The sequence below is a fragment of the Dermacentor andersoni genome, chromosome 5, assembly GCF_023375885.2.
Source record: "Dermacentor andersoni chromosome 5, qqDerAnde1_hic_scaffold, whole genome shotgun sequence".
Classification (NCBI taxonomy): Eukaryota; Metazoa; Arthropoda; class Arachnida; order Ixodida; family Ixodidae; genus Dermacentor; species Dermacentor andersoni.
Genome location: NC_092818.1, coordinates 202047217 through 202173740, shown reverse-complemented (window position 1 = coordinate 202173740; position 126524 = coordinate 202047217). Strand labels below are relative to the sequence as shown.

General features: G+C 47.9%; 2 protein-coding genes across 4 annotated transcripts; both read left to right on the top strand.

Moving 5' to 3' along the window:
* Nucleotides 1–58585: 58585 nt before the first annotated feature.
* On the top strand, nt 58586–64726 carry LOC140218651 (uncharacterized). Its single transcript, XM_072288501.1, has 2 exons — nt 58586–59148; nt 60899–64726. Exon 2 carries the CDS (start codon nt 60998–61000, stop codon nt 61709–61711), a length of 714 nt encoding a protein of 237 aa, XP_072144602.1. The 5' UTR covers nt 58586–59148; nt 60899–60997; the 3' UTR covers nt 61712–64726.
* Nucleotides 64727–64939: 213 nt separating this feature from the next.
* LOC126532265 (alpha-(1,6)-fucosyltransferase-like) lies at nt 64940–126274 on the top strand. Of its 3 annotated transcripts, none has more exons than XM_055071559.2 (7): nt 68405–68567; nt 90217–90553; nt 97711–97975; nt 116098–116287; nt 117938–118102; nt 120960–121238; nt 124850–126270. In XM_055071559.2, exons 1-7 carry the CDS (start codon nt 68407–68409, stop codon nt 125067–125069), a joined length of 1617 nt encoding a protein of 538 aa, XP_054927534.2. In that variant the 5' UTR covers nt 68405–68406; the 3' UTR covers nt 125070–126270. The 3 variants fall into 3 exon arrangements, with proteins under 3 accessions (XP_072144601.1, XP_054927534.2, XP_054927535.2); XM_055071560.2 differs by having other exon boundaries at nt 68487–68567; nt 97834–97975; nt 124850–126274; XM_072288500.1 differs by lacking the exon at nt 90217–90553 and having other exon boundaries at nt 64940–68567; nt 124850–126264.
* The last annotated feature ends 250 nt before the right edge of the window (nt 126275–126524 follow it).

Below are 126524 nucleotides of genomic sequence, written 5' to 3'. Positions count from 1 at the left end.
CGAAGAGCTGGTGCAGCTGACATTGTCACCCGAAGATTCGGCGCGGTCACGATTCAGCCGAGCGTCTGCTCTTCGCTGCCAGCCAACGTGCCTTCGCGCTTTCTTGCTTATTTAAATTTATTTTCGAATTTGCGCAACAATTCTACTATCAGACGCGTGACAGCGGGGTCTCGGGGACATAAATATTCTATTACCTTGACACGGTCAAAAAATTGCCGGAGTTAAGTGGCTCGTTCCAATGACTCATACCGGAGAAACGTGGCGACTAGTCCAGTAGAACAAAAATATCATCATGAGCAATAGCTCATATCCCGTAAGCAAGCAAATATGCAATGGCTGAACATGAATGAAAAAAGAACGAAGGAAAGAAAGAACGTAAGAAGGGACGAAAGAACGAAGCAGAAAGCAAGCAGAGAACGAAAGGACCTTTAGGTAGTGCATTAGGTGCTCGCATGTGTCGTTGAGGCGGTCGACCTACAGCGCCATACGTTTTCTTCACACTGCGGCTCGTTATGTCTTGCAAGTCTGGAACCTCCGATGTATAACTTAATGCATTACTACGTGTGCAGCAGGCTTCCGGCTTCACGTGTTGGAGCAGTGTAACATGCTGCCAAACTTTATTATTTCTATGTTCTGCAATACATGCACATACAGAACAAAAGATGCACAACGCGATAGGAGATGGAAGGGAGCTCAGCTAAGCTGCGTTGACTTTTCGTCGTCGTTCTTTTCTTCGCCTCACCGTAACCATACATATCAGCTGAATCAGATCAATATATACAGCAGCTTCAGATCCAAGCATGGACAAACATGCGTGCGAAAACGTTTACTTTGCTTCTGGAGTATCAGCCTGAGTCCGGCCTTAGTCGGTAAATATATAGGAGAGAGGCGGGAGAAGTGGTGCAGCACCGTTATGTGTAACACCGTTTGAATTACGGGGTCGAAGGAAACCGCCATAGACAGCGCCACAGTACATATAGTTTCCGTAGTAATCTTTCGACGCTTTGTCCTGGAGATGTACAGATGAAGGCAAAATCTCCTTTTAGACTGCACAAAGTTACTACTCTTCGTTATGATGCCACTTTGAAGCCTAAGAGCACGGCAAGTTTGCAGATGAATAAAAAATTACCGACGATTACGTTACTTCCTAATGCGAAATTTGAGCGCAGCAAATAAGCTCTTTCACCTTTTCGATAGATTGAGGCAAAGAAATCGAGCAACACATGTATGCGCTATCACAGAATTTTTTTTTTATTTTTCACACGTATTCCTTTAACAAAGACTCCACTAACAGTTCTTGACAGCCATGAAGGAAGCTTTGTGGTCGGAGAAATAGACTGATATATGTTCGACTTGGTACACCAATGCTTGATTCTCAAAGACGAGATCTATACAAGTGCCTCGCGAGGTTGTCACAGCCGTGGGACGCGTTACGAGCGAGAGGAACGGGATGTTCTCCCGCATAAGTGTTAGGAAATTGCTGTTTGTCTTTATGTCAAGCCGCCACCGATCTGGCTCTCTGATTGCCACCGCACAGGGCGAACGGCAGCGGCAATTTCGGCTCGGGCGGTGCACATATACAGATCCGCCGCCACCGATCTGGCTCTCTGATTGCCACCGCACAGGGGTTGCATTGGAGGAGGAGCGAAGAAAGGAATTAAGTTCGAGCCGGCGCTTTGACAACCGGAGACTCGCAGGAAGAGGGGGGAGGGGGGCGGCGTGTACACCCAGCGGCAAACGATGGGGGCAGAAGCGCGCGCAGCAAGCGGACAACACGATAAAGGGAGGAGGGAAGAGATAGCAGCGACTGACTGATGCCGCTGACGCCGATAGTGAGTCAACCCCAGCTGCGGAGTTGGTTTCAGGGACAACGCCGCCGATGCCGACACAAACAATATGATACCCTCGCTTCCGCAGCGCTAAGAAGCAGGTCTAGCCGTGGGAAGGTGGTCACGTATTCGTCGACGTGCCGGGGCCTACGTGAAATAACCGGCGCGTCGGCAACTGAAGAGCACCCTATCCGCCACACAAGAACAGGGGGGGGGACCCTTTTCTCCTCTTTCTGCATGGCGGCGACGGTGTTCTATGCAGTCACGTTATCTTGACTCTCTAGCGGCGTCAGCGGCATCCAGCGGTATCAGTCGGTCGCTGCTAGCGCTGGGGGGATGAAAGGGGGGCGGAGCTGGTTACGAGGCCGACGACAACGCCGACGACGACGCGAAACCCAGGAACGGACGCCAAAGAGCTGCGCTCTAAAATATAAAAACTGATTTTGCTCTTTTCTGTGCGTCTTACATAAATTGTACAGCACAACAGAGAGATCAGTTGGACGCTTACATCACGACTAGTGTGCAACGAACCTTGGGTAAAATTTCAATCGCAAACATGCTCTTTATAATCAATTATTTTTTCTTGGATATTTCTAACTTTCTCCTAGATCATTTTTAGAACACAATTGTGAGATGAGATATACTACGGGATAAGAAAACTGGCCAAATAGTTGTGGCAAGGAAATGAAAATGTTCAATAGACGGTTCAACTCCAATTCCTTGACATCAGAATTGAATCAGCTGGAGAGTGACTTAACGCTCCTCAACAGTAAACGGCAAAGCTTCCCAGCAATCAGCTCTGAAGTGGCACCAGTGAAGGTTAAACACGCACACGCACACACACACAAGCACGCACGCACACACACGCACACCTCTGTTTACTCTCTCATACACATCGTTCTTTTCCTTTCTCTTAACGTTACGGATAACATATTTCGTTCCATCGCTCTTTGCGCGCTCCTTAATTTTTTCTCGAGCTTCTTTGTTTACCTCCAAGTTTCTTCCCCGATGTTAGCACCGGTAGAGTGCATATTATAGGTTGTATTGCGCTACGTTTTGACGAGACACACAGAAGAGAAACACACACCACAGAGCGCTACTTGCAACAATAGTTTTATTCCTTTGTCCGTGGAATAAATACAGGAAGACACTCAAAGGGGGAGAGTGAAAAAAACTTTACAAACAGGGTCATTCGCCAATGCCAAGCCAGCTTTGTCACGTGGTCAATTTTGCTGCGCGTGTGGGAAATATATGCGTAAGCATGCCATCCGTCTCGCTTAGTGCAACAGAAATAGATTTCCTCACGCGCTAATCTGAAAGTTTGTATCCTGGTTCCTATCTTTTTTTTTTGCGATGTCGAGTACAGCAAAATTGACCACGTGACAAAGCCGGCTTGGCATTGGTGGATGGCCCTGTTTGTAAAGTTTTTTTCGCTCTCCCCCTTTGAGTATCTTCCTGTATTTATTCCACTGACAATGGAATAAAACTATTGTTGCAAGCAGCGCTCTGTGGTGTGTTTCTCTTCTGTGTGTCTCGTCAAAATGTTGCGCAATCCAACCTCTAATATGCTATACCAGCACGCCAGTCTTCAACCTTGGTAGAATGCAATGATTATACTTTTTTTTTCAACGACAGTGGTAAGATCCCAATCTGGATGCCTGCCGTATGCACTGCAACCCATTTTTATTAGTAAGATCTTGATGAAGGCTAGTTGTTTCATATTTAGAACTGAAGTTGAACAGCGCGAATAAGACAAGGACACGAGGAAACAAATACCACAGACAAGCACTATTAACATATTCTGTAAATTTCCATCTCATGATCAGGGTCCCCTGTGAGTAATTGACTTAGGTAAACGTATTCCTTCGCTCACTCTAGAGTCTGACTGGTGATCCGGAACTCTTGTTCCCTTGCCAGGCTATTGAGCATTACCTTTGTCTTCTGCATATTAATCTTCAACCTCATTCTTACACTTTCTTTGTTAAGGTCGTCAATCATTTGTTGTAATTCGTCCCCCCCTCCTTCCCCAGTGTTGCTGAACAGGACAATGTCATCTGCGCACCGAAGGTTGCTGAGATATTCGCTGTTGATCCTTACTCATAAGCCTTCCCAGTTTAATAGCTTAAATACTTGTTTCAAGCATGCAGTGAATAGCACTGAAGAGATTGTGTCTCCTTGTCTGACCCCTTGCTTTATAGGTATCTTCCTACTTTCCTTGTGGAGAATTGAGGTAGCTGTGGAATCTCTGTAGATAATTTCCAAGATATTTACGTATTACTCAATGCCTCCGTGACTGCTCGTATCTCTACTGAATAAAATGCATTTTCATAATCTACAAAAGCCATATAGAAAGATTGATTGTACTCGGAATATTTCGGAATTACGTGATTGATGACATGGATGTGATTCATTGTAGGATATCCCTTCCTGAAGCCAGCCTGTTTTGTTGTTTGACTGAAGCCAAGTGTTGCCCTGATCCTATTGGAAATTATTTTGGTGAATGTTTTATGCAATCGTGAAGGCAAGCATACAACCTAACCAACCCGCCCAACTTGCTGCACTCGTCGCTCAAACCAGGCTAATGGGCCTATAATTCTTCAATTCTTTAACGTCTCCCGTCTTGTGGATTAGTATATTGCTGGCATTCTTCCAGCTCTCTGGTACACTTGAAATCGTGACGCAGTGCGTATAAAGGGTCGCAAGCATTTCAAGTATAACATCGCTTATCTGGTGCCTAATCGAGCACCCTTTCCGCACGCCTAACTCTCATGAATATATCAAGTCCTCTATACAAATGAAGTTCGCAAACGTACGTTGCTTTTATTTGCTTTCTTGCAGTATTCGGGCTAGCTTACCTTTTCCTAAAGAGAAGCTTTGATGGCCTCTTCCCTTCCCCCCCGGTGTTTGTGTCCAACCGATTCTGTAAACGCCATCAGCTAGCTGCGAGTTCACTAAATTTGCACCACACATCCCGAACTCCTTCCGCACCCTTAATTCTCATGAATGTCTCATCATCCCCGGTCGACCATGGCATTTGACTAAAGCTATGCCACATGTGTTCTTAATTGACTAGAGTGACTTATGACATATATATGCATATAGCAATTTAAATGCGTGGAAATCTTTAGCACGGGGTCTTTGGGCGGGCGGTAGACCACTTGCGTTTAACAGATAACTGGGAAAACGTATTCTGAACTACTATCCCATCAGAAAGAGGCAATTGACATCATAAGACGTGTATAAAAGAAGCCAGAGAAGATCGCCTCTCTCAGTAGTAAAAGGCGCCCCCTCAGAAGATCCAAATATGAAAAAAAAAGAAACAACCTGAAACTACAGGCACGTAGTAATCTGCAGAAGAAACGTTGGTGGTACATCGAGCCTGATGACTGGCGAATTTTATGCTGTCAGCACCTATATTATGGTTAGGGCGTAATTAACAATGATACTCTGAGATTCATTTCTTCTCTTACCAACTAACGTATTATCGCGAAAATAATGAAAATAGCATTCTTGCAGAAAACTTCAGAAATGTAAACTGATTTATTGGTTTTCTTCTGTATCTTTTTAAGAAATGTACTGTCAGTACAAGCAGATAAGTGTACCGCCTATTACAGATTTAGCCTGCTGTCTTCGAAGTATTCTTTAAAGATGTATAATAAGTATTCTGTAGCAATAAGCATTCTGTAATGGAGAAAAATGTATTTTCAGAAGTTGCAGTGGTTCAAGTGGTGCCGTCCTTACTGTATGTGACACGAAGAGAACGACGCGAAGAGTACGTGTGTACGTAGGTGAGTATACCAGCCAAGCCGAGTGTATTAGCATATGTACTTAGCATTTGCTGTTCCCAGTTAATTAATTCAACTCGATTTAAAGTGTACCATTTGTAGAAAGTATCCCTACATACTTTTTTACGCTGTACATAACATAATAACAAACACAGACAGTGAACAATGCCCAGTCATCTTGTTACATTTGAAGTGATTGACAGATTCCAAATCAAGTGGTCTGGCAGATAATTGGCAGGCATATCACGTAACACAAAGGCTATCTTATTTTCTCCTACTTAGCTTTAACCCATCGTGAATTATATCAGTGGGAGAGGAGTTGTACCAGGGCCTCCCCCTCAATACGTTTCTTCTAACCATGAAACTCCCGCCTAACGCTAATGGCAGCGTCTCATATAGCGCCCGCAGACGGGAGGGCATCGGAGCGCACAGCGGGCGAATGCCATGGCCGTTCTGTGCGTACGCATCAATGAATGAATTCCGGGGTTTCACGTGCCACAACCACGATTTGATTGTGAGGAACGCCGTTGTGGTGGACTCCGAAATCATTTTGACCACCAGGCGATCTTTAACGTGTCTCCAATGCACCGGACACGGGCGTTGTGGTACTTCGTCCCCATCGAAATCCGCCCGCCGCGGCCAGGATTTTATACCACGAGCTCGTGCTGAGCAGCGCCACACCGTAGCCGCTAAACCACCGCGGCAGGTCTGTGCGTACGCCGACTACTGAGAAAGGGGTCGACCGCCATTATGGGCGCGTGAACACTCTCCGCGCAGCGTACAATTTGCCGCCCCGCTTCTGTACAGCGCACAAAAATTAAAGCTCGAACAATTTCGAAACTACTCCGATGCGTTGTTTCGTTTTCACGTTCACCTGCATTTGTAACAGCGGCTACTTCGTGCTTCATCATGCTTAGAAGCCGGCTACAGAGCGATTACGGGTGGGACTTCCATGCAATAGGCATAAAACGCCTTCGTGTCCCGTTCGTGTTTCAATTTTTCAGCACTGTACATGTCTCCCCGTGATGTGGAGAACCGGGCTTCATGACCACGACAACCCCTCATGTATCGCCGTAGCGAAGTGCGCCGAGCACCGGGATATGGGCGATTTCGCGCGGAGAGTCGCGTTCGAAGCTGCGCTCCTCAGCCATTCACTCAGCCTGGGCGGCTGCAGGCGCTCCGGCAAACCTTGGCCCGAAACGACGGGGGGCGTCGCTGGGACGACGTCAGCGGGTGGCATTAGGCCGCGCTGGCCGATGCTTGCGCGTTTATACATCACGCTGTGACGCCCACCTGCGTGGCTACGCACGCGGGAACGATGTCTTTGGCTCAAGGGCGCGGGGATTGTGAACTATTTTCCGAAACGATCTTTTCTTAGAGCCGGCCCCGTCAAATCGAGATGCGTCGGCTCAGCCACCTCTTTGAGCAAGCACGTGTGACGCATCTGTGCGCTGAGCGGCGAGCACCGCTTGAAACGGCGTTCACCCGAAAAAAAGGCCGCAGATGCCACGCAATGAAACCCTCTGTATCATCTGGGGAAACCAAAAGGCATTTCATCACAACGTAAATTCGGGATCTGGTTAATGTTATTATACCGAAAAGCATTGAAGTAAGAGAAAATATGAGCCAGAACACGGAAAACTGCCTTTTATTTCATGTTTTACTTACATAATACTGCATCGAAAAACGATGGCCTAAGCAGGAGTGGCTAATGGGATAATAATCAACGCAAGAACAAATAAAAAATAACTTATAAGAAAGCACAGCGAACTTAAATGAACACCGTTATACAGTACGTGCGAAGAAATTATTGTAACCAGCAATTCTTTTAATGAAGAAGAAGAATGTATATGCGCGAACATGACATGTTGAAAGTCTTCGAACAGACTGACGGAGGAAGAGCCACGGGCCCACATGCGCTCACGCGCGCAGCAAGAGGACCGGTTTGTCGCGGGCGAAGCTTTTTCTTTTTTTGAAGGTGCAGCTCACGGGCGGAAAGTTGCGAAAATGCGAAAACGCCCGCGTACTTAGATTTAGGTGCATGTTAAAGAACCCCAGGTGGTCAAAATTTCCGGAGTTGTCTACCACGGCGTACTTCATAATCAAATTGTAGTTTTGGCACGTAAAACCCAATAATGTGTACAGGCCTGTGGCTTCCAATCTATTGCGCTTGAAAAGTCGCATACAGCCAGTTCAGTGCTCGGCTGCTGCTGTGCGCTGATGCTCCATCTTGCTGATACCACAGAAGTGGAAGACGTGACAGCGGGACTTCCCTGAGGAACTCATCCACCACTCCTTCAAGGATTTCGTTCACGTAACGTCGTCCAGACAGTGTGTGATCGAAGATGGGACCGAGTATAGCACCGGCGTACATACCGAACCACAAATTGAGCGACCACTGATACTGGTGCCAATTGCGCTTTACCCAGTGTGGATTAAAGTTATTCCAATAGTGTACATTATGCTAATTTACTTGGGCGTTTCTGCGAAAATTGGCTTCATCTGTGCACACGTTGTTGCTTAAAAGTACCGTGGCTCATCGGCTCTTGTGAGTACCCAATTCGAGAAATCTAGACGGTTCTACAAGTCCCTAACTTCCAAGCATTGGTGCTGGTTAAGGTGGTGCGTGTGAAAGGCCGTCGTTTAGAATCCTCCAAACTGATGACTTAGAGATTGGTACCAGGGCGGCTACGTCCCGCACGCTAGCATGAGGGCTTGAGGCCATAAATGGTAGAACCATAAAGGCCATAAATGGTAGGTGGGCTTGGTGGCTGCGCTGCTAAACAGACGTCTAACCAGCTTCCTCCCGTTATGCAGGTGTTCGTCCGAATAGTCATCTTGACGCTCATTCCTGTCATCTACCCTTCTTCGACTTGCTCCCTGCCCGCATGTGCGGGGTTACCCTGCCACAGTGCTGTACAGCGCTGTGCATCAACGGGTGTGCCGGATTTGCCTGCTGCTTTTGCCTCAACTAGGCCAACAACGACGCCCGTATTCAAGCTGCTGCCCCGTGGCAATGACGGTGTACTTTCCGTGCATCAGTCCTACCAGGTTCTGGTGCTTGGGAGTGGAAAACAACACCACTATTTGAGCATGTGGTCCTCATTTCATCGTGCCAGAAACCATTTACAGCGACGATCCTGGGAACGCTGGCTTTAAAACTACATCCCCCTTGTACATCCCCCTGTGGACTTGGTAGCTGTGCTGCTAAACATACGTCTAACCAGGTTCCTCCCGTTATGCAGGTTAGTCCACCATACAGCCCATTTACTAAAAAATCTAATAATTACTTTATGGTCCAGCTGCCAAGCCCGCAATGTTTGCTAATTACTATTGGTGATTGCATATCGGTTGTACGCTCTCTTTTGCTGCTCACTGGAGATATCGAGACAAATCCTAGTCCTGACACGGCTGCCATTCTTGCAGAATTAAAAAACCTATCTGCAGGACAGTCTAAATTGCTGGGCGATGTGCAAGACCTAAAAACACAATTGCAAGAAAGAGCCAACGCCCTTTAGGACCTGAGTAATACCCCTGCCACACGGGCGCAGAAAATGACATTAACTGGCTAATGCCTCAAACTTTAATGTCATTCGCGGGGTGCCACATGGACATGCTTAATGGCATTAAAGTGTAATGTCATTCGCGACGTAGTGCGTTCTCGTAACCCATTGGCCATCAAATGCGTACTCTCGTTCCCAATGTCTCCACTTTCTGACGAGACTAAGCGGATTCTTAGTAAATAATAATTAATATATTCTTCACTTTCTTTAAATAATTGCTCTTTCTCGCGGCGTAGTGCGTTCTTACAATTATTACAACTCACTTGAGCGTCGAATGCATACTCTCGTTGTCCCCGGCGTGGCCTCGGTGACCACATTCTGGCGATATTAAGCTAACTTGTAGATAAAAAAACGAATATATTCTTCACTTTTTTAAAAGATCTTTATTTCCGTACAGGTCAGCAGCAGTGGCGTAGCCAGAAATTTTGTTCGGGGGGGGGGGGGGGGGGGGGGGGAGGCTCACTTTGCAGCTCGGCCTTCTCCTTATAGACATGGGCGAGGGATCAAATACATTAAACATTAATAATAATTGCGTTGTCATTGATAAAAATGCTGCAAACAAATTCAAGACAACATACGTATGTATTTTTTCATACAAGAATATACTCGTATGTCTCAAAATTATGCCCGAAATAACTGATATCAATGCCTTCATGTTTTCTGTATATTTAACAAGTAAAGCAAATGTCACACGAACTTTAGAACTATATCATGACACTTTGAAACCAGCAAAGCAGTGCATGCCGCTGATATGGAAAATGTAAAAGCCATGAAATGTAGAAGTTGAAGACAAATTTTTTAATGAAAGTTTGTTAGCCTCTCGGCCTTTCTCTCATTTGCATCTCTCTCTCTCTCTCATTCAAAAACCTTGTTTACATTTTTGTACATATGCAACGACCAGGGAAAAATCTCAATGACGCTGTCCTTTGTTAGATTGTATTGTGCAGGAGCAGCTGCCACTGGTCGTGTACTGCGAGTAATTGCTCCGAAATTATACTCGCAACAGAGAGCACATGGAGAAAGCAGGAGTTCTGCAAAATATACGAGGGCGAGTCAAATGAAAGTGAGCCAATGGGAATATATGACAAACCGGATACTTTATTTAAAGGTAGTCTCCATGAGCATTTAGGCATTTATCCCACTGACTAACGAGTCGCGTAATTCCCGTCTCATAAAATTTATTGGGTTGCTGCTTCAAAAATTTGTAACTGACTCTACGTCATCATCCGACACGAATCTGGTTCCCTTGAGCAGTTTTTTCAAATGCTCCCAAATGTGGAAGTCGCAAGGCGACAGGTCTGGTCTGTATGACGGATGTTGCAGCGTTTCCCACTTGAACTTTGCCAGTTTTGTATTAAACACATCAGCTATGTGGGGACGGGCATTCTCGTGGAACAAGATGATCCCATTCGTCAATTTTCCACGTCGTTTGTTCTTGATTGCAACACGCAGCCGTTCCGGCGTTTCACAGTATCGGAAACAATTGATAGTCTCTCTCTCAAGATTTAGCAAATTTTATCCGTGATGGAAAAAAAAAAAACTCAACACGTTTCCGGCAGAAATGACGGCCTTTGCTTTCTTTGGGCGTGGTGAATTCGAATGTTTCCACTGCAAGCTTTGCCGTAGTGTTGAAGGCTAGTAGTAGCGGCACCATGATTCTTCCTCGGTCACAACTGCAGACAAAACGTCGTCACCTTCATCGTGTTACCGGATTAGATGAGTCACGGCAGCGCCGAACTTCTCCGACTTCTAGCGATGGTTCAAAATCTTGGGCATCCGTTGCGCACACAAGAGTCGAAAACCGAGATGTTCATGAATTATAGTGTGACCTGAACCATGACTGATGTTCACACGCCCTGCCAATTCATCGATGCTATATATCCTCCGGTCATGTCCAATCAGCCTTTGCAATTGTGTTGGGGGTGATTGCACGGTGGCTTTGGGCCGGCCATTGATCGTCTTTGCAACTTTCATGTTCTTCTTTGAACCGTTTGCTCCAACGCTTCACAGTGCCCAATGAAATGCAATGTTCAACGCACACGGTAGCAATACGGCAACTAATTTCTTTTTAGTAAACATCTTCATCTGTCAAAAACCTCCCCACATCATGCTGTTCAACTTTTGGAGGGTCCATTATGTCACGCAACCATGTTCATCCCAGTGTATGAGAGCATTAAAGAACATTTATTCTCACTCCTGCATGTCACTTTTGGAAATGGGAGATGCCTGTGTGCTACGCGCATGCCTCACAGGTAATGAACGGAACCATTATTGCGCGGGGTGGGTAGACTTACTCTCATTTGACTTGCCCTCGTACATCAGAAATGCGAATATATGATGGAATAAACAAATCCGAAGATACAGCTTGATAAAGGGCAAAAAAGTGTCACTGGAAACGAAGTTCACTGCGCATATACACAAAAACCCGCAACAAAATATTTAAACACACGTATAAGTATTCAGTAAATCTACGCAACTAAGAAAAAGTCACTACATATGATGCGTCAAACAAGGCAAATAAACATGTTGCGCAACCACAGATTCACAGGTCACAGTCCCCCTCCTCCCCCCAGTCCCCCGATGTATCGTGCGCGACGGAAGGCGGCGCGATTCCTCAAAGGTTTTCTCCTTTGCGCACACAAGACTGAGCCACCATCATCGGCTCACCCATGCCGCCCACCCATCTTACGCTTTGACTCGCACATACAGCATGCGGCGCGCGGTCACGATGTTATCGCTCTTGGACTTTATTTATACGGAACATGACGGCGACGGCAGGAATGCGCCTGGAGTCTCCATATAGCTGCTATCGCAATAATATAATAAGAGTATCCGGCAACTGAAGCATCCCGTGGCCCATTGCTTTCCGCAAACGAAGTAACAAAATCGAACTTTCACCATGCGAAAATTCGCTGCTCCGCAACAATGTCTTCTTTTTTCTTTTGTGGGGCGGGGGTCGCTGAAATGAAATAACGCGAAGGAAAGCATGTTGGTTACAATCGAATGCCTACTTTGGGCACCTAGTGTGGCTACCGAAGGAATATCGAATAAAACGTGAGACGCTTGGTCCACAGAGAACCATACGCGTACTGCTCGGTATCCTACACCGGCGAGACAAAATTTTCCGGAGAGGTTGCGCTCAAGCGAACGCGTTGCAATCCGTCGAGCCCCGCAGTGCTGGCGGCGAGCGACTATGCATAGTTTCATTTTCTCGTCTGCTAGCCAGAATGCGTCCAAAACTCTGCCAGGCAAAAACGAACGCGCATCGAAGTGTGCCGCGCGGTGGTCGATGCAGCACGAGAAAAAAGCATGCGCTATGGCTGGATCGGCAGCCCGCGGGTAGCGAGAACAAAAAAATAAATAAAAGAAAAATAGGCTCAATGTGTCCTCGCGAATAAATGTCCGAGTAGAAAAATAAATAAAAAGTTAGTTACTTTTGCTGTCTTTAGTGTCTTGACATGGAATGCTTTGGTACAGGAGACAAAAAAGAAATGTTGATATTCTTTTCTGTGACATGACGGGACAAATAAACCACCCCAACGCTTCGTCTCATCGGACCTCGCTGCGTGCTTTGTCAACTTCTCTGACAGCATGTTGATTTGGCTTGTCTCGTTGTATGGTACGATGTACGACTTTAGAGAAGTCAATGCACCTTTGGCGTCAAATGTTTATAATAGCATTAAACCCACAATGTTCCGGAATTGAAAATCTAAAGCAAGACTTTGGAAATGTCAATGCACCTTTCGCATCAAAAGGTTATGAGAACTTTATACCTATAAAGTTTCAGAATTGAAATCCAAGTGTTCGCTCCGTAGATTCCGCGGCCACCGCGAGATGCCGAGACCAGCCCGCTCGCCATCAAAACGCCCTTGAAACTTTGTGCTCGGCGGGGCGCCTTGCGTTACGATATGTGACTCCCGATGCATGGGCGTTGCCGTGAAATCCAGCCCGGTTTCGCAATGTTCGCGCTAAAATGTCTTTTCGAGCGTGAAAAGAACATGCTAGACAAAATCGAGCATGATTTCCGGCGCCGGGACTTGTTTTGGTCGGTGGCGCATGACAGTGCGCAAAAATTGCGGAGGGGTTTGCGGATAGGCAGCTATCCTGCTGCGTGACTGACGTGTCTGAATTAGAAATCATATGTCTAAAACTCAATGTTAATCCAGAGCTGCTACTTCTCGGTGCATGTTATCACCCCCCTAGCAGTCCTGCTGATTTCCCTCTCAAACTTAACAATATCCTGGTCCACTTAGCGAAAAAGTACCCGAATGCATGTATCTTGCTCTTCGCAGATTTCAACCATCTAAACATTGACTGGTCTTCTGCGCAACTACGTTGAAACCAAGCAGGTGCTAAGGACTTCCTTGACGTTTGCCTTAACTTTAATTTAATGGAATCAGTAACTAAACCAACACGCGTAACGCAAGCTACTGAGAACGTTTTAGATCTTATACTAACCACCCATCCCGAAAGTCAGTCAACCATTAACTACCTCCGCGAAATTAGTGATCATAAAGTAATCCATGTCACCTTCACCTTTATTCCCAGCCTACGCCGTTCTTACAAAAAGGTCATCCGCCTCTATGACAAAGGCAACTACGCTGCAATAAATCAAGAACTACACAAATTTTAATGAAAATTTCGAATCAAGTTTTCATTCTCGCTCTGTGGAAAGCAACTGATCTTTCTTTCAGAATAACCTTAACGCCCTAGCAGAGAAGTACATTCCAACTATAATCGTTCGCGCTAACCGACATCAGCCACGGTTTAACGAAGCACTTAAAACTCTCGAGAACGAATAGAAACGTCTATTTCGATCCGCAAGAATTAAATCAAGCCCCGGCGCCTGGAAAAGATACTACGAGTCTGAGCGTGTCTACTTGGACGCTATCCGCAGACATAAACACTCGTTTTATCATAACGACCTTCACCGCATGATAACCTAAAACTCGAAAAAATTTTGGCACATTATTAATCCTCACACACCCCGCACTATCAGTATCCCAAACGAAATCGGTGATCCTCTATCAGACGCTGACTGCCCTAACATTTTTAGAACAACAATTTCCTCAGTTTTGACCATGGAATTCGATACGCCCATTCAAAGCATTTCTGCTTCTGCCATGCCAGAAATGCCGGCCATCATTTTTTCATTAAGGGGTATCTGCAGCATAATAGAAAACTTCAAGATGTAATCGTCTGCTGGCCCTGACAAAATGACTACAACACTCCTAAACACCACTAAAATCATTTCTGCTTTTTTATTTTGTTTATTTATTTCGAATACTGTTAGCCCTTTTCGGGCTGGTACAGGGTGGGAGGATTGACACATTTTGTCAACACAACAAGCAATGAAACAAAATAAATTCATCACGAGAGGTACATTTCCAGCTTCCGTTCAAATGATTGTACAGTCATTGTGCCATCAAATATCTGTACATCAAGGGCATTCCAGTCTTCAATTCTCTTAACAAGGGGAGAATATTTAAAAACATCAATTCTGGCATTGCAAGGCCTAAAAACATAAGGGCGATTCACACGGGGAGAGACTCTGCCGAGACGTAAGAAACAGCGCGACTGATCTAAGTAGAGAGCTAGTACAAAAACTTCAGCCGTGCAATATTTGTGCGTGTTGCCAGTGTCGTTAAATCTGCCCTAGCGAGCGAAGTGGTTACGGACTGTGTTTTGCGAAATGCTGAAAATAAAACCGTACTGGAAGTCTCTGAATGCGTTCAAGTTGGTTAATCTGATATTGCTGGTGAGGATCCCATATAACACTAGCATATTTCAAAGAAGGGCGTACAACGGCTGTATACGCCTTAAGTTTAACTGCAGGCGTTGCATGCGCCAATTTTCTTTTCAAAAATACAAGTTTTCGCTGAGAAAATCCACATAGTATGTTATTTACATGATCCTTCCAATTGAGGTTATTTGAGATGGTGACACCAAGATATTTTATTTTTGTCGTGCCGGCTATATGTTTGTCGCCTACATGCCGCCCACTGAGAATAACGTTTAAGAAAATCGTTCGGAATCTTATCCGGGCCCGGTGACTTTTTGTCGTCTAGTTTTAGCAAGGCACAAATCATACCTTCTTTCGGGATAACAATATCGTTGTCGGAAAGATTCATGTCCGAGTGTTTTACGACAGTACTATCATCCGTTGAAGTGAATACAGAGCAGATGTACTTGTTAAACGCTTCAGCAAGGATGGAGGGTTCCGAACAAGACAAATCATCTACAAGAACGGTTTCGATTGTGTCTACTCCTTTACATGTACCTCCAAAATTTATGCGGCGATTCTTGCATATATTCAGTTAACGTATTCGAAGAGAAAAAGCTTTTCATTTTTTTAGCTCGCTACGCAGCTGCGCACTGAGGTTACTGATAGCTGTCGCATCTCTTTGAATTCTCTGACGTGCACGGCGCAGTCGCCGTTTTAGATGAATAATATCTCGTGTTATCCATGGGTTTGGACCATCAATCCTTTTTGTTTTTTGGGGAACATATTTGAGCTAGCAATCATTTACGACTCCCAGGAAATGACGCCAGAGCCCATTTACTTCTTCATGATGTGGAATTTCATCAACACCAGTTTCCAAGTGGTCGAGAATCGATGTTTCGTGGGCTCGAAAAAAAATCATGTACTTTACTAGCCGATTTCTTAATTAAGAGTTTATTGCTGACTTTAAGAGCAGCAATTACTGCTGTGTGGCCAGATATTCCTTCTTCCACATCAATTTCATAATCAAGCATTCCTTCGGATAAAACGATAAGTCCAACGTCGTCGAACTTGCCGCATGTACTCGCGTTGGAGACGAGACCACCTGAATCAGACCGAGCTTAGCCATTGCTTCAAACATAATGTCTGCATGAATCCTATCAGTGGAACTTGGAATTCTTGCCTCCTAATCTACACCAGGCAAATTGAAGTCACCAGTGATTGTTATTGTCGCTTTCTTACTTAAAGTTGTAATTATCAAGACTTTCAAAGAATTCCACCGAGCTGCCAGGATGCCTATAAATGACGCCCACTAACAATACGGTATTTCCAAGAAATAATCGACACCAAGCATTTTCATACCCTTCAAACGAAGGTAAGGGCTCATATTTTAGTTGCTTATTAAACAATAGCGCTACGCTCCCGCCTCTAGTTAATCTGTCATTTCGCAAAACATTACCGGAAGAAGGGAAAACTTCATCATTCGTGATATCAGCTCTCAACCATGTTTCTGTGATAGCTATTATGTCAGGGTCATGCGTTAAGGCCAATCCTTCAAGCAACTCCCTCTTATTCACAATGCTTTAGGCATTCAAATTTACGAGGCGTATTTCATGCTGCTTCTCTTGTCAATCACGGTTCAGCGAAGGGTTTCTTTTGCTACCGCGCATCTTTACCCGCGTGCCAGACTGTTCATCCCACAAGTAGGCTTCATCATCCACAAAAAGTTTATCGTGCACAAGCTTAACTTTGGCTCCTCGACTTTTATCGGCCTTAGCCGTTTCCCAGAGGTGTGTTCGCTTTTTGAGTGTTTCCGCCGAATAATCATCAGAAATACTCATTTTTGAGCCTTTCAGTTTATGGCGATTCTTGAAGAGAGCTACCTTTTTATTGAAGTTTTAAAGCTCCATGATGACTGGCCGATCCCGGCCATCTTTCCTCTTCCCAAGCCTGTGAATTCGCTCTACTGACGACACGTCAACCTCAAGGCGGTAAAAAAAATGTCTTTTAATACTTTGCGTTCAATATCGTTGCGTGTTTCTTTCGTGCTTTCCTCAACACCATTAACTATGACAATATTCCGCCTCGACCTGTCTTCTAAGTCAGTTATCCTCGCTTGTTGGTTTTTGAACGTCCGCTCAAGATCTCTATCTGTACTTTCAAGTTCTTGTACCTTACTGCACACATCTTTGAGGCTATCGACTTTATCTTCAAGGCTTATAAGCCTAGCCTCTGCTTTTGTTTGGTTGGCTAATACTTCTTTAAGAATTTCCTCAACAATAGGACCCGGGTTAGTTTCCGCTTTTAACATTTTTTTTTCATCAGTATTTACGACGGAGGATCAGTCCACTGTACCCCTTATCCCTGAACCCGACTACCCTTACATGGAACCTATTAACATCACCGTCGAAGGTATATCGCGTCTAATTACAAACCTCAAATTATCTACATCTGCCGGAATTGATAACATTAGCTCCAAAATACTAAAGAACACTGTCTCCGTTTCCAGCCAAATATTACTTCACATATTCCGACAATCATTATCATCCGGTCGCCTCCCTTCTGACTGGAAAATTGCTAAGGTAGTGCCTGTATTTAAGGCGGGAGATAGAAACTCGCCTGGTAACTACCGTCCTATCTCCTTAACTTGCATTTCTTGTACATTACTTGAGCATATCATCGCTTCTCATGTCTACAGCCACCTTGAGTCAAATAATTTCTTTTTTACTAACCAACATGGCTTCAGGAAAGGGTTTTCATGCGACTCACAGCTATTTGAACTTACAACCGACCTACATTTTAGCATGAATAACAACAAACAAACCGATTGCATTTTCCTTGATTACTCAAAAGCCTTTGACCGTGTCGCTCATTGTCGTCTAATCTCGAAATTATCTTCACTCCGGCTAGATTCGGTAACTGTTTCTTGGCTACGGAATTTTTTGTCACTTCGCCAGCAGTTCACAGTTGTTAACAGTTCGTATTCACCCCCTTGCTATGTGACTTCCGGTGTTCCACAAGGCAGTGTTTTAGGACCCTTACTATTTCTAATATACATCAACGACTTGCCTACTAGCATATCTTCTTCCATCCGTCTTTTTGCTGACGATTGCATAATTTACCGCATCATTAATTCTATCAACGACCACATCGCACTTCAAAATGACCTGAAGAATGTTTCTGATTGGTGTAGCACCTGGCAAATGCCTCTTAACGAATCTAAATGTAACATTATCACTTTTAGCCGTAAGCATGTCAATTCTCAGTTCACCTACTTTCTTAACTACTCTCAGGTCTCGAAAGCATCTTCATATAAATATCTCGGAGTTCACCTCGCTCCTAACCTGTCCTGGGCATCCCACGTCACCGCCATTTGCGCCAAAGCCTCACGAACTTTGGGGTATTTACGAAGAAACTTAAAAAACGCCCCAACCAGCATCCGGAAGCTTGCATATGCAACATTTGTCCGGCCTCAACTAGAATTTGCAAGTCCTGTGTGGTCACCTCATCAAAAATATCTAATAAATATGCTAGAAGCCGTACAGAACAGAGCAGCACGTTTTATTTCTTGCGATTATAACTATTCTCATAGCGTAACTGAAATTAAACAAAATCATGACATCATTTCACTTGAAACTCGCCGTTGCATCGCACTTCTCTGTTTGTTCCACAAGTACGTTAATAGTAATAGGCTGTCTCCGCTACCTCTCGAAAGGCCTTTGCGCATGTCAAAATGCCTCCATAACAATTTCAGTTACTCGCGCATCTTCGGTCACACATTAACCTTCAACAGCTCTGCGCTTCCACGTGCCATTTCTCTGTGGAACGATTTGCCCGACACTATCGCTTCCTTAACAAGCCATGATTCCTTCCGCAACCAAGTCAGCAGTCATCTTTCAATAACACCCTTTTAATCTGTTCACCAACTTATTGCTTTTCATTGCTATTTCTCACCTGCATCGTGGTTTGTACTGCGCATCAGTTACTTTTCTTTTTTTAAAGTGCTGTATCTCTTGTGTTTGAATGCTTTTTAGTAGAAATGTATAAGTGCCACTTGCTACATAATATGTTCACTAGCTCATATAGTACTGTTTCTGTTTATACCCCCCCTTACGTCATGCTCCTACGGGGGCCTGTAAGGTCATTGTAAATAAATAAATAAATAAAGATCACCGGAAAGCAAAATTTAAAAGTACAACCATAACATACTCAAAATTTCACGACGCTTCATTGGGAGCGGCAGCACAATAATGCAAAGATCGTCTGCACGAAAACGTGATACGTAAGGATAGTAACGAACCTGTAAAATAACCCCGGCATATTTAGGCGACATGGTCGCTCCAGCGCTGCCGCTCCCACTGAAGGTTGTCGGCTGCAGGACAGGCTTTATATGGTTCCAGGCCGTCGGTGACGTCCCTGCGGTTTGATGATGCCACGGGGTGGCGCTGTTCTCTTGAAGGTCAGCCGGCGTTTCCAGCAAAAAGGCAGTTGTTCCGTTGCTTGCACTGACGTAACTCGTAATCAGCGGCAATATCTGCAAAATAACCCAGGCATATTTAGGCGACATGGTCGCTCCAGCGCTGCGGCTCCCACTCTTTTCTTTTTTAATCTTGCTGTTTGCCCAATCAATAACCACAGGTAAGCTACCGATCGAATGGAAAGTGGGCAAGGTCGTTCCGGTCTACAAATCAGGTAGTAGGAACTCACCACTAAACTACCGCCCTATTTCCATAACATGCGTCCCTTGCAAAATCATGGAACATGCCATTGTCTCACAATTAACGAACTTTCTCGACTCAAACAATTCTTTTCATTCGTCAAAGCACGGTTTTCGCAAAGGATTTTCTTGTGAACCCCAGCTGGTCATCTTTCTTCAGGATTTGCATTCAAACCTCGATACTAATATATAAACTGACGCAATCTTCCTCGATTTCGCGAAAGCCTTTGACAATGTAGCTCATCAACGCCTGCTTCTAAAACTTTCACAGTTGAATATTCACCCTAACGTTCTAATATCGGTAAAAGGATTTATTGCTAATCGCTTACAGTTTGTGCAAATCAATAATAGTGCTTCTAACCCGCTTCCTGTAACATCAGGCGTTCCACAGGGCTCTGTGCTAGGACTCCTCCTGTTCTTAAAATATATTAATGATCTACGACTTCATGTCTCTAGTCACATCCGCGTATTTGCTGACGATTGTGTTGTACACCGCACCATAACTAACATCGGTGACCAAGTATTGCTTCAGAACGACCTAATATTCAAAATTGGTGTGATGACTGGCTAATGCTACCAAGTCCTTCTAAATGCAAAGCAATGTCAGTAACCCGCCGTCGAAATCCTCTCGTGTTCTCTTATGTATTAGAAAACAAGCCTATTGAACCAGTTAAATCTTTCCAATACTTAGGCATCACTATTTCCCACGACCTTGACTAATGTTCGCACGTGAACAACGTTATATCATCTGCTAATAAAAAGCCTGTATTTCTTTAAACTCCACTTAAGGAAAGCTCCTCCCCACGTGAAACTAGTAGCATACAAATCGTTCATCAGACCTAAACATGAATACGCTTCTGCTATCTGGTGCCCGCATGAAATTTACCTTATTAACGCCCTTGAAGCCGTGCAGAATCGTGCTGCTAGGTTCATTCACTCAGCATATTCTTACGACATCAGCGCATCATACTTAAAAGCAGACTCCAGTTTACCAACTCTTTCGTATCGCCGTCGCATCGCCAGCTTATTATTTCACAATTTTTTCTACAGCCCGCTCGCCATCGCACCATACATTTCACCGCCGGCACGAACGTCACGACGTTCATTAAGTGTCGCTCGCCCCAAAGCATGCTACTTTTTCGTCCTCGTTTTTCCCTCGTCTAGTTGTAGACTGGAACGGCCTCCCTTACGACATCGCTGCCATCACCAGTTCATCTGCATTCACGGAAGAAGTGTCAGCGATTCTCTCATCCTAACTAATATTGTTTTAACTACTGTTGCAATCCCACCCCTTATGTAATACCCCGGTGTGGAGTCTTTAAAAAAAAAAGAAAGAAAGAAAGAAAGTAAGTAAGAAAGAAGGAAAGAACATCCGTACGTAGGCTAGTACTCAAAGATGGAGTCCTACGCCGCTGTTTCTTGAGGCTGCCGGTTTGTCTCAGGTTTTCATCATTTCTGATGATAGTCGACGCGTTTGGTATACCACTACACTTCCATGACTGATATATATTCGCGACGTTCTTCTTGGTGTCATTTGTAGCTCCCAAGGCAAGGATCACTTTTACGTTCTGCTCATTAGAGGAAGACATGGCGACTGGGACGAAACAAAACGCATCTTTAAACAATTGCACTGACGTTGTCAATTCGCTTTTAAGGTGATAAGTGTTGTGGCAAAAAACCATCCGTACACTTTATCTACGCTCAGACGACAACTATAACAACTTGTTTTTGAAACCAAACGTGACGTGTTACTTCGGCCGAGGCGCGCCAGATAAGGCACTAGTTCGATCAGGATTTTTTACAGCGAAGCTGTATATGGCTAGCCGATTTGTCCGTCCGTCCGTTTGTCGCCTGTACGCCGAAAACTGCCCCGGCGCAACCCCATGCGAATGCACGAAAAAAAAAGCGAAAGAGAGGCGCGCGATTGGCTGCGCCAGTAGTGACGTCGTTGCTATCAGTCGCAGCTGGCAGCAGTTTCTCTCCTGCTCCGACTCGTGTAGGCGATGCGTCATACGTACTCCTGAGGAGCAGGCACTTATCGATCTGCAACGCCGCGAGCACAATCAGGAACTAGCTCGTCTACGCCGTTCTGATGCTGCAGTCCGGGCACAAGAACAGGCTCGTGCAGGCGAGCGCAAGCAGCAACTGCGTACTGAGGATCCGGCAGCCTACCAAGCCGTCGTTTAATGAACCGTCAGGATTAACCCAGTGATAAAAACCGGGGCCGCATGATTCGGCTTCGCTGCTTAACCATCTGTACGGAGTGCTCGGGCGTTGAATTTTATTCTTTATTTCCTTGATTTCGTTCTGGCTAACTGAGAAAGAGCCTGCTCGAGGATACTGCTTTATGATGGGGGTGGGAGCGCAGCCACGTGGTATTCGCCATATTTCGCTGGGTTTATTTATCAGTCGGGACAAATTAGTACGCATATGGTACGTCGCTGAAAATACCGCAGTTAGATGCCCCTTGCCTGTACCTACAAATGCCTCTTTCACACTTTGATAATTATGGTAGTACGTCTCGAGTTAGATAATTAATTGCAACGACCTAATTAATTATTAGTAACGAAAAAATTATTGGCAGCTTCTCCACTGTACTGGAAACAATATGCACTAGGTTTTATTCGTGTAACGCATTGCCTTTTTTTAAATCTTGGTGCATGATAGTTAATTGGGACACCCTGTATATACTTATGACGTCTGAATGCAATTGACGATGTTTCCATCCCTTATAAATGTTTTAAATTATTAGAAGTGTTTTTTAATTAGTTATGAGTTTTGCTTACTGCAAGAGGAGCGTTACTGAGACACATATCAATCATGTGCGTTTCTTACGCCGTTGATAAAAGACTCTGCCGAATGAGTCATTATAGTATACAGGATTTTTTCAAGGTCAAGAAAGCAAGCAAGGCATTTTGAAGCTAGGTTAACATACAGCAACATATTATATCTCTAGGCATAAGCTATCCATACCTTTAGAAATAATTGTTAAGTGGCTACTTCCTTCTCTTTAAAAATGTAATAAACGTTGTCCTGTGTATATAGTTATAAATATTGTGTATGTGCATGGTGTTTACAGTGGAAATTTAAAACAATGTCGAAGTGGGAAGAGGAGGAGGAGGAGGAGGAGAAACATTTATTAAAGAAAAGGAAAGGAGAAGCAGGTGTCTTTCTGCTTGTGCGGGAGGCGCCCTTAGTCCAGGGCTCCTGCGGCTCTTGCTGTCTCCCGGGCCCGCCGCACCAGTTGCTGCTGGTTACGAGGGTCCGAACTAGTCAGCACGGCCTCCCACTGCTCGGGTGTGGGGTTGGGTATTTGCGGGGCCGCCTTCACGTTGGGGCACGCCCATGTGGTGTGATATAGGGAGGCGTAATCATTACAAAGGGGACACTTGTATGAATATAGTGTAGGGTGTATTGCGTGTAGTCTGCTTAAATGGGGGTATGTATTGGTTTGTAGTTGTCGCCATGTTACGGCGTCTTCACGTGAGAGGGTCTTGTATGGAGGTGGGTATTCTCGTCTGTTCAATCTGTGGTGTTGTAGTATGGCGTTGTATTGTAAAGTTACGGGCTCCATGAATGCGGCCGTATCCCTCTCTTGTGGCGCCCGGGAGGCATGAGCTCGGGCTACAGCGTGCGCACTCTGATTTTCACGGAGGGACTCGTGTCCTGGAGTCCACACTATTTTAACGTCCGGGAATTGGGAGGCTTGTTTTAGGAGTCGGTGGGCGATTGAAGATATTCTGCCTCTCGCGTAGCTACGGCAAGCTGCCTGGGAGCCAGTAATAATTGTGACGTACTCGTTGGCCAGACTAGAGGTGATGGCCAAGGCGATGGCTGTCTCCTCCGCTACGAGGGCACTGGCAGTGCGGACCGTCATCGAGACCACCTCTTGTAGGTTATAGTTGACAACGCTGGCCGTCATGGCTGCTTTTTGGGGGTACTGCGCGGTATCTGTGTTTTGTGTGGTGGGGAGACTGCCATATTTTGTCTGTAGATTTTTTGGGCGAGCTTGGCGACGATCAGCATGATGTTCCGGGTGCATGCTTCTGGGGATAGGGGCTACCTTGATGTGCTCCCGGAAGTTGGGGGCCAGATGAATTGCTTGTTCGTGGCCTTTGCCGTGTGTGGGGTAGCCTAGGCGCGCTAGGACTGTTCTTCCTGTTGGTGTGAGGGCTAGTCGTTCTCGTTGGCTTGTGAAGTGGGCGTCTATAATTTCTCTTATAGTATTATGGACTCCTAGGGCTTCAAGTGTCGCTGTTCCCGGTGGTAGGCCGAGCGCTTGCTTGTAGGCTTTCCGAAGAAGTACGTCTAATTGATCTATCTCCTTGGGAGTGAGGGGCAAGTACGGGGCAGCGTAGGCAATGCGGCTGATTATTAGGGCCTGGACGAGCTGTATTATGTCGTCTTCTTTCAGTCCGTATTGTTTGGTGGTGATACGGCTGACCATTCGCATGATTTGGAAGGTGGTCTGCTTGAGACGTTGGATGGTGTATGCGCCTCCGCCGTCCTGTTGTATGTGGAGTCCGAGAATGCGGACGCGGTTTACTGTGGGTATTTCTTTGTCGTCGAGGGTGAGTGTGATGTGGGGTAGTTCATTGAGTTTTCTTTGTGACTTCTGTCGAACGACTAATAGTTCTGACTTCTCGGGGGAGCACCGGAGACCACTTGTTTTTGCATATTGCTGGACGATGTCGGTCGCTTGTTGAAGGGCGTCTTGTTTCTCTCCTTCGGAACTAGTAGTGGTCCAGATAGTGATGCCATCGGCGTATATTGCATGCCTGATTCCTGGTATTGCGTTGAGTTTGTCAGGTAATTTCATCACAGCAATATTGAAAAGGGTGGGTGATAGAACAGCACCTTGCGGGGTTCCTTTGTTGCGGGTAGGTAACGTCGGGGTTCTGAGTGAGCCAATGCCTATTGTTGTCGTGCGGTTGCTTAGAAACGCGCGTATATAATTATAAGTATTACGACCACAGTTTGTGAGGCTTAGGTTTGTAAGGATGGTATGGTGAGCCACATTGTCGAAAGCGCCTTTGAGATCGAGTGCCAAAATCACTCCGGTGTTGTGCGGCGAGATGTGTTCAAGGACTTGTTCCTTCAGCTGAAGAAGGATGTCGTGGGTAGAAAGGTGGGGCCGGAATCCGAACATTGTTTCGGGAAAGAGGTCGCTGGATTCTAGGTAAGGTTGAAGGCGGTTCAGAATGACATGTTCCAGAAGCTTGCCAAGGCATGAAGTCAGTGAGATTGGTCTCATATTTTCTAAGCTGGAGAGTTTGCCTGGCTTCGGAATGAGTATGATGTCCGCGTGCTTCCAGTCTGCTGGTAGCGTACCCGCTTCCCAGTGATGATTAAAGATGTCAGTTAGAAATTGAATGGTGCCATCATCCAGATTGCGCAGGAGCTTGTTATTTATTTTGTCCTTGCCTGGGGTGGTGTTTCGTGTGAGTGCATGGAGTGCTTGTTGCACCTCAGTGATAGTGATCGGCTTGTCGAGGTCGTAATTGTCACTCCCGCTGTAGGTTGGAGGTTGTCCTTGTGCGGGTTCGAAATCGCCTATGTACCGCGCCCGCAACTCCTCCAGGATTTCGTCATCAGAACCCGGATGGCTGTGGAGGATACGTTGAACTGTCGAAGTGGGAAAATACGGGATGAGGCAGCCGTCGCTGGTACTTCTAGTGCGCTTGTTCTCCTATTGTCAGGATTTGCAGAAATAAAGCAAAGTATGAATTAAAATCCGTGCACGTCCGTGCTAACAGTGATGCGATAATCTATAAGCCAGTATAATATCTTAGGTGGAAAGGTCGACGCAATTCAAAATAAACCTCAAATGATGTGGGTGACAAAACTCTGGCAATGACACGTTAGGTGGGGAGGGGGGGAGGAGGGGGAGGCTTCGGGGCATCGCCGGGGGCGGGGGGGTGCCTAAGCCACCCCCGGAAAACTCCGGAGGGGGCCCTTGGGGGGAGTTGAACCCTCGAGCTTTGATGTTAATTAAGGCACAGCTATGTAAGATATAGTTCATTAGGTAACTCGGGCACACGACTTTTGGTGGGAGCAGAACCCCCGACTTTTAAGTTTTGCCGGATTTTGTTCCTCATGAGCTGTATCATGATCCCGCATTGAAACAAGTACAGAGAAAACAAGTAATATGAAGTAACAACGCATTCGAATGAGAACGTCAAGTGATATAACGAAGGTCTCGTGAGCGCGCACGCTTGCGTGAGCGCGCCTTCGCCTTCTTTAGCGTACGCTAAAGTGACTGCCTTTCTTTTTTTCAACTCCTTACAACATTCGCGATTTTAACACGTTTTGAGCCGCGTGCACCCACCGAGGTCCGCACAGATGCTGGTGTTTTCTCTCAGAGTGATCGAGAGTGCGTGTTCGCTTGTATACGCTTGCCGCCTTCTCTCCGCAGCTGAACGCAATGATTCTTTCATCGAACTAGAGTGCGTTGCACCAGTTGTTTGGTCGTCCATTCCGTACAATCACTGAACACCATGCCGCTGTCTTCGTTGAAGGATCTCTGCGGGGTGACCTGGCCGTTGGGCGTTACGACTGCGAGGGTACACGTCGACCGAAGCGTAAATATTCGGATGTCTATCTGCACCAGGACGTTCACTGGTTGTCTCGCAATCAAGTGTATCCGCCCGAAGCCACATACTCTGCGTTATGTCCAACTTTTTCCACATGTTCTACGTTCCATCACGCGGATCGTTTACGCAACCCCTGGTGGCGGTTCCCGTCACGCGTTCGCTCTGCTCGGTGCGTCTGGCACGACGCGCCTTCCTAACCGCTGGGCGTCTCGGCGTCACGTGCACGACCGGCACTGTTCCTTCTTGCCCCGCGTTTCGGTGCGCCCATGTGAACCGAGCCTTTTTTTCGTGTGGGGCTCGATCTACTTGACCCTTTCCCAACTGCCGGCAACAAATGGGCTGCCGCTGCGACCTATTATCAAATCAAACGTTCTTCCTTTCACAAAACATAGCGGAAGGCGAGAGCTCAAAAGAAAGTAGAGCCTTGAAGAGCTTCGAGCCCCCGTTTACGTGACAGCCTTGAGTGTGCAGTGTATAAAGTCAATGAATATTTGTACACTACTGCAAGACATAACTTTGCAATATTATATATTGTACAACGATGTTATGATATAGTTCTCGGTGTTATACTCCAAACAACAAGAAATAGGTGCGCAATAGACAGCAGATTACAGAATATCACAGTATCACCCAAGGGTCAAAACAAAGGAGTAATCTGTTATTTGTGTTCTCTGGGTTCATTCTATTGGTCTGAAGTTCATTTAGCAAGAAAATGAATATCGTGTTTTAACATTTTGTCACCCAGATTAAGGCAAGAAAATGGAATTTCCAAGATGTCAGGACTGCGTGAGTCGTGTGTGTTATTTTAATAGTGCTAACTGTGAACGTATGGTTAACATCCCGTCAAGATCTTACTTCAAAAAAAGAGACATGTTCATTCAAGCTGCTCAACAACTAGCACTTTACCCGATATATATGCGGTATTCAGGATACACACACGTCTATACAGATGGCTCCAGTACAGCAACCTCTTCAACTTCATCATTCATTATACCGCACCTCAACAAACAAAAATCATTTAATTTATCTCGTGCGACTTCGTCCACAACGGCTGAACTGTTCGCAATCCTATGTGGGATAAAATTTATATTGTCAGTAAGAGATGCACGAAAATGGGTAATTTTCAGCGATTCACAGGCGGCTCGAACATCACTCTGCAGCACAAAAGGGAAACATTCAGTGATAGTATAATATACGAGACACTTGAAAACCTCACAAAGGCAAGCGCAGCGAAACATGCAAACTGCATTTCAGTGGATACCAGGGCATTGTAACATTCGTGGCAACACAGCAGCCGATGAAGCAGAACGACCAGCACACCTCAAAGATGAAGTGGTTCCGCTCCCAATATCGAAAAATGAGTTACGTTGCATTATAAGGACAACGTCTTTCAAGATGTGTAGAAACACTTGGTTTGACCAGAATTCCAAGAGCTCGGACTTATACCATATTGATCCGTTCATTGAATTCAAATTTTCATTCTCATTAGACAGAACTATAGAAACCCTTATTCATCGATTAAGGCTAGGCACTGCCTACACAAAGCATTTCTTATACAGAATTGGCCGTGTGGAAACCCCCGAATGTGATTGTGGATTTGTAGATGAAGATATATATCACCTCCTTCTAGATTGCCCACGTCACGACACACCAAGATGCCGACTTAAATCAACCCTACTTAAATTAGACCGCAGACCTTTCAGTTTAAAGAAACTTTTGGGTCCTTGGCCAACAACGCCTCTGCAGAAAAGCGCTTTAAGAGCACTAAAGACTTTTCTTGAAGACAGCGGCATTGTTGGACGTTATTAACGCTTTTATTGTTCCTTTCATTTCATTGTCGCTGCATATATGCATGTATTTGTGAATTATGTTATGTTGACTGTTTTGCTGTGACTATACGTGATAGTGCGTTTATATGGTGAATGTATCACCCGCTGACTAGAGACTGTGTCATTAGGCGACAATATCGTTTGTATTTTTGAGACTTTTATCTACATAACTGTGGAGACATTTACATTGTCTACTGTATGTACCATGTGTTTATTACCTCATAGTCTTTCTGTGAAAACGTGGCGTGATAAGTCCTGGTGCTTCCGTGAAAAGATTATTTCATATGTAGTCTTGTACCCTGTATGTTGTATGATGGAACCATTTAAGAGATAAGGAGTAGCTGGCGTCTTAAATTGTGCGACATCTCCTTATATTATATAAATAAAAAAAAGATCTTACTTATACCCCTCTGCCAAGTTTCGTGAATACACCTTGTGTATGAGCACCAAGTTGTATTTGAGGAAAAGGTGTTTCGTATGTGAGGATCGCTAAACGTCAGCAACACAACGGACTGCTCTTTCTTGATACATATGTGTGCAGTCAAAGTTCCTTTTTTTAGTTGTACCCTATACAAGACAACCATAATTTAACTGTGAAAGAAAGAGGGTCTTATATACATGTGTAATTTAACAATAAGGGGGTAAGTAATATTTATATTTGGTTAGTATTCACACATTCATGGGCTGTTTGAGCAACTGCGTGTTTCACATGACTTTCCCGGGACATGGAAAGGCGCACCGAGCGACTTGACTGAATCGACAACCTGCATCGTGGACTTTTCAAGAATTATATTCAGAGCGGATAAAAGAGCTGACTGTAAATAATGCCTTTGGTTGTGGAAGTATTATTGACAAGGGCTCTTGTGGTAGAAAGCCTTAAGAGTTTGGTTAATAGTCAATTCAAGAGCATTATACGAGTTGCTACGAAAGAACAGGGTTGTGTCATCTGCGTAGCTTACATATTCGGCAGCAGTGTCTTTGTGACATCGTCAATGTAAAAGTTAAAGAAAAGAGAGTTGGCCAAGTATGCTTGCGTGGGGAACACCTGCCGTATGGGTTGAGTCGTAGATACATTGCCCTTTATAAAAATATATTACCTTCTATCAGTGCTAGAGAGCATTCCTCGAATACCATATATTTCAAGGTTATTTGGTGGTGATTAAGTGATTAACTTTAGAAAACGTTTGAAAAGTCAATAGATATACCTGAAGCGCTGCCAACCTCCGAAGCAGGTTTTCCCCTAACTCGGATAAAATCTTTCCTAGATTTCTCTAGCTTTCTGCAAAATGTTGTTCGGTTTGCCAATATGATTTCTGTAAATATAAAGCTTGGTTATGCAAATAAACTGCAAATTTTATAGCTTAAATTCATTTCTAAGCTCGTTGTAGGATATTCAAATAATTATGTCATTAGACTCAAGTGGAAAGGATGTCGCAGTGCAAGTTGCTATGCTAACATAGCCTTCTGATTGAAGCCATATTCACAAAAGAATACGTCCGCCCACATATACTTTCTTGCCCAAAGTTGCTATGTGCCTAAACCGAAGTGTCTAGATTACACCATCCTTACAGGTAGAGTACGCCTGTCCACTAGGACGCACGTCCTCACCAACAATGGCAGAATTAGTGGCAATTCTCCAAGCCACTTATTTTATCAACAGACACCTACAAAGTGGGTAATTCGCACGGACTGCTTATGGCCTTTAGCATGTCTTGAAAATATTGATGACAGCAAACCACACGCACGAATAACATACGCAGTACTGAACAATTTAACTCAGGCTAATGAAAGGAAACATGAAGTGATATTTAAGTGGGTCCCGGGACATGCCGGTATAGCAGGCAACGAATTAGTGGACTCGCTGACAAAATCGTCCCCTAATCATGCAGAAATTCAACTCATCCCTTAATCATGAATGGACACAAAAGGCATATTGAGAGTACTAAAGAAAGACTTGTGTATGTCAACCTGGTTTAATGAACATGCTAAGGAATAAATTATTTACGAACTGGGCCCTCAACTCAAATACCAGCTGGATGTAGAACTTTCGAAAGGTACCGAGACACTAATTCATTGACTGCGCCTTGGCACAGCATACACCAAGCATTTCCTATATCGCATAAAACGGGCTCCTTCCCCGGCTTGCTCCTGTGGCCACAACGATGAGGATGTTCGCCATCTACTCCTCGAATGCCCCATATACGAGATGCAAAGACGGCAGCTAGAACAAGAGCCACACTCCATTGATCCTCACCGGCCTTTCTCACTCGCAAGATTGCTGGGCCCGTGGCCATTGACTATAGCACAGCGAAAAGCATTGAACGCACTTTATTTTTATGAAGAAACAGGAACCTTTAACAGGTACTAGATATTGCACTGAATGATCGCACAATGTTACTTTAACGTGCTTCTATTATTTGTAATTATTAGTGCTTGTATATTACGTGTTATACTTTTTTGTATTCTGGGCGTGCATTATTTTAACACTGTGTAGTTCCTTATCTGTTTATTTGCTCATCGCAGTCTACATCACGGCCTTTTGTGTGTTTGTGTCTTTGTTTACAAACTCGTTGTGGTGCAACTTGCATTTGACTTTTATATTGTTATTTGGGCGAAATGCGAAAACACCCGTGTACTTAGATTTAGGTGCACGTTAAAGAACCCCAGGTGGTCGAAATTTCCGGAGTCCCCCACTACGGCGTGCCTCATAATCAGAAAGTGGTTTTTGCACGTAAAACCCCATAATTTAATTTTTTTTTTTTATATTGTTATTTTCATGGGCGTGTAGGACTGTGCTACGGATTTCTGACAGTGTGGAGTGATTTCTTTTCATTTTCCTACATATTTTTTTATATTGTTGCTTCCTCTATGAGACAAGGAGTAGCCGTCACTCTTTATTAGGTGACTACGTCTCTTGCTTTTATTTTCATTTCAATACAAAAAAACACGGACCTTATTCGAATTGTGAGGACGATGGGCGCCAGACCTCCCTTACAGAATTCAACAGTGTCAAAACAGTGCGCCACTCCACGACACCAATGTAACGAAATGTGAATAATTGTTTCGAACGTCACGCATTGACTAGCACCACCACACTTACGCATTCGGGCGTCAATTGCCGGGAAGCACGAGTTGTATTCTCTCCTCCCAAGCAGACTCGTCCAAGCCACCAGGTCCATGGTTGCTCTTCGTGTGGGTGGCTCCCGGTAAATTTTAGTACACGTGTGCGCAGTCGGCTGTTTAGCGCCACGACAACATTGTGCTCGGCGCTAGGGATGTGGGTCCGCTCACGCTCAGATTTGCCCATGCTGCCTTGTTTCGCGTAACGGCATACGTTTGTTTCGCTGGTTACAGATAAATATTTCATTCAGAGTGCTCAGTCATCGAGAGCCCACATTAAGCGTCAAGATCACAGCAGCAGTACTCGATCAGAGGACATCCACGCGCTGGCGTTCACGGGGAGGGATGCTTTCACTGCGCTGCTGTACGACCAAAAGCCATAGTTCGCGCGCTAATGCGAAGAAGGTTATTTGCAAGTGTAAGCAACCAAAACAAGCCCGTCACGTCAGCAGTTTCACTCTTTCAAGGTCTTAGAGCAAGATTTTCCTAGACACAACGCCAAAAATTCATAGATATAGGGAAATTTTCCTTAAGTTGGTAGCACAGTGCTCACGTAATATGAGGGCCAGTATTCGCGTCAGTCGCCTGCTACAGTCGTTGCGGAGTACGTATACCTCCCACAGCGCTTTCGTTTGTTCGCTCTAGTTCTGCATGCCAGTATACGCCTGGCGGTCCTGTCGAACAGCTTTTTCGGCTGTTATAGTTTGTAGAAAAATTATGAACTTGATTCAACATCTGATAAAGAGACCAGAGATTAAAAAACGATCAGAGGCGTTGTTAACGTGGTGTTGAGCGTGTGAAAAATGGTTAACAACATCACAATCCGCTTCCCTGTGATCACTGCGCCACTTAACTCATCGAAACGTGCGTGTACGCTTACGGCGGGAGTCGCAGCGACCATGGCAGAACTCCCACGGGCGCTTGTCGAAGGCGAAGCGGTGTCCGAAGAGAGGCGTACTTGGTGCGCGCGTTTAATGGACCCCTCACCAGGCCCCATAGGAAGTTTTGGTTATACGCTGCAAGTTGTTACGTGTCCTCTAGGGAGCGTTCTGGCACAAAACATTTTCACATCGGCGCATTAATAGCCGAGATAGAAATATGCCGCGAACCCATGATTTCAGAAGGCGAGCTCCACTGCATAGCGAGACACTCTCTCCACTCGCTCTGTCTAGCCTCCGCAAGCGAAAGTCCTTCTCTGCGTTCTCCCGTACCGGACCTCGAGGATCGCGTGACGCATACGTCACGGGCCCCGCCCCACCTTCAATTTTTCTCTCTCCTATCTTTTTCTTCTTCTTTTTTGGCGGCGATGCACACTTCCGCTGAAGTCGTCGCGCGCGAGCTGTTTTGGTTGTCTCGCTTCGCGCAGCGCACGATCTTGCACGCTGTTCACAAGGACACATGACTAGCGGTATAATTCAGTGCTACACGATTACTGAGGCAGAACAAGTGGATCGCAGAGCAAGACCACGCGCTAGAGCACGGCAGAAAATGGCATAGTTTCAATACCTGTACACGTGACTGCACGACCGTGGGAGCAAGCAGACGAAGCCGAAGTACATTTCTTTTGCTTCGATGCGAAGTAAAACAAAAAACACGCAGACATTCCGTTTGTGTGTTTTATTATTTCTCTAAACTTGAATTCGTCAATTCAGGCAACAAATAACACGCATAACAGAAGGCGCCTTGAATAATTTGCGAAGTCATGCGTCACCACGAGCGACGTCTCACTGCGGACACGACTACTTAGGTGCAGGTACACGACTACGTGACCGTCCAGATTGGAGCGTGGTCGCCGAGAAGGAAAGGGAAACGACGTTCGGATTAAAATTTCCGTGGCGCGTAGCGATATAATTTTTTGCAAACACGATCGTTCGCGCGCATTGTATTCCCTGCCCTTGTCAGCTCAACATGGCCACACCTGGTGCGGGGCCCTTTAAGAGAAAGCTTTAGTTCGGGGGCTGCTATCTAAGTACGCGTAAAATGAGAATTCATTTTTCTCGGCAACCACAGCACCAAATTTGACGAGGTTTGTCGCAATTAAAAGAAAAACTTCAAATCTAGCGACTGTTGGTTTCAAATTCTTTATATAGATTGTCCATTTTTTATTAAATATTGGCAAAAATCAAGAATTTTCAGAAAGCGAAACTATCAAGCTTACAACTCTGTAACTCAGCAAGGAAATACGATATCACAATTCTGTGAATCGCATCTGATAGTACATCTAAAATTCATGTTACAGATGAATCTAAAAAAGATCAGTAATACGGAAATAAAGCTTTTGCAGAACCCTTCAACACAACGTAACAAATTCACGTAACATATAAACTGACATTTCGAATTTGTCAACTTTGAATGTTCTAATGGATCCCATTTACAGAACGACGATATCTGTTCTTGATGCAGCGCTCTTAATTTATAAACTTTGTGCGTCTATACATTTTTCACATTGCCGAACATGCGAAATCTTTAAGACTCTTTAACAAAATTCAGGCCCTAAATAGAAATTTCGCTTCCAACAGTCATTAGAATTTACCTTTATCTCTCACATGCAACAAATTTCATTAAAATTGGTCCAGGGATTACCTCAGAAAAGCGTCTCTGCGTTTTATATGTATTTGAATAGGGCGCGTCGGAGCCCGAGCTAAAGCTTCCTTCACTGCACCAAATTTGACGAGGTTTGTTGCTTTTAAAAGAAAAACTTAAAATCTAGCGACTGTTGGTTTCGAATTTTTTATTTAGGTCCTTAATTTTTTATTAAAAGTTGACAAATATTGCAAATTAAAAAAGAAAGAAACTATCAAGTTTAGAACTCTGTAAGTCTAAAACTAAAAACGATAATACAATTCTTTGAATTGCATCTAATAGTACATCTAAAGCGGACAAAATTGATATGCTATACATGAATCTAAAAAAACTTAGTAATATGGAAATACAGCTTTTGCAGAACCTTTGTAAACAACGTAACAAATTCACGTAAGATATAAAATGACATATCAGATTTGTCCGCTTTCAATTCTCTAATGGATGCCGTTTACAAAACCGCGATATTTGTTTTTGATGCAGAGTTATGAATTTGTAAACTTTGTTCTTCTATTTTTTTCGAACTTCCGAATTTTTGAAAATTCTTTTAACAAGATCCAGGACCTAAATCGAAATTCCGCCTCCAACAGTCACTAGAATTTAACTTTCTCTCTCAAATGCAACAAACTTCATTAAAGTCGGTCCAAATGTTATCTAATAAAAACGTTTTTGCGTTTTACATGTATTTGAATAGGCCGCGTCGGAGTTGGGCCCGAGCTAAAGCTTCCTTATCTTAAGGGCAAAGCCTGCGACGGCTCCAATGGCGGCGTTATTGTGTCTGAACCGTTTCGCATTGTTGGCGTGGATTTTGCTTGACCAGTATACTTGAAAAGTAAGCCTATACAGAAATCCTACATCGTGTTGCTCATCTGGGTTCTGTTCAGCTCTGTCTTGCACTCAGCGGCCGACAGTTCCTTGAGGCTCACCGGTGTTTTGTTGCACGTCGTGGATTTCCGGCTGGATTTTACTCTGCCAATGTTTTGTGCTTTAAGTGCGCTTTTCGCGGAATTCCTGCGTTGTGTATGACGTTGTTCTGGGGAAGTCAGATTGGCGGTTACCTGTCAGGTCATCGCATTACATGGGAATTCTCTGATGGCCATGCTCCTCGGTGGCGTAGCTTTTGCGAGTGCAAACGGTGAAATCAGTGAAAGACAGGTTGAGGAACGCTCTAGGAAGGTAACTTCCAGATTATGATAACTTGAGCACGGTCCTAACATCAATCGAAGTGGTTATTAACAGCAGACGTATTTATATCCTGCGCCATGGGAACCAGAAGTCTTGAAAGCTGCCCATTTACTGAATAGCAAGCGGTTTACGGCACCTGCTGACTTTCAAACTGTAGCCGTATATAGTTCCAGGCGCCCACACCGAGCTGCTTAACATATAGATACTGCGTCAAGAGATGCAAAAAGACTCCTGGAATCGCTGATACGACGAGAGAGTAAGTGAGAGTCAACTTTTATCGATGCTATCAATAACGGGAGCGGGCGCAGCCTCCCTCCGCCTAGCAGACGGACGAGATCTCAGCTGCTGCCTCGGCTAGTTGGGAAGCCCATACCCGGTCTCGCTGGTCTGAGCTGTGCAGCAGGGTCTTCCACTGCCGCCGGTATGAGGAATGTTAATACTCCTCAGAAGCGCTCATTGTATGCCTGTGTCAGACATCACTAGCATCGCTGAAGGCAATATTGTCCTAGTGCGCGACGATTCCGTGCCCAGACTGTGGTGAAAACTCGCACGCGTTCTGGACAACATTACGGACTGGAAACCACAAAATTGTGCGCGCATGTCGCCTAAAGCTTGGAAACGGCAAAGTGGTCACGCGGCCTATACAACATTTGGGCTTCCTGGAAATGCACCGGTAACACTTGGTGAGCTGGGAGTGTTAATAAGGGCAAAGAAATAGCTCGCGCAAACGGAAAGAAAAACCAAGTGCGGCGATCGAGGTCGCGATGTAGCATGGAAGCTTCCGGCTGCAATAAACGGTGGTGTAAGACGCGCAGCTCTCGGCTCTTCGGGTCCTTCACCGTACAAGTTGTGCCTTGAAACGACGCTATCGGACAGGCTTCGCGGCGGTGGTGCACGATGGCGCCGAGTGTTCTTTAAGGGAAGTGCGAATTAAAGAGGAGTCCCGCTGGAGCACACGCCTCATACATAACTCGTTGTGTCGCTGTATTGATTCAATGCTACGCGCATTACCACCGACAGTCATCGTAAGGTGGGTCCCGCGGAATTTTTTTTATCAATGCCGCAGTTCAGGGAGGAGGGACAGCTTAAAACAAAAGAATAATGAATGACGATGGGCAAAACAGCATGAACACGCATATGGTATGTCAATCACTAACGTATATAGGCATTAATCGCTCAGTCAAACGTTCTTCGGGAAAAGCGCAATGCGAGCAGCGGCGTAATCACGTCGAGCAAATGGCAAAACCTCGAGATTGTCATTCAGCGCGACGACAGCTTAGTACCTGACCAGCATGCCGTCACGGCCGCAGTTTCGACCACTTCGAGGCATCGCGCTTCGTACAAATGACGAAACTGTCAAACGAATGGCGCATGCGATAGAGCCACCGAAGGACGACAATCTCGCCGCTACGCTGGCATACAGCAGCCACGGTGGTGCATCATTAACCTAGAATCTCGTCCCGTTGCGCAAATGCCGTCACGGAAGCAGCGGCGCTACACGTAGCTCTAGTCTGCAATCCAATTCATTGTTTGCCCACTGTTTTCAAGCGTCTGTACCTTCCGGACACTTCTGGCGTCCGAGAAGTGGACGGATACAATGTCTGATGTTTATTCTGTGCCTGCCGGATTATCCGAAATTCAACGGGAAGCAACGTTCAGTCGAGCTATAGCTGGAGACCCAACTGACGTTGGATGGCTCCGGCACGCTTTGCGCGTTTCTCATGCCCGCGGCTCACAAAAAAAAAAAGAAAGAAAGAAATGCTGTGAAGACAGCGGTAGTAATGCGAGTATATAGTAACGACGTTTCAAATATATATATTGGGCTTTTCGCGAAGGATGTCTTGCTGCAGCCTGCAAGCGCCGCTCTAACCGTTACCTTGATATTTCAGACCTTCTGTCCGCTGATGTAACGTATTACTGTCGCGCTCAATATGAGCTTCAATGCGCGAGCGTTTTTCTACATGCTTTCGCGTTGTAGCTCACACTGAGAGTGATAGTATACGTAGTCGGGTGGCCTGGGGCTGGCAAGGTATTCCCACTTATTCTGCCCTGAATCTGCTCATTATCACACGATGTTAGTGCTGCCTTCACAGACGATGGGTCATTTCTTCATTGACGCGGCAAGTACAGAAGTATATAGGAGGCCATGATTTAATCTATGCCTAGGTTCCCAAGTGTCTTTACAATATTCAGTTAGGACAGACTCATAAGGCGGTATCAGCGATGACACAAGCAGTCACTGTACCTTAAGTATTACTTTGAGCCAACGACTGTAACGGAAAAGCTAACAGCATGCACTGTCGAGTAGGAAGTTTGAAAGTGACTGCTTTAAAGAACGTCACAGTTTTGCCCGAAAGGCGAAGCATCGATTGCGATAGCATAATAGTAAACCGACGTAATAAGTAAGGATAGTAGTTCTATCTGTCGTATAAACTTGTAAACACTCGCTTACTAACTAAATTAACGAGCATGGCGTCAGCGTGCACAGGCAAGCATGCACAAATCACACTCGGTTACCGCGGACACTCGCTGTCAAAACGATGGCGCGAGCAAGCGCGGGAGCAGCAGCGAGCGAACTGACCTTCGTGCCGTCTGTCGCTTCAACGCAAACTGAGCGGCGAGAACAAAGCGCACGCAAAGCTACGAGCTGTCGGCCCACCTGGACTCTGGCCTCAAAGCAGATCGCTTGCAAGATAAAATCCGCGCAACCGCGCGCGGTCGCGCCATATGCAGTTGCTGCCGAAGTAGAACGCTCCCTCCCGGCTCACCCTCGCAGGGTGAGCCGACAATCTTTGGATGTCCATGTAACGTCCATAAAGTTTGTACTTTTGACGTGCATTGTAGGCCCCACAAAGCTTTCTTTTTTGCATTGTCTACGCGCGCTTCTATGATTTTGACGTGGATGATGCTGCGAAGTTGCAGCCTATAGTTTGGTGCGACGATCACGCGGTATCATCAGTGATCATGTAATGGATGTCCACAGACGTCCCTTTTTCTTTTGCAATTAATGACATTTTTATTTCCGACTTTGGAAACGTAACTGAAAAAAAAACAAGGTACAGTATGTTTGGGAATGAACTGATATATATAGTAGAGAAAACTGCATGAAAATTATATCAAGGCACTCTATTTTGTTGAGCACCACCAAACTTTTTTAAACTGTGGCAAACCTCCCGCGTGGAAGTGATTGCGTGGCCTCCGACACTTGACACTCCATCTCGGAGGCCATGTGCGTTGAAAGCAAGGAGCCGGAAGCACGCCACAAATTTTGCACTAAATGAAATATGGTGTTTAAAGACGTCAGAAAAGTTAGATGATTTAAAAAGATTTTACGCAGGATTATTGTCCAATTATCAATTATTCTTACAGTCGCGTGACTGTCGTATGTCACCATAAGCGCAGGCAATTGGGCAGCCATTTCAATGGCGCAGCAAGCAAGCGTATGCGGGCATGTGTGAGCTTGTGTTCCAATGGTGGCCATGCTGGCGCTGAGCTTTCTGTATGGCTCAGCCGTGCTGCTCTATGCTGAGCTCCCTGAAGGGCTGCAGAAGATAGCACCGACCTTTCCGTTCTCACAACGAACCACTATTTAGGTTGCGGTGCTGATGCTGTGACGCTTCATTTCTTATTCTCGCCATGCCTGCAGTGGTGTCCGGTTGTCAGCAGGCACGTGGTTTTTAAGGTATGTCGGTGGTTTGTTTTTGTAGTATCTTCGCTTTTATGCAGGTAATGAGTGCCTAGCATGGGCCGGAAGAGCTGATGCACAACGCAAATGCCAAGTGGTTTCGGCAGTACGCTTCAAGGTATGTCGGTGGTGTTTCTTCTCGGAATAGTATTAAACTGAGCCAATTGGTGCATAGCTAAACAGCTGAAGTGCAACCCGACACAAATGGCGATTGAGAAGCGACGTTCTAGTTGGTCTTCCTTTGTCCCGTGTTTCAGTTCATCTTCTCATACTCGTCCTAGACTTTCTTGTACTGTACTTGCTTCTCGCGGTCCGCAAATTTTGTGCACTACGGCACGATGGTTTCAGTGGTTCTGGCACACGTTTTCGATAGTGGTGCTCGAGGTTGTGAGGTAGTCACCATTTATACATTGCTTTGGAGGTCTTTTGTAGTAAGGGCTGTCTGTAGAGCTACGTGATATTTTGCACGCTTTGTTGTTCCTCTGTACGTTTACATAGCTCCTGTGTATAGCGTGCAGTATTACGTGCTTGTATCATTTGTAGGCACAAGCCATGTACTTTCACGTGTTCTTGAACAGTCGATCTTTTTGCACATTATATAAAGCTTTGCTGTGCTTGCAAGGACAATTTTATTATCAGTGGTACTATTTAAGCAAGTGCCTTAGATCTTCCTCCATGATAAAGATGCTATAGGTGTGGATTTATACTCTGGGATTTTAACCTAATCACTTAATTTAGAGAAGCTGAAGACCGGTTACTTTAGGCGTCTCAAGCTACCTTGTATGCCTTAGCCACGCGTTCAGAAATGTGCCTTAACTTGAAGCCCATGCTTGATTTGGTCGAGATAAAGCCCGACGCGAACGCGCCCAAGGAGAGACAGTGAGTGTCTTGGGCACGTTCGCACTTATCGTTATATTGACAGTCAAGCATGGGCTTCAAGTACGGGTGAATATCGAAAGGCGGGGTAAGTAATAAGCGATGTGTTTGCATAGTTGTAAAGATTCTGTCCTCTTTTTCAGGTTTAGGATGCTCAAGCCAGCCAGCAACAGAGTGATCTTCCAAGTACGGTTTGCCCTCCAGTCCCACATAGCATCATACCGTGTGCCTTCATTAGTGCTGACAATTTTTCGTCCTCTTTTGAAACTGGTAGCGGTCTAACTTGTAGTCACGGTAATGACTACCAGGCTAAACCTCACTTTCTTCCGCGACAAAAAATAATATTCCCTTTGAAGTGGCAACCTTAAGATGAGCACTCACTGCAACATGTTTCCTTGGTAGTACTGCTGCGAGGGCCAATGCAATGAACCACTGCTGCTATGTTGAGCCCAGTGTATGACCACCAGCCAGATAACGCTACAGAGATGTAGATGTAGCAGCTCATCTCCAGCATCAGGTGAATCTATGCATTGGCCTTTAGTGGCAGCTGACTGCGTTTTAAGTAGTGCTCTGTGTTTTAAAAAAAAATGTGACTTATATAGAATCCTGTTACGTTATGTCAAGTGGAGGGGGCTGAGTGCACGGAAAGCAGTGAGACAGTTTAAAGGAGAGGGCTGATTTGATAGTACTACAAGTGACTCAGCACTCTCAGCAGCATGGCGTGGCCTGGTACCACTGCAATTGGGTGACTGGGGCATGTCAAGTGTGCTGTGGTACCAAGTAACCACTAACGGCAACTACATTCACGTTCCTTATGATCCATGAATCTACACACGAATTGGCTTAGTCTCACTCGAATGGAAATATGGTATAGTTATTCTACTCGAATAATTTATAGAACATACCATTTTAACGCGACAGCGTTAAGGAGCTCGTGTCGCAGAAAAGCCGGTGTCGTCGGCGGCGTTGGCCGTGAGCGAAAGATTCCCCAATTCATAAATAAAAGCAACTTGCAAGATGGGCTGGGTGGGAATCGAACCAGGTTCTCCGGAGTGTGAGACGGAGACGCTACCACTCAGCCATGAGCTTTTTTTTTCTTTATTGTACTCAGCTATGAGTTCGATGCTTCAAAGCAGGACAAAAGCGCCTCTAGTGAATGCGGTGTTGCCTTAGAAACGTGCCGTAGAAAGTTAACTGTGGTGTGTATCGGTAAGTATGAGCACGTAAATTACAGAAGTCGCAGTTAAACGCGTAGGCAAGTACGTTTCCGCTACATTTCTTCTGCGCTTGGCACGCACGCAGAGCCATCTTGCGCCAAACACAGAAGACCCCCTCCTCGCAATGTACGGCGCTGCTCCGACAGGTGGTGCGCCACTCGTCAGCTTCTCCCCTTCGTCTCGTTTGAGCGCATTGGGGCCGTGCGGGGACCGGTGCGAGGATGCCCCAATACCCTTGCGTTTAATAAGTTTTCTCGCTCTCTCCCCTTCCAACTTCCAGCGTGCGTCACTCGAACCCTCGTGTTTAGGCGACGCGGCTCCTCTTTCCGCTCACAGCGCGATTCCTAGGTGCAGCGTCCGATGCGGGACGCCTCTGACGTGGTCGCTGCGCCGTAGCGCGTCTGGTGGGAAAGCGTCCCTTGCGATGTGTGCCGTGCTGCTGGCGAGGAGTCATGCGCCTGCGTGGTGCTCCCAAGCGAGATAGAGGACGATCCCATCGATCCGTCAGCTCCATGATCGCGTCCGCCTTCATGGTGCGTCGCGGCCCGGCTGTCCGTGCCGATCACGACGTTTGGTTCGCGTAGATCGTTTCTCCCTCCGAGACACCGAGTTCTTTGGTTCGTTCCGTTTGCTCAGGCGCACGTTTCGTCTTTGTGTGACTCAAGAGCATGCCGAGTGAATGAGCGGGCTGTGCGAACTGGGTGCGATAACGCTATCGCGTTCGACTCTTGAAGGCGAAGCTTAAGCGTCCTCAAATTTTTTGTACTTATACTGCATGCGTACTTATTCGTAGAAAATGACTTCCTCGTTATAACACTCTTGATTTCTAAGAGTGAGAACAATATGTTAGAACTATTTTTTATGCAGCAGCTGTGTTTCGAGTTTTTCTCCTTTATTGAGAAACTAATTTGGCACGCTTTTGCTGCCTGCTTCTCTTACAGAATGTATAGTTGTGCTAACGTGTTGGTGGTTTTCAGATTGTTTTTCCTATAGGATATATTGCTGTTTTGGGCCTTCAGTTGTTGCTCTACTTTATGTTTCACTACATTGTTTTTCTTTTTTCGTTTGCTGAATACAAGGCTAGTGAAATAGTGCTTTGATGTTTCCATATGTGAATTTTGCTTTTGTTCATGAGAATTAAGTCTGATAATGTGCCATTTGTGTTTTATTTTACTGGTGAGAATGCAACTAACACTGCACTGTGAGAAGTGTTCCTTTGCAAGCGTTGCTTTTAATGTCTCATTTTATTTAGCCTTTAGTATCTTTATGTTTAGCTGTTATGCATATGTGGTATTCTTGTATTGGTTCGTGCGTTAAGTGCTCATTGTGCCTTTCAGAAACCAAGAGATGGCATTATGTTGTATTTTTGCTGTTCACTTTATTTTCATGAGACAGCTGCGGTCTGCCATTGTATTTCACTGCAAATATTGTGTACATCATTGCGTACTTCTCAAACGGTTGATACCAGTAAGAAGTTTCACAATAAAAATGCTGATGGTGACAACGAAGTTTTTCTTCGCTTAGTAACAGTGGCACTTTGGTTTGATGTCCCAAACAGTCCAGGACTGTCTGAGAAGTTACGTACGCCAATAATCTCTGGCTGTAGTAGCGTCTCGAGCAGTCTGGGGCAGTCTGGGACAACCAATTGAAGAGGTCCAGTGCATGCATGAATGCATGATGAATAAAAGAAACAGCCAAAAATAGTACAAGGCACATCCAGTGGATATATATTAGATGTAGCAGATACAGCCATGTGTAGTACAATGGATGTCCTGTGGATGTTGTGGACGTCTATTAGATGTTGCATATATCCAGCTCTGACATCCCCACAACGTGCCACTTACATGTTCTGGATTCATCTGCGATGATCCATAGTACATCCATACAATGTTTTCTGGATAAATCTGGATATGCAATAACGCCGGCCCGTGTACCGTGCCATCGCGGCACGTTAAAGATCCCCCCCGATGGCCAAAATTAATTCGGAGCCCCCCACTATGACGTGCCTCATAACCAAATTATGATTTCCGCATGTAAATCCCTAGAATTCAATTCAATTGCAACACGGGATCCCGTAACCGAAGGAGCTCCGAGTATGTAAGCCGACACACGAAAGATTGGTGAACTATTTTCAGAAGAAACATGACACGTTTACGTTTTCTTAGTGAAAGTACAAGAGTCGCGTGTGTGCCGTGTTGCAATTTTTATTGAGCACTATAAAAAACAAAATGTAGCGCTGTGGTAACTGACCAGTTCACACATAGACGCATGTTATGATTGTTGATGTTGCTAAGAGTGTCATGGGCAACAACAACGGCAACAACAACTTCTAATTTACATATACAGCTTCACACTAGCGCGAGACTCGAGCTCGGACTAGGACTCTTGGCTTTGAGTTTGTTTAGATCGCATGCACAAGTGTAATTAAATATCCCCTTTATATTTGGTGGATGTGCTTGGTAGCCTCAAAAACTGTAACTCCGAAGCCGGACGCTTAACTCTGGTTTTATTTCTGGTGAAACCACACAGTGAAATACTACAAGGGCTCCTCCAACGATTATTGCGTCTTTGTTGTGGTGCGCCGGCGTGGTCTATGCGGCACCGATGACCGTTATGTCTTCGTATGAAAGGGTGTGAAGGAGAAGTTTGCTGACTGGAAAAGGCGGAGAGGTCGGCGGGAAAGTGGAGTATCTGCCCTGCTACTTTGCGCGAGGGAAGAAGAGGAGAATAAAGAGGGTCATAATGGGGGACGTTGTTGGGAGCAACGCGATGACAGCACACATCGCATAAGTGCTACCATCACAAGCACGAGTCCGGGCCCGTGTCTCCTAAAGAACGTGAGAAAGCAGGCAATGCCTCTATCGCCTGCAAACATTCCGGCCAGGCGCCTGTAGCAGGAGGTCCTCCGATAGTGGTCTGCAGTTTATGTGCATCAAGGTAGCTGCGAGTGTTAGTCTTTCGAGTGCATACATAGGGCACTCCACGAGCACATGGTCTATAGCCTCAACAACGCTACACGCTGTTGCACCTCAGGGCGGTCCCTCCGTTAGCAACCAGTTTGTTGCATTTGTAGGCGATCCCACTGCAAGTGACCTGTCTCTCGAAGCTCCGCCGACATTACTTATTGGGTAGCGTAGCGTTGTCGGCGGGCTGCAGGCATCCGGTAGATCATGGCGACCGAGCAAGGGCGAGACGATTTGCTAGTGCGAAACTTGCACTGTTTATTCAAAGGTAATTGAAACAAAATAAGAAGAGAATGAAGTCTCAAGTATGAAGTATAAAGTACATTTCGGAGCCCCTTAAATAGCCTCTCCACAATCGTGTGGGCGGGATCTCGTGCTTTCGTCGATGACACGTGACAGGCACAGAGAGAAGGCCCCTCCTCCTGCAATACCAGGCACGGGAAGGAGAAGTCGATCCTCTTTTCGATGAATTCGGTGAGTGCGTCGGGTATGTGCGTCGGGTGAGTGCGTCTCTCTTCGACGAATCCGGGGAGAGCGTCGGTTGAGTGACCTCTCCGGTAGCGTGGGGATGACGCAGCACCCACGGACCCCGACCATGAGAGGGGAAGGGGATGACGTAGCACCCACGGGCCCCTTGGCGTCCGGCCATACCTAACAGACTCTCCGGCGGGGGAGGAAGATCCCGACGTGTAGGGGCCAGCAGCCGCTGTACGAGGGATCGACGTTGCGGTTCAAGATTCTCCGTAGAGGTTACGAACGCTTCGTTCGTAGCGGGTAGATTCTGGGGAGTGGTCATCCGTCCTCGTGGCGCTCTTGTGACATTTCTCCCTAGTCCGGTCCGGTGAAGTTGGTCTTGCCATTTCTCGTCTCCTGCGTGGGCAAGCAATCACCACAGAACAGTGCCAGACCCACAACCACAAAACAGCGAGCACAAGGCCACTCTCCCCCAAGACACACCCGGCTTTTGAAAAAAAGAAAACCCGCTACAGCTTTCCCATTTCCTACGCGCGTCCTCCCCCCCTTCAACACTAAAAACGGCCATTTCTTGAAAGCGTTAGGACGTGGTTATTAAAATCAGCTAACAATCGGCTTCACTTCGGAAACATATGAATGCATGAAACAAACAAACAAAAATGCCACGGAAACCCGGATGAGTATGAAGCTTTCGATACTCTAGCGGCAACGACTTAAACCGTCGGCATTGCCATTAAGCTTACCCTTCCTGTAGCGATAAAGCAAGCTAGCTTCTGCACCGCCCAAACTACACGAACCGCATTTTCCAACCTATCGCAGTGGCGTACTTATCGCACGTATTGGTGCCACTGAACAGTCTGGCCATCTTCACAAGTACGTAATCACAAGCGCGCTAGCCTTGTGGTCACTATTCAGAACGCGTACTTGCGTCGTAGGCAAACTTTTCATTACGCCTACTCACGTTTCTTCCTTTAGTCCCTACAGGACACGTAGCTTAAACGAGCAACTAAATTTGCGTAACTTACGCACTCCGCAGAACCCTTAACAAATTGCGTCTTCTAATCACTCGTTCTACGCACGCTCACTAAAGAAGTCAGAATACGGCTGCCCTCGACACACACGAGCAACCTAGTCATACTTCTTCTTCCTTCCGTCCACTCAGGACACGTGCTATTGGAACTAAGAACGCTTCTCGGTGCAAATCATGCACTTACTGAAAACTTACGCGGTTAACCTTAGACAATAAAGACGCATAAAAAGACGAAGGTTAACTAAAACACACACGCGTTACCATAGGCCTCTCAACAATAACCTTGACACTCAGGTTACTTACACACAAAATTTGAAAGCCTATCTACTTATTAATGAACACCTCGCGAGACTAAAATTTTACTTAAAAGGCATCTTTCCAATCTTGGAGCTTTTCTAACGAAAACACAAACAAAGCTCCTACCTTACATATTGAAAGAAATTCCTAGTCCTAAATCGCGAAAATTTCCAAATGTTCAAAAATAAAACAAAACACTTCCTTTCTACGGAAGCTCCCTTGGTCTCCCGTTTCAAACGTTTTTAACTGACTCATACTCTGAGCCGTACTCGAGGGGGTCGCGGACCGAAAGCTACTCTGGCTACGGGGGAACAACAAAAGGGCTGACTCACTATCAGCTCCCCCAAGACGTTAGAGTCTCCTGCCAATTTGCGCCCTGGCGCCCCGCTTTCAACATGACCTCGATTGACCGCGTCGCTACTCCCCACCTGGTCTCGTCTTGCCACCTTGCGCTTCTTTGTACTGCACGCTGAGCTTTGAAAAGAACGACGAAGCGACGAGGAATTTAATTGGCCCGTGCCCTTTGTCCGCGTCCGTGCAGAACATGCTTCTCGGTCCCCTTTTGACCGGTGGCTCGAACGTGTTTGATGCGTAAACATTGTCCGTGACGACCGCACCTTTCTTTTCGCTGCGCCCTGCCTTCTCGCGCCTGTTGCCGTCTTTGGCTTCGCTACTTTAGCCATCGCATTCCGATCCTTACGGCGCTTCTTTCTGCGGCGCTTTCTCTTTGAATTCTTCATGTCGCCTTCTGGCGCCTCGTGCTGGCCGTTACACATCTCATCGGCCCGGATCGGTCTCTTGCCCGCACAGTCTGAGTGATTATCATTTAAATCGACTCTACCTTTGCCTCGACTGGCGGACAGCTCAACCGACTCTGGTACAATGCAGCAGGCTTTACTCGAGTTATGCAACTCGCACTCTTGCGAACTGCCCTCTACTGCATTGCCCAGCTCACGCTGTACATCAACACACAGCCCGTCGGTCTCGAGCGCTGTCTCACACGCACAGTCCGAATGATTCCTAATTAAATAATTCATCTCTAGGCTACCTAGACTGGCGGAAAGCCGCACCGATCCCTGAACAATGCAGTTGTTCTCTCGTGAACTACGGAGCTCGCCATCCCGAGAACTACTCTCAACTGCATCGTCTAGCTGGCACCTCACTTCGGTACGCAGATCTGACTTGACATGGGTGCTCGCGTCTGTCAAGTCCGCAGTATCCTGTACCTCGCTAACGACCTCGCTACCATGAGATGCGACGCACACGCGCGGTAACTGTGCCAATTTGTTCGCAGGTGGCCTAGCTGTCTCTACAGTCCTCTGTTGGCACAGCACCTCGTCGCTCTCACTCTGGCCTATAAAGGCCTCTGTTGCCACTAAGGCATCGTTAGCAGCTAGCCCTTTCCGTTCGAGTATGACTTGGCTGTTAGTCTCACAGGCAAGACTTTTCTCGTCGGCTTTTGGCGAAAGTCTGCTAGATACATTCTCATTCTTTTGCTCTGTACTGCCTACAGAATTTTCAGACAGGCGTTGTCTTTGTTCCTTTAACTGCTGAAAATATTGTATCTGTTTTTTCAATGCCGCTACCGCTTACTCGTGCTTTTGCTTACGTTCTTCTCTTGCCTCAGCGCGCTCGCGCTCTTCTTTTTCCTCTAGGCGCTTGCGCTCTTCTTTTTCCTCTAGGCGCTTACGCTCTTCTTTTTCCTCTAGGCGCTTACGCTCTTCTTTTTGCTCTTTCTCGAGGCGCTTACGCTCTTCTTCTTTTTCTTTAATGCTCTCGAGGCATTCCGTCAGTTCCTCGTCGTCTGCCCCAATCGCTTCGATCGCCTCAATGACCTCCGGCTTTCTCTTTGATTCGGCAATTTGGAGGCCCAACTCTTTGGCCAAGCTCAACAGTTCCGGCTTCTTTATTGCCTTCAAGTTCATGGCTGCCCTTAGTGCTGCTAAACCTTCACTCTGTACAACCTTGACGTACTCAAACTTCCGTCAACGGTTTCAAGAAAAAATCCCTGCTATGTACTTTCAAAAAAATACGTAAAAGCCAAGTGATATCTCAGTGAAGAAAAGCCGTGCACTCACCATATGCAGTCATGATCCAGACACCTTCTTTCCGAACGTTGTTGCTAGGACGAAGAGGCTACGATCTCGTAGTTGTCGTCCAAGTTGGGGTCTCCAGAATTCCTAATCCCAATCGCTGCCAGCCAGTTTGTTGCACCTCAGGGCGGTCCCTCCGTTAGCAACCAGTTTGTTGCATTTGTAGGCGATCCCACTGCAAGTGACCTGTCTCTCAAAGCTCCGCCGACATTACTTATTGGGTAGCGTAGTATTGTCGGCGGGCTGCAGGCATACGGTAGATCATGGCGACCGAGCAAGGGCGAGACGATTTGCTAGTGCGAAACTTGCACTGTTTATTTAAAGGTAATTGAAACAAAATAAGAAGAGAATGAAGTCTCAAGTATGAAGTATAAAGTACATTTCGGAGCCCCTTAAATAGGCTCTCCACAATCGTGTGGGCGGGATCTCGTGCTTTCGTCGATGACACGTGACAGGCACAGAGAGAAGGCCCCTCCTCCTGCAATACCAGGAACGGGAAGGAGAAGTCGATCCTCTTTTCGATGAATTCGGTGAGTGCGTCAGGTATGTGCGTCGGGTGAGTGCGTCTCTCTTCGACGAATCCGGGGGGAGCGTCGGGTGAGTGACCTCTCCGGTAGCGTGGGGATGACGCAGCACCCACGAACCCCGACCATGAGAGGGGAAGGGGATGACGTAGCACCCACGGGCCCCTTGGCGTCCGGCCATACCTAACAACGCTGAGCGGTCCGGGGAGTCCGCCAGTCCAATGATTTGCAAGTACATGCGCGTGAAAGCGACGCCTAAACGTAGTCTGTGTATGATGCAGGCATGAGGGCGTGTAACTCCACGCGGAACAGAAAAAATACATCGCGGGATCTAGCCTTTTAAGGCGGACGGGTCGAGCGTCTGGCTGGGCCCAGTATCTTCTCGTCGCACCTCTCATTAATTCCGGCAGAGGTGCGTGATGTCTGGTTTAGAGAACGGCACAATAGTTTGCAGGTCATTGCTGAGGGCACGGCTTGCTTCAGCATCGGCGGTCTCATTACCGTTAAGCCCAGAGTGTCCCGCGGTCCATTGGAACAGTATTCGGTGGTCTTTTTCTTGAGCGCATGAAAGGAGCTCGGTGATCTGCAGCGCCAGAGCCTGATAGGCGGTGTGGCGCAGGAAGCATCCCAAAATTTGCAGCGCAGGTTTTCAAGTCCGTAAAGATGCACCGCTCTTGAGGTCCCCGCAGACGTGGCAAATCGCTTACCGAATAGCCACAAGCTCTGCAGCAGTTGATGTAGAATTATGGTCTAAAATGAAACTTCGAGTCGTCCGCTGGCCGGGTACCACCACAGCTGCTGTCGATGCCTTTGGTAACGCGAATCCACCAGTGTACACATGAACACGGGTCTGGTATTCTGACCAGATGCAAGCCAGAGCAAGTTGCTGCAGTCCGCTGACGGGAACCAATGGTTTCTTCAGTATGCCGGGGACATGCAGGCTCACTGAAGGTTGAACGATCACCCACGGTGTTTCGACGGAGTGATATGGAAGGGCAAAGCGTGATGTTATGTGGGGTAGATGGCAGCGGAGTGCACTTGTGAAACTGCTGTCCGGCCGCTCATGCAGAATCGACGTCAGCGCATGGCGGTGGTGTTGTGCATCATCATCATCATCAGCCTGGTTATGCCCACTGCAGGGCAAAGGCCTCTCCCATACTTCTCCAACTACCCCGGTCATGTACTAATTGTGGCCATGTTGTCCCTGCAAACTTCTTAATCTCATCCACCCACCTAACTTTCTGCCGCCCTCTGCTACGCTTTCCTTCCCTTGGAATCCATTCCGTAACTCTTAATGACCATCGGTTATCTTCCCTCCTCATTACGTGTCCTGCCCATGCCCATTTCTTTTTCTTGATTTCAACTAAGATATCATTACCTCGCGTTTGTTCCCTCACCCAATCTGCTCTTTTTTTATCCCTTAAGTTACATCTATCATTCTTCTTTCCATAGCTCGTTGCGTCGTCCTCAATTTAAGTAGAACCCTTCTCGTAAGCCTCCAGGTTTTTGCCCTGTACGTGAGTACTGGTAAGACAGCTGTTATAAACTTTTCTCTTAAGGGATAATGGCAAGCTGCTGTTCATGATATGAGAACGTCTGCCAAACGCACCCCAGCCCATTCTTATTCTTCTGATTATTTCAGTCTCATGATCCGGATCCGCAGTCACTACCTGTCCTAAGTAGATGTATTCCCTTACCCCTTCCAGTGCCTCACTACCTATTGTAAACTGCTGTTCCCTTCCGGGACTGTTAAACATTACTTTAGTTTTCTGCAGATTAATTTTTAGACCCACCCTTCGGCTTTGCCTCTCTAGGTCAGTGAGCGTGCATTGCAGTTGGTCCCCTGAGTTACTAAGCAAGGCAATATCATCAGCGAATCGCAAGTTACTAAGGTATTCTCCATTACCTCTTATCCCCAATTCTTCCCAATCCAGGTCTCTGAATACCTCCTGTAAACACGCTGTGAATAGCATTGGAGAGATCGTATCTCCCTGCCTGACGCCTTTCTTTATTGGGATTTTCTTGCTTTCTTTATGGAGGACTACGGTGGCTGTGGAGCCGCTATAGATATCTTTCAGTATTTTTACATACGGCTCGTCTACACCCTGATTCCGCAATGCCTCCATGACTGCTGAGGTTTCGACTGAATCAAACGCTTTCTCGTAATCAATGAAAGCTATATATAAAGGTTGGCTATATTCCGCACATTTTTCTATCACCTGATTGATAGTGTGAATATGATCTATTGTTGAGTAGCCTTTACGGAATCCTGCCTGGTCCTTTGGTTGACGGAAGTCTAAGGTGTTCCTGATTCTATTTGCAATTACCTTTGTAAATACTTTGTAGGCAACGGACAGTAAACTGATCGATCTATAATTTTTCAAGTCTTTGGCGTCCCCTTTCTTATGGATTAGGATTATGTTAGCGTTTTTCCAAGATTCTGGTACGCTCGAAGTCATGAGGCATTGCGTATACAGGGTGGCCAGTTTCTCTAGAACAATCTGCCCACCATCCTTCAACAAGTCTGCTGTTACCTGATCCTCCCCAGCTGCCTTCCCCCTTTGCATAGCTCCCAAGGCTTTCTTTACTTCTTCCGGTGTTACCTGTGGGATTTCGAATTCCTCTAGTCTATTCTATCTTCCATTATCGTCGTGGATGCCACTGATACTGTATAAATCTCTATAGAACTCCTCAGCCACTTGAACTATCTCATCCATATTAGTAATGATATTGCCGGCTTTGTCTCTTAACGCATACATCTGATTCTTGCCAATTCCTAGTTTCTTCTTCACTGCTTTTAGGCTTCCTCCGTTCCTGAGAGCATGTTCAATTCTATCCATATTATACTTCCTTATGTCAGCTGTCTTACGCTTGTTGATTAACTTCGAAATTTCTGCCAGTTCTATTCTAGCTGTAGGGTTAGAGGCTTTCATACATTGGCGTTTCTTGATCAGATCTTTCGTCTCCTGCGATAGCTTACTGGTATCCTGTCTAACGGAGTTACCACTGACTTCTATTGCACACTCCTTAATGATGCCCACAAGATTGTCGTTCATTGCTTCAACACTAAGGTCCTCTACCTGAGTCAAAGCCGAATACCTGTTCTGTAGCTTGATCTGGAATTCCTCTATTTTCCCTTTTACCGCTAACTCATTGATCGACTTCTTATGTACCAGTTGCTTCCGTTCCCTCCTCAGGTCTAGGCTAATTCGAGTTCTTACCATCTTATGGTCACTGCAGCGCACCTTGCTGAGCACGTCCACATCTTGTATGATGCCAGGGTGAGCGCAGAGTATGAAGTCTATTTCATTTCTAGTCTCGCCGTTCGGGCTCCTCCAGGTCCACTTTCGGCTATCTCGCTTGCGGAAGAAGGTACTCATTATCCGCATATTATTCTGTTCCGCAAACTCTACTAATAACTCTCCCCTGCTATTCCTAGTACCTATGCCGTATTCCCCCACTGCCTTGTCTCCAGCCTGCTTCTTGCCTACCTTAGCATTGAAGTCGCCCATCAGTACACTGTATTTTGTTTTGACTTTACCCATCGCCGATTCCACGTCTTCATAGAAGCTTTCGACTTCCTGGTCATCATGACTGGATGTATGGGCGTAGACCTGTACAACCTTCATTTTGTACCTCTTATTAAGTTTTACAACAAGACCTGCCACCCTCTCGTTAATGCTATAGAATTCCTGTATGTTACCAGCTATGTTCTTATTATTCAGGAATCCGACTCCTAGTTCCCGTCTCTCCGCTAAACCCCGGTAGCACAGGACGCGCCCGCTTTTTAGCACTGTATATGCTTCTTTTGGCCTCCTAACTTCACTGAGCCCTATTATATCCCATTTCCTACCCTCTAATTCCTCCAATAGCACTGCTAGACTCGCCTCACTAGATAACGTTCTAGCGATAAACGTTGCCAGGTTCATATTCCAATATGATTTTGGCTTCTAGCGCGAAATGAAACACGGACACAGAAAGGAGCAGACAGGACGAGCGCTCATATTCCAATGGCAGCCTGTCCGGAGTAAGCGTAATGCGAGTAAGCGTAAATACACACGAAGTGGTTCGTGGGACATGTATACCAATAATGGGCTGACACGGGCTTCCTCAATTGTGTCTTTGTTGGAGGCACGCCTTGGTAAGCCAATGCATATTTTGAGTGCCTGCGCTCGAGCGCTCTCTAATGTTCGTGAGCAAGAAATGCTCAAGCATGAGAGTATCGGGAGTCTGTAGCGAATGTATCTTACGAATAGAGACTGGTAAAGTTGCAGTAAGGAGCCCTCCGTGGGGTCATACGTGCTACGAAAGAAACAACGTGGCAAAAAGAGTAAGTTTTTGCTTCAGCATGATAATGTGCCTCGACCATGGCAAGCAGTGGTCAATGATAATGGCCAAGAATTTGTGGTGGGAGACATACGGTATAACAACACCGTTAATGGAGATCGGGTAGCGGAAGACAGATTTGCACGTAAATGGAACCAGAGTACATTTTTCGGCAGCTAAGAGCAAACCCTGACGCCGTAGGTATAGATGACACAGCACGTTGTAATGTCGCACGCAGATGTGGGCGTGTCAAACGAGAAGCCCAGACGCAGATGTCATCAGCATATGCACTGAATGTCGATGTGAGCTGGAAGTTCACTTATCAGGCCAGTCAGTGCCACATTAAATAAGGCTGGGCTGAGAACAAGGAAAGAGTGAGCTAATATATAACAAGTGGCACAACGCTACCTTGTAGCCCAAAGTTTGGTTCTACTCAGCGGACGTCGGGCGAGGCCTTGTTTTGAGGAATCTTGCAACATGACCTTGTCACTTCGAGCGCGTTCAAGGCAGGCTTGGCAGAAGTGTTTGCGAAACTCGCGTAGCCGCACCTCTGGCGTATGCGGAAGCCGCTGCAAGGGCATCTCCTCTGACGGTGTTTGCTCCACAGCCTCTTCCTGTACAGCCGGTGACTAACCTATTTGACGCACGCCAGCAGTGCACAAACCCTTGACGGACTACACTGACATCCGACCGATCGCCTGCGCGGCATTCTGGAACATGTATTGCGCTTCTGCTGCCGGCGCTTCGCGCCATTCACCGGTAACGCGCCGGGCCCCTGCCTACCGCTCCGTACACCTCGCCCGCCATAGCACCCGCCACCGGAAGCTTACCTTGCCGATGGTCAACGAGAGCCGGTTCCCAAGTGCTCGTTGCTCGTCCTCAGTTCTCTCGCCGACGCAGTGTCGGCCGGGTGCTACTGAGGCGAAAGATTAATTTCCGAATTTTCTGAAGCACAAACTGCGTCGTCACTGAAGCATCTAAGACCTTCGTCACAAGTATTATATAGAAGTGTTCTTTGATGGTATCAGATCTCTTGTGCTTGTCGATGCCGGTGGTACCGTCTCCGTGATTTGTAAATAGGCTTGTCGCTCGATATTTAAAGTAACGATGACGCCTTCGGGGTTGCCACTACGAACAGCAAGTGCCTATACATTCAGCCAGTAGCTACGTGCGTGGCCTAGGGGCTGATTCAGGAAAGCCTGTATTCTTTTCTTTCTACATTTATTGCAATGAAGAGGTACTTAAAGCATGATGTTTTGTGTGTATTATATGCGTGTGGTAAGGCCTGTGTTTTGTATGAATTCTAGCAGTGTTTTTTGGTATCTGTTGACTTGTACCAAGCGATCATGGCAGGTCGTATCACTGTAGTCTTGCGGTTAGGAGGCGGGAGCGTCCCACTTGCAAGCCTGGGAAAGTTCATAATAATTGGTAGTAATCCGTTTCTTTCACTGAAAGGGAACAATATGAACGCGTTCATCGAGTTATTTGTGCTAAATATTAGCTCCCACGATGGGACCGTCGGCCGAGATTTTTTATCCGGCTATCATGCCGTTATTGACTGTGCAAGTACCACGGTTCAGTTCTCCGTTCTGTGCGACTTGTTGTCTCAACACTTGCAAAACCATGCTGCTAACAGCATATTCGTCGCCTCAGATACTGACCTTTTCTGCAGGGCCGTCCTTGTTCCTCTTTCCTGTACATAGCTTCTCAACACGAGAGTCTTGTTGGCACCCGCTGACATCCGCCAGCCTATATTTTTGCCTTCCACATGGCGATTCATAAATTCTTTTTTCCAACGAGCATTCATTCCCACTAATTTTGCACTGTGATGAGACTATTCGCACTATCCAGCCTGTGAGCGCTGACGTTAGTGTGCATTTTCCAGTTGTCCATTACTTGGCTAGTGCTGCTCATATCATATCTTGCATTTAAACTAGGCTATGTCTCATAGTTTTATTGACGGCGAGATCCACCTGGCTCACTATTCGCAAATGTTCGCCCTGTGTGAACTTCACGCCTCTCTGCATCAAGGTTGGTCTCTCACCACAGTGACACGCGGCGTCACGCAACCATATCGGCGATGCGAGTTGAGGCTGCCATTACTTAGAAACTGTTCGTCTTTAGAAATGACAGATGTATAGTGTGAGAAAACGTGCCAACTTAAAGGTGTTCTTTCGAACTAGTCGATAGTTACAGTTTTTCTTCACAAGCCGAAAAGTCCATGCTCAGCTAATTGCGTGAAGCCTATTTTGGGTGTTCTAAGCTCAAATACGAGTGCTTTTTTTAGTGCCAAATGTATTTCTTTTCCCTAGGTTAAAGAAAGGCACCGGGCAATCATTGATCAGAAGTGTAATTTCAGAACTGCGAGGCTACTATTTTCGAGCGAGATCATCACTCGTCATATGCCAAAAGCGCCTTGAAAATATACAAATTTTCATCTGCAAGGTATTCAGGAACACTGATCTTTCTAACATATAAAAGAACATTTTCGAAAATCACCTCGCCATATAGTTGGGCAGTTCAGCGGGTCCTCACTGGGCGCCTCCTCTCGGCATTGTTATGGCGGTGACTTCTCTCTAATAAGTCGTTTAGTCACAGCACACATGTGTGCTTAGTCCACGTGCCACGTGGTACTGACGGAACTGCGTTAATTACCTTGTAATTTTAAGACAATTGCCACACATTAAGCGTAATCCCCATCCGCACCTTTATTACATACGCCAAGGAGTCAACAACCGGTGCGATTCCCGACGTGGACCTTGAAATCAAGTATGCGGACCTCAAGAGTCTTTTGAATTCATCAGCGCACATTCTTGAGGTTCGCCGTTAACTTTTGTTGCATCAAGTTAGTATTTGCTTTTTCGACGTTACTAGCGCCTGTCAAAGCGGGTTACGTGATGCATCGTGTCCGACCATTCGTTCCAAAACTTCTGCAGTGCCGAAATTGTCTCAAGATAGGTCATGTGACCGCTGCTTGTAGAAGTGAAGTGACCTGCCAGTGTTGCGACGGAAAACATGATACCCCCGACTGTGGTGCGTCTTCTTTCAAATGTCCCAACTGGCCTAGCCCTCACGAAGCGACGTTGAAGGATTGCCCGAAGACGCAACAAGGAGCTCGTAGTCTTGGAAAAATGGCAAGAGACAAATCTTCCCGTAAAGAGGCTTCTCAGTCTGTTCGCCTAACAACGCTCGCGAAATATGCGCCACCCAGCCACTTCAGAAGAACTGCATAGCAGGGCACAGGCGCCACAATCACACCTGCTTGTGTCTTCATTGAGGACAGCAACGACACCTACAGCGAATTCAAGGTCGGCGAGGACACAGGGTGGATGTTTGTCACCCCCGGCTGATGCAGACGCGGCCTTTGCTGCCCTCTAGACGCACGGCCATGACACTGCGCGGTAGTGGTCCTCTACGCCAAGGATGATAGGTTCAATAAAGTTGGCGAGTAAGGGGATGGATAATTAAGAAGGAAAGCGTTCGGAAAATGCTGAAGCATTTGCTAGAATGAATACACCTCAGTATCTGAGGTCTGCAAACTCTGGCCGCTAAAGGTGTCACACACCGTAAGAGGCTTTTCCTTGCGACTTCGCTGCTCATGCAGGATATGCTCACACACCAGCTTCCTTGCGCCTTCTTTTCTAAAATTTTAATTGAACTATAGATGCGTAACCCGGTGGTGGCTTCTTGGATGACATTTCTGAATGTTTTTCAGCAGAATGGCGAATTTACCTTCACCTTCGTGCATCCCTCTTCTATGTCATAATCACCCGTCATGACACTTTTCCGTTACCCGTTTCCCCTGCCCCTGTGCAGAGTAGCAGGCTAGAGCGCGCTAGCTCAGGTCGACCTCTCCGCCTTTTTTCAAAGAAAGTTTATCTCTCTCTCTCTCTACTGTTTGTATACTTTGAGTGCCGATCGGTTCGCTATGAAGGCGCACTCAAGAGTGCCCAATACATTTTACGTCTCCGTTTGCGACCCAGGACGGTGTACACCTGTGCTCGATCGGAGGACTCGATGTGCCGAAACGGAGGTGATTCTGGGACCATGCCGTACACCACCTTGTAACAGAAGAACATATACCGAACCTGATGACATCGGTTTTGATAACATTGCTCAAATAAAATGTCAGCGCGATGAAAATGGAAAACAGCAACTTTCAGGGCAATTCCAGCTGCAGCGCCGCTTTCAAAGCTGATAGCAGCCGCAGACTAAAAAGGAAGCTTTAGCTCGGGTGCTCCTATCTAAATACGTGTAAAAGGAGAATTCGTTTTTCTCGGCAACCACTGCACTATATTTGGCGAGGTTTGTTGCATTTAAAAGAAAAACTTAAAATCTAGTGACTGCTGGTTTCGAATTTCCGAGTTAGGTCGTCAAATTTTTATACAAAATCGGCAAAAATCGAAAATTTTCAAAAAACGAAGCTATCAAGTTTACAACTTTTAACTCAACAACGAAGAAAGGTAATACAATTCTGTGAATTGCATCTAATAGCACATCTAAAGCGGACAAAATTGATATGTTACACATGAATATAAAAAAATTTTGTAACATGGAAATGCAGCTTTTGCAGAACCCTTGTAACCAACGTAACAAATTCACGTAAGATGTAAAATGACAAATCGGATTTGCCCGCTTTGAATTATCTAATGGATGCCGTTTACAGAACCGCGATATCAGTTCTTGATGCAGACATATTAACTTTAAAACTTCGTGCTTCTATTTCTTTCCAACTTTCAAATTTTCGAAAATCCTTTTAACAAAATTCATGCCCTAAATAGAAATTCTGCTCCCAACAGTCACTATAAATTAACTTTCTCTCTCAATTGCAACAAATTTCATTAAAATCGGTCCAGGGGTTATCGCAGAAAAAACGTTTTTTGCATTTTACATGTGTTTGAATAGGCCGCGTCGGAGTTGGGCCCGAGCTAAAGCTTCCTCTTAAGCGAACGTGTAAACTTACGTGCAAAGCCCCCTTCGTCCGCATATTACGAGGACTCCCATATTTTGTCTTTATTGCTACTGTCGGTAGTGACGTTCAAAACTCCTCCGCGCATAGTGCGCGTGGGAAAAGGTTGGCGATTGTGCTCCTCGAAGGCAGCCTGGAACGCGAGAGCGCTGGCCGCCGGCTAATGAAGTTGACGGTGTACGCCCGTCTCATCGAAGGACAGCCCGTGTCCGTGAGTGGCCTTTTCCGTGCCGAGGCTCAAGGCTCCGAGGCGCGCCGTTCCGCGCACACCACGCGCGCCCCTCGGCCCTGTTCGGCCGCGGTTGACGGATTGATGGCTCATCGACGAAGCGACGCCGGGAATATTATGCGCGCCGCCGCTCGGCCTACTGCCGCATCACCGCCGCAGCGAGGTCACAGCTGACAATCGGGACGATCATTGCCTTTTGGGAGAGCGCTGCTCTTTCGGTGAGCAATTCGCATTTTGAAGCGAACAACGTTTATCTTTACGCCAGTGAGGCTTTGATCTCCAGAATAATCTCATACTTGCCAGGATCCACCTTGACGTGAGCGCTGTTGAATGTTCATAGAACCGAGGTCAGTCGTCTGCTGAGCGATCTGGCGCGGCGTAGCCGCCGTCAGCGACGATCTTGGCGCTGTTGTCGCGACAGGTTCAACTTGCTTCGGTCGGCGGCAACTGTTGCGCTGGGTGGAAACGGCAGCTTGCGTGAAGAGTCCGGCTCCTTTAAATTACCTACACCGCTTTTGACGCGTTTATTATGCTATCATGTTGTATGCCTGGCTGCACGAGCTGGCGTGTAAAACGACGCGTGCGGCGTGGCCACGCGCGATTATTCAATTCGACAGGAAATATATCACGAGTCTGTCGTGTTCGAATGGCACGAAGATGGCAACTCAAACACGTATTTCCACATCATTAAGACCGGGACGGCGATTGCACGCCGGGCATGGATACGTTACGCTGCTCTGCACAACATTGAGGCAAAGGAGCGCGAGCCTGGGACTGAAGACGACGACGCTTCAGTGACTGGCCTGCTGTGGACTTTGTGTACATGCTGTAAATACGTTTCCCGCATTGCTTCTTATCTTCGGAAGAATATCAAGCTTTTCTCCTTAATTTCAGGGAAACGAAAATTATTTTTCAGGAGATGATGCGCCAACAGAGACAGCGCACTAAGAAAGAACAGTGACAGGACAAGGTGCTACTTGCACTTGTTTATTGGGGTCAAAAGCGGCTGAATATATAGACATGGGCAAGAATCACAAGATTAACGAAAATAAAAAACCTATCTAGAGCATTCTTTCATTTGTGTATATATTCAGAGACGAAGTGCTGACACCGGCGTCCCCCCCCGCCCCCCCTCATCTCTTATTCTGGTTGGCCTCCATCAGTTCACGCGCCACAATATCTTCGTTTTTAAACATGATTGCTGTATCATGAAACCTTGCTTCACATACTTGCTTATTCTCATTCCGGCAGGCTTTTCATTTCGCGAATGCATTTCCCGCAGGCTTTACATTTCGCGAATGAGAGGCCACTGAACTCGCCGATAATAATAATAGTGATGATGACGACTTAAAAAGCAATAGCCCATACCCACTGTAGCGGACAGGTGCTATACTATAAGCGAGAGGAGAACGAAGCGACAACGAGAAAGAAGTGCGCCCGGGTAAACAAAAGGAGGTCGCTGGCATGCGGCCAGTGCTGCTTGTGATGCCAACGACGCAGCATCCGACGACGCTCGACGTTCAGCGCACGCCTTCCTTCGAGGTGCGTCAGTGTGACTTGGTCGCGCGTTCACCGACCCATTTCTAGCCTGCTGGTGATTAACAAACAGCCACGTAAACTCGCGCGTTTAAGAGAGGTATCGTGCTTCTTGACGGTTCTCTATTTCCGTATTTGTTCAATGTCTAACGTACGCAATCAACAATGCCAAACACAGCTCGCATTCAAGATCCGTCTTCTATGGGGTTGATAATGTTACTGTGGGGAATAAATTAAAGCTTTATAACTATCTTAAGGTTACGCCATGCATGTGCCAGCTTCGGAAACTTTCTCTCATCAATAAAATCCGTGGTATTTACTTGCGTTCTGTGAGATGAGTCAATGCACCGTTTTTGCTAAATTATTGTAAGCAGCTAGTGGAGTGACATGATGCTTGTAGACTATACCTAGGCTTGACGGATTGGCATCATAAATCACCACAGAGAGATCGCGAAGCGCATTCCTTGTTTACTGAGAGATGGTACTTGCTGGCCAGGTGACGAATCGCTTGAGTTCGGCGCAGCGCCTTTCCCGCGCAATACCACTTTTTCTGTGAGTCCCGAAACCGGTTAGAGAGACAACGCGTCCTCTTGGGAGCAACTTCTTGTGTGTACCGTTGCAATGCATTATGGGATCGAATGTATAGAACCGTATTGTATCCGCAAACACATGTCACGCCACTCGATAGCTGAACGCAGATTATATATAGTTTTCATGTGACGTCACAGATGTAGCTTCTCGTAGTGCCAGCACCCAAACATGGCGGCTACGATGACATGAATGCACCTATCATTACGTGCACATCGTTTTGCCTTTTTGAAAATGAACATTTTCACCTTATTATCACTGTTATCGACTTGTCGCTTGGTGCAAGACGCATCTTTCGTGCTGTGGTGCTGTCACGCTCCTTGTTTACGCGGCTTTTCGGCAAGTTACTTCCCAAAGATGACGCGAATGCAAACTATATACATGCGAAACACTAAACACCTCCTGCGTACACAGGCACAGCACATATTCTTTGAATTCCACGTAAAAAATCATTAATGCTATAGCTCAAGTCCTATGAAATAATTTGTACTTCTATAATGCTTGCAACGCTCAAATTGTAAAGGCTTAATTGTCAACAATTTACTCTGCTTTTCCATGCGTACTGTACAGTTTGCGTCGAGGGCTGTAGTTTCGAGAGGGTTGAGTTTGCTGTTCGCAGAGTTCCACACTGTCGGTGCGCGCCTGCCACCCATCGACGAGGTCAAATGCAAGAAGAGAAAGAATACCACTCGTGCACTTCGCTTTGTGTGCTTCGTGTACTTCGAGGCATTCTCGGTAACCAAAACTATGCTCGAGCCTTACAATACGGCGTCTCTCGCAGCCCCAATATTTCTTTGCGAGTGGATGACTCAATCGTTCACACACGCACACACACACACGCACGCACGCACGCACGCACGCACACACACACACACACGCACGCACACACGCGCGCGCACGCACGAAAGAAAACGAGTCGAACTGTTCAATAAGCCTTACTGAGAAAGATGTCAGTATATTTATCCTCTCCACGCTTCAACGCGTACAGAACACAAAGCAAACGAGCGAGAAAGCGAGACCACCTCTTGAGCGATCACGCTCAGCTTGGCGCGCACGCAGCTTTTCTGCATACTATATGTAGCGGCTGCTTCTTACAGCTTACATTGGTGGTAGCTCTGCAAGCGTTTTCAATGCTCCCGCAACGCATCTGCGTTGTTTTATTTTCAAGAATCTCAGGTAGAAGACTGTTCTATGGCCTGTCCTTGGAGAGCCGCAGTCGGGACTGGAGGTGGCTCCTTCGAGGGAAAACTACCAGCCTGAACGAGCCATGACGAGCAGCGCGAGCGACGCACCTGTGACCAAGTCCGACTCGCTTCCCGTGAGCGACGAAGCGTTGCCAGCTCAGCCTTCGCCCAGCAGCGCTCAGACCTCGGCGGCAGAAGGGGCAGTCAGCGGCGGTTCCGCAGTCGCCGATGAGCACCAGCAGCAACCGGCGGCGGCAGCCAGCGGCGGGCACGAAGGCGAGGTGGAGCCTAGCGATGCGTCCGTCACCAAGGAGGAGATGGAGCGGTACATCAAAATTTCGCGTGACCTGAAGCTGCGTCGTGGCTCGCTCATGCCTCCGGGCGGCACGTCGGGCAAAGCCATCAACGCCACGATGACCGCGCCCTTACCCCTGTGTGCTGGCCTCAAGAAGAAGGCCAGCCTGACCATGGAGGCGCGCGTCGAGCTCTATGGCAAAGGACGCGTCAAACTGTCGTTCGATGGCGTTTCAGAAGAGGGTCAAGCGGCGGCCGGCATGGGCGGCGTGCAGCAACAGGCGCCGCTCCACCAGGACGAGTCGGCCACCAGCTTGGTGCGCCGCGGCGGCCCCTCGACGGCGATCACGCCACGCAGGCTGAGCCTCGAAGACCGCGCACCTCCGCCCCCGCCGACGCCAGCGCCTTCGCTAGCATCGCTGCAAAAGCGAAACAAGTCGATGGACTTCGGCACTATCCCGCTCAAGGACGACGACCATCCAGAGCCGTCGAACCCTGTCTGACACGGCGTGACGGAATCACGAGTAGCATGTCGTTGTCGCGAGCCATCTGAACGGTTCTCAGGGGCGAGCGTCTTCACAAGTTCCATCGTTATCGCTTGCCGCTAGAGGACAGTTTGGGGTTTTCGCATCCAACGTATGTGATCGAGGTTTCTTTAAATTCAGCCTGGAGCGCCGTCAGTTACTCACAAAGCCTGAGCCCCCTGCTGTTTGTTTTATCAGCAATTTTAACATTTAAGTGTACGAAGTGGATGCGTAAAATGCGTTTTTAGTAAAGGTCTGCCGCTTGTATGACTATGTTTCTAGCTGAACGTGCTAATCATGGTCATGCTATCAATAAAATAGCTGGAGTTGCAAGATGTGCTTGTTGCGGTTTAATTATTGAGTTTCTTGGCCCCTTTCCCACGAAAGACCACAAGTGCCTCTGGCGCAGTACCGACGTTGCCCAACTCTTATATAGGTTGAAAGGAAATCGATCAGCTTTCTTTAAGTCAGATCATCGTGCTTGGGAACCGTTCATGAAGACAGGACTAACCAAAGCCCCCGTAGGAGACATCCACGCACAGCTCTGATGCTTAAGGTAGTTGTAGCTTTTAATGCGTTAGGCTGTCAGTGTGTAGGCTGTCACTGTAATACATTAGCCTGTCACCACTGCCACTGGGTAGACAGTGGTAACGGGGTTCGAAACTAACCATTGGGCTACCTTGGGTCGCTGAGTGGGCGGTAGTGTGCACATACGTGCCGCTCTTCGACGAACCTCTTTCACGCCGACACGGGTTACTGTAGACGCGGGACTGCGATGTACCGCACTTCGAAAAAGCTCTTTGACGTCGAGTTGTAAAACTGCAGTTAGTTGTAAACTGCAATCCAACCAAAGGACCAGGCAGGATTCCGTAAAAGCTACTCAACAATAGACCATATTCACACTATCAATCAAGTGATAGAGAAATGTGCAGAATATAACCAACCCTTATATATAGCTTTCATTGATTACGAGAAAGCGTTTGATTCAGTCGAAACCTCAGCAGTCATGGAGGCATTACGGAATCAGGGTGTAGATGAGCCATATGTAAAAATACTGGAAGATATCTATAGCGGCTCCATAGCCACCGTAGTCCTCCATAAAGCAAGCAACAAAATCCCAATAAAGAAAGGCGTCAGGCACGGAGATACGATATCTCCAATGCTATTCACAGCGTGTTTACAGGAGGTTTTCAGAGACCTGGATTGGGAAGAATTGGGGATAAAAGTTAATGGAGAATACCTTAGTAACTTGCGATTCGCTGATGATATTGCCTTGCTTAGTAACTCAGGGGACCAATTGCAATGCATGCTCACTGACCTGGAGAGGCAAAGCAGAAGAGTGGGTCTAAAAATTAATCTGCAGAAAACTAAAGCAATGCTTAACAGTCTCGGGAGAGAACAGCAATTTACAATAGGCAGCGAGGCACTGGAAGTCGTAAGGGAATGCATCTACCTAGGGCAGGTAGTGACGGCGGATCCCGATCATGAGACGGAAATAATCAGAAGAATAAGAATGGGCTGGGGTGCGTTTGGCAGGCATTCCCAAATCATGAACAGCAGGTTGCCATTATCCCTCAAGAGAAAGGTATATAATAGCTGTGTCTTACCAGTACTCACCTACGGGGCAGAAACCTGGAGGCTTAAGAAAAGGGTTCTACTCAAATTGAGGACGACACAACGAGCTATGGAAAGAAGAATGATAGGTGTAACGTTAAGGGATAAGAAAAGAGCAGATTGGTTGAGGGAACAAACGCGAGTTAATGACATCTTAGTTGAAATCAAGAAAAGGAAATGGGCATGGGCAGGACATGTAATGAGGAGGGAAGATAACCGATGGTCATTAAGGGTTACGGACTGGATCCCAAGGGAAGGGAAGCGTAGCAGGGGGTGGCAGAAAGTTAGGTGGGCGGATGAGATTAAGAAGTTTGCAGGGACGGCATGGCCACAATTAGTACATGACCGGGGTTGTTGGAGAAGCATGGGAGAGGCCTTTGCCCTGCAGTGAGCGTAACCAGGCTGATGATGATGATGATGACGATGATGTAAAACTGCGTATGTGCCACTTGGCTGTGCTAGTATCCAATGAACCTCTTTGATGCCAACTTAGGTTCATGTGCTAGTAAGCGTGTGCCTTTCTTCAATGAACGTCTTTGACGCCAACTTGGGTAACTAGGTATGTCACATTGGGAATGTGCCGTTCTACAGTGATGAAAAAGATCCCTAAATTTCTGCGATTCTGAGCGGAGTTGAACCCATGTCACAAGAGTCTCAAGAACAGCAACCTCGACGCATTAGCAGGCTAGGCCTGCATGTGTCGCTTTAGATGAACACATTTTATGCCAACACTTCAGCTAGCTGCGCTATGAATGCACCGTATGTGTGCCGCTCTTCAATAAACTGCTCACCAACTTGTGCCGCCGTGTGTGTGCCACTGGGTGTGCAGCAAGCGAGGGAACAATTCTCAGCGTTCGCACGCACCGGCGACGCTTCTTGTCTCGGAGCCCAGACGTGTGCATGCGCACTGCCCCTGTGTTGGAATTCGATGTGCTTAATGTACTCGACCACGTAGTACGGTGTGAACGTAGAAACTAAAAATTGGCTGCGGCTTAGCTCAGCTAAACCTGGATATGCAAAGCGAAAGCTTGGTTTAGTCTGGCTAAGTCTTGGTTTCACTTGGTTAATCGTTGATTTAGCAGTAATTATTATACTTAGGTATACAATCATTGTTAAGTCAGGCATGACGGATGTGCGTAGGTCGGTGGCTAGACATGACTGGGATTAGGCTTGGGTAGACACGCATCGATCGGCGGTGAGACGCCTGTTGTGCCACATGGAAAGCGCAAGTGATAGACATGCAAAGAGACGCCGCGAACAGGCGCAACGTCGAAGCACAAAAGGGACAGGGCGCGAACGCGGTCGCTACAGAGATGTCGACGCTGCGACGCCTGTTGCATTCTGGACCCTCTCCAGTGAAGCAGCTTGCCGGGCGATATCCGCGGGGGGGTCAGACGCCGCTTGGCGACGACGGCTCAAAGCCTCCCTCTCCCGAACAACGCTCAGGGAAGACGGCCCGGCCTCGCTCTCATCCATGGCCAAGCTCGCACTGACTAGGCGAGCGCGGCGCACCTCTTAGCCAGGCGCGCGACGAGTCACATGGCCAGGCGGCGACTCAGCTGCGGAGAGCGCATGTGCCAACCCGGCGACAGTGGCGGAGCTCGGCGCGGCGAGCGACGCGATGCGTTGCCAAGGCTACGGCGCAGCTGGGGTCAAACGAAGGTCAAACTGCTGCCGACGGCGAAACTGGGCTCGACGCGGTTAGTAAAGCTTTCGCTTTAAAAAATAATAATAACCCGCACCACTTTAATCGCAAACCTCGATAACATACTCCTCAGGAAAACTCGAAAACGTTACTCGCAGCGCAAAAGTTGAAGGGTTGCTCAGCGGCGTTCAAGACATTAATGCTTTCGTATTCACAACTCATAAGAAGTGCCTGGGTGTCCTCGGTCATTTTGCAATTTGTCTTTTTATTTTTACAAGTAGTCAAGTTACTATGTACACGTAAGCCATTAAGAAAAAGATTAGAGGAATGGCGTGCTTAAGGTATCACAGATGACGTCCCGAGACAGGCCAACCATCAACAATCTTGTTTTAGGAGGTGACGTCAATATAAACATGCTGTCATCTTCTCCGCTGCAAAATGATTTCCACACTCTAATTACAACTTGCGGTTTTTGAAATACAATTTCTACAGCAACACGCATAACTGTTGACAGCGCCTCCTTATTAGATGTGTTCATATCAAATATAAATATTCATTCATTAGAGGCCGACGTTCTGTACACTGATATCAGTGACCATCTAGGCATTATTCTACTAGTGAGTAAAATCAATCGTGTGACTCGGAAAACTAAGGAACCAGTTTATATTCAGTCAATTGCGCCATCAAATCTGTAGGCTTTTCGCCATGCCATTGCTCAGCAAACTTGGTATCGCGTTTATTGTGTACAAGACAGCGACTCTGCATATTCCGCTTTTATTAATATTTTAAACCATTGTATGCTACGCATTTTCCATGCAAAAAAATTACGAGGCCACCTAAAGCGCGGAAACCTTGGCTGACCCCTGAGCTTCTTGACATGATTAAACAAAAACATGTTTTATATGCCAAATTTGTGAAATCTAGGGATGAAGCCTTGCTTAAGGTGTTTAAGAAATACAGAAACAGTTTAACAAATAAACTTAGAACTGCCAAAGATGCTTATTTTTTAGGAATATTTAGTGACCCTGCTAACCAACGAAGTGATGTACTTTGGCGCAAATTGAATGCCTTGTTACAGCCTAACTCTTACTCAGCTATTCGTGATATATTGGAACATGATGGGCAACAAATTTCTGGAGATGCAGTACCAAATGCATTTAATGAAGTCTTTACTCTAGCACCGCAACAGGACCTAGAACATAGCCTCACTAACTACGCTCAGTTTCTACCAGTAAACAGGAATGGAGCATCGCTTTTCCTTGCTCCAACTACTCCCCCTGAAGTTTTTTCGTGTATCAGAGCTACAAGCAACAGCAAGTCACTAGACGCCGACGGTATCCAGATTCGCCCTATAAAGTATGTGCTCGATATTATAAGCCCTATTCTAGCCCATTTTTATAACCTAATATTATCAACAGGTGCCTTTCCTAAGAGAATGCAAATTACCCGGGTTGTTCCCGTCTTGAAGCGCGGTGATAAAGCAGCATTAAATAATTATCGGCCTATATCAATAATTCCAGTATTTTCTAAGGGCATTGAGAAAATAATGCATGTGCGATTACTCTCATTCTTTAACCGTCACCATTTGATTGCAGACTTTCAACACGGTTTTAGAAAGCACCGCTCTACGGAAACAGCCCTCCTGAGCCAAAAAGAAATAATTTTAGATGCATTCAGCCGGAAGCATATGGCACTAGGCATATACATAGATTTCTCTAAGGCTTTTGATTTAATTAATCATTCCATCCTTCTTAACAAATTAGAAATGTATGGTGTACGCGGAACCGCCCACTCGCTTATGTCATCTTATCTGTCCCACAGATCACAGTTCGTAGATGCCAGTAACACAATATCTTCAAGGAAGCCAGTTATCCCTGGTGTGCCGCAAGGAAGCATTTTGGGCCCACTTTTATTTTTGATTTATATAAACGACATTGTACGCTGTACAGATAACGCTACATTCGTTTCGTATGCCGATGACACAACCGTTTTTATTAGAGGCAACGTGGAAACAGATATAGAAATAAAGGCTAATAAGACGCTGTCTGACTTAGAACGGTGGTCCGTGATAAACTGCTTAAAAATCAACCCTAAGAAAACAAAAGTTATCTTGTACGCGCCCAGAGGAAAGTTGTTGACAACTAATATGAATTTGTGTCTGGGCAGTGAGCAGTTAGAGATAGTGAATTCCGTTAATATCCTTGGGGTGCGTTTCACAAAGCACCTTACCTGGAATGAGCATGTCGATCATCTCCAATCTAAATTGTCATCTGCCATTGGTGTTATTGCTCGTCTGCGTCGCTTACTCCCGACCAAGGTAAAAATAATGCTATGCAGTGCTTTAGTGGTATCTGTCATGCAGTACTGCATCATGGTGTGGGGCACAACTGGTGTAACAAACTTGCAGAAACTACATTTGCTACAAAAAAGAGTTGTGCGTTACATAGCTGATGTCCATTATACGCACTCCACAGAACCACGTTTTTCTAAATATGAAATTCTTCCTGTATTTTGTTTTTACAATTATAGGTTGATGTTGTGCTACAAAGGTTCCGTAAAATTTGGCATTGATGATACAATTCATCTGGGAAAACTTCGAGAAAATACAAATATTCGACAGACCCGACATAAAGAAATGTGGTTCGTACCCACCCCAAGAGCCTCCTATGATGAGCAATCTTTATCTTATACATTACCTTCGCTTTTAAACCTATTAGACCGACAAAATTTTGATCCCTCCAGAAACCGAAACTCTCGCATTAAACGTTTTTGTCAACTTATTTATTTGCAAGAATAGACCATGCCTTCTTATTCTCCTAATTTTGTTCCCCACTGTTATTTATGAGTGTTGATTATTTCTTGTCGTCTTGTTTCACTCTGTATTACCCGTTACATTGTGATGCTTTTTTCATTTCTTGTGTATGACTGGCTGTCATCTTGCTGTTATGCCAACTTACAAGGGGTCGGGACCTCGTCAAGCTGTCCAAGCTTTTAGTCCTGTACTCCTCCTTTTTTTAAGGAAATAAAATGATTGATTGATTGATTGAAATGTACCATTCTGCACAGTATTGGCAGAGGCGGCTCAAATTGCAAGAAGCGTCACCACTGCGATCTATTGGAATGCCGGTGTTTAAACCTTAATATAAAGATCCCACGGTTTACACAGAGTACCCTCCTGCTTGAGTGCATTTGTACCCAACTACCAAAATTGCTGCGCGGTTCCCCTTTAAGCAAAATTTCTATGAAACCTTTTATGCGGAAACGTTATGAAAGGCGCCCGAAATTTCCTCCCGTCCCAAATGCTTTGAGGCCCTCTGTGGAGCCCACAGCGAGAGCGGGTCGTTCTTCCGGTCAGCCAGGATGCGTGCGACAGAAGAGCGGCTCACTCTGCCGGAGAGTCTGCATGCGGCGCGTCATGCAGCGCGGGCCACCGCTGGTGCTCTTGCTGGCGTTGGGCGCCAGCACAGCGGTTTGGCTCTGGCTCCACGGCCACTTCAGGTCAGCGCAGAAAAAGGCCGACAGGGTTTCCTTGGAGATGTACGCCATCCTTCCTCTCGAGCCGGAACCATCAGTCTGGTGAGGCATCGCCCTGCTCGCGCGTTTCACATTACCGTCGTGCCACCAAGATGTCTAAGCTCTGTACTCCTAATCCTGCAGAACAGGGCCCTTTTTTCCAACCGAGTGAGCCACCGAGGGTTGAAAACCATGTACTGGCTGTTTGTAGAGTCATGTGTTCTTTTGAACGATTCTGGGAAAAGCAGAGATAACGACATTAGCAGATCTAGTATGCATACTTGAAGTAGAAATGCAAAAAGTGTCAAAGAATAGCAAACACCTGTAGGCCTGCGATGTTTCGTAGGTGCAATCTTTCGCTGATGCTATTGTCATCATAGAGCCTCCAGATGTTTACATATCTAGCGTTTAAAGATTGAGATGTTGAAACATCGAGACCTCGTCTTCTCTGAAAAGTTTATTGCCGCTTTGGTAACGAAGCATAAGATTTACCAGATTCGAGTAACATGACACCAGACATGTACACGTTACAGCAAAAGGTAACCGCTTACAATTACAATTACTTGATTAAAATATGTCATTTGAATACAGTTACGAAATGCTGCCTCGGGAAATAATTAAGGAATTACTCAACAGTAATCGGTTACCTTTACGTTATTCTAAAATTTTTGTAACATTGCATAGATGCAGTAAACAAAACGAGCTCGCCTAGGCCCTTTCAGTGCGTCCTCTGCAACCCTTCATACATTGCTTATCAGCGCTAACAATTTCTTTAAAAAACATTCGTTGGTCGTCGTCCCTCGTTTTTGTTGTGGAGACATCGGCAGCGACATCAAAAGGTTGCCCTGTGAGGTGAAGGAGAGGGCGGCTAAGCAGTTCGCTCGATGTGCGCGCTGGCGCTAGGGCGGCGTCGTAGCGTGTACGGATCTTGCGGACAACATTGTGCTTCTATACTCAGCATCTGGGTCCTCTATGAAGCGCAGTGCTTTATTATTGCTAAGACTCAGTGAAGGCACTCCCGGTTGGGCCAATGAAAAGTTTAATAAAAATCGTCCGCGTGTGATTTCCTGGCATTAACGTCCTAAATAGTCTTCGCATTGAGATATGTCAATACATCGGCCATCAGCTGGCGGAGCGTTAAGATGAGGAAACAAATAGTGAGCACCCGTGTTTGCCTTTCTGAACATTCACGTTAACGAAGCTCTGCATGGCACGAACCCGGGAGTTCTGCTGTAGCTTTCGCTGCATTCAGGTTCTTAAAGCTGCGTCGCTTGTTATCGCTTGCTTTGTCAATACAATAATTAGTTACCTGTAATTGGTAAGTGGGAAAAAGTAATTAAGTTACAGTGACTGTTATCGAGTAAACAAAGTAATGGTAAATTACAAAAAAAAATATCATTACATGTAATTTGTTACGTACAAGGCTGCATGACCCACTCCAAAGCGCAAGCCATTATTTAAGCAACATTGACTCGATTCATGAGAAGTTTCACTTCCTCACGTCTGGCTCTGGTCGTCGTTCAAAAATTCCTCGCCGTTTGCTCCTACTTGTTGTTTGGTCTCATGTGCGTGTGCGTTCGTAGACTGACGCACAAGAGCCCGAGGAAGGTGGGCGTCAGAGAGCGCATGCGCAGCTGATCGCTTAGGCGTGCACGTGGCGGCGCCTGTGCCATCGACCAGGCTGGTTTCCGCTTGATCTATATTTAGCAACTGCGCTGTAAACATTGGTTTGGATATATAGTTTCAGAGGGTTCCAGCGTGCGAGGGAAAACGCCGGCGCGAGACACCTTGCCGCTGCGTGCCCCGCCACGGGCTCCGATACGTCGAGCTGGAATGCACCTTCAGCGTTTACCGAAAATTCTGGCCTCGCTAGGGCTCCGACGTGTTACTGCGCCAACTAAGTGGAGTTTTGCTGCGTCGGGACTATGCCCGCACTGATGCGCCTTTTGCTGACTACACTATATCAATCAAGTGCAAATAAAAAGGCAGCTTAGCCGGACACAACCAAACGGCTTTGAAGCTGTGCATTATGCTGATGATCGTCATCACATGACTACTGAAATGGCCAAACGCATGAGAACCCTGCTGATGGTGCTTTACGCGTCCTGAGCCTGCCGTATTGCGCATTTTTTTCAGTTGCAGGCGCTGCTGTCTGTGTCAGATCGGTCGGTCGCCGGTCGGGCTCTCGCAGAGTAGATTCCTCCACTTTACGAAGAGAGGCAGAAGCACTTATTAGGTCAGACTTATTCCTTACGTGGTCTTCATTACAATGAATGAAATTATTTATGTACAGCAGCTATTTTCAATATTATGAGCAACTAACCAATGATTAATAAATTGATTGATTTTATATTGGTTTATCACAAAACATGTGATGGTAGGCGAAGAGACATTCATGGGTGGCTTGAGGGAGTCCTTCGCCCCCATACTGACAAAGACAGGAGCAGAGGCACAAGCATTTTGTTTACGTTGTGGTACACTTTGACAAAACCATTATATTAAACACAACATTGTTATGCACTTTAACGAAAACATCATATTAAACACATCACTAGTTACTGCCCTACACAGTCGTCATGCATTAGCATGCATTACTTCACATCAGCATTATTCACCAGCACAACTATTTGTTACAACGTAACCATTGTAATAGTGCCACTTAAGAATATAATTAAACACAAGTCAAGGATCGCTCTAGAGGTCAGTTTTAGGCTTGAAGGAACGCGTGCAAGTCAGCTAACTTTACTTCGCGAATATCGATTTGTTTTTATTGTAGTCATTTAGTAGACGCGAAAATTTCTTGTGAAGCATTTGCCGACCATAACCAGTGCGACAATACGGAACATTCTATATTTTTGTTCTTGCCTTATGTAATACTTTGAACCCCATGAATAGAGAATTACGACAGTCGTAATCTAGGCGATAGTCACGCAGCAATTTGTACTCGTATGTTTCTGGTGCTTTAATTATTCTAAATTTTTTCAAAGAGCTGCGCTAGGATTCAGAATTGGGACATTCTCAATCGTTCTCAAAAAGCTTTCTTTTTTGCATTACTAATAGCCGCGAAAGGTTTGATCCTTTAGTAGTCCCCCAGACCGAATGACAGTAGCTTAGATACGATGCAAACAGGGCATTACAGATCAACAATTTTACTGACTGCGGAAATAAGTAGCGGTTTCGATTCAGAATTCCCGTTATTACACCTCACTTTTGTAATATCGCATTGACATGCTCATCCTACTGCAGTGATCCTAAAAAATGCACAATAAGTAGCCTAATAGACCTAACTAGCTCTATCTTGAGGATGTGAGAGGTCAACGAGCAGTATGCACAAGGAAAATGTCATGCAAAGCAACACGTTCCATTACAGCAAAACCTGAAAAGAGAAGTTAAACACTTCACCATAAATGTATTCCAATCTTGCTGACATTTATTTTTATTGTAAATGTCCTTCAAGTGCATGATCATCTGACAGAGATGTGCTCATGAGAAAATTGTTCATTCTGTATTTCAATCTTGCACACGAGTTTTCCATAGGCCATGCAGGCCTATCAGTAAAAAAAAAAACATATTGAATGGTACGTCATCACACGGAACAAGAAGATGCCGGACACTGTGAGAATATAGATCAGTCTTCCTGCAAATTTCTATGTAGGACGCCACAGAATAAAACAGTAGACTTACAGTCAATAAACCAGTGTTCAATTTCAGGCACGTTACAAAGGCGAGTTATTTGACGAACCGAAAGTATTCTTTTTCCAAAGCAGTGTTCTAACGGTCAACGTTTGAGTGTGTCATTTGTACAAGAAAAAAGAAAAAAATATGTTTTGTGGAACGGCAATATGGCAATTTGTGCACTCTTGCAAGTACGTTTTGTCCTGATAATCTTATATATATTGATCGATATAATGGAGGCGGGAACAACATTGATATTGTTACGCTCCCCGGAGAGGGTTAAGGGGCTGCTTTAATGATCGCCAAGGCACAAATAGCCGTCGAAATTGCAGAAGCAACGTCGTCCTCCTCTTTTTGCACTCTCGCTTCCAGCGTATTTTTCCTTCAGTGCCCTTTTGTAACACTCCTCCTCTCGCAGACGGACGTCGCTGCCGTCGACGCTCGCTCCACCAGATGTGCTCCACTGGGGTAGAGGAAGAGGAGGTGTCGCCTCGCGGGGGGTATATATATATATGCGCTTCGCCTCAGTGTATTTAGTCGTTATGGAGAGCGCGAAAGAGACGCGACAACGACAGAACGAAGCGAGGAAGAGACAACGCGACGCCAGAAGAAGCGTCGTAACGAAGATGCGGCTAGAAAAAAATGGCTGTGGCTTAGCTAAGGTTAAGCCCAGGATGCGTAGCATACTAGCCTTTATTTTAGTTGTTGAACCACTGTTTAGCCTGGTGAACTGCTGTTGCTTGGCTATATTTGGTTCGGCTAGACGAAGAAACAACTCATGCGTTACTCTGCTTCGCCTTCAAGAGTGGAACGCGACAGCGTTCCCGTCAACCCGCCAAGGGGTGTAAGACAATGGGCTACGGCGCAGCGACTACGCGCCCCGCATTGGACGCGGTGAGCGTCGAGCAACGCAGCGTTCGGCGCCGCAACGAAATGTGCGCCTGAGCAAGCGACGCACGCCTGAGCCTTAGAAACAGCTCGTTTCTAAGGCAGCACCGCATTCACTAGAGGCGCTTTTGTACCGCTTTGAAGCATCGTACTCGAGGCTCAGTGGTAGCGTCTCCGTCTCACACTCCGGAGACCCTGGTTCGATTCCCACCCAGCCCATCTTGCAAGAGGTGAGCCAAAGCCACCTAGAAACAAGCGCAGCTGCTTATATACCGCCGCGACGCCGCGAGCGACGGCGCGAGTTGGAGCCCCGTTTCTCCTCTGTCGTGACGTCACGGTGTCACGTGGTCAGCCTTGAAGGCGACGCCGCGAGCGACGGCGCGAGTTGGAGCCCCGTTTCTCCTCTGTCGTGACGTCACGGTGTCACGTGGTATGGCATGGGGTCAAAGGTCATTGAAGGCGACACCGCCGCGCCTGAGGAGCTGGGTTGAGCTCTAGTAATATGCTTCGCATAAAAGTCGCGCCCGGAGCGACTCTTCAACTGCGGAAGAGACCGCTTTGAGTTCTCAAGAGCATCGGAATGAGACGCTGCGTAGACGACGTGCTGAGGAAACGGAGAAGAACGTACAAGAAGACTCGAGACACGGCGGCTCGCCGACGCAGCTATAAGAGCTCGCTTGCACTCTGCGGCTACCGAAGAAGAAGCTCAAGCTCAGAGCGTCGGAATGAGACGCTGCGTAGACGACGCGCCGAGGAAACGGAGGAAGAACGTAACCACAAGCGTAGCCATGCAGCTCTTGCTTTCGCAATTCAACTAGGGTTAATAAGGGCTAAACCACAGGCAACTTTTTCAAAAGGGGATCTGCGGGGCTTTTCCGGCTGCAGGTTACCGGCTGGAGCTGAGGTAGGTCGCTTGTGGCTCCGGCACTGTGTACAACTGGCCACGTAGGTGTCAATTGTTTTGCGCATTTGAGGCCAGTAAAATCTTTCTTTGGTACGACTAAGTGTTCGCGCGGTCCCTAAGTGACCTGAGGTCGGGTCATCGTGCGTAACGCGCAGAATAGATGTGTAAAGAGACTCCTGCACCACCAGTAGAAAGCGGGCGCCCGTCGTTGAGAAGCCCTCTTGTAAAGAGAACCACCTCGAACGCAAAACCGACCTGCAGTTATAGGCCCTTGTGTGGCAGAGAAAAAAACATTCAAGTTCGTGTCTTTGCGCTGCTGTGCGGCGAATGTCAAGGCATGGGGAAAATCAGGCGAAAGGGAAGCGATAAGGTGATCAAAGTTCTCGGCTTCACAATCCATCGTAGGTAGTTGCATACTATAAAGGCAATCCGCGTCAGCGTGTCGACGGCCATGGACTCTTGCACGAAATAGTGAACACATATTCCTGTAGACGAAGGGCCCATTGCGCGAGGCGACCGGATGAGTCACGAAGATTGACCAGCTAGCACAGAGAACGGTGATCTGTGACGATGGTGAACGGGCGACCATAGACGAACGAGCGAAACCACTGCACGGCAAATACTACTGCTAGGCATTCTTGTTCCGTCACAATGTAGTTCCGTTCAGGTTTGCTTAAACAACGGCTTGCGTACGCTACATGTTCGTTGTTCCTCGAGCGCTGAACGAGGACGGCCCCGATGCCGACGCCACTTGCGTCTGAGTGAATCTGTTGGTGACGAAGAATCGAAGTGCCGGAGTATTGGCTGTGAAGTTAACAAAAACTTCAGCTGGCGAAAGGCGGCTTCACACTCAGGGGTCCACTGAAACGGAGTGGTTGTAAGCAGATTTGTCAAAGGGTGAGCGACATGCGCGAAACCAGGTATGAACCGCCGGAAATATGAGCAGAGCCCTACGAAGCTACGAAGCTGTTTGACAGATTGAGGATGCTCGAACGATTCAACGGCTGCCATCTTCTGTGGATCGAGTCTAATGCCATCGTTATCGACGAGATGTCCTAACACCACAGCCTGTCGCTCGCCAAAATTACTTTTTTTTTGGGGAATCCAGCTCAAAACCAGCCTTTGCGATACAGTCGAGTACAATAGCGAGACGAGGGCTGTGCTCCTGATATGTGCTTCCGAAAATTACTACATCGTAAAGGTAGCACATACAAATCTGCCATTTCAAACCACGCAGAATTGTACCCATGAATCTTTCAAATGTCGCCGACGCATTGCACAATGCGAACGGCATGACGTTGAATTCGTACAGCCCGTCAGGCGTAACGAATGCTGTCTTTTCCTTGTCAGCTGGGTGCATCGGAAGTTGCCAATAACCTGCTCTCCGATCCACGTAAGAAAAGTAGAAAGCGGAATGCAGACAGTCGATGGCGTGATCAATACGGGGCAGTGTATAGATGTCTTTCTTGGTAACGGAATTCAGGCGGCGGTAATCAACGCAGGATGTCCACGTACCATCTTCCTTCTTCACAATAATGACCGGGGTGGCCCAGGGATTTGCCGATTCTTGAATTACTCCCTTTCCTAGCATCTCTTGCACTTGCTCGTAGATGATGCTGCGCTCTGACGGTGCCACCCTGTAAGGTTTCTGCCGTATGGGATGGACCGAAGCGGTGTTGATCTGATGACGTATTCGAGACGCTGGAATTAGAGGCATTTTGCTTCTTTTCGAAAAGTCGAACACTTTCGAGTGCTTGGAGAGAACGCCCAATAGTGTATGACGACCGCTTTGACTAAGTGACTTGCTAATTACTTGTAGAAGTTGTGAATCTTCTGAACCTTGAGAGTCTAGCTGTTCATTGTCGCCTGTAGCAGCAACAAGCGCAACCAGCGTCTTAGAGGATTCGGGTTTGAATACAGCGAGTTTCATGCCACGAGGCAACACTGCAGGCTCTATTGGACTATTAATGGTCCACTCACTTTCGCGTCCTTCGACTACAGACACCACGCAATGGGGAAAAAAGTTTTTTTTCACACAAGTCAATTAAATCGGTTCCAGCATGACATCGAACGTGGCAAGGTCGTTACTAGAAGAGGTCACTGGAACGCACAAAGCAGAAAATGCAGGAACGACCGTGCCCTCCGAGATAACAAAGATGCATTCATCACGCGGTGAATTCTTCAACAGCGCAGCTGGGAAACTACTGCGGCCGGAAAGTGCCCACTTCTACAGTCAACAGTTGCTCCACACTCCCGTAAAAAATTGATTCCCAAGATAACGCCACGTGTAGATCGCGGAATAACCGCGAATTCTGTGGGGAACACTGCCACACAAAGACACGTCCACAGTACATACTCCCACACGACACAACGCATCACCGCTCACACCGCGGAATGTCACACCACGGCTTAAAGAAAACATCACTTTCAGTCCAAGAAGCCTCTTAAATTTGACACTCATCACAGATATTGTCACGCCTGTATCCACGAGTGCCATGGTAGGTACGTTATCAACAAGTACATGAACTTTGTTCTTGAGCATAAACACTGACGGGGGTATCTCTGTCGACAGTGCGTGGTATCTTGCGGCCTCACCCCCACTGGCCGCATCGACTAGTTTTCCGGCGGTGATGACTGCGTGCGTCGCCGCGGCGATGGGGATCGTGGAGCACAGAGAGCTCTTGGCGGCGTTAAGCTTCGACTAGAGGCTGGCGAGGGGTAGCGTAAACCGAGAGGTGTGCATGGTGGCCACGGCGTAGAGTACGGGCGGTCGAAAGGCTGGGAAGACATGTGCAAGGGCTCTCGCTGGTACGAAGAGCGGTAGTTGCAAAAGCGCGAGATGTGACCCGGGACGCCGCTGCTGTAGCACACCGGAAGAAGTCGAAGCACATGTGGCAGCTCGGAGTAATGAGGCCTTTCAGAAAGAATTGACTGGTAGTGTCGCTCTTCACGGGCACGGTAGCCAGCCGAAGTTCGTTGAGAGAAACGGTACGAGCGAAAACGATGTTCGTAATTGGAGGGTGGCCGATATGAGTAACCAGATCGCAGTGTTCCTTGGTATTCATCGACGACATCTGCTGCATTAACTGATGGCTGCCACGGAGCCAGAGCGACCGGCGTTCGCATGCCTTCTCTTTCTGTTGCACAGCCGTCCTGAAAGCCACTGGGGCTATGAGATATTTGCTGACATCGAAGCAGTTCTTCTCTTACAATCTGCCGTATTGTCGACGAGAGGTCAGTAGGCGGCATTGTATCAACAGTGGCCACTGTTGGCACGTTCGACAGACGGTCAAATTTCAGAACTATCCGTCGCATCTTCAGCGTTTCAAAAATGCGACAGTGCTGCATTACTTCGGACACGGAGTTCAGGTCCTCTCTGCCAATCAGGAAATTGTACACGTCTTCGGCTATCCCCTTAAGAACATGTCCAACTTCGTCCTCGTCAGGCATCTTGGGATTCACTATCTTGCACAACTTCAAAATTTCTTCTATATATGTGGTACATGTCTCCCCTGGAAGCTGTGCCCTCTGAGTCAATGTCTGCTCCGCGCTCGCTTTTTCTTCGCGTTAGAATCGCCCAAGCACCTCTGCACTTCCTTGCAAAACGATCCCAAGTTGTGAACACGTCCTCGTGGTTTTCTTACCACATGAGAGCGGTGTTAGCGAAAACACAACATGACTGAGCTGTGCTGCCGTGTCCCAGCCGTTGCTTCTGCTCTTGAACTCGCTTGTAGTTCCTGAGCCACTCATCAGTAGTCTGGACTTGGGACATCATTTCAATCGGCGAAGGCGGAAGTCCGCAAGGCGGCGGCTGCAGCGAAGTCCAGGGAGTAGAGCTTCCGTCGTTGGGTTCGTCTTCGTCTTACCCCGCACCATCCACGAATCTGTTACTGTCTCCGGGGAGGGTTAAGGGGCTGCTTTAATGATCGCCAAGGCACAAATAGCAGTGGAAATCGTAGAAGCAACGTCGTCCTCCACTTTTGCCACTCTCGCTTCCCGCCTATTTTTCCTTCAGTGCCCCTTTCTAACAATATAAAATTTCTATAAAGATGTTCTTCGCAACATAGTGATCAAACAAACTGTAAAAAAAGCAAACGCTCAGAAAAGCAATTGAAAAATAAACCTCACGCATGAAGCCCCATAAACAAAGACTAGAAAATTAATTCGAAGGAACCACCAATTCTGGCAGGAATTGGCAGCAATGTACCAGGTAACCTGCAATAAGGTTTGTAATATCAAATGAAAGCTATCCATAAAAAAAAGGCTGCCTGTGGTTTAGCTCTGGTTAACCCTAGTTGAATTGCGAAAGCTAGAGCTGCATGGCTACGCTTGTGGTGTTAGCATGTGGTTACGTTCTTCCTCCGTTTCGTCGGCACGTCGTCTATGCAGCGTCTCATTCCGAAGCTCTGAGCTTTAGGATCTTCTTCGGTTGCCGCAGAGTGCAAGCGAGCTCGTTTAGCTACATCGGCGAGCCGCCGGGTCTCGAGTCTTCTTGCACGTTCTTCCTCCGTTTCCTCGGCACGTCGTCCACGCAGCGTCTCATTTCGACGCTCTGAACTTGAGGGTTCTTCTTTGGTTGCCGCAGAGTGCAAGCGAGCTCGTTTAGCTGCATCGGCGAGCCGCCGGGTCTCGAGTCTTCTTGCACGTTCTTCCTCCGTTTCCTCGGCACGTCGTCCACGCAGCGTCTCATTTCGACGCTCTGAACTTGAGGGTTCTTCTTTGGTTGCCGCAGAGTGCAAGCGAGCTCGTTTAGCTGCATCGGCGAGCCGCCGGGTCTCGAGTCTTCTTGCACGTTCTTCCTCCGTTTCCTCGGCACGTCGTCCACGCAGCGTCTCATTTCGACGCTCTGAACTTGAGGGTTCTTCTTTGGTTGCCGCAGAGTGCAAGCGAGCTCGTTTAGCTGCATCGGCGAGCCGCCGGGTCTCGAGTCTTCTTGCACGTTCTTCCTCCGTTTCCTCGGCACGTCGTCCACGCAGCGTCTCATTTCGATGCTCTGAACTTGAGGGTTCTTCTTTGGTTGCCGCAGAGTGCAAGCGAGCTCGTTTAGCTGCATCGGCGAGCCGCCGTGTCTCGAGTCTTCTTGCACGTTCTTCCTCCGCTTCCTCGGCACGTCGTCTATGCAGCGTCTCATTCCGAAGCTCTGAGCTTTAGGATCTTCTTCGGTTGCCGCAGAGTGCAAGCGAGCTCGTTTAGCTACATCGGCGAGCCGCCGGGTCTCGAGTCTTCTTGCACGTTCTTCCTCCGTTTCCTCGGCACGTCGTCCACGCAGCGTCTCATTTCGATGCTCTGAACTTGAGGGTTCTTCTTTGGTTGCCGCAGAGTGCAAGCGAGCTCGTTTAGCTGCATCGGCGAGCCGCCGTGTCTCGAGTCTTCTTGCACGTTCTTCCTCCATTGCCTCGGCACGTCGTCTATGCAGCGTCTCATTCCGGAGCTCTGAGCTTTAGGATCTTCTTCGGTTGCCGCAGAGTGCAAGCGAGCTCGTTTAGCTACATCGTCGAGCCGCCGGGTCTCGAGTCTTCTTGCACGTTCTTCCTCCGTTTCTTCGGCACGTCGTCCACGCAGCGTCTCATTTCGACGCTCTGAGCTAGAGGGTTCTTCGGTTGCCGCAGAGTGCAAGCGAGCTCGTTTAGCTGCATCGGCGAGCCGCCGTGTCTCGAGTCTTCTTGCACGTTCTTCCTCCATTGCCTCGGCACGTCGTCTATGCAGCGTCTCATTCCGGAGCTCTGAGCTTGAGGATCTTCTTCGGTTGCCGCAGAGTGCAAGCGAGCTCGCTTAGCTGCATCGGCGAGCCGCCGGGTCTCGAGTCTTCTTGCACGTTCTTCCTCTGTTTTCTCGGCACGTCGTCTACGCAGCGTCTCATTACGACGCTCTCGAGAACTCAAAGCGGTCTCTTCCACAGTTGAAGAGTCACTCCGGGACGTGGCACGACTTCTAGCCGCACCTTCGTTACGACGCTTCGTCTGGCATCTCTTGAGCGCATTGTCTCTTCCTCGCTTCGTTCTGTCGTTGTTGCGTCTCTTTCGCGCTCTCCATAACGACTAAATACACTGAGGCGAAGCGCATATATATATATATATATATATATATATATATATATATATATATATATATTGTGAGACGAGGTTTAGGTAGCCAGTCCCTTCTTTATTCTCTCTCGAGAGCCCCACCACCAGGCCCCAAAACGGTGATGATGAGTATGTACAGGTGAGAATATGAAGCGTATGAATAATGCTCACACTAATTTCCCCGCACGCGCAAGCGGCCAGCCAGGCCGCGACTTACCCAGGAGGGGAACGCCGAACGAATCATTTTAGGCGCGAAACGTGAGCGATCTCCGAACCACGACAACGATGGTCGGAAGAAACGTCTACGGGAGTAACGCGATAGTTCACGGGGGATGTTTGTTCATTAATAATATAGGGTCCAAGGAAGCGGGATTCAAACTTCTCGCACAAACTGGGTGTACGAATGGGCGTCCAAAGGAGCACTTCCTCTCCAGGACGAAAGGAGACGTCGCGACGAGAGATGTAACGTTGCTTGCGATCTAGCTGACTGACTTCTGTGTTGAAGCGAGCACGTTGACGGCATTCCTCAAGTCTCGAGACGAACTGTTCGGGTATACTGGCCGAGGTGTTAGTTGGGGCATTGAATAAAGCGGCGTCGATGGTGAATGTCAGTGAACGGCCATAAACTAGGTAGAAAGGTGAGTATCCCGTAGTTCGTTGGATAGCGGTGTTGTGAGCAAAAGTCACGAAAGGTAAAAGTTCGTCCCAATTGTCGTGGTTTGGCCCGATATACATTGATATCATATCTATTAGTGTGCGATGAAATCGTTCGGTTAAGCCATTTGTTTCTGGGTGATATGCGGATGTCGTCTTATGAACTGTGCCACAAGCTCCGAGTACTTCTGTGAGCATTGTTGACATGAAAGTCTTGCCGCGGTCGCTTAACAGTACACGAGGTGCACCATGGCGCAGCACAATGGCATCTAGAAAGAAGGTGGCAACGTCGGAGGCCGAACTAGAGCGTAGAGGAGCGGTCTCTGCGTAACGTGTGAGCTGGTCAACAGCTGTCACGATCCATCGATGACCCGCTGGCGTAATGGGCTGAGGGCCGACTAGGTCTATCCCAACGATGGCAAACGGTGTCTCGGGACATGGGATGGGCTGTAAAAGCCCAGCAGGAGGCGAAGTCGGTCGTTTCCGCCGTTGACACTGAACGCAAGAAGCGACGTACTTGGCCACAAAGGTAGACATGCCTGGCCAAAAGAAACGGCTCCTAACGCGGTGGTATGTTTTGTGGAATCCCAAAGGGCCAGCAGATGGGCCGTCGTGCAAGGCTTCACGGACTTGTGTGCGCATCGAACGTGGAAGAATAGGTACCCAGCGGTGTCCGTCGGAGTTGTAAATGTAGCGGTACAGCACATCGTTGTCAAGCTTAAATAGTCGCAGTTGTCGACGTAATCTGGCACTTGGTGCAGATGTAGTTCCGCACAGGCGTTGGATAATGCTGTTGCAGTAGGGGTCAGAACGTTGACACGAGGCGAGGTGAGTAACGCGAGTGGAAGATAACGTGTCAGTAACAGATAGTGGTAATAACGGTAATAACGGGAGTGACGACTTAGTCTCATCATCAAGTGGCGAGCAATTGATAGATGTACTCGAAGCTAATAGTGGCAGCGGGCAGCGAGAGAGAGCGTCGGCATCTTGATGCTTTTTCCCAGACTTGTAGACAACGTCAAAATCGTACTCTTGTAAGCGTACCACCCAGCGACCAAGTCGTCCGGACAAATTTTTGATTGACGACAACCAGGATAAGGCGTGGTGGTCAGTTATGACCGTGAAATGGCGTCCGTAAAGATATGGTCGAAATTTTTGGATCGCCCAAACTACTGCGAGACATTCCTGTTCTGTGATCGAGTAATTCTTTTCGGCAGCTGTTAGTGCGCGACTGGCATAGGCAACAACTCTCTCTCGTGAGGTGGTATCACGCTGTAAAAGTACAGCACCGATCCCATGGCCACTAGCGTCGGTGTGCAAGCAAGTTGGTGCGTTCTCATCGAAGTGACAGAGGACAGGGTCGGTGGTTAATGACTGCTTGAGGGCTTGAAAAGAAAGTTCGCAGCCATCTGTCCAAGGGAAAGCAGTGCCCGACGTGAGCAACTTGTGTAGCGGCGACGCCACGGCCGCAAAATGACTGATGAAGCGGCGGAAGTAGGATGCCAGGCCCAAGAAACTTCTTAATTGCTTTTGATTTTCAGGGCAAGGAAAGCGAAGCACGGCAGCAACCTTTTCGGGATCTGGTCGAACGCCATCTTTGCTGATAAGATGGCCCAACACATTGATGTTCTTTCTGGCAAAATGGCATTTCTTTGTGCTGAGTTGGAGTCCAGCATTGGAAATGCATGTGAAAACTTCGTCCAAGCGCTCAAGGTGCTGACGAAAAGTTGTAGAAAAAATAACGATGTCATCTAAATAGCACAGACAGGTCTTCCACTTAAGGCCACGTAAAACTGTGTCGATCATGCGTTCAAATGTTGCAGGGGCATTACATAAACCGAATGGCACGACGTTGAACTCGTAAAGCCCGTCTGGTGTTGCAAAGGCTGTCTTGTCCTTGTCCGCTTCGTGCATGGGGATTTGCCAGTATCCGGATCGGAGGTCTAGACTAGAGAAATATTCTGCACCCTGGAGGGAGTCAATGGCATCGTCAATTCTTGGCATCGGATATACGTCTTTGCGCGTGATCTTATTAAGGGCTCGATAATCGACGCAGAATCGTACAGAGCCGTCTTTCTTGCGAACCAGCACGACAGGAGACGACCAAGAACTGGAGGATGGCCGAATGATGTCTCTTTTGAGCATGTCATTAACGTTATCCGCAATGATTTTCCGTTCTGCGGAAGACACGCGATACGGGTGGCGGCGTATAACCGAACTGCCTTTGGTTTCGATGCGATGTACTGCGACGGAAGTGCGCCCCAGAAGCTTGGAGTGGACGTCAAATAAGGCTCTGTGTTTGTGCAGGAGTGCCAGAAGGTCTTATTTCTGCGCAGAGGTCAAATCGGCATTTATCGCGGCCGTTAAAGCAGCGGCAGCAGTGTGATAACCAGTTGTGGTAGACAAAGGTGGCGATTCGGTATGAAGCGGTACCAGCGAAAGAGGTTCGGTGTCAGTAAAGCATGTCACAGTAGAGCCCTGGGAGAGCACAACTGGCGAAGAAGTAGGGTTATGAACAGCGACTAACGCTCTACCGTCCTGAAGCCGTACTAGGCTAGGAGTAAGGCTGAGCCCACCAGAAATGCAGTAACCACTCGGTGCAAGGAACACATCACCATTAATAATAGTGTCGGAAGTCAGTGTCAGAATATGCTCATTGCCTGCGGGAATGAAACAGTCCGTAGACGTGACAAAACGCAGGCTATGAGCATTGACAGCGGACGAAGATTCAGTGTCCGTCATATGAATAGTTCACTGACGGCGAGAGATGAAAGCTGAGGCGGAGGACAGGAAGTCCCATCCCAAAATCATCGCGTAAGTGCACGAAGACAGCACGACGAACTGAATGTGGTGGAGGATGCCATCAATGAAAACGCGCGCAGTGCAAACACCGGAGGGCTGAACAAGAACTGCATTAGCACAACGAAAGGGAGGGCCATTATACGGTGTCTTCACTTTTCGAAATTGAGAACACAAGTCAGCACTAATAACGGAAAGCGATGCACCTGTGTCAACCAGGGCTTCGATTCGGACACCTTCAACACACACCAAAAGTACATTTAACGGGCGCTTCGGAGGAGTTTCACGTTGTCCAAAAGATGCAGCTTTCGCTCCTGAAGCTGCACCATTTAATTTTCCGGGTGGCGATCGGAGGACGAAGTAGCCGGTCGTAGAGGGGAAGAAGAGCGCCGCATCGGTGGTGGAGAGCGACGACGCGGGAAACGCAATGAACCGGCAGTGTTGAAGTCCTGTGGAGATGGGGAACGTCGTGGATAATAATCGTAGTCAGAACGCCGACGTCGTGGTACAGGGCCAGAAAACTGACCCCTTTCAAAGCCGTCATAGCCACGTCTTTCATCTTGCTGACGGCGTCGGCAAAACCTGGAAATGTGGCCACGGATGCCGCAGTAGTAACAAACCGGTCGAGGTGGGCTCCATGCGTTATAAGACGGAACAGGCGATGGTCTTGCAGTGATAGGATTCAGGGACATGTGCGGTGCAGGTGCCTGTTGTGGTGGCTGCTGGGAGGGTGGCACTATAGAGGCAACCTGAGCGTACGTTGGCGTATGGATAGGATGCGGGCTCGTGATTTGCGGGCAGGTCACGGCAGCTATCTCTTCCCTCACGATATGGCGTAGGCCGCCACCAGGAGGCGTCAGATGGACCTCAGGAGGATTTGACGAAGCTTTGGCGTGCAGTTCCTCACGGATGATGGAGCGAATCAAGGCACGTAGCTCGCTGTCGTTGGACGCCTTGAAATCAGATGTGTCAGGGTGTAAGCGGAGCATATGAAGCTCATCGAGACGCTGACACGTACTGATGATGTCGGCGACGGTAGTGGGATTCAGCACTACAAGAGCATTGAATGCCGCAGTCCCAATACCCTTGAGCAGGTGGCGTACACGGTCACTCTCTGCCATCGAGGTGTTCACGCGGCGGCAGAGGGCGAGGACGTCCTCTTTGTACGGAGTGTAGGACTCGCCTGAGTGCTGAACACGCTCTGCAAGCTTCTTCTTAGCGATATCGGAGCGGACAGAGGAGTTCGCGAAAATCTGGCGTAGATGGTGTTTAAAGATGCTCCAGTTGACCAAATCGAGCTCATGATTGTAAAACCAAGTTTTCGCAACTCCGGTTAGGTAGAAGGCGACGTGAGCAAGTTTTGCTGATTCGTTCCAGTGGTTAAAGTCAATCACGCGCTCGTCTAGCTCCAACCAGTCTTCAACGTCGTCACCTGGAAGCCCAGAAAATACCGGTGGATCCTTCTGAGGGGTGGTGACTGTCCAAGAAGGGGTTCCCACAGGAGCAGGCAAGGTGGATGTCGTGGTACTGGTCTGCTGGTCTTGCGACATGGTTGAGTGCAGTTGGTAGAGGCGGCGACCCGAGCAGAGCTCCAGGGATGTAGCGTAGGTGAAGCTGGAGAGAGACCGGGAGCGAGAGGGCGAAGGAACCGGACAGCACACTCCACCACTTGTGAGACGAGCTTTAGGCAGCCAGTCTCTTCTTTATTCTCTCTCTCGAGAGCCCCACCACCAGGCCCCAAAACGGTGATGATGAGTATGTACAGGTGAGAATATGAAGCGTATGAATAATGCTCACAATATATATATATATATATATATATATATATATATATATATAGATATATATATATATATATATATATATATACCCCGCGAGGCGACACCTCTTCCCCTCTACCCCAGCGGAGCACATCTGGTGGAGCGCGCGGCTACAGCAGCGGCGTCGACGGCGGCGTCATCTGTTGGAGCACGACTGCGGCGGTGCTAGGCAACGGCGGCTCAAGGTCGTTCGTCGGCCGCGGCATATGGCATACGGCTGCCTGCATACGGCATACGGCGCGACGAGCCGAAATGGCTCGCTGGCTATGGCACATATTGCGTTGGCACATAATGGGCACATATGGCTATGGCACATATTGGCGTTGTGGATATGTGCTACGGCACATATCCACAACGGGAGGTTGGTCGAGAAGCGGGCGGTACATGTGCCAACGCGAATTATCTCTTTCAGAGGACCGTCCCGTGCAGGTGTAAATGATGATTGTGATTTCCATGCTATGACACATATCCACAACGGGGGATTGGCCGAGAAGCGGGCGGTACGTGTCGTGCCAACGCGCATTATATCTTTCAGAGGATCGTCCCGTGCAGGTGTATATGATGATTGTGATTTCCATGCTATGCGCACATATCCACAACGGGGGATTGGCCGAGAAGCGGGCGGTACGTGTCGTGCCAACGTGCATTATCTCTTTCAGAGGACCGTCCCGTGCAGGTGTATATGATGATTGTGATTTCCATGCTATGACACATATCCACAACGGGGGATTGGCCGAGAAGCGGGCGGTACGTGTCGTGCCAACGCGCATTATCTCTTTCAGAGGATCGTCCCGTGCAGGTGTATATGATTATTGTGATTTCCATGCTATGCGCACTAATCCACAACGGGGGATTGGCCGAGAAGCGGGCGGTACGTGTCGTGCCAACGCGCATTATCTCTTTCAGAGGACCGTCCCGTGCAGGTGTATATGATGATTGTGATTTCCATGCTATGACACATATCCACAACGGGGGATTGGCGGAGAAGCGGGCGGTACGTGTCGTGCCGACGCGCATTATCTCTTTCAGAGGATCATCCCGTGCAGGTGTATATGATGATTGTGATTTCCATGCTATGACACATATCCACAACGGGAGATTGGTCGAGAAGCGGGCGGTACGTGTCGTGCCAACGCACGTTATCACTTTCAGCGGATCGTCCCGTGAAGGGAATCATGTGGGGGGAAGTGTCTAGCGCTCGTGCTACCTCTGTAATGTTGTAGAGTTCCAGTCCGTTCAGTGGTTCTGTCGGTGCGTCGTCTGGGTTGGACAGCTCTTCCAATGGAGCCCGGTTAGCGAGCTCACGGGCTTACGCATTAACGCGTTCATTACCATGGAGAGAGGCGTGTCCAGGTGTCCAGACTATAGGCACCCTGCGTAACGCTGTGGGGTGTAATGATGTAAGGATGCGTCGTGTGTAGGGTGTCACCCTCCCTTGTGCGAAAATCCTGCAGGGGGTTTGTGAATCAAGTGACCACTGTGATGGGTCCATCCGGTGCCAGTATGGTTGAAGCGTGTACGATGGCTGGGGCGATAGCAGCCTCTTCCACCGTACCACTGACCACATTGTTGAGCGTGGCCGAAGCCCTCAGAATGACTGCACTATCTAGTACGACTAGAAATAGGGCACGTCTCTGTGGGTAGCGGGCCACGTCGGTGTACAGGACCGGTGTGTTCCATTACGCCAGTGCCATACGAACCAACCACGTAGGCGTCCCCCAGGGCTCGGTTATTTCACCAACCCTGTTTAATATAGCTATGCACCAGTTACCTAAGCGCCTTGCCGAGGTACCGGGCCTGAAACATGCGGTGTACGCCGATGACGTCACCGTGTGGACGCATCAAGGGTGCATCGGGGAGCAGCAGGGCGTCTTACAACGAGCTCTCGACATTATTCACGCCTATGCCACGGAAAGGGTTTACACACTGCCCCAGACTAAACAGAGTTTGTCGTCATTCATGGTGGCAGGTCTACCTTTGGAAAGCAGGAAGAAAAGCAGTCTTTTAAACTGTACATCGGTGACCAACCCATCACACGGAAATATACTATCCGAATACTCGGTATGCACCTAGACGAGAACTGCACAGCGACCACTTGGTTCCAACGCGTTACGAAGACCAGCAAACAAATCCTGCACGCTTTACGCAGAATCTCTTCCCGCACCCGTGGAGTAAACGAACGTGAAATGCGGCAGTTCGCTCAAGCTTTTCTTGTCTCCCGTATCATGTACTGGCTGCCGTATCATCCAGTCAACCGCACACAAATGCACGCGCTCGACCGGTTACTTAACGAAGCCAAACGCATTGTAACTGGACTCCCAAGGTACACAAGCCTCGAAGCGCTTAAAGGTTGTAGCAAACTCAGCAACCTGTCCGAGCTCGTAGACATGCACATCTATACACAAGAGACGAGACTTCGCGCCACAAATGCCGGGCGACACACACTCATGCTCCTCGGGTATGACGTCCACAAAATGCCCATTTTGCCCAACAACACGCCGCCGTGGGAAATCACGGCTCTCACCGATGGCAGGCCACTTCCTCTCAATATGGACGCTACTCAGCGAATGCGGCGCCTTGCATATGCCAAGAGGCATGCTAAGGCTACGAGTTCACTCTCCTTGACTGAACGCATCGTATACACGGACGCTGCATTGCCTGCAGACGACGCTAGTAACACCTGTTATGCCACTGCGTGGTACGACCCGACAAATGGAAATGAGAACCACCGCCATCATATATCAGCAGAAGCAATGTCCAGCACCCGCGCTGAGCTAATGGCCATCCTAGATTATTTGGAGTGGGCCCTCACAACTTCGTCTCAAACTGACCCTGTTCACCATCATGTGTACACAGACTCCCAGGCTGCCCATCGGGCATGTGCTAATGTTATTTACACAGATCCCGTACTGCAGAAGATCCGGCACCATGGCACGCCTGCTCCGCAAATGCGGTCACGATGTTACCATCCTTGAAGTAGTAAAGGCAAGGCGCAGAAGACCAGGACTCGAGAAGAAAAACACAAACGACAGGACCGGCGTCGGTCCTGTCGTTTGTGTTCTTCTTCTCCGGTCCTGTCGTTTGTGTTCTTCTTCTCGAGTCTTGGTCTTCTGCGCCTTGCCTTTACTACTTCAAGCATGAACCAACTAGCCCAAGCAAGAGTTTTACTTGAGCATGTTACCATCCACTAGGTCCCTGCGCACTGCGGCATCCCCGGAAACGAGAAGGCTCATAGACTGGCGCGCGCTCATCTCTCTACCGCGCTAGCCAGAGCCTCCGATACTCCTTATCCTCTCCTAGCTACCACACCTGAGGTAGCAGACCCGATGGCAGACAAGCATGCGACCAAACAACGACGTGCCGCCTACCTCGCAGCAGTGGGCAATCCACTCTCTATACCGTCGCTTCCACCGAAGGTATTCACACGGCGAGAGTCAGTCTTGCTTCGGAGAATTCAGACGAGCACCCTTCTTACACCTCACTTGTTGAACCGTTTCCACAGGGGTGGCACACCACCACCCGTAAGTGGGTTCTGTTCCATGTGCACATGTCGTGCTGATCTCAACCGCCTTTGTTGGGAGTGCCCCCTCTACATCCCACCAAGGCTTCGTGCCCTGGCCACCATACAGCGGGGACCCTGGCCTTCTTCTCTCCGGACTTGGGCTTGCCCGGATACCACGTCTCCGGACCATGCCATCGAGCTCTGGCGAGCATTGCTGTTGTTCCTCCGGGACGCTGCTGCACCACCCGTCGGCGATCGGCTCCGCGACAGCCACAAGCGTCATGCGGCCCCCACTTAGCTGCCTCCAGGACGTTTGTTAATAAAACGGAGACAGCCTTACCCTTCCCCTTTTGCAATAACACCCCTCCCCTTTCCACCGCAGCGTCTTCGGCGCATTTTAATGTGGAATAAACGTGGTTTCATTCATTCATTCATTCGATGTGTCATCGCCAAAGTGTCGAGCCAGGGCTTGTGCTCTTGCCTTTCTTCGACCTTTATGACCGTCAGGATGCCGTCACGTGGCGACAGCTTCAAACTAATTCATTTCCCTGCCTCTTTTATCTTCACCTCTTGCACCCCACACATTATCGCTCACTGTCCCTACTGTGAAGCAGAGCCCACAGTATATCATTGCACCTGAGAGTGCCCACACCCTCCGGGTTACTCCCCTATTCCTTCACCTTCACCTTCCTCCTGGGAGACTGCGCCGCAAGAGCAGCGATGGCTGATCTGGCGGGCACGCGGAGTGGCGCGACCCAATGGGGCCCTGAACTCCACCCTACGAGGAAGCCACCCCATCTAAGTACAAATGAATGTTTTCTCTCTCTCTCTCTCTCTTTCTCTCTCTCTCCCGTTAAGGTGTATATGATGATTGCGATTTCCATACTATGGCGCATACCCACAACGAAGGATTACCCAAGAGCGGGTGGTACATATCGTGCTAACTCTAACCATAGCTCTTTGGTATGACCACCGCATGTTGATGATGATTGCGATTTCCATGGTATGACGTATACTCACAAAGGGGGTCGGCAAGGAAGCACCGGTACATTCAAAGTAAGAATAAAAACTGCATGTCACTATAATAATTGTCACATTGCGCAACACGTATGCGCGAGATCACACGCGCCGCTTGCCTTTACGCCAAAGACACGGGAATGAAATTGGCAAGATTGTAGCATTTCATTGACCGCTCCGTGAAAGGTTCGCTTCACATAGATTCCAAAAGGTGCGTTGTATCTGCATAATTGTTTCTACGTTGGTAACAACAAGAACGACTCGTCCAACTGCGCCAAAGTAGTTTTATATGATCGCATCCCAAAGTATAGTCTCAATAAAGATTCAGTGAGGGCTATGAATGCACTACCAAGAGTATTGCACAGTTCCTTAATTAATTCGTGCCCAGGTCTCGCCTGCGGCGCCTAGCGGAGCCGACGACCAGCCCTCAGGACTTGGTGAGCAGCGTGCGGTTCGCGCCCGGTGGTCGGCTCGTGGGCTTCCGCAGCACAGCGGCTCTCTACAACCACGCGCAGTCCAGCGTGCAGGAGCTGCAGCGCTTCCTGTCCCACCAGCTGCGCCTGGTGGCGGCCCGAGTGCCCCAAGCGCTGCGCCGCCGTATTGCCGCCCTGTCAGTGGCCGCCAAGGAGAGGCTGCGCCACCTCGCAGCCGAAGTGAAAACCATGGCGCACGAGACCGGCATCCTGAAGCGAAAGCGCCAAGCGCTGTTTCAGCTCAAGAGCAAGGTGCGCCCCTCGAGATGTGCTACATTTGAGAGGCGTCAGTCAAATAGAAAGGCTGATGTCTCCTTGGATTCTTTGGAAAACATTGAGAAAATAGGTCTGAATATGTTGGCGTACTAAGGTTAAAATAACACACCTGCAAACGAAGGCAAAGCTGTTTCCACTAGTAACAGCAGACTTTTGGTACCATATAAGCAATTATCCTCGTTTTTGCGCTTCCACGTAAAAAACGAGGAGCTTTCAAATCGGCGGTAAAAACCAGCTCTTCAAATCGGCGAATATATGTTTGAAGCCGCGAAGCAAGCGAACGAAGAAGGCGCCTGAAGGTGAAAGAAATTGCGTACTGGGGAAAGTACGGAGGAACGCTCGGCAAAGTAACGCCACCTAGAGGACAGTGTAGATAACGTTCAGCAAAGGGGGGGGAGGGAGGGGGGGAGGACAAACGAGCCGAAGTGTCGTGGAGAACGAAGGTATGCAGAAGTACGGCGGATTAACCTCCTCCGGCACTTGTTACAGGTTGTGTTAGCGATGCAGGCGTACCGCGATGACACCGTCCTCGCGCGCCGTACGCTGTGTGTGCCAGCCAGTGAACGCGTGCGACGGTGAGCCGACGTAGGTAGCGCCGTCGCGCCCGTGGCACCGGGGGAAAGGAGGGAAGCGGGGCGCTGAAACCCCTTAAACTTCGTAAAAGTAGTGACACTCTCCTCCTCCACCTTCACTCCTCCTCGTTTCTCCTCTCTTTCACGCTCCCTCCTCGACCGTTCCGCCGCCTACACTGCTCGAGCGTAGCAACAGCGCCAACATGCGCTCCTCGCCACTCCGTAGACGCTTCTCGAGCAAAAATGGCGCTGATGCACGGCGCGAGGGCCCACGTGATGCAATTAGGCCAACAGCGACGCAGCATCGGCCAGAGCGCGCGAGGAGGAAGCGGCATTCTTCAAAGCGTGGCACTACTTTACGAAGTTTAAGGGGTTTTAGGGTGCTGTACTTCGGCCGCTCACGGGCATAATATTGAAAGCGATGTGCTTTGGGGGCACAGTCTAGGCGGGCCGACGGCTCGTAGCTTTGCGTGCGCGGTGTTCTCACTCCTCAGTTTGCGCTGAAGCGTCACTGCGATCGCTGCTGCTGCTGCGATTTCTGACGCCAGCGTTTTCACAGCGAGTGTCAGCGCTCATCGAGTGTCAACTGTTTGTCCGTGCGCGCTGACACCGTGCCAGTTAATTTAGTAAGCGAATGTTTACGCGGGGGCGTTCTAGTCCAGCGGCTGCTGTGTATGGCGCGGCCGTGCGAGCCCTGTCTTGAATACGATCTGCGATGCGGACAGCGTAGGCGTCTAGGCGCACCGAGGGCCGATAGCGTTGCGTGCGCTATAGCACCCATACGCTTGCGCGTCACCCGCGCTCACGAAGCGAAACGTCACTAACTTTTTTTTTTAATCGCTGATATTATTGGTAGTTTTTGCAGTGCTCACCTGGTGACAAAGAACGCTGTCCGATTGTCTTTATTTTGGGGGAAATGGAGTTGGTACTTTGCCTGCTCGCTTAAAGCTGCTTAATTAGCTTCCCGGAATCATTTTGCAAATAATATAGCGTTGTTCCTAGGGGGACAATTTAATGCTGCGGGTTCGCGATGATGAAAGCGAGGTGAAATATCTTGGCGGAATTGAACGTACTGAATCGTGGTAAAGGAGAAGCCAATAAGTCGATTTCGTTCCACTGCTCGCTTTCGCATTTTACGGTGTCTAGATCGTTCGCCTATACGTGAAGCCGGCGGAAGCTTGCGCGATGCCTACGGTCGCGATCGATATCCACGGTCGTCAGCGCGTCGCTCGCTAACGCCACCATGGCTAATCTTGTACGCATTTTTCAAGAAACACTGCACAATCCAGGATTCATGAGCACAATGCAAAAATATACAGATAGCATTAAACTGGAGAATATATGCAGTATAAAAAACGAAAAATGAACCATAAAAATAAAGCATATGCCGGAAGCGCGAAAGCATCACCTAGTTTGTAGGAGTTGTGAAAGAAAGAACCGTTCAAATGCGTAGTAAAATACTGATGAGTACTCATGCATAATATCCCTGATCGCAGCCAGCTGCAAAATCTTTGAACATGTAATCTGCGGGTCCTTGACTGAGTTCCTAGAGGAGACTCATTTCTTATCTGATGAGCAACATGGTTTTAGACGCGGTTTATCGACTGTCTCTCAGTTTGTTACTTCTTTTCATGAATTTTTCATCGCAGTTAACGATAGACAGAAAATGAATGCAGTATTTCTGGACTTCGCCAAAGCGTTAGGTAAGGTTCCCCAGAATAAACTCATAGAAAAGCTTTACGCAGCCGGAATCTCTTCCAACCTTATTGACCTTATCAGAGCATATCTTGATAACAGATTTATATACGTTTAAAACGATAACCACTGTTCAGATGCTCTTCCTGTCCCATCTGGTGTCCCTCAGGTATCAGTACTGGGGCCTATTCTGTTTTTAATCTATATTAATGACATAGTGAATGTGGTAGATTCGGACGACTGTGTTCTGTATACAACAGTGAATTCCACGCGGATCAAAATAGGTTAAATAATCTAAGTAAAATATCGAGCTGGTGCTCTGAATGGGGCATGTTTCTTAACCCTGAGAAGTGCTTAGTACTCCGAATATGCAAAAAGAAAACGGTTCTGCAATATCCATACACTATACTTGGAGTGACGCTCAGAGAATCCCCAGCTGTAAAATACCTTGGAGTTCAAATCACTAACAGCTTGAACTGGAATATGCAAATGGACACTACTTCCGCGAATGCCCTTAAGTCCTTCTGGCGTTTGCGACGTAAACTGCCCAATGCTCCATTCCATGTGAAGTTGGCGGCGTATAAGGCTTTGGTGCGGCCTCGTCTCGAGTACGCTTCTTGTTTATGGGATCCATTCACAGCAAAAAACATAGCAAAACTTGAAAGAGCACAAAGGACCGCAGCCCGTTTTATTTGCAATAGATACAGAGGAACAGACAGTGTAACAAAAATGATAAATTTTCTTGGCCTAGAATCACTTCAGGCGACACGCACCGAGGCCAGAGTGAAATTTTTTGTACTTAATATATAATAATATAGTCAAAATCAATAGTCATGAGTACCCGCCGTGGTTGCTCAGTGGCTATGGTGTTGGGCTGCTGGGCACAAGGTCGCGGGATTGAATCCCGGCTACGGCGGGTGCATTTCTATGGAGGCGAAAACAGCCGTGTACTGAGATTTAGGAGCACCTGAAAGAGCCCCAGGTGGTCCAAATTTCCGAGGTCCTCCACTGCGGCGTGCCTCATAACCAGAAAGTGGTTTCGGCACGTAAAACCCCATAATTTAATTTTAATAGCCATGAGTACATTGCTCATGTTTCCCGTGCAGCTACACGTTATAACAATGGAAAAATGATTCAAGAATATCGAGCTCATAGTAATATGTTTAAATACTCCTTTTTTGTAAGCACAATCACCAACTGGAATAAATCGTGGCAGTGTGTAGTGGATAGCCCGAATGTGGAAACGTTTCTTGATAACTTGAGAGTCTCGAGTGTGTGAACTTTGCAATGTGTTCGTACGATATGCATGTGTACAATGTAACATATGTATGACCGTATGTTGTATGTGTTTGTATGATGCTTTTCTCCATATTATGGTATTTAATTGTGTATTTTCTGTGCCACCGCCCCTGCTTGGTGTCACGTGACTCCGCAGTAATAATAAATAACTAAATAAAATCGAACTATCAATCAATAAATAATAATAAAAGCTATAAGCAGTTGGATGAGCAAAACAGAAAGCGATAGTAGATGGTGCTTGCGATATGGTTGGCATCAGTGAAAGCAGTGGCAAAGAAAAATAAACAGAAGGAAACGAAAAAGAAAGAAAAGCATCTTGGACAGTGCTCTAGTACGAAAGTAGCGAAACAAGATAGTAGTAATAAAGTGACAACTATGCTTACGGTTAAGGGTCGCGTCCGTAAGCCCACGGCGTGTCTTTTGTCTAGAAACAACGTTTGGTCTTGCCGGCTCACAACAACTGCGCTTGGACCGACTCCTACAGTGCCTGCATGATCTTACCGCAGAAGCGGTCTTTCTCGGGGTTCCTCGCGCACGTCGCGTAAACTACTTCATCGTCCTACATGGCGGCACGTGGCCTGCCCGCTTCAGGCCGAACGGATAGCCGTGCATTCTCAGAGGTAGTGAACGCTGTCATTGGCTCTTTGCTACCTTTCGTCCCATCTCGGGCGTGAGGTCGATTCTCGACATCCAGAGAAGACCTATTATCCTATGGCAGCACACAGGCGCGGCTTTAGGCAGCACCGATCGTCGTAGCTCGCGCTTTGGAACGACTGAAACACACGGATGAACACAAACACACGAACGCGTCAAGATGCCCACATTCAACAGATGTAAATGCGCGAAATAAACAACGACCTGAGGGCGCCCGTCCCGCGTTGTAAGTGTCTCTGCGAGGCTTAAAAATGCCGACATAGAAACCTTCCGACTTTCCTTTATTCGCGTGAGCTCGTGTTTTAAGTCGATTGAATGGTTCGAATCGAAAAGGAGTCTTGCCACTGAGGTGGATTGGCGTTGCTTCAGCTGGCACGCCGAACAAGGGTGCACGAGCTCCCCTTGCTCGTGCACCAATGGTCGAACGCGCAAAATCGCTTTTACAGATATTCCATGACAACCCGTTAAAGAGACACTAAGCAGAAAAACAATTTGGTCTACACTTGCAGACTACCCGCCTTGAAGAAGAGCGGCCGCACAGGCACGCCATGACGTCATAGATATTGACGGCGTCTGAGATGCCTTTCTTTTTTACCTCGAAGATGTACTACAACAATGCATGCTAGAACAGGCAGAGACAGAACTTGGCCAGTTTCGGAAACTTTTACTGGATCTCTACTGCCCAAATACGAAAAGATGATTTAAATCAGTGCCGTCACAGTGACGTTCCGGCCTTGGGATTTCGGCACAAAGTAGCATAAAAATTCAAACTTTGATCAGGCGAAATCAAAGAAAAGGGAGTTTTAAAAGAACACTTTATTAGTATAACTGAGTCAAGATAACATGGGCGCCAACCACATACACAAAAAAATAATGAATGCGTCGGCAATGTTTCGAAAGCGTCAGTTAAATACAGGCTTCTTAAGTGTTTCATAAAAAGAATGGTAGGCGTTTCTTATCTCTGACTTAGGTGTCGGCGTTGGTGTGCTTTAGATTAACTTTAGGCGAACGCAACGCACGAACCCAACTCGGAGGCAACTGTTTTCCATTAATTAGCAGGTTAAATCTCAAGCCACCGTCTTGCGTGTGATGTCATTAGTGACGTCATTACTTCCGCTGTCTACTTCCTGGTTTGCCAGGAATTTCGCCAAGGTCGTGCTCACGTGACGGGTCTCTTAAAGTCTACGATTCCGTGCTTTGGTTTGCGGTAATCAGTGATTTCTAATTAATTCTAATTATTCCAGACACTTCAGGAACTCAACTTGTAACTAAATTTATGCTCTCATATCATATATATATAATGAGACCCATGAATTTTGTTCTGTACTACTTTTTTTTTTGTTTCTGATCTGTTTTTAATTTCCTGCCCGGTCGTCTCTGGAGGCAAACCGGAGATGCTGTTCAAGAGCGGCACTCGATGCTCGTGCCACCAAAGAATAACAAGATGTTTCGGCACCCGTGCAGGAGCGTTGTTCACATAAAAGGAAATTAAATCGGGGCATGATTTATGTGCGCGTGAATAGGTCGCGTAGGCCGCGGGCATAAACGGAAGGAAGGCTGCCGTCACTGCGATTCAACGTCCAATTAGGTTTTATTAGTAATGACTCCAGATGAAGAAACGAGCTTAGATGTCTTTTCGTGGATATATCACGTGCTCACTACGCCAAGCAATATCATGTCCTTTTGGCATATAATGCTCAGTGATGGCGCGGGAAGAAACTTTTTTGCCTTTTTCTTTTACACTGTGGCGTTCATTTTACCTTTGACTGTAATTATTCTTGACCAGACAAGTTTTCGTTTAACACTTCAGTCTAAACTGACTTGTAGTGTTTCTCTTTACTACCCGTTAACGCATCCTACATGCCTGAGCTTCTCGAGGCTAAACTCCACCCTACGCTTCAGTGAATTGTGTGATAAGCCTGCATGCTTTCATCGGGAACATAACGGCGGTGTTTGCGTAGCGCACGAAAGTTGGAAAAGAAGCACAGAGACGAGTAAATAGGGCGTTCTTTACTCGTCTCTGTACTTCCTCTCCTACATTTGTGCGCTACGTAAACACCGTCGTTATGAACCACGACCAACTCGCCCAAGCCTAATACGCTCCATCATGAAACACTGTTCGCAGTAGCTGAATAACTAATTTGTTGGGTTCTTGTCCGCATCGTGTCGTTGCGTTTTTTGAGCCGTGTGTAATGAACAACTAACTCATCACTGTACACTTTTTGGCCACAACAAATATCTTTCTGCCTTCTTATCCATGGTCTCGAAGTGAACTCCTTTTCTATGTGTAATACACATTTTAACGCCATATACCTACAAGCCTATGTGCGCCTGCTTTCAATGTTACTGTGGCCATTCTGCGGCTGCAGCTTCTGCGATAACCTAGTTTGGTTCAGGAATCAAGCACTCTTAAAATGTCTTACTGGCCCTCTCTCTTCTGTAAACGTTCCAATCGTTGACAAATGCGAGTTCGACATAAGAAATAGGTGTACATAACCGAGTATCAGCAATAAAAATAATTTCAGCTTGAGCATCCCGCGACGTTAAGAAAATGTCATTTTTCTTACATAAAGTGCTTCCTGCATTGTAAAGAAGGAAGAGAATAGGCTGGGACTGTTGAGCATTGGCAAAAGGCTCAAAGGTGGCCCTTCATTTGGTTGGCCAAGGACGTGTTCCAGATGGAAGGCTTCTATAAAGAACCACATTGACTACACGGTCTAACACATTGGTTTCATTGTTAACCTTCAGTTTATCGTCCAAATGCAGGTAACCCTAAATCTTTTCCCCAAATCCTAGAGCTGTGTCAGACCAGAAGGTAAATTAAAAAGGTGAATAACACGATAAAATGCCAACTACATAAGATAATTAAGGGAAGGGTTGGCCGGCAAGGCGTTAACGTTGGCGTCGACACAGGTTCGCCGTGCCATCGATCGCAACCAGAACAGGGGCAACTGTTCACGGGCACTGGTGTGCCGGCTTGCCAACCCTTATGGCTTCTCCTCTGCCATCCACGACGTGCTGTGGTGCCTAGCGCAGGGCGTCAGCCAGGGCCGGCCCGTTCTCGTCGATTCGCAGCCTTGGCACTACGCGCCTTCGGCCTGGCACGAGGCTTTCCTGCCGCTGAGCTCCGCCTGCCCCTCCAGGATAGAGCCGCGCTCGCAGTGGCCTGGGGAGAACCGTAAGTTGCTGTCCAGGCCACGCCACTTTGTCGCCTGTAGCCTCTGACGTTCTCCTGTGCTCTGTCTCAGAAGTTCTGGGCAGCACTGTGGAGGCCACGGAAACTCTGTGGAGACTATGTTGTTGCGCGGGGTTTGAGTGCTCGCCACAACAACTTATTGCTCGTGTGTACGGCGAGAAGTGCATTTGCATGCATAGGGTGCGCGAATAAACATAGTAGTTCAATTCTAGGAAGTATCAAATATATGAAAAAGTTAGTAGACGAGATAACGATTATTCTCATTCATTCGTTACTATTCTTGCTCGTATTGTTGCTCTTTTGAAATGACATATATCGTTTTTTTTAAGTGTTTCCTTGTATTTTCGTGTTTTTGTGGCTATTGTGTTCTAGTAGGAAAGCGTTGTGCTTGGAAAGTGGCAATAAAGCGATACCTCATTTCCAAGTGCCCAAGAACACTTATGTTTTATCAAATATAATGAGGTGTGAATATTTATGTTGGTTTTTTTTTTCTTTTTTGTGAACATTGAGGAAGACGACCATACCAGATGAGTAACCGGCGGCGCACATAGGCGCTAATCTCTCCTTAATACAATTATTTACAAAAAGAATCCTTTATTAGCCTTGGAGACATTGTTTTGATCTGTTTGTGTGAACGAACAAATCAAAAAGCTCAAAAAGCCTAGCTTTCGCTAAATACAATCGATATCGGCTTGAACATTATGTGGGCGGAGAGGCTTTCTTATAGGGGCTGCCTTCATCGCACTCGTTCCACTGCTTACAACTTCCCCGATTTCGGCCCGCCCTTCTGCGGCCGCTTTGTGATCCGCGCCCATGCTAGTGGACACGGCATCGGTGCTGTTCTCGCTCAGATCCAGAGTGGCTGAGTATGCCTGCTCGCTTATGCTAGCAGCCTTCTTCGACACCCGAACGCAATCACCGAATGAGAGTGATTTGCGCTAGTTTGGGTGGCCGCGAAATTTCGCCCGCACCTGTTTGGTCGTCCATTCCGTGTAATTGCTGCGCGCACTATGCTGGCTGTCCTCGCTGAAGGATCCTACCGGCAAATTTGGCCGTTGAGCGTTGCGATTGCAAGGGCATACGCTTACAGTCGTGTACAAATCCAGACGCCTGTCCCAGGACGCTGATTGCTTGTCTCGCCGTCCATTGGATTCCCTAGAGGCCACTGACACCTACTCCGCCATCTGCGTTATGTCCATTTCTGACTTTCCATATCGAAAACGAACAGCGCCGTCATCCTGGTCTACGCTCCACCATGGGTCGTTTTCGCTTTCACACCCCTGATCGTTCACTTCACCAGTTTACTCTACTCGATGAAGCCCTATACAAAAGTGCCATCGACTTTGCATTCCCATGGCACCGAACTCCTACTTGGTCGTTCCTGTGCACCACCGTCGTCTGGTAACTCCACGACGCGTCTATACCGCTGGGCGTCTCGGGGTTACCTACGACCGAGTCCGGCGCCGTTTCTTCGGGCCCGGCCTTCACCGCTCTGTGTGCCGATATGTCAACGCTTGTGACTTATGCCAACGTTGCAAGCCCCCTTTCATGCCTCCCTTTGGCCTTATAGATCTGATCGACAATCCTACCGAACTGTTTTTTTCGTGTGGGGCTGGTTCTAGTTGGCGATTTTCCTAGGTCGTCCGTCGGTAGCAAATTGGTTGCCGTTGCTACCAATTATGCCACCCGCTACGCCGTTACACGAGCCCTCCCCACCTGCTGCGCCGCGGACGTCGAAGATTCCCTTCTGCACAATGTTATACTGCACCACAGCGCTCATCGGCAGTTCCTCATTCATCGCGGATGCTACTTCTCACCAGAAGTAATCGATGCCATGCTTCGCTCATGCTCTTCTGCACAAAGACGCCACCGCTTACTAACGCTGGACAGACGGCCTTACCGAACGCCTCAACAGAACACTCAACGACATGAACGAGAAAACCAGTCAAAAACACAAAGGACAAGAAGAGATGTTCACACCACAACGACTGAACATCTCTTCTTGTCCTTTGTGTTTTTGACTGGTTTTCTCGTTCAAGTATGTACCAACTGGCCCAGATTTCAACACTCAACGACATGTTGCTATGTGCGTCCCCGCAGACCACAGTGACTGGGAGATCGTTTTGGCGTATGTCATTATTGCATGAAATCGAGGGTTCGACGGAAGCCCGTCTGGTCGGGATAAAGCATTGAAGAAATAAAACGAAGGAGAGCGACCAACAGAAGTGCTAAAAAATGAATAAATCTAAAAGACGTTTCGGCTTCGCTACGGAAGCCTTGTTCACAATGGGATGACCGAAGGTTCATGGAAGCTTATGTATACTTCAGAACGTGACGTAAGCAGCGCGTGTATGACGGGGGGAGGGTTCCCTCATTTCGATTGAGCGTGTGACGTGTTTTTTGTATCTCCAGCGATTCCAGATACAGCCGCGATTTTAGGTTTCTTTCTTGGCCGATAATTCTCGAGCGATCCTAGTCGATCTTGTGGCCCGTTGCATCCGTGTGCTCGGCAAGGGCATTCGAAACAGTACGTTTCTTTTCGACATCTTTCTGATGCTGCCTCAGACTCTGCTTGAAGTTGCCCGATTCACCGATGTATGCGTAGTCGCAATCTGCGTAGGGCATCTTATAGACCACGCCGGGAAACGATTCTCTCGGAAGCCTGTCCTTGCCGCCGACGAGCGCTTGCCTCAGCTTACACACGGGCACGTGCGCCACCTCAACGTCATAACTGCGTAGAATGCGAGACAAGGTTTCGCTTATCCCTGGAACGTAAGGTATGGCAGCACGCTTTCTTGGTCGGGGATCAGCCGGAAGAGCTGGATTGGACAGACGGCGTTCCACAGCACTCAAACAGGATGTGGGGTAGCCGCTTGCCGAGAGATCACCTCGCACGTGGTCCAAATCAGTGGAACGACTTTCTGCTGTGGTGCAAATGCGGTTCGTACGGTTGAGCAGTGAGGCAGCAACCGACCTTTTGTGAGCGTCTGGATGAACGGATTGAAAGTTCAGGTAGCGGCCAGTGTGTGTGTCCTTACGGTATACGCTGAACGAGAGCCGTCCATCGCGTCTGGTGACAAGTACATCTAAAAAAGGGAGTCTGCTGTCAACCTCTGTCTCAACTGTGAATTGGACGGCCTTTTCCTGACTGTTTAGTTGCGCAGTGAACGAATCCAAAGCGCTGCGCCGGATCAGACAGAAACAGTCGTCCACATAGCGCAGAAAAACTTTTGGCCTAGGACTGAAGGACGCGAAAGCACGCCTTTCCAAACATTCCATCATAAGATTGGCAGCAGTAACAGAGACGGATGCACCCATTGCCGTACCGTGGAGTTGCCTGTAGAAGACCTTGTCGAAACAGAAGTACGTGTTTCCAAGGCAAAAACAGAGGAGCCTCTTGAGGTCGGGAACGTCAATGGGCGACCTGTCTGGCAAGGTCCTGTCAGATTCCAGAGCAGAAGTGCATGCTTCCACAGCCAAGTCAGTCGGAATTGAGGTAAACAGCGACACCACATCGAACGAAACCATCACCTCGTCGTCGTCTAGAGACACGTCACGAACTTTTTCAATAAAGACACAGGAGTTGCTCACGTGCGTGGAGCTCTTCCCGATGAGTGGAGCCAGAAGCTGGTGCAGGTATGCGGAAAATTTGTAGAGAGGGGAGCGAGTGTAGTCGACGATTGGACGTAAGGGGACGTTAGGCTTGTGAACCTTTGGTCATTATTGCATATAACTCATCCCGCCACAACACCGCTGGTTGCTCGCCGTTTTGCTTAATGTTTCGCTGTGATCTTGTGTTGCCTCTGGACACTGCACTTCTCTATGCGCTATAGTCGCTGAGCGCTTATGCTCGCGATGCAATTTCTCTGGCTGCCAAAGCCTGCCAGATTGTGCACGTCTGTCTCGAGGCTTCACGGACTCACCAAAACTCCCGCTACGACAAGCACTATCAGGGCGTCGATCTTTTGGCTGTTTCCCTTCGTGCTCCTGTGGTCGCCGTCTCGTCGTCTTGATCTATCGCAAGAACTCTTGTCGCGTCATTCAGGATCCTGCAGGATCCTACGACAACTTTCTGATCTCACGTATGGGATTGTTGTTGCCGACCCGGGTGCATCGTCGTTTCAACCAAAAACGAACGTTGTTCGCGTTGCTCGTTTCAAGCCCTGCGCGCCCGCCTTCAACGCCCTACGGTAGCTTGCTCCGGGACGGCGCTTCATTGCCAGCAGGGTAGTTTCTCGGTGAAGAAAACTAGTGAACTGAAACGAGGAGGACGATGTTCTGTGCCATTAGCTGGTGTCTGCCGGCCGCATGTTTTAAGAAGGAGTTCAGCCTTCCGTGTTGGTCGTGTTGCTTGAGCCTGTGTAACAGAGTAGCGGCTGCTTCTAGCTCATAAAAATATTATTACGATATCGTGGAGCGATGCTCAAGGGACGAGCCGCCGCGAGAACGACGACGAAGTGGGTCTGTGCCCTTGGCGCGGGCGAGTGTCGATCTGGTTGTCTGGCTCCAGTGTAAATACCCTGTATATAGCCTCTTTCATCTGTGTTTTTCCACACGTAACATTCTGGTGGAGGTCAGCGATCGGTACATCGAGCTTGTCGCCATGCCTCCCGGTGACGAGACAGCCTCTGCAACGGCTTCGGCTTGTCCGACTGCTCCAATCATCACGGTTGCCCAACATCGCGACCCTGGTGTGTTCTCTGGCCTGGAGGGAGAGGACGCTGACGAATGGATCAAGCTCTACGAACACGCCAGTGCTAATAACAGGTGGGATCCAACGATCGTGCTCACCAATGTCATCTATTATCTCGGCGGCACCCCACGCCTGTGGCACCAAACGTATGACGACGAGATAAACAGTTGGGACAGCTTCAAAGAAAAGCTCAGGGAACTGTTCGGCGACCCCATTGGGCGCAAGGCTGCCGCGAGAAAGGCTCTTGCGTCTCGTGTTCAGACATCTACAGAGTCGTACGTTTCATACATCCTCGACCTCTTATGTCTCTGCCGCAAAGCTGACGATACGATGTCTGAAGCAGATAAAGTGCCGCATGTGCTAAAACACATCGCCGACGATGCTTTCAATTTGATTGTTTTCGGTCACGCCTTGACTATCGACGCCATCATCAAAGAATGCCGTCGCCTTGAACAAGCTAAGAGCCGCCGTATCACACATCACATCACGCGGCTACCCAACACTGCTGCTACGTCGACATGTGAGGGTCGACCGCGTCAGACCACCCCCTGTGACGATGTAACCCGTATTGTACGCCGCGAGCTCGAGGCCGCCTGTTTGCCAGCTTTCTCCGCGACGCCTCCCGATCCACCAGCAACCCCGATTGCGCTGATTCAGGCCGTCGTCAGACAGGAATTTGAGAACATGGGTCTCAACCCCGTGTGTTCATCGTCTCCACCCACGGTTCTCCAGTTCTCTAGCAGCCCTCCTCGTCCCCGGCAGTCCCTTTCTGCCACATCTCGCCGCAACCCATCTGAATGGCGTACCCCTGATTACAGGCCAATCTGCTTCTACTGCTGTCGCATCGGCCACGTCGCTCGTCACTGCCGCAACCGATGGCCGCCACCTCCTCGGATATACACCGCCACTCATTGCCGCCCCTTTAGACCTTCTGTTCCCTATGCCACCCGCCACGAACCCATTGCCGCTGATGCTCCTGCCCCAAACCTTCGCTACAGCCGCTCTCCCCCACCTCGACGCCATCAGTCTCGTTCGCCCAAACCCCGTCGCTTCTCTCTGTCGCCTATCGCCTCCCGGATCCAGCTGGAAAACTAGGCACTGCAGCTTCTGTACGTGAAGCTGCGTTGTCCACCCTGCCCTCAAATCCTCTGCTCACGTTACACACGAACCAAAACCTTCTTGTCGTTGACGTTGATGGCTATCCTGTCACGGCACTCATCGATACAGGTGCTCATCTTTCTATTATGAGTTGTTAAGAACGGCCAGCTGCAGTGCAAGTTTGCCAGCCATTTACGCCAGTGGTGGCAACCTCATCTTCGAATTCCGCCGCCAACCTCTAGCCACTGCGTGACTAAGTCGACTTTGTGTCATGAACAATACGCGCATCCTCCACTCTCCGTCGCTTCAGCTAGGATGCGTTCCACGAAGCAGGCTTTGTGCTGAAACCGTCACCGTTACGCTTTAGCCTCATCGCCGTTGTCACTGAAGGAGTTCGACGAAGCAGGCTTTGGGAGCAACAGCACAACGCCGACCTGATCTGCTACGGGTGGGAGAGTTGACGCGGGAACGCCGACGCAGGCTCCTTCCCAGGCACCGACCAAGACGCAAGACAACGCGCTACCCGGAACGGCTCCGAGTTCTACGAAGCCCCTCTGACGACGGCTCCGGACCATCGCACCGGTGTGTATGCGTGTGTGCGTGTGTGTGTGTAACCCATCCCAGAGAGAGGCGGCCTGTTTAAAATGACTGAACGAACTTTCGCGTCACCCTGTATCGGGAGAGGACCGAGTGTTTAAAAACCGCTGTTGTGCGGCTGCTCAGGTCACTCTCTCTCAAGCAGTCATGTTAGACTGATGTACTTTCTCAAACAGTCATGTTAGACTGATATAAATACTGTAAATAAACCCTTATTCCTCGTTCTCGATCAGAAGCAGTCCTTCCCTTCATCAACGTCCTCAGCGTGGATAAGTTGGACGACGGCATGGGCCAGCTACCTTCTAATTCATGCCCGACTCCAATCTTGACAACGCATCACGAGCGATGGGATTGAACCCCCAATCATAACAACTGGCTGACAGCGGTGAGATGGACTTTGCAACGTGGTGCTGTGACTGCGGTGAGTGCTTGGTTCTTGCTTTGACTCTCTAGGCTTCATTTTGTAGTTGTTCTGTTTAGAACAGTAGGGAAGCTAGATTGTTCAGTGTTAGCTAGGTTGTGTTTTCCTAGCTAGATTTAGAGAGCAGGATCAAGGCAGTAAAGCAGCATTCATGGACTTAAGGACACTCCTGAGAGACGAGTTGTTGATTGTTGGTGAGGAACTGGGCCTAGATGTACGCAAGGAAATGCTAAAATCGGAATTATTGCACCTAATTTCCGAACAGGCCAGTGAGGAAGATATTGAAATGGGGTTTGAACTTCTGAAAAAGAGAGAAGAACGAGAGAGAAAAGAAAGGGCGGAACGCGATAAAGATCGCGAGTTAAGAAAAACGCAACTTGAACTTGAAAGCAAACGTTTCGAGTTGTCTCAAGGAAATGAGGGGTCTCTGGGACGATCAAGTGAGGCAGAATCATACCGCATGGACAGACTACTAAAGCCATTTGCGGTCGGGACCGACATAGGCTTGTTCCTAAGCAATTTTGAAAGGACTTGCAAGAAGATCAACTTCGGCCCGAGTACATGGCCACAGCGGTTGCTGTCTATATTGCCGTGTGAGGCGGCGGAAGTAATCGCCAGACTGAGTGCACAGGATGCATATGATTATGCAAAAGTTAAGGCTAGTCTCCTGAAGAAATACCGCCTTTCAGCCGAAGCTTTTCGGCAAAGGTTTAGAAGCACAGGCAAGAAAGGTAGCGAGGGGTATCCGGAGTTTGCATATAGCTTAAAGGCCAACCTAGTCCAGTGGCTGAAAAGCGCGGAAGCGTACGACAGCAGAGATATGATCATAGAATGCATGTGTCTAGAGCAGTTTTACAAAAACATCCCCCAAGCTGTGAAACCGTGGGTGCAAGACAGAGGGAATGTAAACACTGTGGGAAGGGCGGCTGAATTAGCCGAAGAGTACGCAACCCGTAGAAAGTTGAACGCCGAGGACGGAAATTGGGACGGTCGAAATAGACCGCGGAAACCATTTCCGCTCAAAAGGGGTTCGCAGACTAGACGATCGGAGCCTGTAGATGTGGAGGAAAAGCCCGCAGAAAAGAGCGAGGAGAAACTTAACGGGGAAATCGCACCAAAGGAACAGAAAAGAAAATTCGAATTTTTTACGCCGATCCGCTGTTATAAATGCCACAAACTGGGACATATAGCTGTAAACTGCGGGAAGCCTAGCGTAGTTTTTTCCTACGTAGAGAAAAAAGACGAGAATATGGAACTTTTAAGCCCCTATCTTCACGACCTGCAAGTTAATGGCAAACCATGCCGAGTGCTAAGAGACAGTGCCGGCACGACGGACATTGTCCATCCGTCTTACGTGACGGTAGATGACTTCACCGGAGAAGTAGCATGGATCAAACAGGTTGTAGAAGAACACAGCTTATATCCGCCCATGGCCAAAGTCAAAATCAGTGGACCATTCGGGGAGTTAGAGACTGAGGCTGCAGTTTCCAAATTTTTGTCACTGCAGTACCCTTACATCTTTTCGAACCGTTCGAATCAGTTACTGCGTGACAAAGGGCTTAAACTGGGAGAGGGCATAGTACAGGCATTGACGCAAGGCCAAGCCCCTAAAATCGCGTCGCTTTCGGCTGAAGATGCACAAGCTGCTCCAGCGGAAGCAGAAAAGGGTATAACTTCCGTACCCGAATCCGAGCTAGGCTCGAGGGATGAAAAATCATTCGAGGAGAGCCTGCCAGCTGACCAGCTCATTGAGAGCGTACCACTAGAGTGTCCAAGTTCAAGCCTGCAGGAAGAGCAAGCTGACGCACTCACAAGCGAGACAGGGTCGTTATTATCACCGGCCTCAAAGAACTTTGATAAGCTCTTACGTGTGGATAGAGAGTCATTGGCAGCCGAGCAAGAGAATGATCAGAGCTTGGCTAAATTACATCACACAGCCAAAGAAGGCATTGCTAGGCGCAACGTGACGATACATGAGAGAGGAGGATTGTTGTATCGGCACTACAGAGATCGAAAGGGTAGGATTTTAGATCAGTTAGTCGTACCTACTAAGTATAGGGCGGACCTTTTGAGTCTCTGTCATGGAAATGGATGGTCCGGCCACCTAGGCATAAGCGAAACAAAGGAAAGATTGCTTATGGAATACTACTGGCCTAGCTGTTTCAAAGACGTAGAAAACTTTGTAAGGTCATGCGACGCCTGCCAGGGCTCTGGTAAACCAGGTGAGACATGGAAAGCTCCACTGAAGGTAGTGCCCTTAATACAGAACCTTTCAGACGACTTGTAATAGACACGGTAGGGCCTCTTCCAAAGACAAAATCGGGCTACAGGTACTTGTTTACCATGCTGTGTCCGGCTACAAAGTTTCCAGAAGCAATCCCTCTGAAAGAGCTCCGCTCCACCGAAGTAGTAGACGCGCTTTTGACAGTGTTTGCCCGAGTTCGGTTTCCAGCCGAAATTAAGGCAGATCAAGGGTCAGTATTCACGAGCGCACTGATTTCCACATTCTTGCAAAAGTGCGGGGTAAAGTTAATACACAGTTCTGTCTATCACCCTCAGTCAAACAGTGTAGAGAGGTGGCATTCGGTGCTTAAGCGAGTTTTGCGTGCTCTCTGTTACGAGCACAAGGAGGACTGGGAGAACTGTCTGCCGGCAACTTTGTTCGCTTTGCGAACGGTTCCACATGAAGCGACAGGGTTCTCGCCAGCAGAACTGGTGTATGGGAGGACACTCCGTTCTCCACTAAGGATGTTGAGAGAGATGTGGGAGGAAAGAGGGGAGAGTCCAACAGTTGTTGAATACGTGCTAAAATTGCTGGAACGGCTAAGCGCAACCGAAGAACTAGTCGGAAAGAGCATGGGAGTAGCTCAAAAGAACGCCAAATTCTATTACGACAAGAATGCGCGCCTGCGTACTTTTAACGCAGGAGACCAGGTATAATGATCCTCAAACATTCAAGAAAGAACAAGCTTGAAGTTCACTGGGACGGGCCCGTTAAAGTGTTGCACAAACTTTCAGATACTAACTATGCTCTGAAAATGCCCGGTCGCAGGAAGGAGGTGATTATATATCACTGAAATTTGATGAAGCCGTATGTAGAGCGGCGCGGAGTCGTTAACTATACCATCAAAGAGCGGGATGGCAACTAGTACCAAGTTTGAGGAGTATAATGCGACCTCCAACTCTGAAATCGGTCTAGAAGAAGTAGTAAAACATTAGGTAAGCTCACACACTCTAAGACCCGAGTAGCTAGATGAGCTAAAAGGGGTGTTAGGGGAATATCTCGACAGGTTCAGCGATCGGCCGGGTAGAACCGAACTAATAACGCATGAAATAGAGCTGACATCAACCGAACCAGTAAGATCAAAGCCTTACACGGTGTCTCCAAGACAGAGAGAGATTATGGAGGCAGAGATACAGCGCATGCTAGAGTTGGGAGTTATCGAGCCCGCTGAGAGTGACTGCACGTCACCGCTAATACTGGTAGAAACCCCTAACAGGGACCCTCGTCCGTGTGTTGACTACAGGAAGTTAAATGCCATCACTAGGGATCAGCTGTACCCGATACCCAAGATTGAGGAACGAATTGAAAGAGTTAACGCTGCTAAATACATTTCAACTGTAGATCTCGTGCGGAGGTACTGGCAAGTTCCCCTTTCAGAAAGTGCCAGCCGCTATGCCGCATTCATCTCACCTGTAGGCACTTTTCGCCCTCTCGCACTCAGCTTCGGGCTGAAGAACGCGCCGTTTAGCTTCTCTAAGTTAATGGATACTGTCCTAAAAGACTTGCAGGAGTCCGCCTTGTCCTATCTTGATGATGTAGCAATTTTTTCGGACAGCTGGGAGCAACACGTATCGCACCTCAAACAGGTGTTCTCACGGTTGAGGGAAGCCGGCTTAACGATGAAAGCGGAAAAGTGTAGATTTGGTTGTTCACAGGTTACTTATCTGGGCCATGTTGTCGGCCAAGGCATGAGACAGCCGGCCGAGGTGAAAATAGCTACGATTGGAGAATTTTCTCAGCCGCGCACGAAAACAGACCTTCGTTCATTTTTGGGACTTGTGGGGTACTATCAACGGTACATTCCGAATTACTCGCAAATGGCAAGTCCATTAACGGACGCCCTCCGAAAGGGAGCACCGAGTAGCGTACACTGGGATAAAGACAAAGAGAACGCTTTCCAAAGTTTGAAAACGCTATTGGTTTCTCGTCCTGTGCTTCGCGCGCCAGACTACACAAAGGAATTCATAGTTCAATGCGACGCAAGCGACAGAGGTATGGGCGTGGTACTTAGTCAGGTCGGCGACGATAACGAGGAGCATCATATCCTCTATGCCAGCCGTAAACTAAATGTAAGAGGGGAAGCCTACAGCGCTTCAGAAAAGGAATGCGCTTGTTTAGTTTGGGCCGCCCAGAAGTTGTCGTGTTACTTGTATGGAGCGAAGTTCATCTTCGAGACCGACCACTGTCCTCTGACGTGGCTCAATCAAATGTCACAGAACAACGGCCGCTTGCTCAGATGAAGCCTCACTCTCCAAGAGTACAACTTCTCCGTTAGATATAAAAAGGGAAAGTTGCATAGCAATGCGGATGGTTTGAGCAGGCTAATTTGAATTCTGCGTTTGAGCGTCCCGCCTAAATTTTAGGGTTACTAGTGTTAATTTTATTAAGCCAAGAAGATCCCCTCCCATTTAGCAGGATTCCCTCCATGATTGCTGAATTCGTCAGCACGACATTGCTTCAAAAATTGGTATAGCCAAATGCAGCATTTTTTTGTGTGTGTCTGCACTTACGTTTTTTTTTTTTTTTTTTGACGCCTAGCGGGTCTAAAGTGGGAGCCAATGTAAGTCATCTCGGCGCAGAGCCGTGTTGTGGGGTTGATTTTGCAGTTGCCTGTCCTGGTTGGATATTTTGGGGCGGTGACATTACCCAAGTGGTCGCTGGGAGCCAAGGCATCATCCCCCTGGCCACCAGCCGTTCTCTTCCTGCCCAGCGGTTATCTGCGCTTGACAGTGGAGATTTTCCGGGCCATGGAGCCGCTGTTAAGAACGGCCAGCTGCAGTGCAAGTTTTTGCCAGCCATTTACGCCAGTGGTGGGAACCTCATCTTGGAATTCCGCCGCCAACCTCTAGCCACGGTGTGACTAAGTCGACTTTGTTTCATGAACAATATGCGCATCCTCCACTCCGTCGCTTCAGCTAGGATGCGTTCGACGAAGCAGGCTTTGTGCTGGAACCGTCACCGTTACGCTCTAGCCTCATCGCCGTTGTGACTGAAGGAGTTCGACGAAGCAGGCTTTGTGCGCAACAGCACAACGCCGACCTTATCTGCTACGGGTGGGGGAGTTGACGCGGGAACGCCGACGCAGGCTCCTTCCCACGCACCGACCAAGACGAAAGACAACGCGCTACCCAGAACGGCTCCGAGTTCTACGAAGCCCCTCTGACGTCGGCTCCGGACCATCGCACCGGTGTGTATGCGTGTGTGCGTGTGTGTCTGTAACCCGTCCTGGAGAGAGGCGGCCTGTTTAAAATGACTGAACGAACGTTCGCGTAACCTTGTGTCGGGAGAGGACCGAGTGTTTAAAAACCGCTGTTGTGCGGCTGCTCAGCGCACTCTCTCTCAAGCAGTCATGTTAGACTGATGTACTTTCTCAAACAGTCATCTTAGACGGATATTGTCACGTGGTGGTGACGTTGAATAACACAGTAGCAATACTGTGAACGACAAAACTAACTTTTATTGGGCGAACCTGTACCCACAAAACAGGCTACACTTATAGCACAACGATAGCGGCGAACACGCTCGGCGATCGTCGTAAATCTGATCAGCGGATCGAACGCGTCGGCTTTTATACAGCAGTCGTCAAATGTTCCAGACTAATCGCTTGGACCCGCGTGTCTTTCACAAAGTTCTACAACATTCGCGTCACGCGATGAAATCAGATAACATAAGGTTTGGCGACAACAGACAGCGGATAGAAGCATCGATAACTTTCCAGAAACTTCGGATACATGCAGGCGCGTTCCGCGTTGTGCGATAACATTTGTTAAGCGGCGAAACGTGTCCCCCGATAAAGACAAGTACACGTGTCGATATAAATACTGTAAATAAACCCTTATTCCTCGTTCTCGATGAGAAGCAGTCCTTCCCTTCATCAACGTCCTCAGCATGGATAAGTTGGACGACGGCATGGGCCAGCTACCTTCTAATGCGTGCCCGACTCCAATCTTGACAACGGATCACGAGCGATGGTACTGAACCCCCAATCATAACAGAGTGCTGCCTTCCGACGACGACTGAACAAGCTCCTCACCCCTGCGTCGGCACGCGTCGTCCGCGTTGCGGATAGCGGTACTGTGCCTATCATCGGCATGTGTACGGCACGTGTCAGCATCGCCGGCCGCCACACTCCTGTCCTCTTCACCGTGATTGCTCATTGCCCCCACGACCTCATTCTCGGCCTCGATTTTCCCTCCGCGCATTCTGCTCTTATTGACTGCTCTTCCAGTACCCTTCGCCTTGAGTTGCCGATTCTCGCAGAACCTTCTGACACACCCCAGTGCCGCCTACGCCCCACCGGCTTTATTCGCCTGCCGCCAAAATCAATAGCCTATATTGAACTCTTGCCTTCCCCCCCCAGTCCCTGATGGCAAGTACCTCGTCACTCCTCTGGCCGACATTCCACTACAGTATGACGTTACCGTGCCTCACAGTATACTTACTATTACTGCGAACCGCACTTTCATGCCTATCTTTAACTTTGGATTGGCAAAGCAAATTCTACCGCAAGGTATTTGCCTTGCCAACGTTGACTGTCTCGGCGACCATCACGTGGCAACTTTATCGACCGATGCTTCTTGCGAGCTTAGCAGGCCCATCGCGCCAGCCTCGGCCGCCAATCCCAAGATACAGAAAATGGTTGCGACGGGCTTGTCTTCTGCGCAGGCTGAAGACCTTTATCAAGTATTATCGTCCTACAGAGATATTTTCGGCTTCGACGATATCCCTTTAGGCCAGACGCTCGCGGTCAAGCATCGGATTCTTACTGGCGATGCTACTCCTATTCACTGACGACCGTATCGAGTTTCTGCGTCGGAACGCCGAGTAATTCAAAGTGAAGTCAACAAAATGCTAGACAAAAACATCATTGAGCCTTCTTCGAGTCCCTGGGCGTCACCCGTAGTGTTGGCTAAGAAGAAGGATGGCACGTGGCGCTTCTGTGTAGACTACCTCCATCTGAACAACATTACTAAGAAGGACGTCTACCCGCTCCCACGTGTAGACGACGCCCTTGACTGCCTCCACGGTTCCAGCTATTTCTCTTCTATTGATCTTCCTTCTGGATACTGGCAGATTGCTGTTGACGATATGGACAGAGAAAAAACCGCGTTCATCACACCTGATGGCCTATACCAATTTAAAGTAATGCCGTTTGGATTATGCAACGCCCCTGCCACCTTTTAGCGTATGATGGACTCCTTGCTCCGTGGTTTCAAATGGTCCACATGTTTCTGCTACCTCGACGACGTCATCGTCTTCTTGCCCACGTTCGACACTCACCTTGAGCGTCTAACTGCAATACTTGATGTATTTCGAAAGGCGAAGCTGCAACTTAACTCGTCGAAATGTCGTTTCGGCCGCCACCAAATTACTGTTCTGGGCCACCTCGTTGACGCTTCCGGAGTACAGCCTGATCCCGACAAAGCTCGCGCTGTCCGAGACTTTCCGGTTCCGAAGACAGCCGCAGACGTTCGAAGTTTTGTCGGGCTATGCTCGTACTTTCGTCGTTTTCTTCAAGATTTTGCGGCAATTGCTAGACACCTCACTAATCTTTTGAAGAAGGGCGTACAATTCTCGTGGGGTCCTGCAGAAGCCGCCGCCTTCTCTCGACTGGTCACTCTTCTCTCCTCACCACCCATTCTCGCCCACTTCGACCCTGATGCCCCTACAGAATTGCGTACAGATGCCAGCGGTCATGGTGTAGGTGCCGTCTTAGCCCAGCGTCAGCGTGGCCAGGATCGCGTTATTGCTTATGCGAACCGCCTCCTCACACCACCGGAGCGCAACTATTCCATTACGGAACGAGAATGCCTTGCTGTAGTCTGGGCGGTTGCGAAGTTCCGTCCTTACTTCTACGGTCGCCCTTTTTTCGTAGTCACTGACCATCATGCTCTCTGCTGGCTCTCATCCCTAAAAGATCCTACAGGCCGGCTTGGTCGATGGGCTTTGAGACTACAAGAATTTTCGTGTTCCGTGGTCTACAAGTCTGGCCGCCTGCACCAAGACGCTGACAGCTTGTCGCGTTACCCTGTTGACGACCCTGACTCCTCCAATATTACCAGTGCTGCTTAATTGTATATTATCTGTGTCGCAGCTGCTTCATTTCGCCGACGAGCAACGTCGTGACGCCTACATCAGAGCACTCATCGACCGTTTTGAACACTCTCCGTCCCTCCGTCCGACGCCATTCTACGCCTCTTTGTCCTCCGCGACGGTACTCTGTACCGCCGTAACCTTCATCCGGACGGCTCTGAGTTCCTACTTGTCACTCCTAAACACCTCCGCTCAACCGTTCTAGAAGAGCTCCACGACGCACCAATGACAGGACAACCTTCGCGTACCCCTAACCTATGACCGTGTACGTCGCCGTTCTTTTCTGGCCGGGCCTTGCCCGTTCCGTACGACGTTATGTCGCCGCTTGTGAACTTTGCCAACGACGCAAGAAGCCTTCCCAGCTCCCCGCTGGTTACCTGCAGCTGCTCGACATCCCTGCCGAGCCCTTCCATCGTGTCGGCTTAGACCTTCTCGGCCCATTTCCGGAATCTACATCAGGAAACAAGTGGGTTGCTGTCGCGGCGGACTACGCGACCCGTTACGCCGTAACCCGCGCTCTTCCGACCAGTTGCGCAACTGATGTGCGGACTTCCTCCTGCATGATATCATTTTGATTCATGGTGCTCCGCGTCAATTGCTAACAGACCTTGGCCGTACGTTCTTAGCCAAAGTCATTGACGACATCATGCGTGCCTGCTCAATACACCATAAATTTACCACCGCCTACCACCCTAAAACGAACGGCCTCACTGAGCGTTTCAACCGCACCCTTACAGACATGCTATCTAAATACGTTTCAGACGACCACCGTGACTGGGACCAGGCTCTACCTTACATTAAATTTGCGTATAACTCTTCCCGTCTCCAAGCTGCTGGCTTTTCTCCTTTTTACCTCTTGTATGGCCGTGAACCGACGCTACCACTGGACACTGTGCTTCCGTCCACCCCAGCTTCAACTAGCGCTTATGCCCGTGATGCTATCGCCCATGCTGACCATGCTCGCCAACTTGCGCGCACTCGTCTACAAAGGCTCTCAAGGCAAACAAAGGCAACGCTACGACCTCCGTCACCGTGATGTCCATTTTGTGCCCGGCACCCTCGTGTTGCTTTGGTCACCATCGCGTAAAGTTGGCCTTTGTGAAAAACTGCTTTCCTGCTACACAGGCCCACATCGCGTGCTTCGCCAAGTAACCGATGTCACCTACGAAATCGCTCTAGCCACGCCTGCTACGTCCTCCGCTGTGACAACCAGTGACATTTCACGTCGCCCGACTCAAGCCCTACAACTCTCCACGCGCCTTGGATATTTAACACTACCGTGACGGCGCTTTTGCCGCCGGGGGGTACTATTACGATATCATGGAGCGACGCTCAAGGGACGAGCCGGTGCGAGAACGACGACGAAATGGGTCTGTGCCCTTGGCGCGGGCGAGTGTCGACCTGATGGTCTGGCTCCAGTGTAAATACCCTGTATATACCTCTTTCATCTGTGTTTTTCCACACGTAACAATTATTTCCTTTCACTCAAGAATTTTTAATGCATCGCAGTGATCGGTCGCATAGGCCAAGCTTTAACATACTAGCAAGCGCATCTATGTGACTTACAATATAGAATGCCCTTTGAACGTCAGAGTAGTGCGATTGTTATATTCCCACATATGCCTCCATGTTCAACGCATGGGACCATTTTAAGCACAGCATCCATATTATATAACAACCTTGTTCAAGCCCTGTCACGTAGTCGGAAAGGACCCTCGCTTGTTCACACTGCCCTTGCAAACGACTGTCCACCATCTTCTCCACTTCCTTACAGAGACAGCTTGTGAGGCTTACGGGCCCAAAGGAGCCAAGAGGACTTTTTCCAGGTTTCAGTATTGGAATAACACGAGCGACTTTCCATGAATCCGGTGCAGTCTCTCTTATCCACATAAGGTTAAATAATTCCAGTAGAGTCGTTCTAATTGCAGATTCGAGGTCTTTTAACAGCACACACGTAACACCTTCTGATCCTGCAGCGCTCTTCGTGCGGCAGACTGTAGGAGCACATTTTAGCTCGTTTAAGGTGTCAATCAAGTTTACACTGGTGCGTTGAAAAGAATGACCGCACTTTCTTCTCTGCGAGTGCTACAGAACGTGAAACTGTTGGCAAGTGAATGAAATTCCTGGTCAGGTTATCAGCAGACAGAATTAGTCAGCAACGGCTGGTTCTGATGTGCTGCGAGTTATTTCAAGGGCTCTCAAAAGATGACTCTGCGTAACTAGATGGGACAAAGAACCATATTCCTGGAACTGATGTGAAAGAACACAATGTTTCGTAATATTCACGCCACCGTCTCTTACCTAATTTCTGCAGACACCTGCGCGAGCGTGTGTGAACTTTTAGTGCATTTTTTTTTTCGAGTCGTCCGCAGCGGTACGCACGTTCTTCCCGTTCTTATCGCATTTCCTGGTCCATGCGTTTCATTCCTAGATAGACACTGGGTGCTCTTTTCATTATAATTTTATTTGTGATTAAACGCCCGTGTTGTCTTCCACCGTCCCTCGTCCCTCGTGCGCTGCTACTACGCTTTCAAGAATGAGTGAATGAAGAAACGAAATCGATTTCAACCAACCGCGTGGTTCCCAATGCAGTAGTATAAATATTCGGACTTAACCAGCGATGCCAATACAATTATGCCAATGGTTTTTTTAGAAGCAGATGAATGCGGTGAAGTTCTAAAGATTTGTTGAAAAGCGCCGTAAACGAGGTTAGGGCGACATTCCTAAACTGCACTACCTTAGGGATCGCCCAATGAAAGCAGTTACAGATAGCCGGAAAAAACAACTGATCTTACAATGACGAGAATGCTATTCGCAATAAAATTTTGCAATTCACAAGGGCTCGGAACAGTTAGATAATGAAGAAAGAAAAGCGCTTGTCTGTCAGTTGCAAGAAAGTTTGTCTTCCTCCACTGTAGTGTCGGCAAACCGCGCTGCCCTTCTCGAGCTTCCTCGAGACGTGGCCGATGCCCTGGTTAGACTGCACGGTGACCCGTACGCCTGGTGGTTCGGTCAGCTGATGGCCTACATCATGCGTCCTTCCAAGAGATTGCTGGAGCTCATCACGCAAGCCAAGAGAAAGTTGCAGTTCCAATCGCCCATTGTCGGGTAAGTGGTGCCACGCGGAACTACTCTCATCGTCTCGGCAGTGGTAAAGTAAAATATTTTTCGTAGTTATAGTGCAATCATCTGTAAATAAGTTCTAGGATCATAGTTGGTTAAACCACGTTGGCGGGCTAGCTTTTTTAATCCATGATCGAATGTGTAAACGCGGCTGAACGAGGACGTAGAAGAAACCGACACACAGAGACAGCGCGGTTTTTGTGTGCCTGTTTCTACGTCCTCGTTCAGTGGCGCTTACACATTGTATCAAGGATCGTACTGCCATAAATATTTTTTAAATACTTGGCTGTTAGTCACGTGTGGTGTACAACGAAATTTACAGTGGTTTCTCCATATTCCTCTGCGTGGGTTGACCAGACATGACCTACCTTCGCACCCTATACGCCAGGGAGTTGTTTCTCTCCGTATTCCTCAGTGTGGGCTGACCCGACGTGACCTACGTTCACCCTCTCTACGCCAAGGAGTGGTTTCTCTCCGTATTCCTGTGTGTGGGTTGACCCAACGTGGCCTATGTTTACCCCCTCAATACCAGGGAGTTGTTTCTCTCCGTATTCAGTGTGGGTTGACCCGACGTGACCTACGTCCACCCCCTATTCGCCAGAGAGTGGTTTCTCTCCGCGTTCATCTGTGTGGGTTGACTCAACGTGTCCTGACAAGGTCCTCTACCAGGCAGTAAGTGAGAATGAGGTTGCCCGGATGGTGGGGGGCATAAAAAACCAGCGAGCCGCCACGTGGAGACAATTCTCGGTCCTTGCGTGCAGGAGCACCCATGCCGAACGTTTCGCTACTTCTTTTGTCGTGGAGCGCATTGCTTACCAGTGGCAAGATGTATGAAACATGTTATTGCATTTACATCACCTTGTCTTCCCTGCCGAACCCTCTTCGATGGTCAACCTAGTTCGAGCTACAAGCAGACGCTGTTGAAGGTCGCTGAAACCCCGTCCCCATAACAAGAGGCAGTAGCCTTAACGCCGTCTAGAAGCAGAGCGAGAGACGGGCGAACAAGATTACGCCCACAGCGAGGCGGAACAGGACGAAATCCCGCAACCTGTCTGTAGGCCAGCCCGTGCACAGTGCAGCGCCGGGCCGCGCATCCCCCGACACATTTACACCCTGAGACGATCCAACCTAGGGTAAGTCGATGAAAAGCTCCATTCCGAGTCGAGACACGTTCCTCCTGAATGTCCAGTGCCCACGCAAAACGTCATGTCAATCACGTGAGCGTCTGGAAAGACGAGATGCTCGAGGGCTTCCAACAACATTCAGGCTCTGTAACGAGTCGAGGACACTCCAAGAAATAGTGCTTAATGTCACTGTGAGTCTTACAAGCGACACACAACGGCAACGCGGCGAGCCCGATAATGTATAGCGATGCAGCCTTGCCTCCTCAGCGCCTTTGTCGCATACTATCCCCATACTTTGCTACTTATCGGTCTTTTGTGGCGGGGCAAGTAACGCACGCTAACACTTTGCCAACTATTTGCAAAAATCCCTAAGTGAGCCCGTCGCTGTTTCCGCGTGCACCAAATATCAGCGATATACGCTAAGTGCGGCTCTAAAGCAAACGGGCAACCTGACACAATGAGCAAAGCGAAGGAGCCACCTGCAAGGATGCTCTCGCGTGCCGATGCGCAGGCTGCACGTGCGTCGCACGGACAAGGAGAGCGAGGCGTCGTTCCACGAATCGGAGGAGTACATGGAGCACGCGGAGGCGTTCTTTGCCGCCGTGGGACCACACGTCCCTCGAAGGGTGTTCGTCGCTACGGACGAGCCGGACGTATTTCACGAGCTTCGCCACAGGTACGTTCACACCATGCGGCTGCTATCACCGTCCATAGATGGCGCGGCGGGTCAAGAGAGAGTTTTAGAGTGTCCGGTATCCCGGTAAACGCAAGCGACGTTTTACCGAAGTTACCGTTTACCGAGGCGCAAACCGGAACGGCCTGCAAGGTGCAGCCACCTGCTGGCGCAGAGCCTCACCAGATAAGCAGAGCTAATATATTGCAGTAAGCAACTGCATTTTACTTTGCTGCTGCTGTAAACTTTAAGGGACGACTTAATCGGGTTGCTGCCGAAAATTTATACCAGTAGCAAAGTAAGATACACTTCGTTAATGCAATATTAGCTGTATTTGTCCGGTTGAGCTCTGCACCACCAGGTGGGCTCACTGTGAAGGCCGTTGACGTTTACGCTTCCGATTATTCGGTAAAACGCCCAGTCCTCTTGCGTTTACGGTAATACCGGACGCGCTAAAACTCTCTATTAAACACGTTGACTCATATGTACGAAATTTGGAGAGAGAGATAGAATTTTATTGTGTCCTCGATGGGCTCCCGGGGTGGCGGGGTTGGGAGCTAGACGAACCCGCAGTCCCCCCTTCCTCAGACGGCGGCCAGTACTTGCATTCTGGTGGCGTCTTCAGCCATCCGGACGGCCCAGAGCCGCCTTTATGTGGCAATATTGTATGGAAGGGTCGCAAAAGAATAACTGGGTCTACGAAAGGTGGCTGCGCAAGCGGTGCTCATTAATCGAGGTATGAAATGACAGAGGCAGAAAGAGACAGACAAGATCCGGTCATCGGACTATGTATTTGTCTGTTTATCCGCAACATCACGGTGATGCCGAAAATGCGCCTAGAGTGTCGATATAGTTGCTACCGCCATAATCATTGCAAATTCCGTGGTAAACACTTTGCTGTACAAGGATACGTCTGCAGTGCGCAGACAGTACACATCGTGTTTCCACTAGCACCATAAAAGGTTGCCGCATTATTCCAACGGAACATAAGTTTTCGTGCCAGTGCATATTTAAACTGAGGCTGATTACGGTTGATCCAGCATCCATAAGAGCTACTGACGTATATTAGGCATCAGGTCAACAAGTAGGCAAATTTGTTTAGAACTAAATCTGGAGCATGTATATCCAGTGACCACCTCGCCTGCACCGTGTATTCTTCCGGAGGTCGTGACGCCGAGCGACAACACGAGATTGCGTTGCACGGGAAGTTGTTGAACTGCGACAAAATATGGCGGTCATGGGTTCAGGAAGTGACCCTGGCTGAACCGGAAGGCGAGCGCGGTTCGACCACGGCATAGAGGAACGTGGATCATTTCGCTGGCGGGACACAGAGTCTTGGAACAATCGGTGGCAGTATCCCTAAATGCGTCCCGGGACACCGCGAGTCTCAAGAGGAGGTTCAGATGCGCGCGGCTACTCGAAGTGATCGTCCACACCGGCAGACACGAGATAGCTGCTCCGATAACGCCTCTCGGGTCCAGTCAAGCTGCTTATCGCAGTCTGTGACCCAGGAGGACGTTTCTAGTGAATACTAGAAGAATTGGTAAAGTTCAAGTTGAAGTTGTTCAAGTTGATCGTCCCCATCGCCGGTGGATCGGTGGAACGGAACCATTGTTCCAAGTTGAAGCGCAGTCGGTATGTGGGTTCAGACCACAGCTCATTTATGTACTTAGCCACGTTCGCTGCTTTAACAGATAATTGCCACAACAGCGGTCACGCGGGTTCTCTGCGTAGAATGTCATCATCGTAATGGCCGATTTCGGGACAGCGAAGTAGTTATTCGCATATGCGATACGTCGTGCGGTCAACGACAGGCCGCACAAACAACAAACTGGCGTCCACACTGGCTCGTCACATTATTCCAAGGGCCAACTTTTGGTATTATTCGTCGCATGTTCAGGTTTCGAAACGTATGGCAATGCTGCATAACGAGAGGAGGCCGCCGCCAAAGCTTGTGAGCGGTGATGCCGGCTAACACCCCCGAGGTTAGTTGTAGTACCGAAACACAAATACCTCACAAAGTGAATGGGAGAACGACGCCGCGACAGCTCTGTTGCTAAGTTCGTATCCCACTGGCGGTCAGTTGTTTTTTCATCCACTTTAATTTCCATTTATTTATTATTTATTTAATCCATTTAGTAAGTACAAGTAATTTCCCCTATGTTCTCCTTGGTGTCTTTGTTTGTTGGCTTGTACATGAAACATAAGAAATACATGAAACATAAGATAAATACATGAGACATTATTTTAGTTATCCCACCACAATATTGTCGTCGCTGAGAAAAATAATCGGAAGGAATGCGTTCGGTTTAAGCCTCTAAAACTCAAGTGCAGTACCACATAAAGAAAAAAATCAAATTCGTTGGCCCTTATTTCTGGCCATGAGGAGTCCATTTGCACAAACAAAACGCTATGAAAGGGTTTTTGACTAAAAGCTTAATTAGCGTAGTTGTTAATTTATTAGTAATTCGTTCGCTGAACTATCCACTACTGAAAATGACGCTCCAGCATTTCGAAAGCGCCGCTATGGGCTATGCATTGTTTTCCGCGCTTAATCGGAATTTCTCGGTGTCAAAGTCAGCCTAGCAAAAAAGAAAAAAAGAACACGTTGCGCATTATAAGGCTAAACACTGAAACGCACAAAATTGTAAAAGGCTGGAAGCGTTGCCCGTCGTTGTACTAGCACGAAAGCTGTTTTCCCTCAGCGTATCCGCTGGTTACGAGGCGAGGACGCAATGGATAAAGTACAGTTTTCTCTTGCCTATGTATGAAAGCAAATAGGCGGGAACACGATTATTCGCGCGGCACGAAGCTGCAACGGCTTTCTCGGGAGGAAAGCCTGGCGGGTTGTCACGTGCAGGTACCCGAACTACTCGTTCGTGGGCGACGAGGCGGCCTCGGCGGCGGCCCGGGAGCAGCGCACGCGCTACTCGCTGCGCTCGCTGCTGCCGCTGGCCAGGGACGCGCTGCTGCTCGCCGAGTGCGACCTGGTGGTGTGCACGCTCTCGTCGGGCGTGTGCCGCGTCGTCTACGAGCTCATGCAGGCGCGGCGGACCGATGCCTCGGCGCAGCTGGTGTCGCTGGACGTGGACTACTTCTACGCGTTTGTCCAGTTCCCGGCGAGGAGGGTCATTTACAGGTCAGTGGCGCACCCGATGGCGTAGCGACAGCGAGCGTCAGCCCTGCCTGCCTCTTTCGCGACGGCTTGATCGATCTAGCTGTGCCTTGTAAGCATCCAGTCAGCAGAGGCTAAAGACTAATAGCACCCAAACGTGAGCAGCCTTCACACTGAGACGCTTGGTTCGTGACAATATACTTTTGCAACTCGCCGCAAGACCTGTTCATCTTGTTACCTTACATATTTAATTTGGTTTCAAGTCAGCACACTACACGAAAGACAAAATTGAAGGGAATGCAAACGCATTTAAAACCATCTTCTGCACCGTTTAATATAATCATTCATCACGATAAGTTATCTCTCAAAATTGTGCAAACAAAAAAAATCTGGACGACGCTTAAGCTTCGCCTCTAAGAGTGGACGCGGTAGCATTCAAAGATTCCCGACTGCTTCTCCCGGCAAAGTGCAGCGCGCGCAACTGTAATGTTTGCCCGGAAACGCTCGCGGCGAACGCTGTGCACGACGGCGGCCTCTTGCGTGGGCCGCGATGGATGGATGGATGTTATGAGCGTCCCCTTTGGAACGGGGCGGTTGGTTGCGCCACCAAGCTCTTGTTATTTTATTGCCTAATGCCAAACTGCCTAATTGCCTAATTACCAAACTTTCTGAACATCTATCTCGCACGCCTCCGTTGTTTGTCGTTTCCCTACTTTTCTACCACTAGTCTTACAATCGCTGCTTACTAAACTCTACTGCGGACACGTTTACTTTCCCCCTGCTCTCACTGAACCCAAGGGCTTCAGGGAGGACAGAGGTGCCTAAATCGACTGCTGGACGATTTAGCGATAGCTGGGCGACCGACTGCTGCGATATCTTCGCATTATAATAAAACATGCTCCTTTGTTTCCCTAGCTTTACCGCAGCCAAGCACATGGTTCTCCTTCCTTCTTATATCTTGCTTTATATATGCGTGTTGTAAGGCATCCTGATCACGCTTCAAAAAGTAATGAGCTTCCCTTTGAGTTATCATAAATTGTTTCTTTCCTGATTTCGTTCTTTGCTCTTAAGTATAGTTACTCATGACAGGTTTCTTTTCCATTGCCGCCGACTTGTCTCCGACTTTCCACTTGACGTTCTTTGTTGTCATGCTGCTCACCATACAGGTCGCATACTTGCTGGTATGCTTCCTAGTTCTTTTTCTCCACCGCGAATCAATGTTTTTCCTGTACAGATACCTGAAAACTCTCCCAGCCCATTTACTTTCTTCCACATTCCTCAGTCGCTCTTCATAATCAATTTTACTCTGAGCTTCTCTCACTTCAGAACTTGTCCAGCATATATCACCCAGCAGAGCTTCATTTGTGGTCTTCCTGTGAGCGCCCAATGCGAGGTGTACCACTGACCTTTGGTTGCCATCGAGTCCTAATTCTAACCCTGATTTCAAGCAAACAGCCGCACTTCCAAATATAAGTCCTGGAACCATTACACCTTTCCACATACCCCGGAGCACCTCGTACCTATTGTGTCCTCCATAGCACTCTGTGTTTCATTATGGCCGTATTTCTCTTCGCCTTTGCTGTTATTGTTTTCCCTGTGTTTCCAGATATCTGTCGCCTTAGTTTATCCATATACCAAGGTATTTGTATTCTTTTACACGAGGTATTTTCTTACCCTTAATTGACACTGTTCTGGCCCTGAACTGACACTTTGCTTGTTAGCTAGCGATACAATGGTCGTCCGCATAAAACAAACCTGGGATCTGCTGCTCTACTACTCTACCCGCCTGTTTGTATGGATGGAGGGATTTTATGGGCGACCCCTTTGGAACGGGACAGTGGTTTGCGCCACTAAGCTCTTGCGATTATACGGCCTAATGTCCTACCTAGGTTAAAAAAGAAAGATGTATGAGACGGAGGCGAGCGCCATCTGGAAGTGTTTCAAGGAAGCTGGCGCACCGCTCCGTGGACTGATATTTACGCGCCAGCGTGCGCAAATGGCGTGTGCCGTCTCCGGTCTATGTATTGTAGAAACGACGTCCGACGCCGGATGGGAGACGCCCACACCGGATTTTCTTCGACACGGGCTCCTTAACGCTATCGCGCTAAATACCCATAGTCCGCTTGCTTTGCTTGCTGCTTCGGGCGCTACATTGTGAAGATATCTATCTAGCCGCCTGTCTGTTTAGGCTCCGCTGGCCTCCTTGAAGCCCTTGTACTCAGCGATAGCATGGGGAAAGTAAACATGTCGTCCGCAGTAGAGATAAATGAAATAGTGGTTCTCAATAGTGGTTCAGAAAGTTTGATGCTAGAAATTTTTCGTCTGTAAGAAAAGTAACACGATGGGTAAGATATTACGCTAAAATAAAAAAAAGAGCATGGTGGTGTAACTTACCATCCAGCTTCTAGGGACAGCTTAAAGCATGCATCCGTCCATCCATCCCAAAACCCCCCACTCTCTCTCTCTCTCTCTCTTGAGGTGTTCGTGTTTTACAGGTCCAGGAGCTCTAGTCTCTAAACAGTACAACACAAGTGCCTGTTCGTCCCTACTTGTGTCCGTGTTTCCACGCATGCCTTTCAGTAGCACGAATTTTTCCCATTCATCTATCAGGCTTTTCGCAGATGACTGCGTCATTTATCGCAAGATAACTAACCCCACTGATTCTGATCAGCTTCAAGACGATCTTAGAAGCATATCCAACTAGTGCGATAAATGGCTCATGCGACTAAACGTTAATAAATGTAAAACAATGCATGTATCGGGCCGCACTAACATTGACAACACGCGTGTTTACTTACTTTACGATACTTCTCTTGAATCTGTCAACTCGTACAAATACCTAGGTGTTCATATTTCACGTAACTTATCATGGCATACGCACATCAAACACGTCACTAATAACGCTAACCGGGCTCTTGGATACTTGCGTCGAAATTTCTCTGCTGCGTTTATGCCGATAAAGCTTACCCTCTACAAAACATTAGTGCGACCAAAGCTAGAATATCCATCCATAGTATGGGATCCCTATCAAATCACACTAATAAACACACTAGAATCCATCCAGAATCGCGCAGCACGCTTCATCTTATCTAACTATTCCCGTTACGCCAGCATCACTTCCATGAAAAACACACTTACTCTACCAGACCTTTCATTGCGCCGTAAATGTGTCTTTTCCAAAGGCTGTATCACCACAACCCACTATTAAAGGATCATCTTATTACTCATTTCATCGCGTTTCGATCACATGTTTAAAGTTGGTGCCCCATTTTTTAGAACAAAAATGTGTCATGGTTCTTTTATTCCTAAGACCAGCGCCGACTGGAACGACCTTCCTCTCTCCATCGCTGCCATTACTGATGTTAACAACTTCAAGACTGTTGTATTTACTGCCGTTTTTTAATACCTATTATTGTATAATTAGTGTTTATTTTTCACATACTACTCCTTTCTGTAATGCCTTCGGGCCAGGAAAGTATCCGAAATATATAAATAAATAAATAAATTCCTACCAACTTGCTCAACTCTCAGTCGTTCTAAGCTTTTACGTGTTATTTCGCTGCGGTTATCGCCGCCTGGCCAGTCTAAGCTGGCGCCTTGAAATGTCTGCTAACTGCGGGGCCTCTTGCGCGCAGCCACCGACCCCTGCACCCAAAGGAGCTGTGGCTGCGAGAAGGGGACGCTGTGGAGAGGCTGGGCGACCACTCGGTCATTGGCGAGGCACGACGCAAGAAGTTCCTGGACGGCGTCTCTGTTGGCGCGTTGCCCGGCACCGTGCTCACTGGGCTCTACCCAACCTACAAGAGCGTGCCGCAGTTACGCGTTGCAGCCTCAAAGCTCACCTCATGGACCTGATACCGTCCTGGGAAATGAAAAAAATAAAGATAAAATGGAGCAAGTCTTGGAAGCACATTAGGGAAAAAATAAGGATGACATGCAGACGGACTAGAGTAGAGCTGTAGGTCATAACCACATGCGGCCAATAGACTTTTCAGCCAAGGAAACCACAAAAGAAATTGACTGTTCCTTTAAATGAAATTATGGGAATAATAACGAAAACCTGAATGAATGTGGCCTGTAAGGCAATTTGCCACATGAGAGAGCAGGATTACATTCCCACCGGCGCTGATTTCCAGCATCAGCTTTCCTGTAAACATCTGTGCGTTCAAAGAATCGCTGAGTGAGTGTGTTCTAGGTATCGTATAATTATGCACCTCGCCTTGGCCTGAAGCTTTCTTTAAGCCGAATGGTTATTTATACAAGTGGGTGCACGCGCATACAATCATACAAAAGAAAGTACCAACCACGACGCGATCACGGTGTTGAATAACAGGTGTGACTCCAGAAAAATTAAGCGGCATACAAATAGACGTATCGCTTAGACATTAATCACCATATTTCAATACGGTAATTCATATTTTAAAGCACCGCTAGTGTATCTCTTGCGGCGGTGTCTTTGCTTCTGACCAGAATTTCTATGTAGCTAAATCGCGGCCGCATCCACACTGTATAACATGCGATAAAAGAAATTAATTTATGAAGCTAAACACATGCGCCCAAGGATGTGTCAGCGATCCCAACCGATACGAAATGTAGATTGCAAGCAGCATAACTGTGTTTTCAATGCCTTGCTTGTGAAAGGCAAAAAATAAGTTTGATGAAAAGTATCTTTATTTCTGCGCAATAGTCAGGCAGAAGCAGTCATTGAAGATCATTTGCGTGTTAAAATAATAATAATACTAAAGAAAACATCACAGTGTAAGCAATCAACGAAATTAAAGAAGCTCTACGCGTTAGCTAAAATCATGAGAAAAATATATATGAGTGACGAATAGAAATGGATATCAAGCAAATAATGGTTAGAAGAATGGCAGCGCGTCACTGTGTTCTGAAAAATAAAAACGATTTAGATACAGCTGTGTCTGGTGCACTGCGATAAGTTAATCTGAGTCCGGCTGACCAAATTTATTTTTAAGAATTCGTGCAACTTCGCCTACAAGTAATAACAACGATACAATGTTTTCAAGGCAAAGATTGGCGTGGTTCGAAGCGGCGACTGTCTCTCTTCTGATGTTGTGCAGCCCCTAGCTGTTTACGACGCAAATCATCACGTTTTTTTTTTCTTTGGGGGGGGGGGGGGGGGGGTATGGAAAATAATCCTAATCCTGCTGCTGCGCTGCAATGAAACGCACAGCAGCAAAACATTCTCCTGGAAAAAGAAGCCCAATTATCTTGGGAAAGTGGCCACCCGAAATAAAAATAAAAATCGGAAGTTTGATGATGTGTCCGCGACAGGAACGTCAGCTGATG

Bases quoted from the DNA above. Each gene is read 5' to 3' on its own strand.
- LOC140218651 (XM_072288501.1), top strand. From the start codon at position 60,998: ATGACGAGCAGCGCGAGCGACGCACCTGTGACCAAGTCCGACTCGCTT.
- LOC126532265 (XM_055071559.2), top strand. From the start codon at position 68,407: ATGCAGCGCGGGCCACCGCTGGTGCTCTTGCTGGCGTTGGGCGCCAGC. The intron at 90,554-97,710 runs GTGCGCCCCTCG...GCGTCGACACAG, and splicing joins TGTTTCAGCTCAAGAGCAAG to GTTCGCCGTGCCATCGATCG. The intron at 118,103-120,959 runs GTACGTTCACAC...TGTCACGTGCAG, and splicing joins TTTCACGAGCTTCGCCACAG to GTACCCGAACTACTCGTTCG.